We start from the raw sequence: 110,193 nt of genomic DNA on the forward strand, positions 1-110,193 counted from the left end.
TCATAGATCCTTTCCTTAACAATTTCCTGCTTAAAAGTTCGATAGATCTCTAGTGCGGACTTCTTAATGATGCCCATTCTCCACATGTCAGTCTCCGTTTCCTTCACTTTCTTTTTAACCGATAGTTCATTTGGTTTGGCCACCTGCTGTTTTCTAAGTATTTACCAGTCAATTTCCTGGTTCGCTTCCTCCATTTTGTATCGACATTCTTCATTTACAACTAGCTGAAAACCTTCCCAGCCCAACGCTCCTCCCCCATTTCTCTCAATCGCTTCTCAAATTTTATCTTGCTGCTAGCTTCCCTGCCCTCGAATGATGTCCATCCCATATCACCTTGTACTCCCTCATTTGGTGTATTCCCGTGAGCTCCTAAAGCAAGCCTACCTCTTCCACGTTGCTTAATTTCTTATCTTGCTTGAACTTCTGATCTCATGCACAAGACCGCATTGCCGAACGTCAGCCCAGGAACCATGACCCCTTTCCATATTCCTCTCACAACATCATACCTATTGTAATTCCACAGTGCCCTATTTTTCATCACTGCTGCATTCCTGTTACCTTTAGTCGTCACGTATATTTCGTGTTCCCTCAGGTACTCGGTCCCATTGCTTATCCATACGCCCAGATATTTGTATTTATCTGTTATCTCTAGCGTGACCTCCTGTATTCTAAGCTCACTACATTCGTTGTCATTGAAAATCATGACTGCGGATTTTTCCTTACTGAATCTGAAATATAACCTACCTCCCTCATTACCGAAGGTGTCCATCAATCTCTGCAAATCTTCCTTGTTGTCGGCCATTAGCACTATATCATCTGCATACATCAATGCTGGTAGTGCCTGTTCAATGGGTTTTCCTTGTTCGACGAAAGAGAGGTTGAAGCCCAGTCCACTTCTCTCTGAATTGGCCTCTAATCCTTGTAGGTACATCATGAATAACAAGGGTGACAGAGGACACCCCTGCCTAAGCCCCCGTTTTACCTCTGCAGGCTTGGATACCTGTTTTTCCCACTTTATAACTACCTTGTTACCTTTATAGATATCCTTTAAAAGATTAGTGACTACATGTTCCACGCCTAGTGTGTCCAGTATTCCCAACAATCCTTCTTGAACCACGCTATCGTACGCTCCCTTGATATCCAAAAATGCTAGCCACAGGGGCCTGTGTTCTTTTTCTGCTATTTCGATGCACTGCGTCAGTGAGAACAGATTGTCTTCCAACCTCCTGTGTTTCCGAAACCCATTCTGCAGTTCCCCCAGCAACCCCTCATCCTCTATTCATGTCTGCAGTCTTTCCTTTATAATCTGCATCGCCAGCCTGTAGACCACTGATGTCACTGTTATAGGACAGTAGTTGTTTATGTCAGCTTTGTCCCCTTTTCCTATATAGATCATGCTCATCCTGCTAAGTTTCCATCCACCGGGAACTTAACCATCGATTATTATTTTGCTCACAGCCTCTCTCAAAGCCTGCTTAGATTTCAGACCTAATTTATCAGCATAATTGGAATGCCATCTGGGCCTGTTGATGTACTACTAGGAACCCTTTTCTCAGCCCTTTTCCACTCTCGTTGTGAAAATGAAGCCATTGCACCACTTGATTCGTCCTTGTCTTTTGTGGTGCATAAAGTACTTCTTTGTTGAAATTTTTCTGTCACCCTTGTTCTTATATATTCAATAGCTTCGTCCCATTCTCACTTAGCACCTTGGGCTGTAGTTATAAAACTCTGCTCTAGGCTCGTCTCATTTCTTAGGAAGTTTAGATGGTTCCAAAATTTCGCAGCTGCCTTTCTATCTTTTTTATGTACTTCTGCCAGCCACTGAGCTCCCTTTCTTTTAATCTTTTCATTGATCAGAAGGCATGCATCCCTTCTACAGCTTAGAAAGGTTTCCCATTTTCTTTCAACATCATCTGTCGGTTCACCCCGCTGCTTAGCATGTCTGTGTCCCCTAGAGGCTTCCTGACGTTTTGCTATGGCTCTCTTAACTTCCTCATCCCAACAACTTTTGGGTTTGTGTCTTCTTTTACGGGGTGACTTGTCACGCGTCTTAGCAAGCTCTAGCTCAAAGAGTCCAATTAGATTCGTGTATCTCCACACTGTCTTATTATCCTCCGTGATTACTTTCTCAATTTGTTTAGTGGCTATTTCAATTTGCCTTTCTGGATAAAAATTTTCCCGTAGTTGCTCATCTTGTCTCCTTCCCACTTTCACTGCTCTTCCAAAACTTAGCTTGATACGTTTGTGATCACTACCTGGACTTCTGGATCCACCTTCATCTATGTGCATTCCCCTGAGCTTATCATACATCCTATGTGACATCAGTGCATAATCTATCGTCGACTGCAGCCTTCCTACCTCCCATGTTATTTACCCTTCACACTTCTCGGTACTGTTGCAAATGACCAAATCAAGCCTTTCACACATATCCATGATCATTTTGCCTGTCGGGTCGGTATACCCATCTATATCTTCTAAGTGCGCATTCATGTCTCCTAGTATAATTATCTCGCACTCTCTTCCTAACTCCTGAATGTCCTTTGATATACACTCTACCATTGCCTGGTTTTCCTCTCTGGCCTTTTCTCCCGTCCACAAGTACACGAAACCAAGGAGTGTCATTTGACCCGCCACTTTCCCTTTTAGCCATAAATGTTCCTTGCACTCCTGCTTGAACCTTTGCCAGTCTGTACTTTTATGAATGAATGCCCCAATACCACCCCATTTCTGCTGCCTTCTGTTCTATTACAATATTCCCACGCGTAGTCCGGATTGTTCGGAGGTTGTTCCATGTCCCTGAGGTGTGTTTCTACAAAACCGTATACCATCGGCCTCTCTTGCCTTAGCTGTTCTTCTATCTCTTCCCACTTCAGGCTGCATGTTAATATACCCTATGTCTGAATTGGTTCGGCGCACGTGGCTACGTCTATTTATGCCCCGGACTCTACGTATCTTAGATATTGGTGCCACTTTGGAATCGTATCTGTCCATACCACCTGTCGAAGAGTCTCCCTGGTTGTTTTCCTCGTTACTAGCTATACTGCAACCCGAAGGGCTCGCTTGCCCCCCAAAAAAGCTACTGCGCGTCCTGAAAGTCGCCAACCCACCTCATGACCTAGCCGCCCATCGAAGTGAATTCTGTCTCGTTAAAACCACCCTACCTATGCACCTCTCTGTTATAATGGATGGATAGATATGGCTGTACCCTTTAGATCGGGCGGATCTAAAGTCTCGGATCTAATGGATGGATGGATGGATGCTATGAGCGTCCCCTTTATAACGGGGTGGTGACAAGTATGCCACCAGGCTCGACAAAAAAAAAAAAAAACCTTTTTTTCCTTTTTTTTATGTTGGCCTAATGCCTCTACTTCGATAAATTCTATCTTAATGGAAAAAAGGTAGATTTTCAGCTTAAGTTCTCTGCCATTTACGGCACACTGTCCATATTTTATTTTTCCAATATTTATTTTTGTCCTTTCTCTCTAATTTTCTGCCACCAATACTCTAACCGTCTCTTACTTATTTCAATCGCGGGTGTGTTCAGCTTTCCATTGTTGTCCCTAGAACCAAAGGCTTCCTGTAGGCTCGTGCCCAAACGTACACCTGGGTGGATATCTCCACATTCAATCAGAACATGCTCCGCCGTTTCCTTATCTTTCCCGCAGCATGTGCATTGTTCTTCTTCTTTACTGAATCTTGCTTTATAACTACGCGTTCTAAGGCAACCCGATCTCGCTTCAAACAGTAAAGCGCTTCCCCTTGAATTATCGTAAAATGCCTCCCTCCTTATTTCATTTTTGCCCTTTCGGTAGTTACTCAAAGCCGGTTTTTTCTCCATAGCTGCCATCCAGTAAATCCTCTCCGCCTCCCTGACTTTTCCCTTAACGCTCTTTGTTGACATATGGCTCACAATACCGGCCGTATATTTACTAGTGAGTCTTCTAGTTCTTTTTCTCCACTGTGTGTCCACGCTCTTCCTATACAAATAACGGAACACCTTCTCTGCCCATCTACTCTCCTTCATATTTCTTAGCCTTTCTTCGAACCTTATTTTGCTCTGCGCTTCCCTCGCCTCAAAACCTGCCCACCCCATATCGCCCTTTACAGCCTCGTTTGTCGTCTTCCCGTGAGCACCCAACGCGAGGCGTCCCACAGTCCTTTGATTTACATCCATTCCCGATTGCACCTCTGCCCTCATGCACACCACTGAGTTCCCAAAAGTAAGCCCTGGAACCATTACACCCTTCCACAGACCTCGAAGCACCTCATACCTATTGTATCCCCACAACGCTCTGTGCTTCATTATTGCCGCATTCCTCTTTCCTTTTGCTGCCGAGGCTTTTTCCTGTACCTCCATGTATCTATCACTCTCATTTACCCATACTCCAAGGTACTTGTATTCACTTACCCTCGGTATTTCTTGGCCTTGTATGGACACCGTCTGATCACAGGGATCATTGAATACCATCAATCCACACTTCGTTACACTGAATCCTAGTCCAAGAGCTTCACCTTCCCTTCCGCATATATTCGCCAGCTGCTGTATATCATCTCGACTGTCCGCAAATAAGACGATATCGTCCGCATAAAATAAACCTGGAAGCTTCTGCTCAATCATCATGCCGCCCTGTTTGTGTGACAGATTAAAACCAATGTTGCTACCTTCTAGCGCTTTTTCCATACTCACCATGTACAGCATGAATAACAGTGGGGACAAAGGACATCCCTGTCTCAGACCCCTGCTAACCTCAACGTTCTCTTTGCTACGCATTCCTTCCCACTCTATGCAAACTGTATTTTCTCGGTATATCTCCCTCAAAAGCTGTATACAGTCGTCGCCCATGCCCATTCCTTTCAATATATCCCACAAAATTTCCTGATTAACGTTGTCGTATGCCCCAGTGATGTCTAGAAAAGCCACGTACAAGGGCCTATTCTCTATTTTAGATATTTCTATACACTGAGTGAGAACAAACAGGTTATCGTCTAACCGCCTGTCGACTCGAAATCCGTTCTGAAATTCTCCCAAAATATCGTTATGTTCGGCCCATGTTTCTATTTTCATTTTTACTGCTTGCATCGCCATCCTGCATAGTACCGATGTAATGGTTAGTGGTCTATACGAGCGAATCTTGTCCTTTTCTCCCTTGCCTTTATAGATTAAGTTCATTCTACTTTGTCGCCAACTGTCCGGTATTTGTCCGTCCTTTAAGCTTTTTTCTACTGCTTTTAACAATGCTTCTTTAGTGTTATGTCCTAGTTCGTTAATGAGGCTAACGGGAATCCCATCTAAACCCGCGGCAGTGCGCTTTGGAATTTTTCCTTCGGCCTTTTTCCAGTTGAAATTATCAAGTACTAGCTCTTCCTCTGTTGCTTTCTCCGCCACACTTTTACTCACCGGGGAGATCCCCTGGACGCTCTTTTGAAACGAATCGGCTGTTACCTTTTGGATGTAACCTAGCGCTTCGTACCCTTCCAATTGATTTCCTCCTTCATCTAGAATATGTTGTTGCGTTGTGACAGACTTCCTACCTAGCGCCTTTATGTGGCTCCAAAAAATCCTAGGCGCGGCCTCCTTTTTTTCGTGTATCTCTGTCATCCAGCGTTCACTTTCACCTTTAATTTTTGCCTCTACCAATTTCTGTACAAGGGATTTTTTCTCCAAATATATTTCCCATATTTTTTTGACTTCGTCCTGCGGCCGCTTCTCCTTTTTTGCCTTTCTATGCTCCCGTGATGCTTCGCGTCGCTTCTCGATCGCCTCCCGGATTTCCTTGTTCCACCAACTTTTTGGCTTCCTTTTTCCTTTCCAGCAAACAGTTTTCTTCTCTTTTCCTATCTCCTTCGTCATTAGATGTAACAGCTCACGATACTCCCAGTCCTTGCCTGGTATTTCGCCTACTTCTTCCTCGACTCTTGCGGCTATATTTATTATTTGTTTGTCATTTAAATACGAGCTGCCAGACTTTGATTCCATGCTCATATTTTTAGTTTCGTATCCCATTTGTAATGTTATTCGTTTATGATCACTACCCAAGCTGTTAATGCCTTCCTCGTCTATCCTCATTTCTGTCAGTTTGTGGTAAATTTCTTCAGTCATGAGACAATAATCAATACTTGATTGCTTGTTTCCGACTTCCCATGTGATCTGGCCGTCACATTTAGGCCCCGTGTTAACTATCTCCAGACTATGTTGCTCGCAAAGATCTAGTAATAACTTCCCATTGGTGTCTGAATATCCGTCAAGGTCATGTATGTGGGCATTCATGTCCCCTAGAAGGATGATTTCGGCCCCATTACCAAATTCCTTAATATCCGCACTCATGCAATCCACTATCTCCTGATTCTTTTCTCTGCAGTTATTCCCCGTCCACAAGTAGGCTACCCCTAGCCACGTTTCCTTTCCACCTACTGTGCCCAGAACCCAGAGGTGCTCTGAACACGTCTGTTTCACTCTAACCCATTTGGCTCCGCGGTGAATTAGCATTCCTACACCCCCACCTTTCCTTTCCGATATGGTCCTGTTACACCCTTCCCAAACATAATTTTTAATATGTGGTGGCTCTTCCAAGTCTCTAAGGTGTGTTTCTGTAACCGCATACACGCCTATCTGTTCTTTGTTTAACTGCTCCTCAATCTCTAACCATTTTGCCTTCTTTCTGCCACCCTGCATGTTTATGTAACTAATTGCAACACGCGCCTTTTTCCTTTTTCTTTTACCTTTTTTCTGGTTTTTCGCAATTCTACCTGTCAAAGCGTCCTCCTGGTTGTTTTCCCTGTTACGAGCTACCCCGGACTCCGAAGGGCCCGTGAGCCCCCCAAAAAAGCTACTGCGCGTCCTGCCAGTCGCCAGCCCACCTCGTGTCCAAGCCTCTTATCGAAATGAATCTTGTCTCTTTGGAATCCACCCCACCTGTGCACTTCCCTGTTTAAATCCACTACCTCGAAACCCTTCTCTCGACTAATTCACCATATCTCTTTGTTTGCGTCGACAACCGCTCTTTGCAGGTTGACGTTGCGTACTGGTACTTCCGGTACTGTGCATACTACAATTTGCACCTGGGGGGACACGGTGCGCATGTCATCCACCCCTTTCGCCAAGGTCGTCGCTAGTCCTGACGATTCTTTTTTCAGGACGTCATTTAACCCTCCCGCAATTACAACGAGGTTACGATTGTTAGCTTTAGCTGCGAGTTGTTCACCCGCTTGACTCATTACTGTCCCCAGCGTTTGTCCTGGGAACGTCCCTATCGCAACTCTCTTGTCGCCTTTCACCCTTTCTTTGATTGCCGCTGCGCATCGGACTAAATTTGAGTCACCGGCGATGATGACCTGTTCAGACATTCCTTCTGAAACCTGCACCTGGCTGCTGACTAGGTGACTAGCGTGAGTCACGGCTGCTGGTTTGCTCCCTCCCTCCCTCAAAACTACTTCCCGGTAGCTGGGACCTGTGGCCAATGTATCTGCCTTTGTCATGCCTGTTTCCCTCATCTCTCCCGCACGGGGGGTCGTCGCCATAATGCTTCCGCCGTCACCTGCGTCTTCGTTCCCCTTCACGACCTTCGATAGGCCCTTCTCGGCTGCCCGGAGCCTTTCCTTCATGGCTGACGTTTTCTCTCGCTCCTTCGCCAATGCATTCTCCAGCTCTGCGATTTTCTCCATGAGCCCACTCTGGACCGCCATCATATTTTTCATTTTCTCCTCGAACTCGCACTGTCTACACTTGGCGTCATCATCTGCTTTCTCTTCCGCACTAATTTCCACCTTCCGCCCTACCCCGCACTCTGAACACTTTACGGTCTTTTTGACCATGGCTAGCTCAATTTACCGATGCCGACGTGTTAGAAAACTGTACTAAAATACACTGGTCTAAGCCAACAAGAACCACAATAATAAATAAATACGCTACACTTCACAGCACCTGCGCATGCACGTGGTCGGTCTACGCGCAGGCCTCAGCCACGTGGTGGCTGGAGAAAAAAAAGACACAGTACAGAATACTAAAAAAAAAAAAACGTACACCGTACTAGACCTAATCAAGCTTTACGCTAGCGCCTTACGTTCTCATAACGCTACATACAGAGGCAAGCTGGAAACATGCAAAACCACTTATCTGTAGCTGTCATTCCGGAGCTCTCCAAAAACACGTCCGACCTCTAGAGAACCAGCAGCACTCTCCTGAACACGTCTGTTTTTCCGCGCCTTGCAGACGTTAGGACGCGTTCTCTTTCTGTGTGCTGCTGTGCAATTAAGAGGCCATTTTTTATTGACCGAATGAACCGCGCCTTGCAGACGTTGGGGCGTGTAATAGTCTCGGTCACGAGCGCCACCGCGCGGCGCTTGCTCAAAACTGAAGGCAGGCCAACACCGCTGGGAGCGCGAGCCATTCCCCAGGCATTCTTTAGAGGAGGCGTTGGTTATGACAATAGAAAAATCACGTGATGCTCGAATTATTTCGCCGTCTCAAGCTGTTGTACCGGTTCTACCGCGTGTTTTTGAAAGCACTTTTTGTGGATACGCGCCCGTATATTCCGTGATACTCGGTTCTTGGCAAATTCCCCAGTATAGTGCCTAGAATACCCCCTGCGTGGGTGTGTGCCACGGTTTCCAGGCTCTTCTTACGCCGTGATTGTAGGACTCGTGTTGAGCACATGCGAGAGCACCCTCAGACCCTGGGGAATGCTTCCACTGATACTCTCATACGTCACTTGTGTATCCCAGGTGAGGTTAACATTTGAAACGCGACCACGACCAACACCACCTGCCACTACCGTTTACAAGCTTTCTATATCGAACCCGTGGCGAGGTTCTGTTTGGCGTTGCACACCTTTCTTTGATTTGATTGATTTGTGGGGTTTAACGTCCCAAAACCACCATTTGATTATGAGAGACGCCGTAGTGAAGGGCTCCAAATTTTGACCACCTGGGGTTCCTTAACGTGCACCCAAATCCACACGGGCCTACAACATTTCCGCCTCCATCGGAAATGCAGCCGCCTGAGCCGGGATTTGCTACCGCGACCTGCGGGTCAGCAGCCGAGTAAATTAGCCACTAGACCACCGCGGCGGGGCCCACACCTTCCTTTCCTCCGTGGCGTTGCATAAGTTGTTGCTAGACTGCCGCCAAATTTGGCGAAAAAATTGCTCCTGTAGTTATGGCTTCTCCGTGAGGTTTTTGTGTCGTCCGTGGTGCATTTTTCAAGTGCATGAGCGCCGCTGGCCGTTTTTTCCGCGCCTTGCAGACGTTAGGACGCGTTCTCTTTCTGTGTGCTGCTGTGCAATTAAGAGGCCATTTTTTATTGACCGAATGAACCGCGCCTTGCAGACGTTGGGGCGTGTTTCCTTGCCGAGTGCGCTGCTGTTCAAATAGGAGATCGTGTCTCAGATTTTGAAAATCAACGACGCGTCGTCCGCAGTGCATTTCGCGAGTGCGATGAACTTGTCCGCGAGTGTGTGTACGACGTTATTAATGCAATAAACCGCGCGTTACAGAAGTCGGAGCGTGTTTCCTTGCTGTGCAATTAAAAGATCGCGTCTCAGTATTAGGGACGACGGGGAAAACTGAATAGAGTCGCAGCAGGTGGTGCCGAACCCGCGACCGTTGCACTTTAAAATGTGGTTATTTGGGCAGTTTCTGGGGTTGTTCGTTGAGACTTTTCATTGATTGATCAGCAGGGTGCGTTCACCAACGAACGCTGACCCCAACCGAGACGCTTAAGTTTTTCGTTTCACAGTTTTGTGACATCAAAGCTGCTCAAGTATAACCACTAACTACGAGTTATCTGTAATGTGCCGTGATAGTCGATTATGCTGTTGCCGCGTTTCTTGAAAGCGCCCGACGGTCCTCTTGTTGCATAGTTTCGCGATTCTGGCTCAACTAGCTCGCAAGGTCCATGTACGAATATTAAACAACTGAAGTATTATGACCGCTCTGTACAATAAGACACTGTTAGTTTTCACTTGCAAGCACCTCCACAATACACGTAGATTAATTTAATTAAGGGAGCTACCTTTAGGCTGCGACACGCAAGCCGCATTTGGGAATAAACTAATGAGCAATTGATGCCATCGTCTCCAGGACTGTGGCCGTTGATCTGAACCTATAATTACCTTACTCTTACCTGCGAATGCTCAGCCACTGGTGACTTGTGGTAATATGGACAAACTTACCGGGATTTCGAAGAGCACAGCAGTGTTCGTGCCATTCTGAAATATCTGGCATTGGCACGCCGACACGTACTTACACCTGCAAGCCAATATTGCGCGCGACACAATTCTGACTTGCCCATGAATTGAACCTATCGCGATTACTTACTAGGCACATCAATTTCTTACGTCTAAGAACAGCCTATCTATTTCTGCCTGTTAACAACCAAGCCAACTTTGCGTATCGCAAAATGCATACCCCAGGGCAAACATTGAAAAAATTGAGAACAAAAGCCTCACACTTCGCTTTTATTATATGAGGCTACTATTCCCATGTTTACTAAATTGGTTTAGTTTCAGCCAGACTACATAATATTTTCCGTTTACACTGCGCATGAGGCACATACGAAAATAGACAGCAATTCACAATTCATGCATTTGCCTACTAGTGAAGAGCAGTATTTTATATATGGTTTGTGTGCATTATCTTTCTTTTTCATGATCTATATCACATTTTAGTTTGCAAGATATACATGCCTACCTTTAGTGTTTTAAATTACACCGGTTCTCAGTATATCATGGAAGACTTGCCACACAGGCCTTCAAACTGCTTTCTACTTCAACTAATAAGCGTCGTCAGGCTACCCATGCTCGGTCGCAAGTCAAGAGCAATGCGGCTTTTTGTCCTCAAAGGGACCCCCTCCAGCCAACGGTGTTGCTGCGTCAGCGTGGCATCGTGGTCGCTTTGCAACGTGCTTCAACACGTTGCTTTGAGTTTTCTCTCATGGATGTGGCGCAAAGGCTATGACGACGCCATTTGTTGGAGGGGGTCCTTCGATGGCAAAAAGTCGTACCACTATTGACTCGTAACCAAGGATAGCTTGACAGCTACAGAAAGTGCGAATTTCGTCAAGATACCATGACAGTGATGGAAGAGCTGCTCCAATTGCTCTAAAGGAGAAATGCTGCTGCATGCTTCTCCAAACAGGTTTTTGTTAGCAACTGCTCCGAAATGGCATTGGGGGAACTAAAAACAATGAAGTTAAACCATGTGACCATCCAGAGAGCCCAGATAAAAACAAAAACGGGCTGTATACTCTCATCTAGTATACAGCTTGTATACTAGAAAATTGACAATGCTACACATACACGCATTTTTTACATATATCCTATGTATATTTTTACTTTATAATCATAAAGCTTTGGCGAAATGTGGGCTAACTTCTTATTCGTACAAGCCTCTGCTGTGACAACTTTATTGATGTGTGACTGATTATATTTAGCATTTTCATTAGCTTTGACCTCGTTTATGTCACAAGAATAAGCATTGTAAGTGTTAATTTGCTTAGCTCATTTGATTTCTGAAAATTTTAATGTGGCTACTTATTCAAAATATGGTAACACTTACTAGGTGTTCCAAGATCATCCATATGCCTTACGATTCTAGCAAATCAGTGATTATTGTTTGTGAAATATGTCTAATAAGAGAATATATATAAGAGCCTTAAATGATGCATTAAGCTCCAGGAGTCATTTGGAATGTTTTGTTATCTGCTCTGAAAACACCTATAGCTGCTGCAGGCTAAAATTTTTCCTGCTCCAAAAACAATCAAGGCTTCTTCAAAGCACTACTTTTCCAGCCACAGAACCTGCTCCAAAAGTCAAAATGTCACTTTCTTAACTGGATGGCATCTCATTAGATAACCTGCAACTGGGGTATTTCGTTAATACTTAATGAGCCATTACAGCACAAAAATAAAGTGTAGTGCCTAGTACTATGCTATTAGTGTTTTATTTCGTGCTGCAATGGACTTCCTTCTGAATTTCAGTTTCACAGGTTCCATTGCAAAGCTTTGCAGCCCTATCTCTCCTATGTACATTCAACAATCTCAACCAAACTATTGAATTCAGAACATACAGCAAGCATCAGCATTGCATGAATTTACCAGTTTTTTTTCATGCCTCAAACAAATTGGAATTTGCCAATTTATATTTTCAAAACGCTATGCAAATTCAACACACTGGGGCTGCACATGTATGTGCATAGTCTCACTACGTTCCGTGTTAAAAAAGCTCAAATGGCTTTAAAATTTTGAGCAAGGAGTTGAGATAAAGTGATAAGAGAGAGTGCTGCATAAACAGTAGAAGGATATACTGTGCACTGCTGGTTGTTTCCATTGGAACTGGTAGTGTTCTCTCTGATGACTTTTGTAGTAAAATCTGCAAGTTCTGTGAACCCGATTCAAATCCATTATCTCGGGTTGGTATTATGGGGCTTTGTAGAGTGAGCACAGCACACGACTACTCGGACATAAAAGAAGAGACAAACCGCAGCGTGGAAGTGTGGAAATTTGCAAGAGGTGAAAAAATGCACAATTCCTTGCATGCGCTCGGTTACTACGAAGCAGTGCCAAGTTCCCCGGTGTACAACCAGCTAGCAGCGGAGTGCTAGGTGGGTTGTCTCTACAGTGTTCGCAAATCTTTAAACGCACAGTGCCAATGAAAGTGTGGCCGTCAAGATGAAAAGCAGACGGCTGCAGAGTGGTGCAAGTGCATGGAGGACCATGGGAGAGAGAACTTGAAGTAACGGTGACTATGCTGTTCAGGCAGCAATGTGTTGCCCATGCAAATAATGCAGTCACATGAAGCCGTGCTTCGAGTGTACCGTGATGTAGGGGAGATGATAAGCTATGTCCAGCTAAAATAGTCTGTACAATACCGACAGAACGACATGAGAGAGGGACACATAGGTATAACAGCCCCTGCATACCAATCACAAATCTGGCCACAAGGACCCTAAGCATATAATATCTGTCAGCTGAAGCTGAGCCAATATCGCGCACACCGGAGACAGTGTAAATGAAAGTGAAGCTATTAGCCCTAATCTGACATCTCTCACATTGTGAAAAAAATATGCGACAAAGCAAAAGCCCAACTATCTTGTCAACGTCTTCCTTACTATCGGCACATTCTTGGTAGAAGCAGGAAGTAAACGAGAGGCAGAATGAACACAGCAGCAGGTGGTAGCCCCAACCTGTTTAGGAGAGTAGAGTGCGATAAATGCCAAACAGCCAAGCTCATTTTATCTCAACCATACACACTGGGTCGACCCTTCCTCCCCCACACAGAGAGGCCTGCCCCCGTGAGGGGAGGCAAGGAACGTGCCCTCGAGGCACACCGCAAGTCTGTACAGCGGCCACCACGAGGGCCCGAGCAGAAGACTAGAGTGCTGTCGCGGCACGACCCCTAGGTCCGCACCGTCACGCGCACACACGTTCGTCCTCGTCATCAACACTGTCACGTCGAGGGCCTCCGCCGCTGAGGCGGCGTCGTGCCACCGGCGCGTATCCGCTGCGAGCGCCTCGTTGTGTGCTTGGCCTCGCGACAACGCTGGCAGGTGAACTCATCAGGAATGTTGTTGCGCCGAATCTTGGCGCACGACAGGTGGATCCACGTGAGGCACTCGGAGCACTCAATCATGGGCCGCCCGGCAAATGGCTTCAGGCAGAAGCAAGTGATCAGGCCGGAGTCTTCGTCCGCCAGTGTTTGTACCTCGGACAGAGAGCCCCCACCTGCGGCAAAGCAACACAAAAAATACAATTCATGCGTTGCCATGGTCGCCAAATTCAGAGCTGCACTTTTAAACCGAGAGTGCAGGCACCTCGAGACGAGGCAGTCTACGCTGACAGCGTGCTAAAAATCAAGCTGATGCGAAAACAAAAATGTTAGCTGCCTCATGCATTCGTACCACGTCATTGCATTCCTCAGCACTCATGCCTGCTTTGCTCCTTATTCAGCCAATTGGCGTCACTGCAAAAGCAGTACCTCCTCGGATGATGTCTTCAGACATTTCAAGAGTGCCTAATTATTGCATGTTATCATGCATATTGCCCACATTTAGTCCACTAAAAGCTAGTAGAGTCAGATTTCACGTGACCATAAAAATTGTCCCATTTAACAAAATTACCAAAAGTATCAAGACAACTTAAAAATGTTGATTAAATCAAGAAGCTAATTTTTTGAGCAATACGTAAATGCAGTGCTTATTCAGCATAGAGTGCTGTAAGCCCTCAATTGTCATCATCCGCTACTTCACAATGTGACCGCAGCCCAACATCCCCGCATCTTAAACCAAAACGAGCTCTGAACCCATGCCTTACTACATAACAACAATGCAACTGTGGGTGGCAACCATGTCTTTAGAAAAGTCCATGGCCATTGTGGCTGCCTGTGAACACAGTTTTCGCTCCTTTGTGTCGCACGTTAGTGGTATTTCGCACTGGGCGTGCTTTGAGGATCATTACATTAGCCAGGTTATGGCCAAATAAGAACGAATCGAGTTTGATTCTACTAAATAATGCATATGCTGTCCTGGACCTGACAACCTGTCCAAATTACTCAATTTTCATATTAACAAGGTTTTATTTACCATATATCTAAAAAAATTCCATTTTCTATTTATCTCTAGCTGATCTACACTATGTGTACTATAGCATATTTGTACTTCACTACCTTATCTACTTTTTTACCTAACTCTCATAAATCTTGACATATCGACTCCTTACGACCAGGTGTATTAGTGTCAGCTTCAATGTGGAAGTCTTGGCAACGGCAACTTGCCCGGCAGTCACTTTGCCGGAGCCAGGGAGCAAAAACGAAAATACTGTCGCCATACCTGCTGTAAAAGCAGCTGCCAAATGAACCAGAAAAGGGCACCAAACCATAACAGGAGAGCGACATGCAAGTAATACATACAACATTGCAGCTTCAGTAAAGAATCTCTGGAAACTTCCGCAGAGCATGCTCGGTGGGACAACTTAAAAATAATCGATGTGCGGCTTCCCAGAGAACAATTAAAAAGCGGTTCAGTGAACTGCTTGAGTTTGTCAGTACGAAATTTATGAGAACAAAGTAGCTCCTTAATGATTTTTGACTCCGTAATGCAGCTTCTTCCGCAAAGCCAATGCATTACTTATGTGCACGACTCATCCGCAAACAGACAAATACAAGTTATTGCAAACACATTCATGCAGGGGGGGGGGGGGGGGGGGGTCATGTATGAAATGTGAGTAAGTTGAGACTAAAGAAAGGGGCACCATTAGTTTCTGCATGTTGCATGCAGGGAGAGCTCAGATCTGTTTGCGTTAGAAAGTGGTCACGGGTCTGACAGCAACGTTTGCAGATAACCAGTGGTGATATCCAGGAGGGGAAAAGAGGCATGCCGCGACAGCAGTTTATCCATTTGTGGCCGGCTATGGAATCATATACACTCAAACCTCATTATGACAAAGTCTCAACTGCCACGAAAATACTTCGTTACACTGAAAATTCGTTATAAATATACATGCTTGGAACTGTGTCTGCGACGAAGCTTTTCATCGCTTACTTCATTTATAACCAATAATTTGTCACATCCAAGTTCGTTATATTGTCACAAAGACACAGGTATGCAGGTACAAAATAGGTCGTTTACTTTCGTAACCCAAGGGTCAGAAACGCGAGCACCAGAGCACGCGCACACAGAGCTACTTCGTTGTCTTCCTCAGAGGCTGGCTACTATAGTTGCCAGCCTACCTTGCGTCAATATAGAGGTTTGAGCGTATATGGAATCAAATATGAATACAGTGCACTGAAGTGCATGAGTGTGAGCTTCGATGTGAAGCCTCGACAACGGCTACATGGCCGGCTATTGCTACACTGCCTCCAGGCACCGTGCGACTGGTTAGGTTACTACCATGGTGCCAAAAGGGACATCTAATTTTTCTTTTTTGCTTCCGTACAAGCTTACAACACTTCAACACATCATGAGCGGGCTAAACACGTGCATACCATTAACGGACCCAAGCTTTCTGCAAGGATTACAAAAAGGTTTCCAAAGCATGGAAGGCTCTGGAAGAATAAAAGAAAATCAGTCTTTCTTTCAAGCCTACTTATAGACAAGACACGAGAGAGCATGAAGCTACAAAGCTAAATGCAAAGCTAGACGTAGTGACGTGGGCTTTAAGCCTTCCTTACATGCCTGCAAACTAAATTCAATAAAATGTTTAGACAATTACGCAAGTTCTTGTCACATTTCTGCAGTTACTTTTTTGAGGGTGAATTATTTCATTATACTTTGAAGAAAAAAATCTTTCTGTTCTTATCACAATGAACAAATCACTGCCTTGCCAAAATAGACCAACTGACGTATGCATCAATAGCAGGAAGGACATGACTCAAAACAGCAGAAGCACATTTATGTTTGGGTCATCATTTCTTACTACAAAGCACACATGTCCCTACGCTGATATTACTGCTTACAGAGGAAACTTAGAGGATAAGGTGAATAAGTAGATGCAGATTCTCAAGATGACATTTGGCAAACAATACTTTTGTCTGAAGACCATGTCCCCCTTATTGCAAGGTAGATGATGTTTTTGAATAGATGATGTAAGGACTTGCAAGTCTATGCTAACCGTTGGAAGTTGTTACTCTATTTACAATGATTGTTTAATTAAAGCTACAGCTTATGCATAACTGCTCTAAAACAGCTATAACATGGAGATGTCTATCCTCATCGGGGGACTGCGGCTCATTGTGCACATGCTGCAACACTTTCTTCAGACATTGCACCGTCGTACAAAAGCGTGCTGCAGTGACAAGGAGATCAAGGCGCTCAGACTCACGCAAGGCATCGGGCTGCATTAAAAGCACGTGGCTCATTGTTGGCTGCACAGTGGCACGTTCGGGCAGCACAGCAGGGCAGCCCAAGGGTTTGCCAACTGAAAACGGGGGTTGGAGCCAGGGTGAGCACTCATGTGAACCGGCAGACAGGTGTCTGCTCCCGACCGAAAAGGACTTCATAACATTCCACTGGTGGATCTGGCAAGGGTATTGCAAGTTTTGACTCGCTGCATTGGATCGACTCACCATACAGCCTGTTTTTTTCGATCCGTTTGCCGGGCCTGGGGGTCGGGTCGCAATTATTGAGGCCCGTCACGACCCTCCTGCCGGCCGTGTGCACGGGCCGAGCCCGTCTGGTATTTATGGACTTTGCAGAGGCATTGGAACTGCAGTGCTGCGCTTTCTGCAGGAGGCTGCGCTTACACAGATGCGGAGTACGCTGTCATTTGACTGGCGCAGAGTAACGCTGAAATCACCACAGTGACTCAATAAGCAGAAAACAAATGCAATTTCTGCAGCAATTTAGCACGCAGTGGTTCTCTTCCTTTTGGATTTGGCCAGCAACAACAGTTTGGTCGACTATCGCAGATCCACGAGTGGAACTCTGTCACGAGTCGGAGCACAGCCTCGCCAGTCACTCTTTCGCGACCGTCTGTTTGCGAAACAAACAGGCACACAAAATGCATATTGTTTGGCCACGGCTGCTGAAAATTGCATTCACACCTTCCGCTCACTGCATTTTCCCCTTTCAAATCTTGCCCAATAATATGCCCCACATAAAACTTGCAGTGAGAGAGTCTGCATCCTGCTTGCCTATATGCTAAAGTTTATGCAACAGCCACCTTAACATTTTGCTAAGTTGTGTCTAAAGATAAAAAATTATAGCACCTTTACCAATTCCTTAGCTTATGCCAGTGCTGAATACATGAACGTAAGAATCATGCAGAAGACAGAAATTGCACAGCTAAGGCAAACAGTAACAATGGTTATTAGGCTGAGTTATTTCATAGATAACACACAAGGATCAACAGAATGAAGAGCCTGTTCAGGATTAGTTTGTTTTTAGCATGAAAAAAAAAAAAAAAGCTGAAAAACTTTCATCAGCAAATGATCTAGTAGAGCAAGCTATGAGAATGCTTTATACACAGAAAATGGTCTCAATATGTGCTAAATACCTTGATGACCAGCGCTGCATTTAGTTAAAAGTGCAACCACTTCTTCCATTACAAGTGCTTTCCCAACGAAATAAATGGAAAAGGGGCATTGAAAGAACACCTTAGCACTAGAAGTGATTAGTGGAAACTGCACATTGCTTACAATGAAAGAAAGCACTTCTGGAAACCGCACAGGTTCATAACTTACGTTATGTAAAATGGGAGTGCCGCACTGCGACGTTAGTTCAAAAATGGCACATTCAGAAGTTTCACAAGTAGCAATGAAAGCCTTGTTCTCTGATATGAATGATAACAAATTGGAGCAGGGTAGAACATAACCTAAGCATCCAATTATATTGCTATAATTGTGGCTACTGTACGGTGCTGTGCATTTGTGACAACACGGACAGGCCAGCGGTACTTTTTAAGCACACATTCTAGGCATTTCTTGCCTAGAAAAATCCCTAAGCATATAATGTCGTTAACAAGGGCACCTTCTGGGTCTTGTTGGTTGAATATATTCCAAGTGTTCAGTGCAGAAGACTTACAAAAACTAGGACAAGGGACATACACATACACTACTTGCTTGTATGTGTGTCACCATCTTTATATGCTTCTATGCTCAACATTCCGAAAATACAATGTCTATTTTAGCCAACTGTGTAGTTCAAGAAAACACAGCTAGACGTAAGGAAAGCAACGCCCAATAACAGGATTAGCTTCGAATACCACAGGCACAGGTTTTTCATTCGCCCTGGGAGTAGAGATGCACCGATAGCGTAATGCACACAATAAATCTGTCATTGCTGTGCCAAAATGACAGTTTCTATGTGTAAAGTTGATTCAGGCATTATTCAGCATGTCTAGAACGAAATGTAGTAATTAGCTAGTGCTGCTAAGACATGTATTGCGCTAATTGTGCAGCAAGCCCAACAGCAACATAGCAGGTGAAGTACTGTAACAACATTGCATGAACACACTGTGCCGAAGCGTCAAAGCGTGATCTCTCGCACTTGCCAAAGATGCAAAAGAATGAGCACGATAAACCTGGCCTGTTTTAATACCTTGCACATGCAGGTTTTGCCTGGCATAAATGAAAAGTTGAATGCGTAGCATATCTGTAGCCGAACATTACTGGAATACAATTGCGTCTCCTATCACGCAGCAACTCGACAATGCACCATTTTCTGCACAAATAATCGGCAGGAAGCTTGCAAGCAACAAAGACATTGCTTGCTTTTAGTTTGGCACAGTCTAAGTACCTGTTCCCTTTTTTGCATGCTGCCGGGTGAAAATTTCAGCCTGCTATAAAGCAATTAATCATGGGAATGATAAGTGCAAAATAAATGCTTGAAAAAAAAAAAAAAAGCCCGGCAGCATGCAAAAAGGGTAACAGGTGCTACGACAGTGCTTAACTAAAAGCAAGCAATGTCTTGATTGCTTGCAAGGTTCCGGTAGCATTCTCTAACTGCAGTTGGCATTCTGTGTGCGTGCGGTCCGAGTTAAGAAGCCTATTTATTAGCCACAATGCAACTGTTGTATCACTTGAGCAGCAACACAGGACAGGTAACTGCTCTAGCAACAGCGTCCAAAGTCATCATAGAAACATAACAAAAGATGGCCAACATGCTTTCTCGAGCACTATGTGCAAAGACGTGGAACGTAACTGGCACAGAGCAGTGACTACGCATTCCAAGCTTTTCTCAATCAGAACAGGGAGTGGGGGGGTATCTATTGCACATGTTCACCATTGCGATGCAAAAAGGTGCCAGTGACGACCGACTGCTTGGCAGTAACCACTCACTGTTTGTGTGGCCACATAAGCAATGTAGCATGCAATCCAAAGCGAGCCAGAGGATGACTGCACTAAGTTTGAAGTGTGAACAGTGTTACAGCAAGGAATGTGACTCAATCCACATAGCATGCTTACTTTGTGCCTACTTTGTGCAGCAAGAAATGTTGTACACGCACAGACCACCTGACAAAAGCAGCTTTTAGAAATGGCAGGTTCACCACACGCAACGACAGGCTTCGATGCACGCACGTTGGCTAAAGGTAGCAGGGTTCGAGTATCTGTCACCCGCTCATCCTACACCTACGGGTCGCTAAACGTTGACGGCAGGCATGCATCTCCCACCTCGCACGACTCTTTCGGAATTGACTGCGGTGCAGGCGTCGGCGTCAAGCTTTCTGCTAGTCGAATTCAAGACCTCTTTTCATGCTCGAAAGCGTTTCGGGCGGCACTAACACCTTTTCGTCGCCCGGGTAGCGCGAACTGGGAATTTCAGACTAACGTGGCCTGCACAGATCTAGCTGTGGTTGACCGCACAACCCAGCAATCGGCGCAAGCACGAAACGAACGCAACGCGATGAGTTCGATTCGTGACAAGACTGTGTGCACGAATGATGGAAAGCACTGCTCGCAATACCGTGCAGCGCACTCGAATGTGACGCGTTAGCGGCGCCCTACGCTTGTCGACCGCTGCAGTGCAGGAGTTTCGTGGTCTTTCAGCCGCACAATGCGAATCGGTGGACAAGTAGGCACTGGCCTCTCGCGCAAGACGATTTCTCAGGTTCAATTAAGCTCACATTTTCGCGCTCTCAGCGCGTACAAGGCATGAAAGCGTATGCGTCTTTTCTCAGCGCCGATTGCGTGGACCACAGCCGCCCAGTGCCCTAAACCCGAAGTCCACACTAGCGCGCTTGAGCAGTCCTTAAGTGCTGCAAAAGTGCCGCAGAGGCCACGAATCGAAAAGTGCGGCGCAGATACCGCGCCCAAGCCACGAAAGTCGTGTTGTGCCGCCATTGAAACCTGAGGACGGTCGACGGAATCTTGTGAGGTCTAGGGTTCTCTATGTGCGTGCCTCCTCGGATGTAAGGCTCGCGTTCTTAGCGACGCCATTCGATCGAGACCGAACAAGCGAGGGACGCACCCCCTCCAAACCTTACCTTGAAGCTCGCTGTCTTCTTGCTTGACGCTGTCGACGCTGTCGGCCGAGCAGTCCGAAGGGCTGGCCGCATCCTTCTCTTGCAGTTCTTCCTCCTGCTTGATGCTCTCGTAGTTCTCGTACTCGAGGATGAACTTGCAGAAGGAAATGAAGTCTTCGGAAGTCCGCTGGCGTTTTCGTGGGGGCTCGCCGTCGGCCTGCGCAACAGCAAACGGTGAGCGCTCCGAGTGCACGATCACGGTCCGCCCGATTATACATGGCGTCGTCAAGAACGTCACGATAGCGTTGAGACCCGTGACCGACCACTGGGTAGTCGAAAAAAGGAGAAAATTTTCGGGAACTCACCGTCGTGGGAGCAAAGCACTCGCTCCTGAACACGAGAGTCTTGGTGGTGCCTGCGAAACGGGGAAAAAATCGGGGTCATCGTGACAAAAGTTGCAGACCTTCCGGCTGTCCGCGGCTACACACAACACTCTGACAGCAATCAGGGACTGCGGAAGCGTGATGTCGGCATCGTCAGACACTCTCGAAGGCGCTAAACCGCAGTCGCCCGGGCAGGCACCCCGATGGAAAGTGCCCGTATCTCGAAAGAAGAGCTCCCTCGCGAAGTTTTTCTCCGCTTTTTGCCCTGTCTGGAGACACCTACCATTCACGTCTCCTTCCATGCTCGTCGAATTCGCGCTGGAAATCGGAAACGATCATTACATTATCGTCCAGCGGCTTCGACCGGACTACGCAAAACTTTTTGGCTCTTCCGAGATTCGCTTGGGCACTCAGCAGACTCGCCGCAGCCAGACGATATCCCAGGATTCCTCGTTGTTTGGACGAGCTCACCAGCGCCTCCCGACGACGGGGGTGGCCGACCAATTAGCCGTGTCCAGCCGCCGCGTCCACCCCGCGGAATGGAATCGCCCGCTGCAAGATTCCGTCGATTTTGTTTTCCGTAGAGATAACGGGTCTACAATCCGTAGTTTGCTCAGTGCCACTCTACACACATCACATCGGCGAGTGATTTTGTGGAGTCTTGCAGTGGGGAATTTTTACCTGCATCGCATCTTTCTCACCTAAAACAACTATCGGGTGCAGCGGCACCGTGTTGCATCGCGATCGGCGCACGAGGAAAACACTTGCAGCCATCGCACGGAGCGTTTCCGCGGTACGTCATCAAAACGCACGCGCTGCACCTTTTTGCGGCCAACTACGGCCTTTTTTAGAAGGTCCTACGATATCGACTTTTATACCTTTTTTTTTTCACACCCTTCAGCATGCGAAGTGCGCCTGCCAATGAATCGACGAAAATAGTGATAGTTTTCACGGTCAGCTGATTTTGTGCTTGCCTTACCTGTACACAATTCCGTGGTCCACTGAAGCGGTTGCTGCATAAGAGTATGTACAGGGTCGTCCACTCTTAGTAAGAACACTGCGCCGCGTGGCTTCGCTCCGCGGGGCGCCAGCGCTAGCGATGCGGCCGCGCATCGAAGCTTACCGGCGCAGGCGCACTAGAGCGTGGAGGCGGGGCTTCGTTTCGATTGAGAGCGCGGGAGCGCGCCGTGCCTGTTTTGCTGTGAAGCATGCTTAAAGCACCTGAGAAACCACGAACGTTGCAGGAAAACGGGCTTAGCTCAGCACCACGTGTTGTGTAGTTACGGTAATTTTGAGAAGTGGGTGATTTCTCTTGCTTCAGTATTACTATTCCAGTTCAATGCATAAGTTGTTGCAAACTCTTGTGTATTGGTTTCGATTGGTTTTTGGCCTTTTAGTCCATGAGAAAAATACGCCACTGAGCGGTGCTCTCACAAGTTTCTACATCCGGGAAATATTTACCATGGCCTGAAATTACGTGCGCACGGGCAATGTTTCATTTTATTTCCACGTAAATATAGAAACACCATCTGATTATTCATTACCTGACGTTGGTCCTGAGGTCATATTCTTTTTTTCAAAGATATGAACATCACGTAGCATTGGGGCGTTTATAGTAGCATGCAGGCACAATCGCCCTACTCGTCGCAGACCTGCACTTGACCTCTTCTTTCTGCTAGCTGCCTTATACAAATAGCTTCGTATTCTCCAGCCGTCTAGATTTTCATTGGGAAACAGGGGCCCCACTCTTTTTTGCCAAAACACGTAATGCATTGCAATATGCCTGCGCGTGTAATGATGCTGTGGTCACTACTGAAATGCCTGACCGATGGATAAGAGCTTGTCCTTCTTTGAGGTTCACATCTTCTGACGGCTTCTCTTTTTTACCCCCAAGCCAAACGCAAGGAACGCAACTATTAATAAGTTTTCAATATATGATAAAATCCTAAGTACTACGTCCGCGCCTTGACGTTCTTCACCTCCTCCTCCGTACTTTATTGCCCTATTCTCCTGATTTAATTTCATTCTTCTGTACACTCAGCTTACAATCCTTACATGGCACAGAGAGCGCATGTATACGTGGGGTTATTTTTTCGGGGAGTGTCTTACGCGACTCCGCCATAAGTTTAACAGCATATTTTTGTACCATATCTTACAATACTCTTTGAGCCCCTGCGAAAGAACGCCCCGCCGCGGTGGTCTAGTGGCTAAGGTACTCGGCTGCTGACCCATAGGTCGCGGGTTCGTATCCCGGCTGCGGCGACTGCATTTTCGATGGAGGCGGAAATGTTGTAGGCCCGTGTGCTCAGATTTGGGTGCACGTTAAAGAACCCCAGGTGGTCGAAATTTCCGGAGCCCTTCACTACGGCGTCTCTCATAATCATATGGTGGTTTTGGGACGTTAAGCCCCACATATCAATCAATCAACCTGCGAAAGAAGCCTGCCGTCTCACCCGCGTGCACGTTACCAAAGCCTAAGCCACTCAAAGGAACCCAAACAGAAAATTGACAGGACGGCGCTTGCATTCGGTGTCCAGTTCATTTTTTTTTTCACCTTGATTTTCTGTACACGTTAAAAATAAAAAAAAAAAACTCGGCCAAAAAGCTCCGCTGGGCCGTTTCTCGGGTCTGCCAAGATCACCCTGAGCGGGTCGCTTGCGGTTCGAATGGGCATTCTTATCTCCAGGCGGTAATGACGCAGGGATGACATGATTCTCCAGTTATCTGTGCCGTCTGCCCGATCAAAAAGCTGTATAAGCTCAAGTCACAAGACGTTGTTTTACTGAGAGTATTTTGATTGGCTGGCCTTGCATCACGCCGTCACCGCTCGATGGCTGGGACTCCTTGTCAGAATTGAAAGTCGTTTCACGACAGACACCTACTGTGGGCTCTTAAACGACGTGCTGCTCCCTTATCTAGTTGGGGGACAGTTCCCAGAGAAGGATTCCATCCTTCAGCATGATAACTCCCCTATGCGCTATAAAAAAAATTGCTCGGTATTCAAAGAGTCACGATGTGGCAGTTCTTAAGTGGCCTCCACAGTCGCTTACTTAAGCATCGTTGAAAATGCGTGGGGAAACATATAACTTGCATTGACCCACCGGCGACTACGTGCAGTCTCAGTGGATGCACTTTGGGCCATTGTCCATTCAGGAGGAGTGGCAGCAAATCAAGGCCAACACAAACATTGGGCGGTCCCTAAGCAGCATCCCCAATAGAATGAATGTGGTTATTGGGGCTGGAGAGGATCCTACCCGCTACTGAGAGTTGCTAACTTTTGGAAAACGCAGAACACAAGCAATGAACTTGGTATCATACAGTATGAAATTTTCTTTGTGTTTTTTAACTGTACAGCATTCCAATGCTCCAGAAAAAGCATACAAAAACAAAATGTCTTTGATTTATGAATTTAAATACTTGCAGAGTGTGCAAAGCCGCCAGAATGCCAAGCTGCAGAGGCTTACTGGTCTACAGATCAGCTAAAATTAGTTGGGACACACAAGTTTGATGGTGGCAGCATGTGCCGTGTTTAAATGCGGGAGAATTGCAGAAACTATTGCGCACGTAATTTCAGGCCACGGTAAATATTTCCAAGTAATAAAAACTTCTCAGAGCACCGCTCAGTGGCGAAATTTTTTCACGGACTAAAACACTACAAACAAAGCAAAACTAATACCCCAAGAGTTTGCAACAATGTATACACTGAACCGGTATTTTGATACTGAAACAAGAGGGATCACCCACGTCTCAAATATGGTGACTACACAACACGTTGCGCTGAGATAAGCCCGCTTTCCTGCAACTTTCGTGGTTTTTCAGGTGCTTTTAGTTTGCTTCACGGCATAACGGGCACGGTGCACTCCCGCGCTTTTATTCGAAAAGAAGCCCCGCCTCTTGGCTCTTGTGCGCCTGCGTCGATAAGCTTCGATGCGCGGCCGCACTGCTAGCGCTGGCGCCCCGTGGAGCAAAGCCACGCGGCGCGGTGTTCGTACTAAGAGTGGACGGCCCTGTACCTTTACACCACACAGGCATTGCTTTGCAGACTCTCTTTATTGTCACTAAAACAGACTGTACATTTTATTTTCGTCGTGGAATAAATACATACATCATTGATGAATTGCCAGAGTATTTAAGCAGGCTCTCTCTTTCTCTATATAATAACAGTGTGTATACAATCGAAACGACAATGCCGCGCAATGAAAAGACCCCTTATTTACTCTCGCGAAAGTCCAAATAGAAGAAATCAGTACACCGTCGAAAAGAAAAAAAAAAGCACGCGTGAAACGCAACGAGACTAGAACTTAACTCGAAGGGGAGGGGCGGGGAAGGGCAGAGCATTTGTTCACTAAGTGATCGGGCCGCAACATCGCTTCCGTGAGCTACACTGTCAAATTGTCGGTGCCAAGCTTCCATACATTTTCAGCGAGCACGCCGCAAGTACGCCTGGCCTGCTGACTGAACGAAACAATTTCCCCCGTTTGCCAAGGAAAGCAGCAACGTGCAGCCTTGGTGCTCGCAGGCAACTCTTGTCCGCAAATTCTCTGAATCCCGACGACCGAGTGTTGGAAAAAACGCCTTTCCCTCACTCGTTGCCAGGTATGACCACCAACAAGGCAGTGAGAAGAGCAGTACGCAGTTTGAAACTGAAGCAAAATGCAGTTATGGTACAACAAAAAAAACTTTTGTAGACATTAACGAACACAGGGGCACAAAATAAGAATATATGCATAGCACGTCTGCACTAAACATTTTGCAGCTTCATCCGCAGACTGTACACATTTGCTGGTTCCTCTAATCCGCTTTTTTTTTTTTTAGCTGCTTGTATGACTACCAGCAGTTAAACCGAGTCATATCTGGCAGCATAGCACATACAGCGGCATACAGTTGGTAGGTAGACGCAACAAAATAAATTTATGCACTTAGCTGCTGACACTGGCCCAAGAGTTCTTTCTAGCACTTGAAACCTGCACATTCTTGCACATCACTGCTGCTGAATGAGCAAGGCAACAGAGGAGAACAAGTTCCCGCAAAACACTACGCATAATGCTATGCTAAACAAGCAGGCAGATGCGGCGACACAATTGCAACACGCCACTTTCAACAAACGAGACAGCGCTTCTCCGTGACCGTCTTGCAGCATACATTCTTGCTCGCAAAACACTCATTGCCGATCACAACAAAGATCAAACATGAGAAGCAAGGAAAAAAGCGTAGATGACAGCCGAGATGCGGAGAGACGCATCTGGTATTGTGTTGTTCGATGCGGCATACAATGATCCGAACCGGTAACGGTCTAGCAAGCCTTGCGAGAGTTTTCTCTCCACTTGCAGCGCAAAAGGTCCTGAATTATACAAGAGTACACAGGTGTTGGGAAGAGTTCGTCAGACCTATTCTATGACAGTTCCAACTTCTCAGTGATGCTTTAAGAGTTGGCTAGCACACATAAGTAAAAATACATTCACAGCTCATGTTCAAGGGCAGCATGCACAGAACGCTCAGGGAAACCACAGCTTAAAAAAATACGGCAACTTGCCGACAATCAGGTTAGATAGAAAATAGAATACAATTAAATGTACTAACTACATTGGCCTAAGTGTTGTTGCTCACAGCACTCCCTTATTGCCAACTCTACACAGCCTTGCAAAAGCTATGCATTTGCATCGTCCCGTGGGAACAGAGAGCCGGGGATTTTCTGCTGCTAGTTTTCGATCAAGCGATGCCGCGTGAACGAATGTTCTGTGGCAGTGTTAGTGAACACCGCTCTCTTACTTCTTTGAAACACAGAGCCAACACATGCCACCAGCCTCTCCTGCGCTACACAGAGTTGGCAACACAGAATGCTCCATATTGCTACAGTCACATCACTGGAAGCGTAATATGCCATGGCACTATATAGATTTTTGGCCTGTGCAATGTTTCTTCAAAGGCGCAGCACACTTTTGACACTGCGGTTTCAAGCGGCACAGCTAGATTTTTATGCTTCTTATCACAAAACAACCAGTGCTGACCACCACGATAAGGGATGTTAACCTGCCATCGTGCATAGCTGGAACCTTTCAAAGTATTGTCCCGTACCATCAACACAGGCGACAACAATTGAGCAAGCATCGCGACAACTGTGCGTTGAGCGAACCATGCTCACTTTTGAAGAAACGAAAGACAATAGTGGTTCAGGCAACATGCAAGAAAAGGAAGTTCTTCAATCAGTGGTGACAGCGGGTGACGTAAACAGATTTCCGCTTGCACAACCCCGTTTAATAATAGCTTCAGGTGCACGTTGCGAATCGTGCACAATTGTACAAGCATAGCCGTACAGGCATTGTAGGGCAAGAACGTCGGGCAGCGTCGCACATACCCACAACTTTGTTTCGTGGGCTTCAAGCCGATCCGGCGCAGCGACTCCGACAAGCAAACACAATGTTTTCCCAAGCAAATATAGCAGTGTGGGTAGGGAGCTAACTTCCTGAATGTTACTTCATTAGACACAGCATCTCTAAAGAGTTGCGGACAGCACCACAAAACTGCAATAACCAGCGGGCTTAAAGGGGCAGACAACCGCTTAGACGTCGAATTTATCTAACCCCATTAATGGAAAGCTTGTATGTCATGTTGAGTAAAATGAGCCCTGTTCTTCTCATTGTACGTGTATTTATATTTTTATTTCATCACTAAAGTTGGTCGTGGCACCTAACTCGGCAAAGAAGTGCACATGTGTATGATGGCGATCACCTGACCTTTTTATGGATGCACACGGTTAATGCTCTTTATATCGGTGTTGAAATACGGCACACTTTTTGGTTATACTCTTTTCTAACCTGGAATGCGCCGATACGCTTTCGTTTGTAGCGAGCAAAACAGTGGCTCCACCTATGCTTGGCGTACCATCATGAATGGCAGCATGTGGCCTTCATGATCGTCTCTCAGAATGAAGCTAATAGCAGAAACCACGGGCCGCATGAAAGTTGTGGCAACTGTGAACAACTTGGAGAAGTATTTGACAACGAGCATTCGAAGAACTTAATCTACTAGCAGTAACATTAAAAAAAAATGAAAGTGGCAGAATGAAGCTTGTTAAACACAGCAGCACCGACTTCTGTGAAAGTAGAACGTTGAGCGTAATGAAAAGTTTGCCAGGGGGTTTGCTGGAATTGCTATCGATGGTCAGCGTCACAAGAGAAGGCCCTCAAGTTTTTTTTGGTGGCTTCTCATATAGAAAACTTTTTGTGAAATATCTGCGTGTTCTTGGAATTAACCGCTGCAGGCTTAACTGCTATCGAGGGGGAGCTTTTTCGTTGTGCCGCAAGTCGAGCAAAGCCAGTCGTCAGTCTCTTCAAAACCAGTGCCTCAGTGGTTTGCAATCCACAACTCTGTTCCTGTGTAGCTTCTGACAACTCTCAGCTGTGGAAATATGAAGGATTGTTTTTCAAGCAACTTCTCAGTGAAGGTGCATCATTAGAGTGAAGCACACTGTTACACCAAGGAGGTGTGTCATTTGGGTGTCTGTCTGCCATGCACTTTTGGCAGGAAAGAAGCGAGCACTTAGAGAAACGCAAGCATTCCAGGTGGCCATCATTATTGTGACAGCAGAAAGATGCCCCAATACTCCAATTTGCTTTGATATACTTCCAGTGTGTACCAAGTGCTACACTGCGGTAGTGTGTTTGATAGCCAACTCATCATTATTAGTGTTGTTTAGGAGCATTAGCCAAATACAGCAGAGCACTTTCATAAACTGACAGCAGTCACTTCCCAGTGTCGAGAAGGAGCGTGAAATGATAGAAAGTTTGCAGGAAGAGATATAGCTGTTAGCAACAGGTCTGACAATGAAAGTGACAGTTAGGGCAGTCCCACTGCACAACCGCACTGCGACACACGATGTGGCAAACAGTGCACCGATGTGTCACAGCTCGAAGCAATCATTACTGACCCAGTTCTCCATAGAATAAAAAATAAAAGATAAGAACAACACCTTGATTCCAAATGCAGCGTTTCACACGTTTATATATGTGTGATTAGAATACCGAAACATAGAGGCAACTTTCTTAATCACCAAGCGCTATTTGCCGATGGAAAACTATTGCCACGAAAATGGGGAGACAGTGTTGCACACTGTCCGAAGCCAGGATATCTTGTCGTTCATCATGTGAGTTAATATTTTTATGGGGCAAGACAACGCGCACTGTCACTTAAGCTGAAGTCAAGGTAACCATCAACAAGAAGTAAGCTCAAATAACAGGCCTCCTCACAAAAAGCCTGCACTGTTTTCAAGTATAACATAGACATCTGAATTACGGAACTTTGGTTATTCTTGACTGAACCCAATCTACCTTTGGGACGCATGGATAAGAAGAGCATTCCCACCAGGCAATAGACACTATTCACTGCATGCTGGAAGCTGAACTTTATAATGGAAAAGCAAGGCCTTGTCAGCCACCATTTTTCTGTGCCTCAGACGTGTCATATAGACTTGGCTTGTCCAACGATCGCAGTGGGTTGAACACAGGTGGTGATTACAAAATAAGCCCTACGGAGTAAGTGTGAACTTGCAGGCAGGAGTCGCATTCTCCGTCTATCAAATTTTGGAAATGAAATAAACTTTGCAATCAACACCTTTGGTGCCAAACTGAATGGCTCAGCCCACAGCCCTTAAAAGAACATTTTTCTTTCAAATTATTTTCGAATGTTGAATTGCAAATGAGTAAAATTATGTAAAATTACTCACATTTGAACTACACATGCAAATTAAGGGGGGAGGGAGATTCCAATGATCCGGGGCAGTTCTTCAAGCTATTGATGCAGAAAGTTGTATACTAGACCCCCGGAACATGTGTAACATAATGAACATTATGGGAGAGCATCGTATACCAATGCTACACCACTAGTGTTAACGATATTAAGAAGAAGCTTGAAGTAGCCAGTCAAGTGAACAGGCATTAGTGTGCAACATCCCTTCTGCACTCAAAGCAGGGGGCACATTGCTTGTGTTCGGGCACTTAAATTCATGCACAGTCAACTTGTGTCAAGCAAAGACATTCACACATCTCTGATTTGCAATTATTGAGTGTTGTACAATGTGGGGGCCATGACGTGCAAGTATCGAATTTCTTAATTAACAAATATTCAGGCCCACAGATTGAAGAAACCAAACAAACGAAAAAACTATTTTGGCTTTGCAAAAAAACACCAATAGCGTGGAACAGTATTACCTGCACTGTATTGCACCCAATTGCCTTCCCATGCACAGAGAATTTCCTTCCTATGCATAGAGAATTTGGAACACCAAACACGGACACATTCTACTAATTGCTCTTCATGTGCATTCTTTAATTAGTAATTTCCTGCAGCACCACTGTGCTTTGAGAAGTGCTCACTTAAGCTGTGTTGAAAGGGTCAAATTGGAATTTTCATGCTGGCTTAAAACAGCGAGAGTTCTGACTTATTGAAGTTTCGAATTATGGCAAGTTGACTGTATTAGTACCCAGGCCCTATTGACCCAAATAGATGGCATCACAGCTGAACCACACGCCAAAAAGTTCAGCTTGCCATACATTTTCATCACACACAAAGGAGCACAAAACAGAACCAAGGCTACGACATGTAAGCAAACAAACAAACAAAATGGCAGTTTCAAACCAGACTAAGCTTCAAAGCCAGATTGCTGTCTCCTACAAGACAGGGAAAATGACTCAGCTATGTACAAGCACCAATTTTTAAAACATGAACAATGACAAAACAGGCAGCATCATAAACTTTGATGAAACCATACAAGAAAGGTTGATCAAGCATGGAAATAAAATGCTTCGTTGCCCAACATTAATAAGTGAACAACTGTCTGTTATAAAAGCGAGCAGAAAAAAAAATCAAGCATCCATGTCTTGCAACAATGAATAGACACATAATAAAAGTAAGCAATGACAAAACAAGAAAAAGGGCACTGTAAAAGGCCTCATCAGCTAAGAACATGAACAACAAATAAGATGGTACAACATAATAAAAGATGTGTGGGAACGAAGGTGTGCGTGAGACGCGCGTCAATATGGACGCAAAAAACCGGGAAAGTGTAAAACCGGGACGAAAGAGTTATGAATTGGATGAAGAAACTGCTTTGCTAGCGTGTGTGAGAAACTAAGCAATGACGTGCCGGCCAATGCAATGTGTGAGGTGTTTGAAAGGTGGCCACTTCGACTGCCGAGACCCGTCAGACAATCTGGTAGTTCTCGATGGAACCCAACATACCGACACCAATTTTTGAAGCTGAGTTTACTGAAAAATAGTCTTGCAATCGCTACAGTGTTAGGAATAACTTTTATTGCAAACTTTCAGATATAACGAACTTTCTTGTAAGATGCAACTTTGTTGAGGTTTGAGTGTAAATCGCACGGATAGGCCATGAACTAAAGATGGTGTAAATTAAAATGATTGTTGGGGTATTTATGTCCCGAAACCATGACATCATGAGGCACACCGTAGTGGAGAGGTCCAGAAAATCGACCACCTGGGGTTTTTTAATGTGCACCCAAATCTAAGCACACAGACCTCCAGCATTTCGCCTCCATCGAAGCGTGGCTCCCATGGCCAGAATTCAATCGCGCGACCTTTGTGCCAGCAGTCGGGCACTATAACCAGTAGAACACTGCAGCGGCCCAAAAATGAAAGTGTGTGCATTGCTTCACTTTCAAAGTGAAGCACTTCAATTCGAGGGCACTGTGCTACTGTAACCACAAGGCCCAAAGGAGCCCACGGTAGACCGACGGCATAATCTTCCAGTTTAGGCTAGTTTTATATTATACCTCTTCGGCATCCCTTTAATAGATAGAGTGATAATGATATGGAAAGAAGAAAACAATAACAGGTGACAATGGGCATAGTACAACGAGTGTCAATGGTTTGTGCTAAAGTGCATCGACTTCTTCCACCAAGATGATGAAGATGAATGTGATTTTTAAATGCATTAGCGCAGTTTCTCTAAAAGCAATACGTATTGATGAATGAATTTTACGTTGATGTTAAGCTTTTTAGCCAACTTCACTTGCACTGTGAACTATATCTGAAAAAGTGATGACTGGTCTCTGCACTAGAACACCGTGCCCTGTGTGATTTAATGATTCAATTCATTCAATCATATTCTACTCATTTTTGCTGTGTCCAAAGGTAAACCTCCCCATCCAAATCGTGCTGAAACAAAACTCCAAGTTCATTGCAAAAGGGTTGGGCTAAAGAAATGATGCAAAGCTGTTTCTCAAACTATCCTTACATTAGGCATACCTTTCCAGAGTTAATTTTCGGTGTCCCCTCTAAAAAAAGGCTGAACGAAGCCGCACAAAATCACGGTGTCACAATTTGGTGCCCACCCGTCAGGGTGCGAACTAAGTACTGCTATGCAAGTTAAAGAAAATATGAGGGAGTGGAATCTGGTGTTTCATTGACGAATTTGGAGGACCATCCGACAGAAGAGTATTGCACGCAACTATGGCTGCCAGTGCTCATACTGTTGTCTGATGGCTGAACGGGATGTGGAACTGCGTGCAGCTTGACCAAATCTTTGTTGTACACATCATCCGTGTTACGTGTTTTTGCTTCAAGCTTCATGAACGCTTCAAGTTGCCCTAGCTCATTTTTTTTAGCTCGTTGCACACCCACCTCCGACTGCATCATCTGTGACTTGAACGTGCATGCTGTACTAAAGCTCAGTAGCCAGTTGAGAACTCTGCGCTGAAGCTGACGCTCCCACGGTGTACAGAAGTGCTATGCAGTGAATGACGGAGTGCGAAACTGAACTGAACGTTTCAAGGAAACGAAATTGCACAAAGCCGTCTGGCACGAAACAACCTGGAAGACAAATACAACATGTTTTCATGTGAATGATAATTCAGGCGACAATGCAATGCACATCTTTTCTAGGACAGTGTGCTTGGGGGAAGAATTTACTTGTCCTGGCTTAAACGTGTGTCAATCACTGCCATGTAAACAACTCAGCGAGTGCAGAAGAGGCATGCACTGGCCTCTACAGAGACAAGGCAATGTTGCGAATGAGGATACTGTGCTGTACGTAGCCCAAACCACGCCCAGCGATTGCACGAGCCCCGGTTACACATATACAATGTAAGCACTAGAAGGGTCCAATGAACAAGTGTGTTACTGTGACAATGTAAAATGCATTCGTCTCTGCAATCCATCCAGGAATGAGGCTAAAGAACAGTCAATAGAGTGGCCTGTCAGAACGAAACTCCGCGTAGGCACAATCCGACGCTTGCTGCACTCCAGAAAAAAGCGAACAATGATGTGGTGACGATCTGTAAAGACTGCCTCCGCGGTATTTGATACTGGAACCCGCCGCTGACCGATCGAGCGCACCGGTACCATAAATGCTGCGGAAGGCTACGACTCACCCCAGTGGCTCTATGTCCGCATGTGATGCCTGGTGAGCGTGAGTCGCGTCGAATACCGAGACGTCTGACCAGACGATCCAAGGCAGTATCGAGAATGCAACTTTAAACAGCCTAACAAACGCTGCTGGACTACAATGTTGAAAATGGAGTTAATTTAAGTCAGAGTAATGAGCCAGTGAGTAATGTTTCATAGGCTCCTTGACCCTACACGTAATACCAGTTACTTAGCTTGAGAATCACAACATGAAAAACAGTTATGAGGAGTAACTTCCTGTTCGTCTATAAGCTCAATGCTGCCCTAGACTGCCTTATGGTTGGCTGAATGGCATCTTGCAAGGCATTTCACAGTTCAAAGCCCATCATTGGCAGAACAAAAACAACTGGAACACCGTCTACGATGGAGTAACGGAAGGTGAAACTGCGTTATTAACAAGGCCTGCCCACGTGCCTGGTGAATTGACAAGTGACGTGTCGGCAAGCCATCTAGCGTGAGATGTCGCGTGACAGTCGCACCTGACAGACAGGGCAGCACCGCTGTCTCATCTTTGTTAAGTAGTGCCAGGCACATGGCAACTGCAAATTGCGAGGCACACCGTCGAGCCCAATGCGCCTGACTGGATTCTAGCTATGTTCTTCCAAATGTCAGCAGAAGCGGGCCTCACAGGTTACGGTTTGCAATGCCTCGCGGTCGAAACACTGCCTCCTGGCAACGGTAATTGAGAAACTCAATTTAACAAGAACGTCGGCATCATAAAATTTAGAGGAACGAATGCTAGCAGCATGAAAAAAGCTGAGGAGGCTGGCGGCGCTTTTTCTGCGTCACCGCTGAATGGGCAAGGTGCCAGCAGATGAACGTTGACGCAGCTGACTGCAACTGCATTGCAGGAGTGACAATAATAATGATAATAATAATATTAACAGTAACTGATGGACCCCGCATAACAAAGCAACGTGCAGCCGGCGGCGAAGCTCCCAAGACAAGGCAGCAGACTGCTTCCGAGCAACAGGTAACATTGCAATGGCAAGTTGCGTAGTCGCACTGTTGCGTGTTACCGCGCATCAACTTGCCAAACGTACCTTAGGTAGTACAGTACGTACTGGGAACTTGCTTGAAACAACGCTAGTTTCTTTGAGACTAGCAGTGGCTGAAAGCGTCACCAAAACACTCAAACCCTGGTCTGTTGAGACTCGACCAACTGAAGGCAGGACTAACACCGTCAATGTGCAAATAAAACGGCACCTAAAAGAAAAGTCACTGCCATCCGCTGGCAACTGTCGGTAGTCAAGCGAGGCCTAGCTACTAGACATTCCTGTCCTTCTCCTACTGCTGTTTCTATCACAAGTGTGGCCTCCGTACCATTCTCTCCGAGCTGCCTCAGGCTTTCAGTGCCGTTCGTCTTCCTTTGACCGGCGACCCGTCACAACGAAGAATGTGAACGGTGAACTAGCCCGGCCGTCGGCTGATGCAGCGCTGCTTGGAGCAGCGAAGGTCTGCACAGGTCGGCGGGGGTCATAGGACGCCCTCCATGAAACTGGTGTCCAGTGTCTGAATGAGGGTTCGCACAAAAGCCATCTCCTTGCGAGTGTTGTCGAAGATTACACGCGGGTCGTCTGACGTGCAGCGTAGGCAGTTGGGCGCCATCACCATGGCCAGGTTGCTGGCGTCCATCTTGGTGAGGGCAGCATTTTCAGGGGCAGCAAAAACCTGCAGAGAAAAAGGTTCATCGTTGAGCTGTCCTATCATTACAAGAGTAAACACTGACTATCATACGGACACATTTCATGCCAAACGCACTGAAAATAACATTGATGACTGCAGTTCCAAGTGCTTTTTAAGTAAGTGATCAATTTTCAACTCGTTCTCAAACTGAATTTCAATATAAGAGTGACACCTTTTCGAATGCTTCTGCTATCAAAACCCAGAAAGTACAAACTGTGCTGCAAAAAAAAAAAAAGAAAAAAAGAAAAAAAACCTGCCCTTTTAAAGTCCGTAAGCATTGAAGGATGTCATCACCCACTGCTGAACAACAAAAGAGCGTGTGCTTTCTGTTTCTAAAGAGCTACAGGGCCACTTGACAGTCTTTGTTTCCCTTACATGGCTATCACACTTCCCATAATCTGACTCCTTCTGACAACGCATGCTGCTTCAAAGTCGAGTCGCCACCCAATTAGCTGGCTCTGGCAGGGACCACAGGACAGTTTTGAAGGGGGAAAAAAGTTCTTAAGGCATGAAAATAATAAAGTTTGTTTGGATTACAGCAGCCTTAAAAAATCTCCACTAATGCCCCCATGCGTGCTATGCTTGGGCATGAGAAGATTTGGTCGTAGCATTCGAGCTACAGCAACGCCATCTGCTTGTTGGCAATCACTGCCGCCGCACACTGTTGGGGGGCGGCAAAGTTGGCGGCTCCATGGCATAAAGCAAACAAAAATTGACGCTGGTCACAAAAAAGATGTAAGCAAATATTAGTCTGGTTGGTGGAATTTAAAAGGATTGACAACTGACCAGAACATGTAATTAGATCGCAGTAGGAATAAGAAGACCATGAACTATAATGACAGATGATAAGTACATTTTGAAAGGGTTTGCAATGCAATCACAGAAGTGCTGAAGAAAAGGGGAAACAGCGAAGAGCGGAAGGCAAAGAGGGACGAGACAGCACTCGGATGACACGAGCGCTGTACCTCTTCGCTGTTGCCCGAGTGCTGTGTCGTCCCTCTTTGCCTTCCGCTCCTTGCTGTTGCCCCTTTTCTTCAGCACTTACGTGATTGCACTGCAAACCCTTTCAATATGTACTTTAACCCATGAGACCAAATAGCAGTTCTCTCAGATGGCAAGAACATTTCTTCACTCGCGCAGCCAGCATCAGTGATCACTGCGGTGCAAGAGGAACCTGGTTCTACGTCTGCCATTTGGGAGTGATATTCCGCACTTAATGGTCGTGCTGTATACAACTTTATCCCGACATACAACGGCATAGGCTTATATCCTGGCGGGGCTCAATACCTGGGCTTGGCCAGCTAAACTTCTTCAATATTGTAATGCCTTCCATTAGACAGCAGAAATCATTGAGGTTTGGCCAGCTGGCTTCGTGCATAGACGACACATTAACCCTTTCACGACCGTCGACAAGTATAGTCATCATCAGATTTTTTAATAAAATGATCGATGGTGACTGCACTTGCCATCAACAAAAATTTGTTTGAAGTTTATTACTATTTTTCATTTTACAGAATATATTGAAACACGCAACCAGTAAAGACTATACTTGTGTTTCTTGGTGCTAGATGGCCGCACCTGTCCCCGTTGTGACACTTGTGTCCCGGCTTTTATTTTATAGGCATTTTTTATTGTACGGTGTAGCCCTGTGTAACGAAGTTGGCAGAAATCGGACATCACTTCGCTATAACCACTTTTTCGCTATATTCGAACTCTAAAAAAAAAAAAAAGCCTGAGACATCAAGTAGGTCAAGAGAGAAATGTTATTTATACCCCCTGGAAAAAGTTGTCAAGGCTCCCCTGCACGCAATTCGTTTGCGCGGATTTTAGAACGCTGGCCTCAACACTGTCCATCAGAGTGCAATCGTCCGGTTCAGAACTCAAATACATACGCCGTGCGTCGATAGCTGTGAGAGCTACGTCAAAGGTCACTGGCTGAGGTGCAGCAATGTCGTTGCCTTCGGGGCTCGAAGAACTGCTATCGGCGATTGTTTTCTCTTCCGAGATGTTAGTGGCGAGTTTGTCGGTGGTGAGTTCCTCAGTTGTGACGACGTCTTCACCCACTAGAGCGAAGTCCCTATAATACAACCCGCTTGTGTCAAGGCTTGCATTGCCAGTGGCCTCCCAAAGCTGCCCCAAGCTCGTCACAGCCACGGCACCAGCTGCTGCTGCTTCTTTTTCGGCACCGCTGCTTCCCCGCGAGAGACCCGCTTTTTGGAAGCAATGAGGGATCGTCTGAGCCTTCACGTCCCTGCTGGCTTCATTTGCGCAAAATATTGCCTTCACCAGCAGCACCTTAAAGTCAGCCGAGTTTGGATCTCGTTGAGAAGACGCTTGATGACACAGCGGTGATAGTGAACGTTGAAGTTTGCGATCACTCGCTGGTCAGTCGGCTGCATCTTGGCGGTTGCGATGGGAGGCAGGAAAAGGATCTTGACAGCGCCGCTCACATGTGCGTTGACATGATGTGAACTGCAGTTGTCAAGCAGAAGCAGCACTTTCCGCTTTTTTGCACTCATTTCCTGGTCAAAATCGGTGAGCTATTTACGGAAGATGTCCCCCTTCATGCATGCCTTGGTCTTGTGTGTCTACGCTACTGGCACTGACGGCACGTTGGTAAAGCCCCACGGTTTCTTATGCTTGCCGATGACCCATAGGGGCCGCTTGTCTGTGCCATCCATATTCGTGCACACTAACGCCGTGATACGATTTTCGCTGTTTCTTCCTCTCATGCATTCATCAGTATTTGCCGCGAGAGTTTTTGCTGGCAGTAGCTGAAAAAACAGCCCTGTTTCATCAGCATTGTAGATATCCCTCTCAGCATATGTGTCAAGAATGCAGCACCTGTGCTTCTCCATCCAACACTGAAGAACGTCCTCTTCAATGGTTGCAGCTTCATCGACAACGTTTTCGTAGCTGATGTCATGGCAGTCTTTGAACCGCTACAACCATCCGTTGCCTAGATTAAAGTTCTAGTGGCCTAGAACAAACCCCAGTCTTTTGGCCTGCGCGAGCAAGATTGGCCCACTGAGAGGAACGACCTTTGTGCGAGCATTTACAAGCCATTTGTAGAGCGCCACTTCAGCATCGCCATAAGTGGCAGCGCAATCCGCTTCTGCTCACCGCTGCCAACGTCGTCTTCCGAAACAGCATCAATTTTGCTGGCATTCTTTATGATGGCCGCCAAAGTGAACTGGGCTTAGCCATAATTCCGTACAATGTCCGTCTTCTCGACTTTCTGGCGAACTTCATCCAAAATGGCGCCTTTAACATTGAGAGAGAGAGCACCTTTCGTTTGGCCGTGGATGAGGTTTACGTTTCCGGTATCGCCGCACTCGACATTGTCGATGAGTTCGTCGGTGCCCAGGGCAGGTTAAGCTGTTACCGAGGGAAAGTCCAGTGTGCTGCGATGACTCGCTTTTCACCAGTGAACAGAGCTGAACAAGCGTACAAGTACTTCTGCTGTCCAAGCTGTGCTGCTTTGTTTACATTCGTGAATCATGCGAACAAGCATGAAAGGCTTAGACAGGCATCGCTGGTGGCGCCATACCGTGGAAGAAAGCAATTTATGAGTGCACCTACTTCACTTTTTCCCCACGATGCAGCACCACAAGCACGACTGGGCTTGCGTGGCCCCATGGGTGGCCCAAAGGCCGGAAGCGTGGGGCAGTGTTCTTGCAAAGCAAGCCAGGGAATGTAGCTCGCAGTGGACGAGATAAGACACCAGCAACCTTTTATCCGGCGGTCAGCCTGCCTGGCAACAAGAAGCGTTTGCTTGTTTTGGTGACTGCGCGATGCGGTGATGCAAGCCTTTGCAAAGATCCAAGCGAAAGGGCAAATAATCTTGGGGGAAGCTGCCGGAAGCAAAGAATCAGCGGTTTTTCGACCGTTCTGATTCGCGCAAATGCTCAAAAGGATGTTTGATGGCTTTTTTTTTTTTTCCTTTTGTCAAAAAAGCTGTTTCGCTATATCCACTGAGGTGGGTTTATATACTACGTTAAAACTTAACTTAAAAGGCATTGAAAGTGCAGAAATTAGAAAGGGAAATTAATATTGCTTCATTAAAACCGCTATGTTACTGTAAGTGGGTTCATTATAAATGGGTTACACTGTATTGCTGTGCAATGAAGCCACCTTTAAGTTAGCTTTTTCTACGCAATCAGTGAAATGAAGGATAGCCACTGATTTGAAAGAATGGTACTAATTTATTCACACAAAAAGCTCTACGAATCAAGCAGAAAAACATTTTTAGTGCTTTTGGCACATTTTTCTTTCGGTTGCAAAATGGTTCAATCACTACAGCGTCTATTAATCTCCGAGTGCAAAATAACTCTGTAAAGCATGCACATGTACCTGCAGGAACCGGATGAGATAGGCGAGAACCCGCTGGTTGAGCTCCGGCATGCGCCGGACGAGCGCCAGCACCGCCTGAGGCTCGCCACAGCAGTCGACGCACTCCTGGTACAGGGCTGCGGGTATGAGAGGGTCGTGCAGTTCTCGGTACCACAGCTTTAGCAGCGACGCCGGCACGTGTGGGTCGCTGCCGCTGGTGCAGTCTACCGTTTGCCACTCGTCTAGTCGCACCTTCAGTGCATTGACCTGCACGCAGGGTGATACGGTCCATGTGTCCACTGCTTCGCAGCACCACTGCTGTAATGCAGTAACTGAGTGCAGGTTCATACATAATGTGGGTTTGTTCGGTGGACTTCTGTTCACTTTCAAATGACATACAGTGTTATAGAGTACTCTCATTGAACAGAAGCTGAAGGGACCAGAGAAGAATGTCTAATTTAAAGGGTGTTCCATTTACCTAAAGATGAACCGTGGTGCAAAATACAAGTACGAAACCAATCATACCACAAGTAGCCATTCCATTTGGGCAGAAATTCCATTTAAGAGATTTTCATTTACTGAAAGTCTGCTATATACTGCTTACAATGCAACTGTGCAAAACGAACTATCACAAGACTCCTTGAATATCCTCCTGCAGTGCAAGGCAACAGGCTTAATTCTCAATAGAGATGGTGTGGTGAGCACTGAGAAAAATGTGGAAGGGGAGGATTACAGGCAAAATGTGCAAAGAGCGGTGCACCTGCTGCAGTTTCAGTGCAATGCATGGCATGTAGTATAGTATAACCTTGTTACAGTCGAATTTAATTAATTCGAACACACTTCATTCCAACCTCCGATCAATTCGACCTGAGGCTGTTGTCCCACCAAAGTTATGTGTATTCCAATAGGCGAAAACGCCCCAGTAATTTGAATGCGCAAACACTTGCGATAGTTAATTTGAACATACTGCGCTCCGAAAATGCTCTCAGCACCACATAGCGGCGGCACCTCCGACACCTCAACGCTGTGTGCGAATAAAGAAAAGAAGAGAAACAAAGAAAAGACTGCGGCACAATGTTTGTTCTCTTTCAACTGTCGATCTGCGACGTGCCTGTGCCACGCTTTTCCCTTTTCCATCCCTGTTACATAAAAAGCCTTCTTTCAACGTCGCGAAAAGAGCATAAAAAAAAAAAAAACCACTGCCGCGGAGTGTTGCTTCTCTCTTTCTCTCTGTATGGAGATGCTCTTCCTTTCTCGTCACGTGCTGGCCACACTGCGGCTGCAGCACAGAGGGTAGCACTGGAGACACAGTCGTCGTTGTTTTAAGAGTGTGTCAGCGCTGGACATTGCTGCGTGCAACTTTTTTTGCCAAGAGAATGCTGAAACCGAAGTAGAAATGATTTGCAAACTGCGTGCGAAATTGATTGATTTGCTGCAAGGTAAACGTGTGCAGACATGCGTCATCGATTACTTCAATTAATGACGAATGTCCTGTGATTCGTGAATAAATTTAAGTCTTCTTAAACTTTTTCCCGTGTATTAGCTCAATGCCCATGCGTCACTGCATGCTGAGCCCTCCGTTCATTTAGCTTTCATTAATTCGAACTTCTTTTAATACAAACAAATTTTTGGGCCCCTTAAAGTTCGAATTATCGAGAGTTGACTGTATAACAAGTCTGCTTACAACAGACATTTGGATATTACGTAGCAATTGGCATTTTTATGCCAACCTCCTTATTCGTTTCATTGATTGAGCTTCATTTACTACGGATTCTGGTGCAACGGACATTTAGACATAATTGACTCAATTATGAGGCCAGCAAGGTGGTCAGGACTTCTTTACAGCGGGCTTTTCTACCATGGACATAGTAGACATGGCATACTATCGGGACAGAAACGGCCTGCGGTGGAAATATTGACATACCAACTTAAGAATGAAGGCCGCCGATCTCTGGTTTGTTAACGGCCAGTTATATCTATCCAAGGTGACAAAAAAATCAGCGTGCAGTGTGCTTGGTCTTGTGCTTTGGGGCGCTGACACGGGAAATTGCTCGTCGCTTCCACCGCTGCTCCGGGCGGTCGCTGCATGCAGAGCTTGGTTAGGTGGTCCACTGCTGATGTGTAGAATGGCCATCTTGGTTCTGAAGAGCTTGTGGGTGATGTAATTCGTCACTTTCGACGGAGCACATTACTGCTTCTTCGCGTCCGCATGTCCACGAGGGCGATGGTCTAGCCATGGTGCCCGATGTTTCAAATTACGTTAAGGTCGATCTTGAGTATAAAGAGCTGTCCCATGGTGGTCTTTATCACAAAGTATGAAGTGCTGATAAGCAGCGGGTCCAATTAGACGCAATTTCAGTGGGTCCGAGACATGTGTCTGCGATGTTCGCGCCAAGTGCGGCGTGCTACGTGATCTGATGACTGAACTTTCAGGGGGGACATGGGTCTTAGAGCTCTCTCATTAATTTTATGAACCAAATGTGACAAAAGTTGGCATGCTTACTTAGTGTGTTCTCCTGATTCTAAAAATGTAGTGATCTTTTCTATAGCTTCATTAGTTAATTAAATAATCAAGATAACCATTTCTATTGTTATTACCACAATGGAAAAATAACCACCCGTGAAAAATTTATAAATGACATAGGGATTGACAGTAGAAAGCATAAGACATACAACATAGGAAGCACTTTTTTGATTGGGGCATCATTTCTTACTTTACAGTACACTAAACTTCACAGCTCTGAATGTGGCCATTGTGTGGTCACACGAAAGACTAGTTCAAAAAACTTGCATCAAGATAAATCAAAATCTGCTTCCTATGTTGTGTGCTCCAAACATATACCGTAGCTTCATGCTGCAAAAAAAAAAAAAAAAAAAGATATTCTGCTGTCTGTAATAGTTTCCGATATATTGCAGTAATTTTCATGCAGGGTGTGCAAAATTGCCATTTTGAGAAAATGAAGAAAACGTATAATTCTATCATTTTTAACTGTAAAAATGTATGTACTTAGAATTACATGGCCATTGACATATAAATGAATGCTAGAAAGCCTAAGGAGTGCAACACTGCAAGCTGATCGAAAATTGAACGAGTACTTCTCGAATTACAGCACAGTTTATTGCACGTAATTAAATACAGAAATTTCTATATTAAAATAAAAAAAATGTATCTGCCCATTAAAAATAGGCTTCCAGCATTGTTTTTGTGCACATTTAGCTACATTGTACAAAAACAATTACAGCTCTAGCTGTTCTAGGTCCACTTTTGCCGAACAAGCAAAAGAAAGCAATCAAAATCTGTGCTTCAAAAATAATGCTGTTAAAACTTTATTTTGCCGTTCCGAGATGAAAAATATCATGGCACACATACCTTTAGTTAGTTAATAAGCACCAGGAATGTAATAGGACTGATTGTTTGCACGAGCGTGTAGTTTCTTCTAGTCCTGTAGCAAGTTGTCGCCATGTGCTCGTCTGCCGCGAGGCCGCTTATCAGTTTGGTGACTGTACTGACGGCGATGTGCGACGAATGTACGCGCGTCATCCGCGATCCGTCGAATAACACGGCGATGTTTTCCGGCTTGTCCAGAATGAGTTACCTGTAAATGTCGCGAACCAAAGTTGCTTCCTCGCCCATCGATTTCGAGGCTACGCGAGTGCCGAGGTGCTAGTTTCCTTTTCACGTAAGACTACCGCATTTTCGAGTGGAGATCACGACAACGTTGCGAACACGTGGTTAAAAGCAGTCTACCAGTTGTCAGTAGCCTCTATGGCAGGGGCGGCGAGCATTTTCACCACGAACGGATTGACTTTCTGTTGTTCGTCCACGCGCGGCGTACTCCACTCTGACGACTCGTCGCGCAGTTCAAGGTCCTTTCGTCGGGCGGGGGAACCACGGCATCGGCGCGTTTAGCGATAAGACTGCGCTTCAGTTCCGTCACTACAAAGATTGATATCTCTTCTAGCTTCACTTCTGCTTTTTACTTGCCATCCTCTAACTGATCAGACTGCAAAACACAGCCGTTCTCAGTAACATTGTTGGCAATGAACGGGCTCGTACGTGAGTTAGGCCTACATCGGTGACTCAGCGACTGCCGTTGACCGCGTTGAGTTCATTATCCTCGTTGTCCCGAGCCATAGCGGGGCTCTTTCTGAAGTTCACAACGAACGAACGACCCCCACACCCGCTTCAGAATTTACTATAGCACGGAACTTCTTTACTGCCGCAGGCAGCCAGTAGCACTATGACAAAATAGCGCATATCAGTGCGCGTTCCGATGGTGAAGCAGACGCCGAAAGCGCCCCTTGGCCAATCAGATGCCTAGGTTTTGTTACGTGCCCCAAGCAGCCAATTGAGTTGCGCGCTAGTGCTTCTCGATGACACGTTTTTGCTAAAAAACTAATGAGCAAGGTGAGCCAGTGGTGGCGGGAAATTGAGGGTGAAAAACGACCCTTCCAAACGAGACCAAGATGAACACGATAGCTCGTATGTAACGGCAACAGTTCGGCGCGGAAAAAGCGCAATTTTAGCATCAGTTTGCGCTCACATTCATCTCACAGGGATGTTATAAATTGGTTTTGTGCCAGAAATAATGTTGCAAGAAGCTAGAAACTCGCCACCTCAGCAGGTGCAAAAATTGCTTACAGCACTTCTACGTAGTTTATAGGCAAGATATTTTGGAATCGGATAAAGGGTTAAAGAAACCAAAAATGTGATCTTCAAAAAAAATTACATTTTTATGTCCCCATTGAGAATAAATTTGTTTATGACTTGCAATTCTCTCTTGTTATAACAGACACATTCAGTGTTTACGTAGAAGTCTGTTGTAACAGTACTTTGATTTTACACACTCCTTTTACAACAGACCAAAATCCTCTTCACTATGGAGGTCTGTTGTAACGAGGTTATACTGTACTGCAAAAATTTTGAGTGAATGTGGTGGTATGGTAGAGCAAGTGGTGGCTTGGAGGATGCTTACCGCATGTATTAAAAGATTCTTTTTTTTTTTTTTGCAGTAAGACTGAGGCTTGGAACTGATGACTGAACTAAGAATTCGTGCTAGAGGATTGCTGAATTACAGTTGAGTGACACTGATGCCACTCAGGGTAAGACCATGAATGCAGCTGACATAATTGATGTTGCGAAGTTAGGGAAGAAAGCACGACTCGTGAGGTGCAACAAGACTTTTCTAGCAATGCGCATGATAAAGAAGATGAGATAACCGTGGAACAGACACTGCTACCTGTAATCACGTCAAGCACAGCTGAGTGCATTGCAGTACTGAACTCTTCGCGAAGAACATATGTTCAGCACTCTATAAGCCGAAATCGCTTGGCTAGCACTGAAGAATCGCTACTGCAATGTTTACTTTCGAAAAACAATAAACCTTGTTTGCCACTTGACAGGCTTGTCTATGCTTGCCCATATATTAGGTCTAGAGCCTTTATAAGGGATACTGATATAATAGACAAATACGCATAGGAGCTACCAGTGAGTCTACATTGAAATAAGGTTTGATAAGGAAACGCATACATGGTACACCACTTATGAGAGGCACCTCACATAAAAGGCAAAAATTGCTCCTCTGAGCAGGTCTTTTATAATGAATGGAGTTTAGCTGTATTAGGAATGGAAAATGATATTCAGTGTGGATGCGATGCTCAACAACATGACCATCAAGTTACTTGAAGGCGGAGGCACGCACCTCGTCGATGTCGCCCGGCACGCGAAAGATGCCCTCCGTCTGGGCGCCGTGGAGCCGCAGCACTGCTTCTGACAGCGTCGTCTGCACCCAGGGCAAACATCGGTCGGGGAAACGTTCGCACTGCAGCGCCATCACTTCCTCCAGCCGGCTGCCAAACATGGATGGCCGAAAGAGATGCGCCCTCGACTGGGCCACCTCCTCGGCCGTCGGCCGCCGCAGGCCCCGTTTCGGTCCGCACTGGGCACCGCGCTCGAGGCGTTGCGCGCAGGCACCGGCATAGTCACCGACTGCCATGTCGTCTCTGTACAAGAGATGACAATTGCGTTACACACATACGTGTCAAAACTAGACTTGAGCGAATATTTGAATGCTTTAAATATTCGAACAAATAGTAGGGTATTCAAATTCGAATATTTGATTCAAATTTAAATTATTGAAAATTTCAAAGTATTTGCAAGAAACGAATAGATGCATAATTATCTGAATGTACCACCTGTGAAGAAGGTTTCACTGCAGTGTAGGGGTGCTGAACCATGAAAACACTTATTAAGGAGAAATCCGCTCCGCCCCCCTACAAGTTTAAAGGGGGCCTGCAACACTTCTTGAGCATAATCAGAAAACTCTGCCGATCTGTAGTTAAGACTACAGAGGACACGGAAGCTAAATATTATAGCGCAGCACGTGGTTTGCGATTCACAATAAACTCTCAAAGTCAGCCGAAAATTGCTCTCTTCTCTCGGCAAATGACTCCACAGGCTTAGAAAGCACGCATTATGTACCTACCGTATTTACCCTGGTAACGAATGCACTCACATAATTAATGTAACCCCAACTTCAGTCATCAAAATTGGGTATTTTCTTTTTTCCCCGCGTAATAAATGCACCCCCTACATTCATCCGCTGCAGTCCCGGTAACCGCCACTTGGTGCCTTCTCACACATTGAATTTCTTCCGCTCTTTATCGTTTCGCCGAACCCCCGTGGCTCCCCCCACCTTCGCGCGTTGCCGCGTACTGTCCTGTATTGTTTTTCTTTTAACCTGTGCGCGAAACGTCCCACACCTTATCTGTGTGCCACAGCGAGGTTCAAGAACAGTGCGAGTGTAGACATTGCAGATGATAAGCACGCAGCGAGTGAAGGTCACGAAGCTGCCCGCGCCAAACCGATGATCGCTTCCTGCGAATATGAAAAAGCCCAACCATGCGCACACGATTTTTGAGAGACGAGGGCAGAATTTGCTGTTGCGAAGGGTCATTCGCCGCTATTGCGTCGCAGATTTCTGGAAAACCAGAAAAAAAAAAAAGCTTGGCATCCAGAAAAGATCGTGATGATTTCCGCAGCTTAATAGAACCTCCCATTCTCGCATCGCTTGTCATCCGCGCGTAGAGGACCTTCTCATGTAGAACCAAGGCGGCCGTATTTTGTCGTTAATCTTGTTATCGACGATTTGTTTTGATGCTTGGGGGTAGCTTGCTGCAATGATGGTTACTTGCTTCAATGTTAACGCCGCCGTCACAGTCGTCATGCGAGGTTGCCGTGAAGTTGGCAAAGAGTGCCGTAGCATGGTAGCGCGCACTTTCAAGCGCCCCTTGAGATCACAGCAGATGTTGCGGTTAAACGATTGCGAGAAATGATATCCGCAAAACGCTTTTATGGCATGCGCGGACGGCCTGGGGACAGCTTACAGAAGATTGCGCCATGAACCAGCGAGGATGAGTAAAGTGCAACAAAGAAGCTGTTTCCAAACAGTGTACGCATATGTCAATTGCCAAAAGCTAAGCAACCCAACTTTTTTTTTTTTTTGCATTACCGCATTTTTCGCTCCTTCTGAAAAAGTTTTTATAAAATTTACCCCGCATAATAAACGCACCCCCCAACTTTGCTCTGATATTTCAAGAAAACAAAAGTGCATTCATTACGCGAGTAAATATGGTATTTTCTTTCCCCGTGCATTTCTCCCTGCTTCGCTTCGAGAGCTTTCGTAGGGACAAGAAGCAGCGTGAAAGAAATCTTTGAAACTCCGCATGTACTTGACGGATTCTAAAAATTCTTGTGGCGATGAATTGATGAGGCAATAAGCTTCTTTAGTGAATCCATTACAAGCCTATTTGAAAGTCGGATAAACCCTTTGAATGAAAATAAAATAATGATAATCATCATCATCAGCCGGACTACATCCACTGCAGGACAAAGGCCTCTCCCATGTTCCGCCAGTAAACTCGGTCCTGTGCTTGCTGCTGCCAATTTACACCTGCAAACTTCTTAATCTCATCTGCCCACCTAACCTTCTGCCTCCCCCTAACCTGCTTGCCTTTTCTAGGAATCCAGTTATTTACCCTTAATGACCAGCGGTTATCCTGTCTATGTGCTACATGCCCGGCCCATGTCCATTTCCTCTTCTTAATTTCAACTATGATATCCTTAACTCCGGTTTATTCCCTAATCCACTCTGCTCTCTTCTTGTCTCTTAAGGTAACACCTATCATTTTACTTTCCATTGCTCACTGCGTCGTCCTCAATTTAAGCTGAACCCTCTTTGTAAATGAAAATATTCCCCTCAAATCAATTCATTTTGTACACTTAAAAGCTTGTTAAGACGGCTTATATGCTCTAAGTACGATAAATGTTAAAATGTTACATATTTCAAGGGTTATGACTCGCATCCTGCTGAAAGTCAAATTCTGCTACTACTCAAAGTTGTTTTCTTTGAATGAAAAAAGAAATGCCATTAGCATAGAAGCCCTATTTCAAATAAAAAAAATATTGTGCAGGTTACTTAGGCCATGATAAATATGCCCATTTTTCTTTATATGTCATATATACTGTTCGAATTTGATTCAACATCATTCAACCAAAATCACTATTTGTTTCAAATTTTTTTAACATGAAATTCACTATTCACAAAAACTTAATCGAAGCACTTCTTGAAATCTTCTAAATGTGCCTTTGCAATCGTATCACTAGTTCTAAAATTTCTCACATGGCATACAAGAGGTTTTTCAGACATAACTGTGCAGAGTGATGCTTCAGCAGAAGTCATGAGACATGAAGCTAAAAAGCAGGAAAGAGAAAACACCTGTTGGTTGAGTTCATACATCACTGAATCTCTACTAACACTGGCACCAACAGTGATGCAATAAGTATGTGACATAGATTGGGCAGTAATTGTATGCACAAACGAAAATGAAGGACGAATGGACACAGACAAGCGCACATGTACAGTTCTTATTGAATGGCATATGACATCAAAGCTAAGTGCAACGACTGGTCTTTGCACAACTATTCAAAATAAACTCTATCATGTTGCCATAAACCTGATAACTAATGAGGCAGGTACGAATATTCAAGCACTTTAGAATATACAAATGTATCTTATAGTATTCGAATTCGCTTCAAAATGGATTTAAATTGTTTGAAATTCGGAAATATTCAGAATGAATGAACAGTTGTACATTTAACTGCATGTTGTCACTGTGAAGGTGGTTTCACTGCAGTACAGTAGTGCTATACCGTGAAAGTATTTACAAAAACCGCGCTGCTGCAGAGCTGTGCCTCAAGGTTAAACGAACATATTACTCTCACATCAATTCATAATTTTAGGACCCTGCTTCTTAAGCTTGTGACCTGTCCGGCAGCCGCCGACGTGTACGCCATTGTTTCCAGTGTACACCTCTCCGGTTCAACAATGCTCACTCGATGGCGCACCGCCACCCAAGGCGTCTAGATGGGTATACCGACCCAACCGGCAAAATGATCATGGATATGTGCGAAAGACATGATTTAATTATTTGCAACAGTACCGAGAAGTGTGAAGAGCAAATAACATGCGAGGTAGGAAGGCTGCAGTCGACGATAGATTACGCACTGATGTCACATAGGATGTATGATAAGCTCAGGGGAATCGACATAGATCAGGGGAATCGACATAGATCAGGGGAATCGACATAGCTCAGGGGAATCGACATAGGCTCCAGAAGTCTGGGTAGTGATCACAAACGTATGAAGCTGAGTCTTGGAAGAGCAGTGAAAGTGGGAAGGAGACAAGATGAGCAACTACAGGAAAATTTTTATTTAGAAAGGCAAATTGAAATAGCCACTAAAACAAATTGAGAAAGTAATCACTGAGGATAATAAAACAGTGTGGACATACACGAATCTAATTAGACTGTTTGAGCTAGAGCTTGCTAAAGCACGTGACAAGACACCCCGGAAAAGAAGACACAAACCCAAAAGTTGGTGGGATGAGGAAGTTAAGAGAGCCATAGCAAAATGCCAGGAAGCCTCTAGGGAACACAGACATGCTAAGCAGCGGGTTGAACCGACAGATGATGTTGAAAGAAAATGGGAAATCTTTCTAAGCTGTAGAAGGGATGCATCCCTTCTGATCAATGAAAAGATTAGAAGAAAGGGAGCTCAGTGGCTGGCAGAAGTACATAAAAAAGATAGAAAGGCAGCTGCGAAATTTTGGACCCATTTAAACTCCCTAAGAAATGAGACAAGCATAGAGCAGAGGTTTATAACTACAGCTCAAGGTGCTAGGATAGAAGGGGACGAAGCTATTGAATATATAAGAACAAGGGTGACAGAAAAATTTCAACAAAGAAGTACTTTATGCACCACAATAGACAAAGACGAATCAAGTGGTGCAATGGCTCCATTTTCACAACAAGAGTGGGAAAGGGCTGAGAAAAGGGTTCCTAGTAGTACATCAACAGGCCCAGATGACATTTCAATTAGGCTGATAAAGACATTAGGTCCGAAGTCTAAGCAGGCTTTGAGAGAGGCAGTGAGCAAAATAATAATCGATGGTGAAGTCCCCGATAGATGGAAACTTAGCAGGATGAGCATAATCTATAAAGGAAAGGGGGACAAAGCTGACATAAACAACTACAGTCCTATAACGGTGACATCAGTGGTCGACAGATTGGCGATGCAGATTATAAAGGAAAGACTGCAGGCGTGGATAGAGGGTGAGGGGGTGCTGGGGGAACTGCAGAATGGGTTTCGGAAACACAGGAGGTTGGAAGATAATCTGTTCTCACTGACGCGGTGCATCGAAATAACAGAAAAGGAACACAGTCCCCTGTGGCTAGCATTTTTGGATATCAAGGAAGCATACGATAGCGTGGTTCAAGAGGACATGTGTGGAATACTGGACACACTAGGTGTGGAAGATGGAGTCACTAATTTTTTAAAGGATATCTATAAAGGTAACAAGGTAGTTATAAAGTGGGAAAAACAGGTATCCAAGCCTGCAGAGGTAAAACGGGGGCTTAGGCAGGGGTGTCCTCTGTCAACCTTGTTATTCATGATGTACCTACAAGGATTAGAGGCCAAATTAGAGGGAAGTGGACTGGACCTCTCTTTCGTCAAACAAGGAAAACCCATTGAACAGGCACTACCAGCATTGATGTATGCAGATGATATAGTGTTAATGGCCGACAACAAGGAAGATTTGCAGAGATCAATGGACATCTGCGCTAATGAGGGAGATAGGTTAGATTTCAGAGTCAGTAAGGAAAAATCAGCAATCATGATTTTTAATGATAATGAACGTAGTGAGCTTAGAATACAGGAGGTCACGCTAGAGATAACAGAAAAATACAAATATCTGGGTGTATGGATAAGCAATGGGGCCGAGTACCTAAGGGAACACGAAATATACGTGACGACTAAAGGTAACAGGAATGCAGCGGTAATGAAAAACAGGGCACTGTGAAATTACAATAGGTATGAGGTTGTGAGAGGAATATGGAAAGGGGTCATGGTTCCTGGTCTGACGTTCGGCAATGCGGTCTTGTGCATGAGATCAGAAGTTCAAGCAAGATTAGAAATTAAGCAACGTGGAATAGATAAGCTTGCCTTAGGAGCTCACGGGAATACACCAAATCAGGGAGTACAAGGTGATATGGGATGGACATCATTTGAGGGCAGGGAAGCTAGCAGCAAGATCAAATTTGAGAAGCGATTGAGAGAAATGGGGGAGGAGCATTTGGCTAGGAAGGTATTCAGCTACTTGTGCATGAAGAATGTCGATGCAAAGTGGAGGAAGCGAAGCAGAGAATTGACTGGTAAATACTTAGAAAACAGCAGGGGGCCAAACCAAAAAAAAATTAACGGTTAAGAAGAAGGTGAAGGAAGCTGAGACCGAAATGTGGAGAATCGGCATGATTAAGAAGTCCGCACTAGAGATCTATCGAACTTTTAAGCAGGAAATTGCCAAGGAAAGGATCTATGATAATACTCGGGGTAGTTCTCTGCTGTTTGATGCCAGGATGGGAGTATTGCGAACCAAGACATATCGGGCCAAATACGAAAGGGTAGACATGGTATGCAGTGCATGTGGAGAGGAAGAGGAAACTGCCGAACACTTGATAATGTTCTGTAAAGGGCTTCACCCTATAGTTCAGGATGATGGTGCAGAGTTTTTCAAAGCACTCGGGTTTAGGGACAGGGAGGGCAAAATAGACTTTAATGGGTAGAATTAACTAGAAGGAGGTTATCTGATTGGTGGCTAAAGTCAAGGCACGAGTGAAAATTGAACCCTTCACTGCAAAGTACGAGGCCTAAACCTCACAATTTAAAGGGGAAAAAAAATAAATCTAGCTTTAGGTTCACTAAGTATTACGGCTTGGTGGGGTTAGCCACCGCCCTATCTAAAGGCCATATCAATCCATCCATCCATCCGTCTGTTTTCGATGGCCCGCGTGCTTGCCTTTTCGCAACTACGTCCACTTGGTTCTCGTTGCTTCCTAGGCACGGTAGCATGCGGCAGGTTCCTATGATGATTTTAATGCATGGTATTGATACCCTCCCAAGCCCCTTCACCTGCCTGCTCTTGCGCCGCTACCCAAAGTATAGTGAACTAGATAGGGGTACTGGGACGAGCGGAGAGCAAAAGCAAGCAGCGGCGGCGAGACAAAACACACGAAAATCTTCATCTGCGGCAAGGTGGCGCCATTGCACCTTTCTCCTGAAGCCTCAGCACAGCAACATGCATTCTGACAACAGGCACTGGTGATTATAGTCGCTGCGTGGTTTTTGGTGGTGTGATTAAAGTAACACTAAGTTAGATACGAAAACCTTGGCAGAAAAAAATTTTTATTTTGCGCGAGGTCGTAAAACTGGGTATAGCAGAGTGAAACTGCTGCCCTCGTGACTACACTGAATTAGCGGGGTGGTCATTTGTACCCTTCACATGATTTGTAGTACAGGGGTGGGCAGTATCGTGACGCAGTAGCAGCTCAGAGATACTTATGAGTTCCTGTATCGAGATACATTCGCAAAATGTATTTGTATCACAGGAGTGAAATACTTTTCTTATGCATCGAATGTATTTGAATAGTGCGAAGACACGGTTATCTCGCTACTCTTCTGTCAGAACTGAGCCAATGTGCATCGAATACCGAAAGAAAAAATTGTATGCGCTTAGCTAGGCAAAAGTGCCACGCCAGTCAGCGACACATTAAGATCAGCGAAGAATTCCCCGCATGCACAGAATGTTCTGTGTGGTTAATAAGTGTTTGACGCGACTGACGGCAGAATCGAGGAAGCAGTGCTGACGATCTTAGATCTCGCTCAAGACCGATTAAGCACTGCCAGTTTTTTTTTTCCGGGACAATTTCTGTATTCAGTAGTTACTATAACACAAAGTTGTGTTTTCGTACATTAACAGACAACCTTTTCTATATAGCCAGTCTTGAATTGAAACTAAACCGACGCTGTCTACTGCCAGTTTAATTTAGAAGTTGCTGTTACTTTAGTGCAATTAGCATTTACCCAAGGTACAACACCACCCAGTCTTTGTAGTTCTAAGTGATGACAGCAGCTTTATGGGACGTTCACTCGACCGAACTATCAAGATGCGTTTTCTACATTGAGGAATCAAAGGAATGAAATTAAACTGTCCAGCCATTTCTGGAGGGCCCATGGGCTAAGTTTTTCATTCCGAGAAATTGAAATAAATGGAATGGTGACATTTTAATTTCCCAGAATGAAATTGGAATAGAATGGAAGTGCCCATACAGCAACATTGGTATGATCAAGGTTTTTAATACACTCAGACCTCAATATAACAAACACAAATATAATATAGTAACAGTTATAACAAAGTAAATGAAAAATAGTCTTATAATAAGGAATAATCTTTACAATAAATTTTTGGATATAACAAACTTACTTTCTCGTAAGATGCAACTTCGTTATAATAAGGTTTGAGTGTACATTATTTTTATGAGGGTTTTGCTGAGACGAACCCGATTCACCATAAAATGCAACCCGTTGCAAAACAGGAGGATGTACAATCAAGGTCGCACTGTACTTGGCTTTGTCGTGGATACTCAAACATATCTGCGGTCACACATTTCACATTCATGCTTCATTCGACGTCGATTCATGGCTATCGTTTCTTACTTTACCAGCAGTTCGAGTTGTGCTTATATGAGCTTGCTCCCACTAACTTATGGGAAGCAGAAACAATACTCTTTTCCCGTCTCAAACCACTACAAATCACGTGAATCTTATGTACCCAAATTAGCACAGATCGGCAACCCTATCATGCACAATAGCACGACACTTGGTGCAAGAAAGTGATCATATAGGTATCTCTGCAGCATATAGGCTACTCGGTGTCACACACGAGGATACACTTGACGAGAGGCAACCTCGTTCACACAACCATTTATTCTCCGTGCCACATCCCGACTACCCGCGTATCGCTTCTCTCCTTCCCGTGCGCCCCTTCAATGTTCCCGTGACACTCGCGCACCACCTCGTTCCTCAACCGTAAACTACACACAACCTTAGAGATCCACACGCAACCCCACTCGCGCGCCACCTTGTTCCCCGGCCGTCAACCACACCCAACCCTCTGGCACTTCCTCTCATTCCTCACAACTTTTCCCCACCACCCTCGCATCGCGTCTTCGGGGCGGAAGGGAGAAGCAATGGTTCATGGTACAGTATCAACTGATCAGCATGGGCAATGGCTCGACGACACTGTGTAACTGGATCACCCAGGATGAAGTCATTTTCACCAACCTGCCTGACCACACGATAAGGTCCAGCTCGCCGCGGTGCCAACTTGGCCGAAGCAACTTTGACTGCAATACTCAAGGTATGAGTGTCCAAGAGCACAAGGTAACCTTCTCTGATGGTTGTTGACTGTCAATGATGGTCATAAGTTGACCTCTGGGTCTGCCAGGCAGCTGCTTGATGCTTGTTGGTGTTTTTTAGGGCTTCTCCAAGACACTGCTGGATTTCCGCAGCAAGGGCATGGTGCGCTGCCTATGCCCCCCTTGTCTACTGCAGGTTCCCACGGAGTGCGCAACTCTCTGCTATAGCAAAGCAATGCCGGAGTATATCCGGTGACTACGCTCTCTGCAGTACGCATGGCAAGGCTGACGATCTCGGGTATATGACGGTCTCAGTGTTTGTGGTTATTGCAGTATGCTCGTAGGCACTGTTTAATCGTGCTATTATGATGTTAGACCATCTGTCTAGCCGGCCAGTAAGACACAGTATGCCGATCCCTGACTCCCCAGTGTTTCAGGAAATTGCGCCATAATGTGCTGACGAAGGGCTTCCCGTTGTCGCTGGTGATTGCCACTGGTGTTCCATGGAGACAAAAGACTTTGACCATACACTCTAGTATTTTTGTACTGGTTGCTGCTCGCAAAGGAAATAGCTCTGGGAACTTAGTGAACTTGTCAATGACTACGAGCAAGTATTTGTGGCCACGAGGTGTAGACGACAAGGGTCCAATAATGTCGACTCTAAGCTTCTCAATGGGTGCTGTTGCCCACTGACTGTTCATCAGGTCTTCAGGCTTTTTGCGCCGAGCTTTTGTGCGCTGACATATAGCACAGCCCTGCACATACCTTGATATGTCTGCCCGCATGCCCAGCCAGACGAATCGTGCCATTTTCAATGCCAGGTGCCGGAGCTGAGAGGGCAGCCATGGTATCTTTTTGCTGCCTCTTCGCTGAACAAGCAGGCCACTTGGCTCTAGTTCTGTTGTTTCATCCAGATCATGGAGAAGGCGATGATCAGGGTCTTAATTTGGAAGCGTAACCCCTTGGACCACAGTTTTCAGTTTTGAAAGACGGCTGTCACGGGCCTGCTCTTGCACGAGTTGCACGGTGTCAGGCAGTCGTATCATCTTCCAAGGCAACTTCCACTTGCTCAAACGTAATTTTCTTTTCAGGTTCTTGTGCAGCAATAGGAAGCAGCTTCTCGTGCAAGCTGCCGCTGGGACGGTCCTCACATTGAAGGGGCGCTCTACTCAGGGCATCTGCGGGTATATTTGCCATCCCCCGTCTGTGCCTGATTCGGCAATTGAAAGCTTGCAACCGGAGGACCCAGTGTTTGACCCTGAGTGAAGCTTGGTCGGTGCTGAACATCCACAACAGGGACGAGTGAACGCAGTGTATCTCAAAGTTTGTAAACTCAAGATATGCCCTGAATTTGTCCACAGCCAACACCACTGCAAGGCATTCCCATTCCTGGACAGTGAAGTGGCTTTCGGCTTCTGTGAGAACCCTGCTGATGAAGGAAATGGGCTGCAGTCCGTCGGGGCCAGCCTGCAGTAGAACAGCTGCAATGCCAATGCCGCTTGCATTCGTCTCAACCACAAAGGGTCGATTTAGATCTGGAAGGCTCATAATTGCATTGTGAGCCAAGGATTGCTTGAGCGCAGCGAAGGCTTCCTGCTGACACTCATCCCACCACCATGGCTCGCTTTTCTTCAGAAGGACAGTGAGTGGATGTGCCGTCAGTGAGAAATGCGGTATGAAGCTCCGATAATAACCAGGAAGTCTCAGGAAAGCCTGCAATTGTTTAATTGTGCTGGGTCGAGGATAATCCAGTACTGCCTGCACTTTTTCTTCTTATGGTTTGCACTGCCTAGGGGAGATGATGTGACCCAGGAACTTAAAGGACTGATGGCAGACCTGCATTTTATCAGGGTTAATTGTAAGGCCAGCAATGTCAATGCGCCGCAACACCTCCCTAACATGCTAAACATCACTCAAGATCTTCAGAGTAGACGAGGACATCATCATCCAGAAAAGCCATGGCGAAGCTATGATTGATTCCGTGCAACAACCGGTCCATTGCGGTTTGAAAAGTTGCTGGGCCACCAGCCACCACAAAGGGCATTTTCGTGATCTCAAATGTGCCCTGGTGGCAGATGAAGGCTGTTTTAACTATGTCAGCCTCAGACACGGGGTTCTGAAAGAAACCCTGGGAAAGGTCAAAGCTCAAAAATCACATTGCAAGGCCCAATTGTGCTAGCAGCCAGTCTGTTCGGGGCATTGGGTGGGCAGGTATGCGGGTGCGTGCATTTAATGGCCGATAGTCCACAGCAAGTCGGTAGCCAACAGATTTCTTGGCAACGAGCACTGGAGCACTAGTCCAAGGGCTGGTGCCATGTCTTATAGGGTGTTGCTCCAAAAGGTAATTTACACAGCATTTAATGATCTTCTGCTCTTTTTGTATCCCTCGTGACCTATGCCTCTGCAGCGGTGGCACCTGATTTCACTGCCATCGAGCAGTTGGTATCACTGCGGTTTTGGTGGCGTAGAGACATATGTCCAGGTAGTAGAAACGGGTGATCTGTGCAGCTGGTCTCCGTGGTAGGATGGCTGTATCATCGCGGGGTGCAACGGCCAGTATGATGCCGCCGACAGGTGCTGCAACGGCGCCGCCGCCGCCGCCATTACTCTGAGCTGCGCTCCTGACAGGCCAGCCGCGTTCACAGCAGGCCGGAAGGCAAGGTCCCTTGCAACTTGATCGGCTGGAGGTGGCGGCGGTTTTTACTGGAATCGTCTCCAATAACGCTCCATGAGGCCGTCAGCGGCCTTTGCCAACTCCGCAAGATTTGTGAACTGCTTGCCCTCTGCCAAATCCTGGAGTGCGGATGCATCTGCCACAACACACGGTTGACTTTTTCTGCGTCTGACACTTCGCCGCCGATCCTGTCATAAAATTCCACAATCGTGTAGATAAATTTTTTAAAATCTTCTTCGGGGTGCTGGGTGCAGAGCTGTAGCTCCTGCCTCAGGTGCCGCTTTGCATCAATCGACGAAAATTCCACAAGGAACGCTGCCTTGAAGTCCTCCCAGGACGCTAACGATTTGACGAAACGCAGCCACAACTTTGCGCTCCCCTCCAGTGCAGTGGGCACGATATGCGTAAGCCTTTTGTCGGTGGCGATGCCGGTCACCAAGCAGAAGGTCTCGAGGCGGTCCAGGAATTCTTCGGGTGTCGCCAAATCCAGCGAACCGAGGGGGGGGGGGGGGAACTTCCTGAGGGCCTATGGAGCATAGTCAATCGCCGGCTGTGTCGCCGCCGCCGCTGTTGTCATGGCACTTGCAGACATGGGCTCCACTGTCATAAGCCTTTGTCTGACGGCAGCCGTGATTGGCTCGCGCTGTATGGCGGAGCCGTTTGTTTGCGCAACCAACTGCTGTAGCAGCTCTTCCTGCACATTGACGCTGTCCATTCCGGTTGCCATGTCAATCCCGGACGAGCCCCCACTTGTTACGCACGATGATACACTTGACGACAAGCAACCACGCTCACACAACTATTCATTTTCTGTGCCACATCCCGACTACCAGCGTATCGCTGTTCACGTGGCACTCGCGTGCCACCTCGTTCCTCGACCGTCAAACACACCCTTTCATTCCTCACATCAGCTTGTCCTAGCAGAAAGTAAAAAGTTTCACATTCCGGTTTCACACTGTAAACAAGGAAGTGACATTGAACAAGAGGAGCTAAGGCTGGCCATCGCTTCGTCTTATCATCTATTTAACACTGGCACACTGCGTGATAATTTTGACATGCATTTACAATACACCACTTGCGTGACCCCTTCAGAATCGATGACTTCATCCCTAGGGTAGAATTTTGTACATATTTTATTTGTGCTCAGTTTTTGTCAAAGCACTTGGCCGGCAGCTGTCATTGAAGAGCTGGTTTTGGAACACCTGCACGGAGGGGGGCGGCAGCAATTTGGTGCGAAATGCACCACCGCTTGCTAAAGGGCAGTTTCCGGCACAACAGACAACAAGCACCCACCGATGCCGCTGGACGTAGCTCTCCAGGTAGGGCCGAAATGTGGCCGATGGTGGGAAAATTCCCAGGCAGACGGCCATGAGCTCCCAGCCACGCAGTAGGCTCTCGGCGCGTGGGTTGTCCGTCGTCTGCCGGCAGATCTGCATGTACAGCTCGTCCCGCAGTGGTGCCTGGCTCCACCCGCGTGTGGCAATCTCCACAGATACCTGCTCGGGTGTGGCTTTCCACTTGCGGTCACCCATGTAAGCCTACGCAATTGAACGGAGGGCAGGATGAACAAGTGCACAAGCGTGAGCAGTAAGCACGAGTGCTGAAAGCAACAGCCGTTCAGATGGCTGCTGCATTTGTCTCGAACAGTGCAGGTACCGTCATAGTTGAAAAGTCAACCTTACATTACTTCATAAACCATGCAGAATAAAACATAAAACTGAAACAATAATAATGAGGCACACTGCAGCGAAGTGCTCTGAAAGTCTTGACCACCAGGATTTTGTAACATGCACTGACATTGCACAGTGCATGCATCTTAAGCTTTTTGCTTTCATTCATCGAAATTCAACTGCCGTGGCTGGGTGCATAGAGTTTCCTATAAATACGCTAGAGGGAACTCTGGCACTGGTGTCTATGAAAGCTGCAACGCATGGCACTTCAGCTAGCAAGGAAATTATGGGTAGTACATGGATTTGTCTAAACTTCATGCTTTCGGCTCTGGTTGGCTTCACATGACTCTAAGCTGTTTTGTCACGAAACAACAATAAGCAATAGTTTATCAGTTATGCTTCACCACCTTAATCATTTAAGTTCACCGATTTGAATCGTATCGCAAAGCTCAAAACGGTTTGTACTTTTATTCAAAACAAAACAGAAACACTGCAACAAACAAAGCCACAGATATGTTTGAAGCTCGCAAGCGCAAAGACAAGGCGAATTCGTGTACTACCCATCATTCCCACAATCGCTAAACGATCGCAGCGCCACGCCAGAGTTCCCTCTAGTTAATTTTCGGAAAGTCTATGACTGGGCGTGAACCTGCAACCTATGTGTAAGCGCCTGAGCACCGTAGTAAAACTGACGCAATGATGTGATTATGTTGATTCAGCTATGGTAGATGTAAAGCATGAAATGGTGCACCTGCATAAAACCATGCTACATGGGATGCAGAATGTTTTTCTTTTTTTTTCACAATGTGATCTGCTAGTATCCTACATTGATTGTGTGGTTCAGCTAACTGGCTTACACTATCAAAAGCGCAATAAGTACCCTATCTGTATGCGCAAGCGCATTATGCTTCCTTTGTTCCTAGGGCACGTAACACGTAATAAACGAGAAGTTATACGCAGCTGGGGACGGTACAAAGAAGGAGTGACTGTAGAGGTGCTGTCACAATGTCCGTCAACTGTTCTGAGACTGCATGCACGGGGCAGGTGATGACGCACCTGTATGAGCTTGAACAGGTGGCAGGCGTCGTGCTTAAGAGACTTGTCAGTGGTCATAATCATGGGCTGCCGGATGGGGTCCTTGGACCAGGAGAGCATGTCTCGCAGGGAGAACTTGCGCCGGAACAGGCCCCGCTTGTGCCGGTTTAGGTTGTCCTGGGCGTACTGGACGATGTCGCTCTCGGACGGGGGCTTGCGCTCGGCGGACAGCGGCCGCAAGGCGGGCGATGTCTCCCGGGAGCCACCCGCCACCTGGAATGACTGCGCACGCAAGCAGATCGAAGACAAACAAATTGTGGTTCAGTCGTTGCTTGTGAACAGTGTGTACAAGCGCGGCGCGTTTGCTCTATGTAGTGGAAAATGTGAACAGGGTTCTCATGGGAAAGCTACAGCACGTGCATTCCATCTTAACTAGAACTACAAATGGTACTTCTACTAGCTCAGCAAATGTGGAATGCAGAAAGGCGCACTTGCGAATCAAGCAATCAGTCTATTGGCGAGATATTGGGCATGGATGGCCATTAAAGGAACACTAGGTTAATCATAAACCCATAAGATTAACTGACGTTTTTCTGCTATTTCAAGAAAGATGGCTGCAAGTGCTGAATATTGTTCAGATGTGTATATAAAATAGAAAGCCTGACATGCCATAATGACATACTTCAGCGGCACTTTGTAATCTGATGATGAATGGGTTAGTTGAATTGTGGTGTACTATACACAGACGAATGTAGTATATTACCTGGCCACGAGTTTCAATCATCAGTATGTAGCTGCTGGCTCTGCAACAACCTTATTTCATTAACCATGAATCACGCGCAAGCCTTCATTACTTTTGTAGCTATTGAAAATTGGTACTAACTATAAGGCAAAAATATGCCCCCCCCCCCCCCCCCCCCCCGTAAGTGGTTGTACAGCTAACAGGTGGCTACGGCACAACGCTGATAGGAATATAGGCATTAAGAGGTATCATGGTGCAAGCAGATAGGGCAAGGACAAGGAAGACCCAGCGGGACAAGCACTACTTTCAACCAAATCCACTTGGAGGAAGACATAATGGGACAAGCACCAACTTTCAACTGAATACAGTTGAACTGGGTTCAGTTGAAAGTAGTGCTTATCTCGAGTCTTTTTCGTACCTGCCTGCCAGTGCTATGGCCACTTTTTATGCACTTAACGAACCAGCTTCAAAAGCTACACAGACAAATATAGGCAGAAAAACAAACTGATTTCAGGCTGATTTAGATGTTCGCTCAAATTATGTTTGGTGATAAACATGTAAATAAGGTTTCTTCAATGTTAGATGCAGTGGGTAATCAGCTGCTTAAGTAACCCCACCCTCTTACTATGTCAGAACTTTAACTAAGGCCACATCATACTAAGATGTACATCGATACGGTGAAACCCTGTTAATACGTACCTGCCGGGGACAGTGGCATAACTACGCACTAAACGTACTACACATTAACCACCAGCTACAAATTTGCATCTCCTGACGTGCGCCATTGCCACCAACAAAGAAAGGAACTCAGTGACATGGGAAGTATTGCTTAAAGGGCCCACCCCAAAGCCATTTCTTTTTTTATGCCAAAGAACAGGAAAGCTTCTGACTCTCACACAACCGCTCGATAGCCTGCGGTGGAGACGCTGAGGAGCATTTCAAAACTACAGCAGGATCTGGGATACACAGCGTGGATACAGCGACAGAACGGACACAATCAGCTGTCCATGATGCAGTTTTTCCGCGGTCTGCTTCTTAGCAAAAACTGACACAGTTTTCTTTTTTAAAATGCGGTATAGCTGCAGAGAGCCAAATCGTTTACTGCATAGCTAGTTGCGTGCAGCACTTCCCTCATTTTGCGCACACCGTGACAGCCGAATTCAATCCGCTCGCTGTAGAGTACACCCTCTCTGCTTCAGGCCATACATAGATTGGGCAAGTAGCCTACTGGCTTAATGCGGCGACGAAGGCCTTTTTGCAAGCAATGCTCTCTCCGCAATGCTATAGCAGTCCTGGCAGCTGACGGAGGTGCGTTTGGGCTGTCGCTAAATAGAAGCGTCCAGCATGCTAACAACAGTGCTGTGCTCGCTGTACGGTGCATGTATTGACATAATACAGCAAGGTTTCTCGGTGCTTATGACCCGTAGCTCTAAACTCCCCGACAGCGAGCTGCTTGTGCTTCTGTAAAGCGGTGCGCGCTTGAACACGGTGCTGTAAAATGAAGCGGCAGCGATCAGCTGCCCAGCACGTTCAGGCAATAGCATACTAAAAGCAAGCAGTGAACATAAAGTGATGCTACGCCACATGTGTGACCAAGCAGCTAACCAGGGATGCTTACTGTGATAAGGCTTTTCGCCAGCGATAAGTCACACCGGCGCGTTTGTCGGTGGTCACCCCGTCGCCTTCATTTTTCCCCTGATGATTACTCGCAATGTCATTGCCGCAATTGCGCTGAAGTTGGAATAACTTATCGGCTGATCTCCGCACTTATCAACATGACAGAAAACCGTTCACGGCACATTGTGGTGTCTGCAAGTTCAGCGGCGCAGTAAAATTTTGTGGCGCAAAGTGTTATTGCTGTACGCAGTTAGTACACACTAACCAATAGGCATAGGCCGAACACTACGGCCTAAGTGGTCCGCGAATGCATTAGTCTCTATGAGACTCGGTTGTGGATTCGTCGCAACTACGTTTTAACCGCTAGTACGCTTAAAGCGGATACGCACTAACGAGGTTTGACTGTATATATAAAGACCTCTACCCTAAACCTGCCGTCACCCTTCATGAAAAACAAACACTGTGCGCACCTGTGACTTTTCCAGCAGGCTTCCACCATCCGGCCGGGAGTGGCCGACCCGTCGCAGGGAAGCATGCTGGGTGGCCGCGGGGTGCCCCACAGGGGAGCCCGACGTCCAGCTGCCGTTATCACTCTCGGCTGCACACCAAAGTGCGTCACATAAGCCTGCAGCTTCAGTTCGCCAAGGCGAAAATGTACAGTCACGGACAGTAGAAATATGAACAAGTTAGATTTAACCAAAAACACCTTCTTGTTTTGACCACTAGGCTCAACAACATGACTTTGCTTGTGTGCTTAATTTTGGGGCCTAAACCACCTTTTGCAACAACATAATTAAAGTTCCAAGAGTGTTCTGGAGTGATCACTCACAAAAAAAATTCTACTTTGCAATTTCTTGTTCATATTTCATTTATATGGGACGATACAAAAGTTTTGGTGAATTTGCAGCAGAGGCTGCCGGAACGTTCTACAGTTCAATTTGAGACGACGGACACTTTGAAGAACCTGCTGATGCCTTTATTTGCCACTTCGTCCATTCTCGTGCCACTTTAATAGGACAATAGAAGAGGAGAAAGACGACGCAGAATAAGAACAGCCGGCCTGGCATATCGGCGTTGTGTCTCATTTCTCCCTGACATGCATTTTAAAATTTACTATACTTGGAGCATATAAGTCGGCATAACAACCTTTTAAACTAAGATGTGATGAATTGATGTGAGGTCAACTTTGTTCATCTAACCTTGAACTGGGGCTTCGCGGCAGTGTAGAGTTTAAGTGCTTTCACGGCACGGCACACCTTCAATGCAGTGAACCCACCTTTCTGAAAGTTACATGTCTAATATAACCATCTACTGCTTTGTTCGTTCATTCAAACTACTCGATTATTCGCATCAGCCTACTAAACTGCATTGTGATATCTTTCTACCAAAGTGCCTGGTGGGTGCATGTTTTCAACTGCCAATAACACGATGAGAGAACCTGAGGCCAGCTCGTGTAGAACTTCTGGTGCTTTTGGTAGTAGCCTTTCAGTGGCCGTTAATCACCGTGTTATGTGCTTGAGAACATGAGCTGAATTCACTTCTTTTTATTTCTTTCAATTATTAATGAAATCTTGTATATTTCATATTTGATTCGATGTTCAATATATTTGGCAATTATTTGGCAGTGTTCAATTCAAATGTGATTTGAAATGACATTTCACTGTCCGCACACCCCTACTTAACAAGGCAAGTTTTATGAAAACTTATTGAGCCATAGTGATTAAAATACCTAACTACATTTGAAGTCTCTGATGTCATGTGGCATTCAGCTGGGATGCTGGCATGGAACTCAGAAGTGAAATGCGAATTTTCATTCTCCCTTATAACAGCAAAACTCCTGATCGCAGAACTAACTTTGCTAGGGTCCTCAGGAAATAACTTATCAATCTAAACTGATAAGTTATCCCGACTTAGTGCTTATTGTTCTGATTTGGAACAGATAAATATACAGAAGGCCCTTGTTAAACAGAACCTGAAGGGACCAGAAAACTATGTTCTCTTTTACAGTAGCCCTGTTCACTGAGAGATAACCAAGGGTGCATATTTCAAGTACAAAACCAATCATATTCAAAACAAATGTTCCATTTAAGCAGCCATTCCATTTTAAACGATCCCCGTTTACCAATAGTCTACTGCAGTACACACATCTTACAACTGGTATAAAAAGTTTAAAAGTTCAATAAAACTAGCACCGCAAAACCTCCATCCAACCAGGTCTCACCAGAGAAGCGACCCGCCACCGTGTCGTGGCCGTCTCCCTCGTCCTGCGAGGATGACGGTGAGGATGGCGCACTCATGGCCTCGTCGTCGGCAAAGTCTTCTTCGTCGTCGTTGTCGTGGCCCCAGTCGCCGGCCGCCGAGGAAGCCGACGACGAGGAGCCATCCTCGAACAGGTCTAGCCGATAGCCGAGCAGTTTGGCCTGCTCCAGGATGTAGTGGTGCAGCGGCAGCTGTGCACCACACCGCAACGCTTCCCGCTGCACAGCATACCACGTACATACTGTAGGAGGGGCTGTGACACAGTTGTATAAGAATTCTTAGCCTAGAGGTTATGTCGGAAACAACACATGTGACTGAGCAAGCAGGTAATCCGTTGGGAAAAGACAACAGCAACTCCAGTTGGTAATTCGCCATGTCCGAGTTTGGTCATAGTTCCACGTTCAAACGCCGCATTTTTTATTCCATCTTCTCCATCGCGTTTTGTACATCTGTTGCAAAGGTTACAGACAGAATCAAACAAGCGCTCACAAATGAGGACGGGGCTAACCTTGCGGTGTTGCCGTGGAGACGGGGCTGGACTTGTCTGCGTGGAGACGGTGCATGTTGTCGGTTCCTCTCGTACCTGCAGTGGCAGTCCAGCATCGCAGTGAGTCCGTAACGAATGGAAACCTCAGGACTACAATGAAATACGATGAAGCGCTTGGCTTTAATAAAATACTTCATTACAAAAGTCCTTTTGCTGGACTGATTGCGCAATGCAATGCATGCTATTTCACCCAGGATGTAGGGAATCCTTTCTTTAGCAAACCATTTCATTCTAGAGCTATGTGGCTGTAAACAAATGTATGTCTGTTGAGAGATTCTAGTCGCAATTGCATGATGTGTGTATTTATTGTGCATGTATTTGGGCTGCACTTCAATAATACTTATCTGTGCATAGCATTCATGAACATCAATATGTTTTGTTCTTGTTTACTTGCGATAAGTGTTTTAAGCAACAAATATTGCGGAATTGACCAAGACAGCCTTCTAATGTGTGTTCCACTGCAGCATTCTTTTGACAGCAAGTGAAATAGCAACTTGACTGAATTTCAGTGCTCATGTTGCTCACAAGTTACTAGATCAGCCTTTGAAAAACTCCCACTGCCATGCAACACCTGTGCTGAAGCAACCACAGTCATCACTGACTGGACCCCATCTGTGAGATCCGAAATGCTTGGCATGTGAACCACGTGAAAGGTGAATGCACTGCCAGCCTTTGTGACATGCAGATTCATGATAATTCAGGCAAAAAAGAAAGAATGGAATGCCTGAGGCTATTTCATTGCATGCAGAACTAATAAACTAATAAGAACAATGAAACGGTGAGGAAACTAACAGCCTGTAGAGAGCAGCCATTTGCAGACAAGCTGTCTGAATGGTGCCAGAATGGACGTCAACTTGATTGCTCGAGTCATTGGCAACTTTATTTCCATGGCAACAATATGCAAAAGTGACTGTTGCTTTGACTTTGGATTTGGCTTGAACTAGAGGCTGTGTAATCACTCACAAAGATTGGGTAGTAGTAGTCACAAAAGAAATGCAACAAATGCAGATCGCAGCAGTCACACTACCCTCTGAATGTGCTACACTAACGTGAAATTCATCAAAATAAGTGTTTCTTAAGCTAATGCTGCTGACTGACTGCATTTGCTTCTTGTTATATGGAACCTCTTCGGCCTTTTCACTGCCTGGTGTTCTTAACCGTGAAGCATCCCCAGTGTTGGCATGGTTTCGGGAAGACCAGGGAGGCTTGAGCCACAGAGAAATGACACATTGTGAAGTCAAAATGACGGATAGTTGTGGGAAGGGGATACGACAAACTCTCTTACTGCTGATGGCAGCAAGGGAGGAAGCAGCGGTGAGGGCACCTGAACTTCACACACACCGCACCAGACAAGCCAACGACAAAGGGAGAAAGAGAAAGAACCTGCAAACCTGTGGCAGATTACATACCCCTGAACCCATAATTGCACGCATGCCGTGTGGTCACTCCATCCGAAGGAGTAGTGCGAGCACAGCACGGGAGGGCGCGTGTGGTCGCTCCATACTCGACAATACTACACGCAAGAACAGGCATAAAGACATGTTTCTAGACAGATTTTCCATCCATGGAACAACCATCACCAGAATCACACAAGATACGGCAGCTTTGCACTTTGGTGTAAATTTTTGAACACATAACGGAGAATGTACTGGTACATCAGTGACACTGCAGGGAGAAAACGTGGGAACGTACCAGTGTTACTGATGTACCGCTACAACAGCGGCAGCAAAAAGGTTAAAAAAAAATTCTTACACAACTACTGCAAGTTAACTTCCATTGAGGCACCCTGGCAGCTAGTGCAAACTATAGCAGGAATTAAAAAAAGAAAACATGCTTGCAGTTTACAAAATGCAAGGGAACAAAAGAGGCACTTACTCTGGTCTGCGTTCCCACGGACTCTTTTCTAACCGGTGACCTCAAGATCTGCTCTTCGAGCTCTGTGCTCTCTTTCAACGTCTGCAACACCCACCACAACCCAACGCAGAGCGTTCAAAATAAAAAGCAGGAGGGAAAAAGCATACAACGCAGGACCCCACATTATTGTCAAACTGTCATTGTGCCATGCAGAAACAAGGCTTCAAGCAGCAGGAGTTCATCTACGGTGACCAGAGAGTGGCAATGTGCGCAACGTGTGGTGAAAAGTTCTCCCCTCTGTCCCACTATTCTACATATTTCCACAGTAATCATATGCAAAACAAGCAGAATTCCTTGAGAGAAACTGCATGTCTTCAGTAAGAATTCATGAAAAATGCTGAGTCATGGGAATGACATATGGAAAGATTTAGTAAGAATAATACTGGCAGGGCTGCATCAGGCATAGTAGTTACGAGTGTCACTTTCAGAGATACAATCAGATTTCCAACACTGTGCATAACTAGCTACAATGCATCAGAATCTTGTAGCAACAGTGTTCTAGGACAATGGCAACGTTGCTCGTGGATGCTGGCACACCTGGTGATTCGTGACCCAAAGTTTCGTTGAAAGCGACACCACTCTCGAAAGCAAATGACCGAGAATACTGCCTCAGCTGCACACTGGTGCCAATCTTTAGGCATTACACATCTGCATCCACAGCTGGCAAACATTGGCCTCTCTGGTAACGGCAGCTTTGATCCCCCCCATCAAAACTAAATAAGGTGCGAGACCCCCCACAAGGGTCCATGCACATCACAGATGCAAAGGGACATGCACAACGCATATGGTATAACACAAATGCACACAAAAGGCAGTAAACAAGATAAACAAAATAAAATTCAGAACACAAAAATGGCAAGAAGCAACCAGGCAGAAAAGTAGTGGTGTGCACTACGCTGCCAACTAGGAGGCTACCATGACACGGTATGATCTTGCAGTCCCGTCATTGGAGAGGGTGCACAGGCTATGGCAGGTGTGAATGTTTCTTGCTGCCCAATCAAGCGACATGATGAAGAAACACATTCCATACAGTCTGTGCTATTTGTGAACTGAATCCTATCAGTCTAAATTGGAGTATTTCCTGCGCACTAAGTATGTATGCCATTTTCAGGACACCTCTTTTAATGTAACGTAATCGTCGTATATTCTAAGCCATTCCGAAACATAGTGCAGCGGGTGTTCTTCATCAAAAAATGCTATACACCTCCTCTATTCCAAGACGATCACTTTTGGAGATCGCTGTGCAACTTATATTAGAGCACACCGACTGTATGGGTGAAGAAAGGCAGGCAAGTAGTCGCTTCAGTCGTTGGATCAAAGAGAGCCTATGTCACGAAAAGTGATAATGTTGTCGAAAGCAATTACGGAATACGGCTCCAGGCGTCCCACAGAGTCTCCTCCAGGAAAATACTACCATTGCGTTAACCACTCAGCCACGACTGCGGCGACTCCAGGAAAATACTGCTGGTCAAGCAGTACTATTAGAAAAGCAGGATTATGAAGTAAGATCAGTGATGGCTGTTGCCTGACAAAATTATCGAAGGTGTGCCAATATGAAATGTGCACTGATTACTGTAGGAACTGGCTCAGCAATGAGTGTTTTGTTTTATAAAATATACATCAGGCATTGTACTACCACCAATTTCTGGCTGCCACACTTCCATATCCCTGCCCTGTAAGCTGTCATCAACATGTAACCTAGAGTGCTCACAGACTGAAACGTAACAACAAAAATTTTGGTGCAACCACTGCATTTGCAACGCCTCTAGACCACTGTATCATGTCACTCAAAAATTGGGCTACTAAATGTAATACTGGCTCTAATGTAAGTGTCCGAGTTGAAATTGTGTGGATATGACATAAACTGTAAGCGGTTAAATGTGGAAGATGGCAAACTGAAAATTAAAGCATGTGCATTAGTTGTCACATTTCAGTCTGTGAGCGCTATACGCTATATTCACTCGATCAGTCTCGCATATTGACACTAAACTATGCAAACTCATATGTTGCTTTCATTTCTGGACAGACACACGTCACCCTTGTTTTCCATTTTTATGAGCTCTTCACAAAGTGGTAGCATTCACATTTACAGAGTACCGTACCCTAAAAAGCTTTCTGGTTGAATGAAATGCGCTACATATATATATGATGCTACTGTCATGTAAAGCCCTCTGAAAGGGAGCCTTTGAGGTATATTAAATTTTTAAAAATGCAGCGACCAAAACTTTAAGACAAAATGATTTTATTAAGAAAGAAAAGAAGCAGGTTTCTCGATGTGCAACAATCACTGATGGAAAGTGTTCTATTTCTTGTCTTTGTTTTGAAGCACCACTGCAAACAGGTGGTCCAGATGGCCTTCAAAGTTGGGTAACGCGAAGTTGTACAAGAGTAAGAAGCAACACAGATGCACAGGACAGATGCTACTTGCAACTAAGCTTTATCCTGAAATGTCTCCCTAGGCGCAATGTAGATGCATTGCAGGTGACAGTCAAAAATACACTGCAGGATTGGAAGAGCAAGACATACGCACATCACAAAACGCTTAGTTACGAGTAGCGCCTGTCCTGAGCATCTCCGTTCTTTTTTTGTGTTGTATGATTTCGCACTATCCAATATTGAGGATTATGGCCCAACTAGCGCAGCAATGTATTTTTTAAATGTCCACACGGCGTCATCACCATTTCAAGAACACCTCCTTCTTTTTTAGCCTGCTGGGGGACAAACCGCTCAGCAATATGATTTTCTCACACAAGCCAGAAACTTTCAGAAGCCAATTGTGGCTGCTTCAATTAAACAGATGCCATCACTACATAAACAAAGCATTACGCAGGGAACCTGCAATCTTCCAGGCTCCTGAGGAACCATTAAATTGTCAGCAATATCATGCAATATTAAAATAATGACAAATATGTGCCTTTTATTGCCCGTAACGGCTTAAATCACCATTGCCACTGCATCATTAGTGATCAAGGCTAGCCATTACAGTCACTAGGTGCCTCAGAAATCATGCTGTGACACAAAACAGCGGGTGGCTGTAAATGTAGTTGAATGCACATCTACTTATACAATACTGAAACCTTTACATTCTTATTATGCTTCGCCACAATATTTCAAGTGATTGACTGTGTCACACCTTGCATAATGATGAAGACAACCTTGAAAGGCGTTATGGCTGCAAGCGAATCGGCACCCAAGATTCGCTCCCATGAGGACGAAATTAAAGATTTATCTATGCGTTGGCTATATGGCATATGTGGCGATTCTGTGATGATGTTCCAGTCATCGGGCATGCCTGTTAAATTGCCTCAACTACACGCCCCTTCAAAACAAGCAGGCACATAAAGCTGACCTAATAAACTATTCTGATTGTCAAGGTAATAAAAAATGGGCGTTCTGATATTGTTTCAATTAAGAACAGTCCCGAGCACTCAATCTACGAGGGTTTAAACATGAGCGGCTACATACTATGTTCTATTTCAGTTCCATCATTGTTTTTTTTCTTCCCCCTCTCAAAAACCAACTAGAAAATAACAAAGGCTTGGAAGCCCCAGTATATCTACTAATATAACATAACTTAAAATAAAGTTCGTTGTTCTATTCTGAAGTACAAACAAAGACTTCTACATTTCAATGAGATGTGCACATGCATTTGGGATGTACGCAAGATCTACTTACGCTTGATCTGGACATATGCAACTCCAACCAAGACCTAGCGGTACTATATTATGAGAACACTCAAAACAAAAGCATGGCTGAAAAGAACCTGTTCTGCATACCAAGCATCTACAATATTACTCTTTCTGAGAGTACGCAACACAGGACACTAAAGATGGGGCTGTGTGCACCACACCTATAAGATGACGTCCTCTAACGAGACAAAACTAAGACATCATGCATCTTTCTGAGATTGCAATTTACTCCATGACATTATTCATGTGCCTGCCCACAGGTAATCTTATGAAAGGATGCAGAGAATAAAAAAAAGTCAATGTCATTTTCAGCATATCTGCAAATACAGCCTCCACTCACAATACTGAAGTGAAATTGTCCATCACCTCTTTAAAGGGACACTAAATTCAAATAACAAATTATGTGAGAGAGAAAGCTCAACGTATGACGTCTAAAATGACAATGCTATCAACAGCAGTGCCCTCCTTGCCGAGAAATTAAGGTGAATGCACGAGACCACATGCACCATGACCAGGACATTCGCAAAATGATTCCGATGACGTCAGGCATACTATCTACAATTATTCACTAGTAATTGAACTAGCTGTACTAAATAAAGAACTTTCTGCGCATCAACAGACTTAACAAAATGCTACTTGCTTGTTTCTGTTTGATTCATGGAAAAAAGATCAGCCAGATGTTACTATGGGGAATGGCGCGAGTGGTTCAAACATTCAATTCTCGCCATGTTGACCTGGATAAGTCGTGCCCTCTAGCGGGGCCCATTTGAACCATGCATGTCTGTCATCGCAGAGGCCATGGCAGGAAATTGTTCAATGGCCGTTGTTGCTGCTCTGGCTTCTGCTACCTTAGTTCTGATGCTACTGGTGTCGGCAGCCGCGCAGTAAAGCCGTGCATTGTTCTACACAGCGACGTGAGACGTTCTGCTTGAGGCGGGTGATTTGAAGTGCTCTAACCCAACGGAGACCACTAAAACACAATTTTATTTGAAAAGAAGCGCTTCTTTTGCACGAAAGTAACACTACAAGATTTTCGGACCGCTATTTCAACAATCAAAGTCAACTTAATAGTTGCCTTTAGTGTTCCTTCAATGTAGGTCGCCAGCTTTCATGAAAAACTTTTAAAAGTTGTACTTCAAAAGATATAACGATGACTACAACTGTAATGAAGAAACATTCAATATGCCTCAAATTCCCCAGGCTGATAGCTTGGGACCTGCTCTCAAGAGGCAAGCAAGCTGACGCACACATTTTTTTTCCTACCTCATTTTGCTTCTCGAAATAACTTTGATACGCATGCAGCAAAGCAACCAACTTCGCATTATTTCATATGTTGCTCTTAGTTTAGAGAGAGAGAGAGAGAGAGAGAGAGAGAGAGAGAGAGAAAAAACTTGCCCAGAAAACAGCATATGAAATGTTCGGTATTCTAAAGACTAGATGTCATACTGCAAAAATAACTGCTTATTGAAACTAGCACATGGACAGTATATATGTACTTGGCATGTTTCAACTAGATCAACAAAGAATTTTAAAGAAAGATTCAAAGAGTAGCATCCCCTCCTTAAAGGGACACTAAAGGTAACCAAACCACGTATACAATGTGTTTTATCACATGGTTAAATAAATAAAATCAACTTAAATCAACTTGACTATTAAGCCGACGTTGATTGTTGAAATAGCGGCACAGAAACCTCATAGTGTTACTTTTGTGGCAAGGAAGAGCCTATCTTAAAATAAAATCACGTTTGAGTGGTCCGCATCAAGCTAGCGCACTTCAAATTTCCCGCCCCAAGAAGCGCAGCAACCGGACCGACTCACGTCACTGTTGTCGTGAACAACGTTGCTCGACATTACTGCGCTAGTGGCAGCAGACCGAAAGCAGCGGGAGACACTGTCGCAATAATGGCAATTGATCAATTTCCCGCCATTGGCTCAGAGATTGCAGAGGTTTTTTTTGTTCAAATGTGCCCCGCTAGATGGCACCACTTGTCCAGTGTAACTACGCGAAAATTGACTTTTTGAATCACTCGTGCCATTCCCCATAGTAACGTCCGGCTGTTATTTTTTCCATGAATCAAACAGAAACGAACAAGCAGCATTCCAATGCCTCTTGATGCATAGAGGTTCTTTATTTATGCAGCTAGATTGATTAATAGTGACTAATTGTAGGCGGTCCGTCAGATGTAATCGGGATCATTTTGAGAATGTCCTACGCATGTGTTCTTATGCATTTACCTTAATTTCTCGGTAAGTAGGGCACTGTTGTTGATAATATTGTTGTTTTAGATGTTGTCATACATTGAGCTTTCACTCTAATGTAAATTATTATTTGACTTTAGTGTTCCTTTAAGCATCAAGAAATGACACAAAACTCAATATATTACTTCTAATACCCTGAATGCAAATTTAAACTTGGGAACTACAGTAACTTAGTTGCTTTAAAGCCGTGCCAAAGTTCTTCTGGGTGCAATTAAGTCAGTAATTAACAAAATACTAAGTCAGTAAATATTACTTAATTTCTTTTTTTCAGATTGTATCCTCCATGCCTGGAAACATAGAGCGATGAAGCTAGAGTACACGAATACAACGACCAAGTTCAGTTGATCAGCCTCTTGTGCAACGGTCTCTTAGGGAAGATGACTGAAATCCATGCCTGAGTGAGCCAACAGCAAGGGTATTGCTGTCGAACTGCACATTATAGCGTCACAGGTGCCACCTGATGCATCGTAGAGGTTGCAGTACTCTAGCGGCCAGAGTTTTTGTTCACACACCACTGCTATTGTGCTAGTTACAAAAGATTATCGAAAGCATAAAGTATCAGTTGCATGCATGATTTCCTACGCAATATTCACAAGAAATAATAGACAATGATGCGGAGAGAAGTATAGGGGATGTTATTAGAAGCAATTTTACTGTAAATATGAAGAAATAAAAGTGGACAAAAAGATAACTTGCCACCAGCAGGATCCTCTTGGTATTATTGTTTCTTAGTTCTCGTTAATATTGTGTAACAAAAGAAAACAAGCGCTTAAAAATTTATACTTCTTTTTTTCGTGATTTCGTGCAGTATCTGTCATAAGGCACTGCCAGTTTGCATAACAGGTCATCTGTGAGTTATGGGGAAAGTTTCTGGTCATCGCCACGGCTGATTTATCGCCTGAATTGCATAGCAAGCAGTAGAGCAGGGACAGCAGCAATCGGGTTGCTGCCGTAACTGTTGGCGTCTCCGATTCACCCGGGCGAGCCGCCTCGAGAGAGCACTGACCTGTAGCTTGGCTAGGGGGATTATATCGCAGTTCTTTGGCCGGTGCCAGACGGTCAGTTGGCTGCTGGCGTTGTAGTAGTAGAAGCGCGACGTGTTCTGGTCAAACAGCTCCCACCACTGGTTGTCATCGGTCAGCTTGCTGCATGGACAAAGGAGTCTGGCTTGTGTAAATGCACATCCCGTGTGGCACATATCCGCTACGCGCATCTGTCTGCTAGTCTGTCTGTCTGTCCGTCTATGCGTTTGTGCGTGCGTTCATCTAGTGCACACTCCAAGTACCGCCATCTCCCATCTCGCATTCCCTGTGGCATATACCCGCTCTAGAACAGGTATGTACCACAGGGGATGTGATATGGGAGATGGCGGTACTTGGAGTTATTCGAACGGGCACTGGTGGCTACATACATCAACGGAGGATGGACAGACCCACACCTTAAGAGTTTAGCCCCTAAAATTAACCTGGCATCCCCTACTATGGCGTGCCTCCTTCAAGTTTTGGTTTTAGCGCATGAAGCACCATCGTTATTTTTTTTAGATTCCGTAATAGTTCACCTTTATACACTTGTAGCTACAACGTTTGTATTTGTGCCTTGGCTAGCAGTTTTTGCGAGAGCATTAATGCGAGAGCATTAAGGAGCACATTCTACAGAAATCTTGGTGCATCAGTGTCGGTATGAGCGTTGTTGGTTATGAGCAAAAATTTGAGATACACACAGGTAAATAAATAATAGAATCTACGGTTCGAGCGGGAATCGAACCCAGACTTTATGTGTGCCACAAGCAGGTTGGTAGAGCCTTGCCTTAGCTTGAAACATTGTAGAAAAAAGAAAAAAGAAAAACTAGAAGAATGGTGGGTAGTGTGAAGAACCTCCTTAACGCATCTAATACTGTGTGGCTACAGCCTAAAATTGCACCAGGTGTCAAAATATGTGAATTCCACAATGAGTGGTTGGTCTAAAAGCCCACCCATTACAAAGTGTTCAAGCATAATTTATCATCTTCACCAACAGCAACAACAAAGCGCGCAGCTGCACGTGTTGGCCAACGAACACATTGTGGGTACTTCGCCGACTCGCGAAAAAAATTTTGGTGTAGCGGCCACTTTGCAACTGTATTTGCAATAGGCATTTTGGGATAGATTGAAGCGACAAATATTACGTGCACAGTCATTTCTTTCCTCATTGCATGGTTAAGATTTCCACTAAAAAATGAAGCAAGGCTAGCAATTGAGAGGGTGATGCAGACACGGCCCAATCATGCTATCGCGTTCTGCTCTTGAAGGCAAAGCTCAAGGGCCTTTCAAATTTCATCTTTCTTTGCATGCCTTTGTCTGAAACCGCATTATTCTTTCCTTCGATGTTTTGAATGAAAGCCTCTGACAAGTTATCAATAAGCGAATCCCCTCAATAAGACATACTGCCACCGCCAAATAATGCTTTTGAGATGAGCTTAGATGAAAACATGGTCTAAAAAGATACTGCTTAAAATTTCATGAAAAGTACTTATGTATTAGAAGCATAATCTATAATTTAAGGAGCTATCCTTTATTGCGATACGCACAAAATAAATGCGAGAGCATTTTGCGCTACTAAGAAATGCGCTTTCAAATACACCGACACTTCAGTACAAAGCTTATAGAAAATGTGCTTTTAACAATGTAGGATGTTCTTAAGTAGAACACTTATAGATTTTTAGCAGATGTCGGGGGCATATATTGCAGATGTGCAGACAGTGTGTGTTAGCACAACTTTAGTCTGCTTACTGCACACCGCTTCGACATGCATAAATAATTTCAGTTTTTACTCAAAATCATTGTAAACGGAGACAGAAAAAGATCAACACAAATGGCGAATTCAGCAGCAGAAAAATGAAAATTTTGTTCCCCAGCGTGACAAGAGAAGGAAAGGCGTGATCTACTAGTTAAAGGGGTAGTGACCAGCAAAAAATGACAGCATATCTACGGGGTGAATGATAGACAGCGGGGCAGAGCTGGGTCCGCACGCCAATGATGCGCCGCTTCGGCCTTCTGTTGTCGTACTGCAGAGTCCTCGCGGTAGCACCGCGCAGCTCCGTGGCGTACTTTTGCCTCGTGCGCCCGCAAATTGGGGACCCTTCTTCGAGCGCATGCCGTCGCTGCTCAGCAGCCTTCTCCATTCTCTGTCGCCGAGCCTCTATGCCCACGTGCGCCCCCTGGCGTATGGTGCCGCTGAAGCACACGCGATTGCCTCTCTCTCCTTCCGTATGTGTGACGTCGATCTTTATTTTCTACAAGTAACACCCTCTAGTGTTGTACCATTTGCATCTTTCAGCATATAGTAAAAGTACTTCCCTCTATGACCGGTTCAAGAACTAACGAGGGGTGCTTACCCACAACGGAGAAGCAACAGCCATGCCATAAGGAGCTTTGCCCCTAAAAACAACTCCTCCTATTTCCCGAGTTTCCAATGCCATTTAAAATTCTGTTTCGGTAAATAGTCACTTAAAATCACTTTTCACTGAGACTGTGCATCACTATCACGTAAGCTGTTATACTGTATACCGTGCTAATATACCATTTAAATGATCCAACATAATATTTGCAGTGCCAAAATATTTTATTTCTGTAATTTAGACGTTTTGTAGGATTCATGCTTCAAAATTTTTTAATGACTTACTGATTTTCGGCAAGTTCTGTAAAAAAAGGAAGAATAAAAATAAGCAAGGCTTTGAGTCAGAATTCTTCTTTCTAGTGCAGCGAAACTTTAACTCTGTCTTTTTAATGCGACCAGTATCATTCAAACTGGTCACGCAGCTGTCTTGTACAAGCATTATACCTAGGCTTCACGAGAGAACTACAGTTGTCTGGCAGCCAAGCTTCTTTGAACAAAATGGCATCCAACCTGAACCAAGAGCACAGTATTGGTTAGAGAAAAATTTATTCTGCTTGAATTTTCGTTCAGGCAGCTATGCCACTCCTCTTTTCCAATATGCTTTGCACAAATAGCAACTAATCTTTTGCTGGCTATAATTCTGTACCTCAGAAATCCCATAGAAACCCTATGCGAATCTATGCCTATTATCAGAAGCATTCACAACCCCTTTTCATGTGTGAGAGAGTGTGCAAGGTTCTCATTTGGGTGCCACAACTATGAATTCACTTCAGTAATTTTCACTGCACCATAGCTGAGCTATGTGGTGAAGTACAGAACTCGCACCCTGAAATGGGAGAATTTAGAGCTAAGCAACGCCCATACTTTTAGTTTCCACCGTCTCCAGTTCGGGCTGCATCGGCGTAAGTTCGACTCTAATGCAGAGATCAGAGCCAACACTATCCGATTCGTCACAACACGACATGGTTATCTCGAGGAATGGTGCATTCGTTGTGCCAAAAATTTTAATGTCGCATTTGAATCTGAGTACTGTACATGAAATGTTACAAAGTAAACCATACAACATGGGGCCTTGAAGACAGTGAACTACACCATAACATTGCTGAAGTAGCATTGGGGCCATAATTTAACTCATTATATCTAATATTCATTGTAACAGCATAAGCTCTAAAAGATTGTGTGTAAAAGCTATATAAAAAAGGAGGATCAAAAGTGTGTGTGTCAGACGTCACTGGCCCTAATAGATAAATAAGTGTCTTTTCTAAACCACACTGCCTTACAAGTTTCTGCAGTTTTATTTAAATTATTCACCTTGCCATGTTGTTAGGCTAATTTCCTAGCAATGTGTGAACTATATCTTTCAGTTATGTTTTCTGCATAGTGATGTAAGCATGGTACTACGTATACGATTTCCTTCAGTTTTTCTTCGATAAGATTTCGTTGAAAGTAAGCGCTTATGTCGTGCTCTGCAGTCTTTGTCCTCATAGCCAGTGCACACTTTCAGATAAAGAAAATCCTGATACAAAAACATAATATTCTTAATTTAAAACTCATCAATAAAACAATCCTTGCCTCAACCCTTGTTTCATTTCAAAGTAGACCTACTGGATCTGTTAAACGTGAGATGACCACGTGTGCGCATGCACGCACGTACACATGCACGCACCCACGCACATGCACACGCACACACACACGCGCGCACACAATTACCCATCGTCATAATGCAAGCTTCCAATATTTTTCTCACTCTGTTCATACATTTTAATATGACACTACCAGTCGAATCCCCCCCCTCCCCCTTTTTACACCTTGCTGTTTGAACGAAAATTTAGGATTTCCTGAACCACATTTCAGGCGAAAATTTTACAGCCACAGCCACAGTGGTCATAAACTGTCTTTCAATATCTGCTATGTTTTTTACACCAGGTTTAGAGTTTTAAGCCATGCGTAAACTGAATACACTCAAATCTCACAATTACAAAATTTTATTTTAGATGAAAATAGGTTCATTTTATTCAATAATTTGGTACAAAGGTTCATTCCTAACAGTACAACTACTGCAAGACTATTTTTAATTTACTTTGTTATAACCAATATTTCATTATATCTGGGTTAATTATATCTAGACGTCAGTGTATTTTTTTGTTAAAACTGATATTGCAGCGGCTCTCATGTGTTCACATCCTAGTGACTCTTACGCCCATGTCCAGTTTCCCACTGTAGAAAGCATGTCTTGTTTTGGCCCTGCCATGAATAGTCTATATGAAAATGCCAGCACTCACATCTTGACGCCTATGGGTGGATCCCAGACGCACTCGCCCGTCGTCAGGTTGGCGTACATGTGCTCCTTGGTGCGGGGTTCGATGATTTCCACCCATTCCACCCTGCGTGAGAACAATCGAGACAGGACATCAGCGTACGCCCACACATTTCTTCCATTCGCACTTCACGACAACACCGGAACTGGTCACAAGAGTCCGAGAAGCTATGCCATAGAAATCTTTTTGCCATTGTTCATTACATAACACAAACTAGAGGAGGAGACAAACAAACATTAAATAATTAAAAAAATAAAAGAAATATGACAACATGAAAGCTCACTTACAACTAGTCCTTATTCTAGAGAGCACATGAACATGTACAGGGTGGCCTAAATATAGTGCAAGATAGTGCAAGATGAATAAACAACTATAAAGTCGCGGGTTCATATCCCGGCTGCGGCGGCTGCATTTCCGATGGAGGCGGAAATGTCGAGGCCCGTGTGCTCAGATTTGGGTGCACGTTAAAGAACCCCAGGTGGTCAAAATTTCCGGAGCCCTCCACTACGGCGTCTCTCATAATCATATGGTGGTTTTGGGACGTTAAACCCCACAAATCAATCAATAAACAACTATAAATCTTTTAATGGATAAATGAAATGGAATATACTTCATTTTATTTGTAAGGACAGTTAATTGTATTAAAGAACTGAAATTTAAGTTTTGAAATGCCCACCTCGTGCTTCTATGCAGGCTTGAACGCGGTCTCGAAAGATTTTCAAAATGGATGCAATAGATCCCGGAGTTGTAATTTCTCCCACGCCTTTTGCAGAGCACGCTTGCATAACTCTATCGACTTGGGTTTGAAAGAGGGCACCTTTTGCTCCAGGATTCCCAAACACGAAGGTTGATAAGGGTGAGCTAAGCAAGGTGGACGATTGGGCCAGTTGGTGATACATGATCTAAGAGTACGACGCGGTAGTAATGTTTTCTTTTTTCCTGGTTGTTATTTATATATGCAATGCAGGATGAATAAACCTTCAGTTGATAGTCTGCGCTTGTCCTTGTCTTTTTCCCGTCCGTGTTTTCTACCGCGTACTACTCTTAGTTCATAAGGGTGAGATAGGGCAAACCTGACAGCCAAATATCCTTCCTTCAGAAGCAAGGGAAAGTTTGCCCGACACTACTCAGGAGTCATCCTCACTTTGTGGGCAAATAAAATAAAAAGCAAGATCGAAAATACATTACAGTATTTGTTTTTTTTGGTCACCCTGAACAGCTATTACCTATGACAGGCATGATAAAACACGCTCCGAGGTGAATTCTGCACTTTGCAGGCCCCCGTCCACTTTCTCGGACAGTAACCCTGCTATCTGCCATTGCATTGTGTCATTTACGAAGCAGTCTTGGTTACTGCTCCATATGGTCTTAACCAGCCCAACAAGCCAAGGCAAGAAGCTTACGCTGAATAGATATATCAGACAAGTAGAAGAGGTGTGAAGTTAAGTCTGAAAGACGTGGTAAATTAAATGTTAATTAATTTACTCGCTATGCAATACACGTGAACCAAAAGTGTCACCAAGAATAATTGTCAGCTAAATGAAACCAGCTGTACGTTTTGAAATATGCCAACCTGAGAGCTGAAATGTCATTTCAAGGCACACGAAGAAGTTTGAATGACACTTGAAAAGTGTACAGATTCTTTTAGGTGTGGCACAATCTTGTCAGATATTTTTGTCTTTTTTATTATTATTTATTTTTTCACTGTCGTCCATCGCTGTGAATGGGCGATAATAAAGAATACAGCTGCCAAAGTGTGAATTAAAATTGCTCTATGTGCCGGGTTGTGCCCAAAAGAACAAAGAATCCTCACAGTACTGAGATAGGAGAAAGATGTCGTCATTTGTTGAAAGCTGTTCTTAGCGTCGGAAGTGCTGGATAGATATACATGTCATCGTGCATTCCAGTGTTATTGCTTGGAATTGCATTCATTTAAGAATGAGCACCATTACTACTGTTGCACATGCAATTAATTACAGACATTTCTTTTAGGTGTTATGCCCAGAAGAACAAAGAATCCTCACAGTTATTTCACTACAGAATCTGCAATATCCCTTCGGGAAATTTTGTATGTGTAAAGGCGCTTACTTCACTGAGCATATACTTCATAGCACTTGTTAGTCGGAAATAAATAAGTGACTGGAAAAACTTGAACAATATACAGTGTTGACCGAATGAGCAAGTATGACAATTTTTACATACGTTCACTTTTTATGCAAGGCTATTATAAGACTGCTGGTTGTTCATTGCTATGGCAAAAGCAGCTAGAGAGTACTGGCGCTCTTGTGTCAGAACAAAACGAAATCACATAAAGCATAAATTAACAATACTGCGAAGTCAAGAAAATTAAGGTATGCCCTTAGTTATTTTGTTTTCTTATAAATAAATAAATCATATAGATCTGCGTTAAGTTCTAATTGGAAATCTAGCTTGGTCACTCACAGGTAGTTACCCTTGGACCAAAGGGGGCATTCGTGGCATCTATATAGCACCAAAAGCGAGTGCTGGTTTCAAACTTTGTGGAGTTCTATATGCCAATCTACTTCACTGGCATTATGCAATCAGTTCTATCTCGAATCACTTCACAGTTAATGATACATGATTTTCATACGCATCATAAGCTTTATTAAAAGTCTTTGACCATCCATGGGACACTGCATAAGAATACTGTCTCACACGTGCTTGCATTTTATGTTCATGTAAAACTGCCTTGTAGGCCCTTTCACTAACATCTCTTCCCTTTGCTCCAGTGGCTATAACATTGTATTGCTGTGCCATTAAAGGGCCAAGACATAAAAAACAGCTCTCATACGATCCCCACTCTTCGAGCTTGTGACGACACAGAAACAGGAGACAAACATTGAGGTCCAAGGACTAAATGGCTACATCACAAAATGAGTACCCCAGCCAGACAAAATAAGCAACTGAATTGCAACGATATCAGCTCGGTGAATGCAGCTCGGTCTCGGTGAATAATACGGCCTCACGAGCTGCCTCTGTTTACGCAGCATTCATCGCACCCTCCAGATAACGTATCAAGTCCCTGGAGACATTCGCAAAGCCTAGGACAGTCAATGACACAACCTCCGCATGTTATGCCACCAAAGCAGTTCCAGAGGCTGCTGCAATCGATGCTGGATCAATGTGACACACAGGATATATCTACAGGCAGAGTAGAAAAAAGACTTGAGGAAAAAGTAACACATCCCGATACGGTACAGTTTTGATAAATCAGTCGTCTTTTTAATCAAGGGCAAAAGCGATTGTCAACACTTTTTGATTGTCAAGCTGCTTTATTCACGAAGCATTGGGACAAATGTGAAATGTGTTTGCTAGTCACAAGCACTGAAATGTAACACTGAACATATAGAGTGTAAAACTACTAGTCGATTTTTTTCACCCATATTTACTGTTTGCTGTAAGGAGCAAGTCTGTATTTGACACATGTAGACTACAGACCTTTTCATTGGACACAATTACTTGCCACTTATAACATTTTCAGACACACCTTGCAATTGTGATGTGGCTGATATGGGAATTACTCTCTGGGGGAATTACAAACTCATGTATTGGCTATCCTGGATTGATTGCAATTTGTTTCACTAAAACATAACAGAGAAGCACACGGTAGACATTATGGCAATAAAAAATTTCCCTTTCAAGTCTACTGATAGTTAGAGGAAATGGCAGGCCACTTTGACATAGCAGACAGTGCAGTTGTCGCAGGTGAGTCAAGAGAACAGTTGATGTTAGCAGGCCAATGAAACACTACTTAAAAAGCATTACGGCCCTTCCTGTCATGACTGTCGGGATGAAACATCTATGCCAGCTACTGTCACTGGTATAGCATAATGTGATCAGCCAGAGGTCACGGTCAGACTACCAAGAGAATGTCAAAAGATGCCAAGCTTTCAAATATAAGATATTATCCACATAACCTTTATCAGCCTATCTTATATCCCCTGCAGAACGAAGGGCTCTCCCAATGATCTTCAGCTCACCCCGTCCTATGTGAGCTGTTTTCATTTGATACCTAAAAAATTTCTTAATTTCATCTTCCCACTTGACCTTCTGCCAGTGCCAGATATACTGATATATCTCTTTGTATTCATTCCAGTGCTTTAACTGGCCAACAGTTATCTACCCTACACATCAGTGACCTCCTAGGTTCACTTTCTCTCCTTTTAATGTCAACTAAAATATTGCGCACTCCTGATCCGCTACCCCGTTTTCTTATCTCCTAGTGCCACACTTATTGTTTGCTTTTCTATCGCACGCTGCATGGAGCCTAACTTCTTCTCAAGTTCCTTTTGTTATCTTTGAGGCTTCAGCTACATATGTTGGCGTATTACTGTAGTCTTACTACAGAGAACTGCAACACTGTTAATTTCCAAACACCACATTTCCTTCCCAGCGCAACATCAAGAAAAAGAAGAAACTAAACAATGAGCACTGACACAAAAATTTTGCATCTGTTGCTATAAGTAGCTAATGACCCACTTATCATGGCTGGAAAGATCGTTTGCTAGAGTGCAAGATAGTTAATTATTTGGAGACTGTCAGATAGTGCCCAGTCGCGGCTTTGGTTTCAAGGAGCACAGAGTGAACCGGGACCCAGAGCGGTTTTCACGTAATATAGCTGGTTACATTAGTGCAAAATGCCGCTTGCACACGAGCGCTACTTTAACAACTCTTTTCAGTGATGGCTTCCAGCGTGCTGCTATAACACCCTCTGAGACATACATACGCACGTCCCCTCGAAAATGCCCTACCCAAGCAAAGACTTTTGGAGCCTTTGTACTCCTGTGCAAGTCTAACTCCTCTTTCCATCGAAAAGGTGTGTTAGGAGAGAGTGCGAGGATCATGGCAGCAAACACAAACTCGTGACGCGAGTGGTGGTTGGTTATTTACACGAAAACCAAAGGCACGTTCCACGTACGTGCGATCGCACGTCACACACTTTAAAATTGATTTTAAATATGTTTTAGGCTAAATTGTTCATTTATATCAGTATTTCGTAGATGATGCCTGTGCATCCTCAAAAATCTGTCCCACGAGTTATTTCGCTTTCAAAATTTTGTGACAGCGCTCCTTTCAGCTTTACTCATTCTATAGTGTTCTATCTATCACAAGGCCTATTTCACGACAATGAACTAGAGCTCAATAATGTGCAATGCTTGTCTTTATTCGGCACTGTAGTTGCTGGAAACTGCGGGAGGGGAACAGGGACTTAGGAACTGCTGTGACATTTGCAGGTCACCTTTGACCTTTGCTTAATCGTAACCTTCACAATGTGCACAGCATGGCTAATTTCGCGTTTGGTTTCAGGGTTGCCAAAAGGTTAATGCAGTTTCATCAAGGTCATCTAGCCCCCAGGAAAACCACCCCTGCGTGTGCAAACTGGGAGGGCTATTTTGCACGATGCAACTGGTGCACAGATACCAATCTTCACATTCAGTTCGATCAGCACATGCTAACCCCTTCCCCCACTTTTTTTATATACAAAAAAGTGGGGGAAGGAGTTAGCATGTGTCTTCGTATAGCCAGCGTTCATGTAGCCAGCGTTAGCATATGTCTTCGTATAGCCAGCGTTCATGTAGCCTGTCCCCCCATTAACCTAAGGTTATTAAAGTGTTAAGACTAGCTAACGTGGCTCAAGTATATATTACGCGGTTCCAGCAAATAAATCTTGTTGTAAGTCAGTGCCGCTGTCTGTCTCCTTCTTTTCTTGTCCCTCGTTATTGGCGCTGTTTTTTATGTGAGTTAAGACAGTATTACATAAGAGCAGCAATGAACACAACAATACAAATCCTATTTTGTAAATGTGGCTACATGTACTTGTTGGCTGTGGTAGTCTTGTCTCCTCATGGCACTGCTTCAAGTCCTACTACGTGCAGCTGTGAGGTGATACTAACTAGTCACGTTCAATACTCAATAGAGTGTTACCACACTAAAGTTTTCAGGTGCAATCGCAACCTCCTACACTAAGAGAAACCAGCCACATCTTTCAACACACATTACCTTGCAAAAAAATCCGGGACATCGTTCAATGCAAAGCACAACACCGTTTTCGCATCACAAACGTTTGCAATGTGAAATGATGTAAACGTGTGTTACAATAGCTTTAACCTCTGCTCAACAAGCATGGAAAGACGAATGTTTGTCTACACACAGAAAAATCACTTGATTGATTTGCAAGTAAACAAAGCTTCCTTCTTTAAAAGCCTTCAAACAAACGACATCAGTCTATAGACAAGTCAACTGTACTTTTGTTCGTGAACTGTAATACGATCATTTGTGTAGAAAATTGTGTCCCTATCCTTGAGCACTGATATGCACAATTATTAGCAAGCATGTAGACTGTTTACAACACTGACAAGAGCACACAAATGTAAAGTTATGAGTTGCATCAAAGTTACAGCCAAATTACATGCCCACCCTTCGCGAGAATCGCCGTCCCAATTTTTCGACTGCCACTACCTGGACGTTAAAAGTGAAACGAAATTGAGAGCGTCGAGAGAAATTTCGTCATCAGGCTAATAATAATAGAAAAAAAAAAACGGCACCAGCGTTTTGGTTTACCCTACGGGGTGCGAACCTCAAAACAGCGATGCACTCTAAATGACCTGCGCAGGCACACAAGCGGAGTTCTCCGTGGGTTTCATGCACAGCACGGCGTCGCTCATGGTTTGCGCATCGCCAAAGTAAAAGAACGCGCACCAATCGAGGCACTTGATCGTGACACGACGCCGTTCTATATCCGCGTGGCGGCAGACTCGTTGTCGACACTCAACTCCTTACAAGTGCAACGAGTGAGGAACGTCTTCGAACACAAAGTAAAACAACAAACGCAAAAGTAAAGATTCCAGGCAGGCGAATGTACCGCAGCGCGGGCCTCGCATTGCTGAAGACTGGGTTTCGTTCGGCATACGGCGAATCGGGGTTCTTAGTATGCAGAGGCCGTTCCTACACGTTGGTGGACGGTGTTCGCACGCTCGCACCGGCTGCTTTCGACGGCACCGCGCCCAGCTGCTCGCAGCCAGGAGTCGGGGTGCTTCGAAAAACGGGAGCACGCCACCGCCCAAGGCCAACGCGGCGTCTTGTTTAGCGGCGTGTCAAGTTTCGCTTCGTCTTATCGTGCCCGCCAATTTTTCTTACTCCTTTCCTCTTTCGATCGAGATCGAAAGGGTGATCGGGGATCTACATCTTTTTTTCCGCTCTCCTCCGCAACCGTGAAGCGTACGCGACCGAATCGCCGCGGAAAACCCACAGAAGCGAAGCGCGATCTGGTACTAGGCAAATGGAAAGCGAAAGCACAGGCTTACTTTTCGTTGGCCATGGTCGAACCAGGACCAAAGGTAGCGAGACGAGCATTAAACTTTGGCAAAATCGTCTCCAAGCACGTCGAAGCGCCGCACCGAACCCGCCATCTTGCACTCGCTACAGGAGCGCGGAATCATGGGACAAGCTGCGCTTGTGTGTGTTTGCATTTGTGTTTGCTTTCTGAGCTTTGCTTGTGCTTGTACGTAGTGGGCCAGGCTCTGTGGTGCTGATCGTCGCACGGAATCACCCTGTGCGCTCCACTTCTAGATTGTGCGACACTTCGACGCCTTCTAAGCAAACTATGATTCTTTTGCGTGTGGTTAAGAGTTGTGCGAGTTCCCGATATCGTGGCGACTGAGCGTTCCCGACGCTCACAACTTGCTCGTAGTGTCCGAGAGCGCTTGCTCGAGTGTTGCGTGGTTTTACAACGCAGCTGGGTCAGCTGAGCTGCAGCCATGAGCCAAAGCTCGGCATCTCTGAGCAAATCGAGTGAGTAAAATGCCCGAGAATTGGAGAAGGAAAACAAAAAATAGCATGTTGGTCGCATTTCACTACCACGACATCCCAAGTCGTGCGATGAGCAAGCACAGTCCTAAGTGTAGCGGTGCTAACTTGTGCTTGAAAAAAAAAAAAAAAGCTCGCTGGTTTTGTAAGGCGTGGCGTCTTAATTGCATTCTGGAGCATTGATGTGGGGCTGGGTTCCCTAATCTAAGAGCATATTTATTCTTCACTCGCACGCTTAGCCGCCCGAGTGTCGATCTCTTGTGTGTGGCCATGAGCTATGAGCTTCGGTAACCTGAGCTGTGGCGAAAAGGCAAACACCTGTGCGTACGACTTAATTGTTACGAATAGTCCAGCTTCTCACACGATACGTAGACGGTAGTGCGGCTGCCTTTGATAGTTCTACCCGCCAAATAGTAGGCACACTTTGGTTTTGCTTTTTACGCCCGGAAACGTAGCGCATTGTGTTCGGACACATCGCAAAATCGAGCAGGATGTTATGGAATGCAAAAAAAAAAAAAAGAACGTACTTTGAAACGCCGTGCGCCGTTTCGTGCATTTTTAATCTCTCAAGTGGGCTTAATTGCTGTGTGTCAAGATGTTTGTACATTCTTGAAATTTGTTGCTGGTCGCGGTACCACGTACTGCTCTTAAAAAGCAGCTTTTGGTCAAAACATACGTCGAACTGCGAAAAGCTTCAACTAAATTTAGGTAGTGCTTATTAAGTGAGTACTTGAAAGCTGATAGAACCAAGGAACTGATTTTGTAGTGAAAACCTTTAAGTACACTTTCTCTGTGTTGTCAATGTTAAATAATAAACAACTTTCACTTGAATTTATAGAGTGCACCTTTCTAACCCACTGTAAGAGGGTAAATTACGGCAAAGAGGGCTAATTACGGTAATGTAACAGTTTCATTGATTGCCACGAATCCATTAAATATTCTGTCATGTTCACTCAAAATTAATTTGTTGAACTTAACTACGGGTCAACAGATTAGCTGGTTCATTTTTTTCAGTGTGTGTGCACTGCTCTATGTAGCTTGATTTATACATTATGATAGGGCAATGTTGCATTTGTGACCTGTTTTTACAATTTGTGCATGTTTTCTCACTTCTAATTATACTGAATTGAAAGTGAAATTATAGTAAAAAAAGAGCCACGCATCTCCACGATGTGAATCATGACGAATGGGCAAAGCTCTGGTTATGGTACTGGTGAGAAGCTGTACATTACCCGAGCATCGCCCTGTATAATCTGAATTAACCAACATAAAGTGCATGCGAAAATGTAAATGTATTTCGCCTTCCAGTCATTTTAATCAGTTCAAGGAGACGTTGAAAATTGCTGGACTGGAGCATAAACCTCGAAAGTGAATCCAAGAACCTGCCATCTTACCAGTGGCAAGAATACCATTCTAATATGGGTAACTTGTTTAGAACACGTAGTGCTTGACGCGTGCCTTTGTGTTGCAGGTTTCCTTGAGAAACCTCAACATGGTAGGCACTTAGAAGTGTGACAGCTTGGGCTAGTTGGTATGGCATGACAATAGTTATAGCGCGAGAACAAAACGACGACACAGAGACTTTCGTGTCCTTCTTGTCTCTGTGTCGTCGTTTTGTTCTCGCGCTATAACTATCGTCATGCTAGGCACATTTTAGTAGAGATCAACTCATCAGTACTTTTATCGATTGGTTATTTTTACTGGGAACAACGATCTCTTGCCTTATAATTAGCCTATGTTTATGTTGAAGTCTATTATAAAACATTCTTTTTGTGTCTCACATATGTTTTGACCATAGCATTGATTCTATACTGCAGTCACAACGGGGGAGAAGACTAAGTCTTAAGAAGCTTCGTCCCTAAAAGAACGCTGGTAGACAAATCTACCAGTGTACCAGACGAACTGGTAGACAGAGAAGTCACATATCCGAGGGTTGTGATGTGATCACGATGCAGGATCCAGTGACAAGGCAACAGCAAGTGTGGAAGAGCCTAATCGCGTGGAGTGGCTGGAGAGGCTGGACCGTGTTCACCTTCACCGCACCGACTTAAACCGGCTTGTCATGGATTATCTGGTCACCGAGGGCTTCAAGGAGGCTGCTGACAAGTTCAGGCTCGAAGCTGGTGTTGTACCGCCCGTGCCACTCGACACATTGGACGAACGCATCCGGATACGCGATTGTCTCCAAGAGGCAAGTCTCTCACTTTTACCTTATGGTGTGTGTCGTACTGCCGTGGTTGTGAGTTCATTTATTGCATCTATATTTCTTTGTATTGCCATTCATGAATCCTGTTTTTTTTTGTGCCCTTTCCGTTAAACACTAGGTTTATGAAAATTGGGTACTTTGGGCCTTATAGTCGGATACAGCTTAAGAAGTCGTCTGCACTGGTGTAGTGGTTATGGTGCTCGGCTGTTCACCAAAAGGTCGTGGGTTCAATCCCAGTTCTGGCAGTTGCATTTCATTGGAGGGGAAATGCTGGAGGCCCGTGTGCTGGGAAATATCAGTGCACGCTAAAAGGTCCGTTCAATTCACCTGCACCCATTGGAACCGGTTCACGGCTGTGCTCGCAAACTTCAGATTGTGCAGTGTGAGTTCAGCGGTGCAGGCACAACACGACACCCGAAATGAATGACGATGTGCCGACAAGGTGCAGGCCTTATTTCTGCTCGCTTAATTTACACCGTTCAGTGTTATGGCAAACCGCACATACGAACTGTTTGAGGCGCAAACATCTTGGCAAAACACACCGCGACAGTGGAGGCAGGTACGGGACTCTACGCCTAAGTGCTGCGTCGTCTGCTCAGCTGCACGCGTAGCTGCACCAAGCCGGCACCATCAGCATTGGAGGTGCAGGAACCCCGTGAACCAGTGCTGCACCTTTTGAAAGGAATGGCAGGGTTCAGAGGTCGTCAATGCTGCACCGTGGAAACGAATGGCAAAGTGCAGCACCTCGTGAACTGGTTCACGTGGTGCAGGCGAATCGAATGGACCTAAAGAATACCTGATGGTCCAAGTTTCCTAGCCCTCCACTGCTGCATCTCTCATAATCATATCATGGTTTTGGGAGGGTTAAACCCCATATAATATTAATGTTAACTCAAATTCAGAGAGGCCACGTCCAATTGACTCAAGCGCGATAGTTGATCGCCTCCGTGACTTAAAAAATGTTCTCGCTCATGCACCCGGAAATGCTCTCCGAAGGCGGGCCCTCTGGCTATCGGTATCATGACGTCAGTAAGGATTGCGCGCCCATTGGTGCAGGTGCTCTTGTCTTTAAAGTAGTACTGAGACGAATTTAAAATATCTTCAGATTGTTGCTCCTAATGAAAGCATTCGAGTACCCTAAAAAGAGTGTTTTAGTGCCTGGGAATGCATCGAATATATATTTAATACTGTTTTCTGAAAAGAGCTCTTTGTTTTGATATCGAGGAAGCGGCTTCTCAGGGATACGTTATCGCAGTGTGACATCATGGGGAGACAATTTGGGACATACTATGCAGCGATAGCTTATTTCAACATTGGAGCAAAAGCTACGAAGGCGGGGATTCCGCGTATTCGTGTTGCTCTGCAAGTCTACGGCAGTTTACTGCCGTTTTTGGTTTTGCTTGCTTACATCGTTAGCACGTTTAGAAGTACATACAGTACAAAAAGAAACTATGAGTGCGAAAAACATTTCAATTATTGAGTACCATATTTACTCGATTCTACCGCGCCCTTGATTGTAACGCGCACCCGATTTCCACCGCGAAAAAAAAAAAAAAAACGTAAGACATCGATTGCAACGCGTACCCATTTTTCTCGCTGGCCCGGACGATCATACCACTCGAAAAAACGACTCCTTTCGGGAGCGTCTTCCATTTAAATATGAGGTACGGGCGAAGCTTGTGCCCATCTGACGTGTAACAGAGCATTGCCGTCACTGTAGTTTTACCGTGGACCGATGTCAGCACGCGAACTTGCTTCGCCCCCTTCTTCTCGACGGTTGTGGTGCCAGGCATGTCGAAGTAAAGAGGCGTCTGATCGGCACTCCCGATTTGCCCAAGCAGGTAGCCGTTGTTGCGCCGCAAGTTTAGGACGAACCTCTGAAAACTGTGAAGCTTTTCATCGTTCTCCTCCGCAAAACTTTTCGCATATGCATGTTCCCCTTCGGAGGGAAAAGCCTTTCCTCTTCATAAAGTTAGTTAGCCAGCACCTGCTCGCTTTAACTGGCTCCGCATTAGACCTTTTTCTAAGACTAATCGCATAGCCCGCACTTGGAGCAGTTCTCTCGTCACGGGCCGCTGTGCCGCCTGCTGCTCAAGCACATACTCGCCGAGCAGCTCTTTAATTTGCGGAAACTGACCCTGCTGTGGTCCACTGAAGCCTTTGCGTGAAGCTTTGCTGTCGACAATCTTCTGCTTTTGTTTCCGCCGGTCCCGCACGCACGTTTCGGGAACTCTGAATGACCAAGATGCAGCCCGATTTCCGTCCGTTTCTGCACACGCGATGACTTTTCTTTTAAAAGCGACATCGTGGTGCACTCGAGTTTTTGGAGTCGGCCCTTCCACGCCGCCGATGCTAATGCACTACTGGATGACGAACTTCTCAGCACACGTACGAAGTGCCGCACATGGGAAACACATAGACAGAAATGGCCGACGCGCCATGCCAACGCACGTAGGGGGCAGCCATTTTGGATTTGCCGATGGCAATAGATTGACCGTAATTTTTTTTTCGTACTCGATTCTAACGCGCATGCGATTTATGAACTCGCTTAACCGGAAAAAAGGTGCGCGTTACATTCGAGTAATTATGGTATCTTATATTTGTGTCCTATTATGAGTAAATGTTTCTTGGAGAACTAAACAGCGCGTTTACTGCTGTGCAATGACGTCACGAATGCCATATTTCCTTGGAAAATGGGTGGGCTGAAAAGGTGGCACTGTAGAAGAAATGAAAAAAAAAAAAGGAATACACTGTTGCCAGGTGAACAATAACTGTATTTTGCCAACAGTTTCACGCGACTGCTTCAGCCTGATAATAAATAAGGAAGTATTTATTGCAGCAAGAAAAATGAGAGAATTATGTGCACACTTAAGCACTATTTTTTCGACATAGCAGCAGACAAGTGCCTTGGTTCTATAACATCCACAGTGCTGCCAAGAAAAGTTGTCGCGGAGTGTAGTGGCAGATATGACATCTACTCCTAACACACGTGAACAGCGATAAGTGAATTGTCGTCCAGCAACCTCGACAGTGATTTCTGCTATTTGGGCTGCACGCAGGACGCAAGATTCGCAGACTCGGTGAACTGTATCTCACTGACCGTTGTCTCCATTCGGTTGAATGTGTATGATGAACGTTACTTGACTTTCTTAGCATATGTTTGTCTTCAACACTCAACGATAGTCATTGTCTAATGCGCTATTAGTGCACGACTAACATTCTATTGGTTAACACGATGACCACCAAAACAACTGTATTTGGTAGAAAAGATATAAATAAGACCCAAAAATTGTGATAAGTAACTGGAAAATGTTTCAAACAACTTGACAACAAAATAAGCCCAAATTTACATAGTGTAAGCAGAACTGGCTTCTTGGATATAACCATGCCATCTGCTGATGCATTGACATGTTTTAGTTAGTCATCAGCGTTTCTTTATCTGGATCGGCAGCATCGCCTTGAAAAAGCAGCCATTCGCATTTAGTGCCACATTCAGTAGGGCGGGCGAGACAGAGGAAATGATATGCTCATTAAATTAATTAATTGAGTCTATTAAAGAGGCCTACAGCAATTGAATTCAAGGACCTCTGCGTGACATTGAAAATTTTGTTATGGGGTGTTTCTGCTCAGAGCGTGAGCCAGGAATGCATTTGGAAGGCAAAGAGAAGAATGCCATATTTTTCTCTGTGTAACCAACCCCTGCATGTGATGAGTACCCCAAGTACAAACTCTGCAAAATTGCCAGGGGGATGGGGTTGAGGGGAATCTGTATACTGTTGTGAAGTCAATTCGCGCTGTAATATTCACACACTATAACTTGCACCCCGACTTTATTTTCAGATCTGTATATTTTGCGTGGGTTATTCGGGAGAACATAGAGCTACTCGTGGCCAATTCAAATGAATATTGTGATTGCTGTGCATTGCTTATAATGCTGCACAAATTCAGGTGTGGTAGTGTCAAATCCGTTGGTTTCTGTAGATGTTTGCCGACAATCGTTGTACTAGCTAATTTATTTGGTTTACTAGAAGCGAACTCATTAAAGGTGTGTGTGTGATATAGTGGTTTGGGTTCCAGTTCACGAACAGGTTCTCTTGTTCCCAGGGGGCCTTGCTATTGCATATACTGCAGCATTATTAATAACCTACGGCTTTTGGACCTTCACTAAGCATGTGGCTGCGTCTTTTGTCTGCTTCGAGGCCACTATTCCGGCGCGCTCACATCAGTTATTGTAGTAAACTGAAACCTCAATATAACAAACCCAGATATAACGAAATATTGGTTATAACAAAGTAAATGAAAAATAGTCTTGCAGTGTATATAGTGCTAGGAATTAACATTTGTAACAAATTTTTGGATATAGCGAACTTGTTTACATGTAAGATGCAACTTTGTTATAGTACTGCAATGCCAAGGTATGTAGTTTGAGAGATGAGTGCTGCTTTTGATAATTAGCATTATTTGCAAATTGCAACGGCAAAAGGAGCACAAGTGGCGCTGCTTTCACTTGGCAACTGAAAAGAGAAATGCACGAACCAAGGCCTCAGGTGTGGCGGCCTTTTCAGAACTGGCGTTACGCCGAGACTGCTCACTCCTAATAATGAACGCCATTAGGTGTGATGTCGGTGCCATCACCCAAGAACATCACTACTGCACCTTTTCACGGTTATCCTTCCGTGCGTTACATGCGTTGTCCTTGATGTTCGGCTTTGGTGTGTCTAGAAATTCGAGGCGCGTAGGGGGCAAAAACGTGGCATTAATACTGAGTGGAAAGGCTGGTGAGAAATGAGAAGTTTCGTAGTCTAGCAGACCAAAGTTTTGAGATTTTTCTAAACTTGTTGTAATACCTTAAAGGGTAAGGTAAGTGTTGCACTGCTTGCTAAGCTTAAGGATGCTGTTTCGACTCCTTCTCATGGTGGCCTCGGTTCGGCGGGGCTGAAATGCCAGAACATGCATGTGCTTATATTTGATTGCACAATGCTGAACACCACAATGTCGTAATTAGCCAAAAGATCTACAGTGTGCCTCATAATTGTATTGTGGTTTTGGCTTGTAAAACGCCTTTATAGACCCTTAATATAATCTGCAAGTGCACTTCCCTGTGCTGCCTATTCGCCTGACTAGTGGCGGCACCTGTCGTGCTTCAAGTGGAGACGAAGTCTTAGTTCTACATTCCAGGGCTGGTTTATTATGCGTGCTAATATCAACAGAGCTGAGCATCTATATATTTTGTGCCATGGTGCAAGCAAACTGCACATAAGCATGCTGTTTGCGGCAGTGATTAGCCACCAGTAGTTGGTCAAATTGCATTGCTGAAAAGCCAGGCTTACAATTGTAAAAGTGGTTGGTCACGCATTTTTGCAAAAGTTAGAAGCAGAGGTGTTAATTAAGACATAACACGAGGGAAGGTACCCACAGGACGAGCGTGACTAGCAACTGAAAGTTTTATTGCTTCAAGGCGATGTAAAAGAACAATGGGCAGGAAAACATGGCACATGAAACTTGAAGCTTTTCGTCACGATAAAATAGGCAGAAGCTGTTGATTGAAAAGGTCTATTATTATATTGCGAGATTTTCCTGGTAGCTTTTCACAAAGGTGTAACACAGGTCTTTTACTTGCTGTCACAGGGTTGTGTGCTGGAAGCAGTGGCCCTTCTCAATGGTCTTCGTCCCGAGCTGCTGGACAATGACCAATGCCTGCTGTTCCACCTTCGACAGCAGCACTTGATTGAACTCATCCGCGAAGGGCGCACAGAGGAGGCGCTCGCCTATGCCCAAGACCACCTCAGCGAGTGCGGAGAAGAGAATCCTCAGGTGGGTCATGAACGAGGTGCTGTGTAATTTGTAAGCGAATAACTTCAAGATTTACATGTCCTACAAACCAAACGAGTGTACAGCAATGTGACCTTCAAAGGTGTACCTTGTGGTGACTTCGTTACTCACCGTAACCAGAGTCCTTCAATGCTTTACTGGTCACGAAACTTCGGCGAAAGTTTCATATAGGGTCCGCGGGCGCCACTACTGGCGCCACCGTCGCACTGAGGGGATCCAGCCGCCGCGCGTGCGGCATATTTGCCAGCTTTTGGCATGAAAACGCTCGCTGCTTCTGGTCTCTGCGCGCTGGGTTTCTTTTTTTTCTTTTCGTAGTTGTTAGCGATGAATCGCCCAATTATTGTGTATACCACCTGCCTCCAATGGGGTGTTTTTTTTTTTTTTTTTTTTTTGAATAAATCGCCGCAGACCTCGGCCACGAACGGCAACTGCTTTCGCGTCTTTGGGCGCAAGCACTGCGCCGTGTTTACCGATTTTAAAATATCTTTTGTTTGTTTCCTTCAAGAAAACTTTGTAACCACAATACATACGGTAGCTCCGTAGTTGCGTACTGCTGCGGGCCTATCAATAATGCAACGAAAAAAAAACTGAAAAGAAGCAGGTACGCGTCCTTCAGAGTAGGCTTTTAATGAATCTGTTGAGTGCTCTGGAATGCGCTGAGCACCCAGATACCCCAGTAATATTCTCTTTTTGATGAGGTGGTACAGTAACATTTAAAAGCGCTGCATAAAGGGAAAGGATCATAACACGAGATTATGTATGTTGCACTGTGTGTCTTTCCGCGAATCCGCTTTTCAATCCTTGCAAAAAAGGAAGCGCAAACTTTTTTGACATGCTACAAAAATAAATTTCAATAATATGAAGGGAGACAAAAGAGCATGGTGTAGCGTACAAAAATTTATTGTTTGCGCTTGGATGTGTAGCACACGGACGAAACAGAATATTTCCACGCAACAAAGACAAACGTAAAGTTCTACTGAATGAAGTTTATTAAAGCGAACTCATGCTCTGCAAAAAACTAGAAGGAAACGCAAACGTCAAAGAAGCAGTCCGCAGCGTGGCCTGCACAGAAGACATCGATAAAGTGAGTCTTGCGGCATTTGCTATGCATGAATTGCTCTCGGGACGTCATTAATTTTCGATCCATGAAAATACGGTCGAGAATATTTTCGAGCAAACAAGAAATCAAGTTAGTGACAAGGTGACAACCTTTCCATATCAACAATATTGCCCGACGCGACGTAAAAAAAAAAAAAGAGCAAACGGGCGCTTCAGTTGAAACACCAGATGAAAAACCGGAAGTGGCCACGCATGGTTACAAAACAAAAAACGAATCCTGAGCGATAGTTCGTGGAAATATTAAAAGTGAAAGCACAAAGCACCAGAAAAGTTTTTTTTGCATGCGAGCCTGACCACAAGGTTATAAAGTTTGCAAACAAGTAAGGAAACACGGCTACTATTTTACTGATCAAACAAAAATCCGCCTATAAGTGAGCTATAAAATTATAGGTCCAGGAGGCTCGCAAAGGGCTGCTTTGCTTTTACACTACTCCTTCAGTTTGGCTTCCTTGGAATGGCACAAGGCTTCAGAAGGGGCTTGTCGCACGGAAGTGACACTTTTTCGCCATTCACCACAAATTCATCTGCGCGGACGATGTCACTGTCATCAAAATGCTTCTCGCACACTCTCACATACTTAGAATCGAAGCAAAAGTCACCCGTTTCTTGCCTTGGAATTAAGCATTTCCATTTCTCGCGCAGCACGCCGTCGCTGGGTAAACAGAACAAGGAAACTTTTTCTGTTCTGCCCTTGTACCCGGAACGAAATCCCGGGACACAACACGTGTTCGGCATCGTCGCGGCACTAACGCCGCATCACAACAGCTCGATATGCACGTTTCCCACACAAAGCAAATAACTCGCAGCGTCGTTCGAGCCAGCGCAACGCCGCCCGACCAGCCCGACGAATCCCCTCAGTGAGATGGTGGCGCCACCGCGCGGCAACCCAACGCATCATATCAAGCTCTCCCATTGAGTTACGGAGCAGTTTCGTGACCAGTAAAATTGAAGGACTCTGCCGTAGGCACCGCAGGTTCACCGCAGGTTCAAGGGCACCGCAGGTTCAGGCTTAGTGAACCACAGGGTCACCGTCGCATGCTCACGTGTAGCGCACGGCTCCGCGCGCGCTCATTTAGCAAAGCGTTTGGCGTGGCTTGACAAGACAGTGTTCAATCTTAACAAAACACACAAACACTTTATGACCCTTGGCGGCACCCCAAACGCTGTACAACGTCCGGGGCGCAGGGAGCAAAGGCTCCAGCATGCTGACGTTCACCAAAAAGGAGAGACTGCAAGTACGACGCAGCTGGCAGTAGCGAGCTTATACACCCTGGTCGGAAAAGATTTTTCGCCGCTATGCGGCGCACTCTCGCGATGGCCACTGAGCCTGGTCACGAGAGTTAGGGCAAACCTTGTACACGTCGGCCACCGGCAAGTGTGGCTTGGCATAGTACGACTCCGTGAAGCACTAGACACCGCTGTTTGGCTTATCGTATGGAACTGGAGCTAGCATAGACGTAAACACGCCCGCCAAGGATACGTAGGCACACAGGCAGGCTATAGTGCGACGATTCCCAAAGGGGACGCGAATGAAGAAAAGCACGTGCTTACTGTGTGCCGCCCAAGGAGAGAGAGAGCCTTCTCGGTGCACACATGGCTCGGTCCCGCCAACTCTCGCAGCACTAAGAACACATACCGCAATCGCGGGTGGCGTCGTAGAAAAAAAAAATGGAGTGGCTACGTGGCGGAAACGCTTGCGAAATGCTCGTAGGCCTGCCGCAGATTCCTACATTCTCCTCTCATATACCTGTCTACAAAGGTAGCCGATCGTCGCCCATGCATGCTAAGACTTCATGCAATGGGCAGCAGCTAGCCTCAGCCTAGCCCTGCAACTGCTGCTAAAAAGTTAAAAAAAAAAAAAACATTTGAATATACAGTGACTTCGTAGAAGGGGGTAACAAGTGTTCGTGATACTCACGTTGGAGAGCATCCATGGTGGGAGGGGAAGCAACGTGTGAAGTTTTGGCTGGGTGAACAAGTGTATGCTGGAGTGCAAGGTGAGAGGACTGGTCGAGGTCCTCATGCGAGAAACGGGCTCACCTTGGGCTTGTTGCTGTCGGCAACAGGCCCACGAATCCGACGAACGGAGGCGGTTTGCATGGACCTCGCTGGGACCAGGTGGCCCTTCTGCTGGAATCGGGTTGCCGTACCGAACTGGCTGCGAGGCGTCGTGGCCTTGGTGGAGGGTTGTGCACAGTGTCCGTGGCAGCTGGCCTCGGGCAGGAACCCTGATGGAAAGGGTGGCAGAGCTTCACAGGGACGGCAAGGAGTTGGGCACAGCCGGGCTGATGACAGCGAATCTCCGAATGCCTCCAAGACTTCTAAGGTGGTATAGGGGTTGGTGATGTCCTAAGTTGTCGCCACCACGCACGTAGACACATGCACACATTCCTACGATGAACGGGCCTCTCCAAATCCGCCACGCGAAGGAAGGCGCATAGCCTCCTTCGTTCCTCTCCCCCATGCAAAAGCACCAAACCATGACCCATTCCACCAGCGAGGAAAAAATGAAAACATGCGAAGAAAAAAAAACCTCAAGTCAACATGAACACTAAAAACAAATCAACAGAAACTGGGGGGGGTCGACTTCTTTTCAAGCACTGGCTGTAAAGAAGTTCGCTAACTGAGGCTACACAGTAAAACGAGGGCCTTTGGTTGTGGAAATAAGCCCGCCATCCGGTGCAAAATCACTAAGGTGACGGCTTCCTCGGATTATACCAATTCGTGTTTCGGATGTGGTTCGCCGTGCCGGATGTGCACTGTTGCTTGCACGAAGTGCCACTGGGCGCTGGCGCAGGCTCGTCAAACCTCAACGCAAAGGCTTTCAAGTCTGTGGTGGGGGCACGGCTGAGCTTTCCGGAAATGGGATCTTTCAGGAAGTATTCGGGTGGAGTTCAAGCTTTCTCCACTCAATATGGACCAAGCCACTTAGGAGCGAGCGAAGCTGGGAACCCCTTGTTTGCGTTGCTAAGAGCCGGATTCCTTCTTGCGGTGGAACTGGTCTCTATTAACTTGGTATATTTTTTTAACTTGATGGCAATGTCCAGAAAAAAAAGTAGGATGATAGTGACGGTGCTCAGAAGTGGTAAAGGTGTCAAGTTTCCAGAACAGCCTAGCAGAAACTGGTGCACAGGGTAGCTTATTGAGCTCACGCATTTGTTCTCGTTCGTTTCACCAGTGTGCGCCATTATACGTAACTTATCAGTTGATGCTAGCGTGCTTAGCTTAAAGAAAAATGGGTGGCAATGCATAGCTAAAGAAGTCACAGTTTCACTGCAAGGGCATAGCAAACAATGCAATCGCAACAAATTGTAATATTATACTAATTGAGGCTGGCAGCTAACTTTTTTGGATTTAATCTCACACAACTCTTCAAAGCTCGAGTGCAAGAGGATACGGCCACTCCAGGAAGAGTAACACTTTTTGTACAGTCTCTTCGCAATGACAGTGCAGCATGTCAAAGTGTATACAAGCCGCCAACTTATGGCTGCTGAGCTAGCGTGCGTACTAGGGCCTCGCGACCGCAACTTTACTCGCAAATTTCACAGTTTCTGCTCGAGCAACCCCCCCGAACCGTCGCTCTACACGTTTAGTCCTCCTTAAAGATGGGCAGGGTGTTTGCTCTCTGCTTGGACAGCAGGCCACCGATCTCTGCTTCGGCCATGTTCATCATACCAGCTCATACCATGTGAGTGGGGGGGGGGGGGGGGGATACGTTATCAATTTGAACTTTAGCCCCATATGACGAAAAGGGCAAATACTCGTCAAAAGTGTCTATATAATTAATACCTATTGCAATAATAAGGCGTCCAGTTACGCAGTTTAGCTTAATGTTTGAAAAATGCAGCACTGAAGAAATTTTTCTTCGCAAGAGCTGGGTATTTGGGCTACATGTGCTTCGCATGTTGTCCTTGACTGCTCGAAACTTGCTCAAAAAGGCTGTTCTGGCTGATACAAGCCTGCTACAAAAGGCACTTTTGCCTGGTCCCAGGTCTGCTCCCAAACCCAAGTACCCATATTGCACACCTGTGTAAACAATTTTGGAGCATAATAGCGCTATATATTTCAGCATTAAGGCTCACTGTTCACACACATTATTTCTGTGCTTGTGTCTCGGTCACCACTGACTCATAAATACTCATAAATGAATTTTATTTGGTGCTGGAGCTCCATGTGCCTAATTTATGAAATTACCTGCTACAAAAGTGAAATAGTGCCTGATTTGCGATAAAAATTCCGAAAGTGAATATATTGGGTTTGGACTGTTCAGTGTGGTGCAATGTTCTAATAATTCTAGCTCCCACCCACTAACTCAAACTCCACCTAATTTGAACAATTTTATAGTCCCCTTCAAGTTCGAATTATTGAGTTTTAACTTTTATAATATTTAAGCATTTCAACATAGTAAAGGACTTATGCTCAACATAGCACTTGAGCTCAACATAGTTGGCTAACAACACGGTGCATAGCGTGTTGAATATGTGCACATGTAATGTTAAAAGCAGAGTAAGCCTTGTAATTGCACAGCATTATTGAGAGCACCTGTTTCATAATATACTAGCAAAAGAGTCTCTGCTTGCAGTGACTCTTTTAAAATGATACATGCAGCTTGGGTGAGACTAGTACTAGATATTTCAAAGGTGCATTGAAGATCATTTACTCGGCATATACAAAAAGTATGTACAACATACTGTGTTCAGAGTAGCGCAAAATACATGGAAAAAGTGTTTCCTTACATTGAAGATGCTTCCAAAATATAAGTAGTGTAAGGCAGTTCAGCCCTGTCTAGTTTGTGTACCACTTTCAGTGTAAACAGCATCGCAGCCTGTTTACGAGGAACAGAATTGTGCCTGTATTGGCCAAGAGGGTTGGTGTTATGTTGCCTTGCTAAGGGATCGTATTTTTTTCCCAAGTATTTGTATTACTATGTGCAAAATACCTTGTGGTGTATTTATGTGTCAGGAAAAATACTGCTTTATTGGAGAAGTTTCTAGATACCAAAGTACTCTGGAAACAATTAAGGGGACCTTGAAACGGTTTTGGCGATTTCGTACTAACACATTGGGTCGTTATATCAAGTCTTAAGGGTTATCTAAAGACTTATTTGAGCTCTCTGTGCAAACTGTGTAATTTATTACAATGCTTTAATTTAAAGCTGCCAATCGCTGCAGATCAGCACAGATCATTGCGACTCGGCCAAACGCGTTTTCAACCGTTCATCCACAGAGTGACTTGCTCTGGCAACTTCATGAGGCCAGAGCACGTCAGCAGCCACATCACTGTGGTTGCTGGCTGTAGAATGCGCGGAAGTAAGATCAGCTGGGAGGGTGGCGGCACTTGTCGGAGTAGATATGAACCACTCGGCGGTCTTCATCTCTGTTGCCAGATGGCATACGTGCTGCTGGGCACACTGTGTGATGACCTGCGAGACTTGTCCAACCTATCGGTGTGCCATCTCGAAGGTCTAGACTGGTAAAAGCTCAAATCGTCGAGCCTGCTCATGAGAGCTCTGCGATCGCCAGCGTGTTTGTGAGTTGAGTAGGCCATGTTGAGGTGAGAAGGATGGTATAATTGTCCGTAGCGGTCTTGGTGCACGGCATGTCACACTAAATTTGTGGTGTGAATAGTTTGATGATGCTCTAGCCTCAACACTGACAAAACTTCAAAAAACAGTTTCAGGGTTCCTTCTAAAGTAGAGTAATGTGAGTGCAGTAGTCAAGATATGTACAGATACCCCAAAAGTAAAACAGAGTGCACAAGATGTGGCCAGCGTGGGGAAACTGCATGCCAGCGGGCTTTACCAGAAGATGCGCTGCAGATACCGAGAGTGCGTCAGCATATGTGGCTGAGCCGTCCTGATATTTGCCCGAATTTTTTTGAGGAAGTGAACGGTTTCAGAATGTTGCGACGCGAGCACTGGAGGAGAAGCACACAGGACAAATGCTTGTCCACCTCCAGTGCTCGTGGCGTGATGTGCTGGAAGCCTTGAACGTGTCATTCCATACAGACCTGCCCAAAAAACCACTGTGCCAATCTGAGTTCACTTTTTGTCGACAGGTGATATCAGAACTGGAACGAACGCTAGCCCTACTGGCATTTGAGGAACCGCAATCGAGCCCGTTCGGCGACCTGCTCCACCCGTCGCAGCGCCAGAAGGTGGCCAGCGAGGTGAATGCCGCCCTGCTGGAGGACCAGAGCACCACACGGCCGCAGCTGTCCGTGATGCTGCGCCTGCTGCTCTGGGCACAGGAGCAGCTGGAGCAGCTACCACCGGGGGCACCGCGATTGCGCTTCCCGAGAGTCACTCAACTGGCTGACCCGTTCCCCCAACAGTAGCAGTACCGACAAGGACACGTTGCTCGAAACTCACCGTTCTTTGCACCATTCGCCGCAATGAAGGAACACGCATGCGAGGACACGAAGCTGCCCTTGAATCGCCATTATTCTGAACCGGTGCTGAAGAAGCACGTTACCGCTGGCGCAAGACGACCGGCACGATTGCGTAATGCACTTCAGCTGCACAAAGTTTTGGCTACGCCTGAAGCAGTGGTCCTCGTTTGAGAGGCTTATCTGCTATTCCCGGTGGATCGGAGAATTTGGTAGGCTTCACTCTGTTTCTTTTGGACATAATAAATGATTCCACTCTGTTTCTTTTGGACATAATAAATGATTCCACTCTTGCTCTAGAAGCTTGCATCAATGTCGTGAAACATTGAATGTATGTGCTACCAGAGTTGGTGGCTTGCAGATTGGCGTGCAAGTAGAATAACGGAGTCGTGAAACTTTACAATGCATTTATGCATTCGTTGCATTGTTAAAGACTGGCCTTTGTGGTGAGCACTATGGCTAATACAGCGAGCTTCAGTTGAAAGAAGTTCTGGAAGTCTGTAAATCTCTGATTAGAAAGAAACCTGAGCTTGATGCAGATAACAGTTTCCAAATTCGAATAAAAATGCAGAAAGGGAATTCTCTTTTTCGGCAAATGCATTACTGATATCAATTCCAGCAACTGTTGGAAGCAGGATTTCCAGTTGAAACCTCAAGCTTTTTTGTAAAATGTGCCAGAAATCAGTTCGGCAAAAGACCAGTCTAAAATTGCATTGTCTAGTATCGAAAAGTTGTTAACTCTGCAAAGGTAGATGACCAGCTAACTTGTCTGGTTGCTTAGTACTCGACACAGAGGTGACAATTTTGCTGAAAGGTGCGAAGAATTGAACTTCTGAAATATGCACCGAGACGGGACATCGCAAGACTTGGAAAGATGTTGCAATTACTGAGCTTCATTCTGTCAAAGCGAAATATACTCTCGCGAAACTCATAACTAAATAAGATGAAAACAGTGCTCTTAATGGCATGTACTCAAAGAATATTCAATAATCAAGACACTCATGCTCTTCAGAAGGTCTATGGAAGCAACATGACGACGAATGAGTCATAGCGTGTGTGAATCACGTGGGCCTCATAAATTTCTCTGGCATATTAGTTAGGTCAAAGTGCTGCGTGCAACCACACTTTGCACGGTGTAGAGCAAAGCTACCGGTTGTTGTGTGATTCATGATGGACCTTACCTAGGCTCACCTAGGCCCTGTTGTCCAGTGTGTGACTTCCTGCAAGATAGTGGTATGTCATACACTACTCACGATTGGCATTCAACGAACCATTGTGAAGCGTACAGACACGAATGTACAACAGTGAACAACGTTTATTGGGAGCGAGGCTTTTTATAGCCTCTGAAGGGTATGCGCACACAACGTGCGCAGTGGCAGTGACATGTGCAAATGACGATGCATCAGCCTTCTTTCCCCTTAAGGCTGGTAGCGATCCGGCGGGCGTCGGTTTCTGGTGGACCTGCGTAACATGGTTTCACCAGGATCGAACTCTTTATTGCCATCAGATTGCGCACCGCTGGCGTCATTTCCAACCTGGTTATCATGCGTATTTGGTCGGCTGTCTGTGTCTGGCGCACCTGGGCTCTGGGGTTCTCTTGAGGTCAGTGGTGCACCGGTTTCGCCAGCTTCCGTCTGCGGTGCCTCAACCCCGGGCTCTTGCTTGACTTCTGCTTCACCGGCAGCGAGTCCCGTGCTGTCGGTTTCTCTTCCTCTCAACTGGTCATAATGCCGGCGATGATGTTTCGCGTCTGCGGCCTTGATGGTTACCATGCGGCAGCCTTCGGGGGTCTGTACGACGCCAGCCTTCCACCTGGCTCCTGTCCCGTAGTTCCTGTACCAAACAGAGTCTCCAACTTGGCGAGTGGTTCCGGGGTGCTCCGTATCTGCGTGAGAAAATGGCCGACACGGCACGATGTTATCCAACTTGCATCGAGGCTCAAAACCCAGCAGCATGAACGCTGGCGTTTTCCCGCTAGGCAGAGAGGTGCGGCGATACTGTAACAGAATTTGGTCTAATCGGCCTTGCAGTGTGCCTCTAGCGTTCTTGCGCAGTCCCAGTTTAATCGTTCGCACTGCCCTCTCTGCTAAACCGTTGGACTGCGGATGATAAGGCGCGGTGCGAAAATGGCGAATTCCGTTTTCATTCATGAACGACTGAAACTGCGCGCTAGTGAACTGTGGCCCGTTATCGGAAACCACGGTTCGGGGCAGGCCAAACCTACTAAACATTGATTGTAAGGCTTCGATAGTCCGTCCCGCACTGGCTATCTTCACTGGGCTCACCTCTATCCACTTCGTGTGTGAATCAACCGCGATGAGCAACATATGTCCGTCAACCGGGCCGGCAGAGTCTACGTGCACCCTTGACCACTTTTCCTTGGTTTCCGGCCATGGCACAGGCTCCTTGGCAGGTGGCATGCTGCTACACTGCACACATACAGGGCAAGTGTTTACCACACGTTCAATGTCCCGATCCAGCCCAGGATACCAAAATATGGAGCGCGCCAACTTCTTCATCGATGTCATCCCTTGATGAGTATCGTGCAGCATGCGTAGTACGGAATTCCGGGCGGCGACCGGAATTATCGCTCGGTGGCCCCAGTAGACAATGTTATTACTGCACACAAGTTCGTGTTTTTTGAAAAAGAATGGATGCAAGTCTGGTTTTGATCTCGGTAGTTTCCTAGGCCAGCCGTCGCGAATATAGACAGCGACTTGCTTGAGGGTGCTATCTGCTTTTGTCGCCCGGGCGAAATCACTAGACGACATCAGGGTGGTGTCTAGTTGCTCAGCAAAAAGTACGTACTCACGGGCGTCGTTATTGATGGACTCCATGGTACTGGCATCGTGCTGGTAGCTTGCCGGAAGGCGGCTCAGGGCATCAGCCACCGGAAGGGTTTTTCCTGCCTTGTACTCGATCGTGTACGTGTAGCCGCTGAGTAATAAAGACCAACGTTGGATCCGTGCTGCTGCCAGAGCAGGTACGGGCTTGTCCGGGCTGAGCAGTCGCAGAAGTGGCTTGTGATCTGTAATTAGCGTGAAAGTATTACCCAGTAGGTACTCACGAAATTTGGTCACCCCAAAGACAACTGCCAGCGCTTCACGCTCAATTTGTGCGTAATTCCGCTCTGCGGCAGTCAGAGTGCGCGACCGAAATCCAACTGGCTTCGCTTCTCCGTTGACCCGGTGGTATAAAACAGCCACAATGCCGTAAGACGACGCGTCCGTTTCTAACACGAGGGGCTTTTGCGGATCGTAGTGCGTGAGGAACTTGGCGCCTTTGACGAGGCGTTTCGTTGCTTCGAAAGCGGCCTCTTGTCTTGCTCCCCACTGCCAACGGGCGTTTTTCTTTAACAGTTCATGCAACGGTGCGAGAACAGTGGACAAGTTGCCAAGGAATGCATGGTAATACGTCACAAAGCCCATGAATGACCGCAGCTCTGCCACACATGTGGGCCTGGGCATTCCTGATACTGCTTCAATGTTCTCCGCTTTCGGCAAAAGGCCATCTGCGCATATGCGGTGCCCAAGATACTCAACTTCTTTCTTCCGTATTTTGCATTTGCTTGGGTGAAGCTTCACACCGTAGTCCCGTAACCTCTGGAAGACTTCGTGCAATTTTTCGCAGTTGTCTTGCTTCTCTGCCACAACCACGTCATCCAAGTAAACTTGAAAACCCGGTATTCCTTGAAGGATGGCTTCCATGCGTCTCTGGTAAATTGCTGGGGCGGACGCTACACCGAAAGGGAGCCGGTTGAAGCAGAATAGTCCTTTTTGCGTGTTAACGACTAGAAGCTACTTTGCGTTCTCATCTAGAGGTAGCTGACTGTAAGCGTCCTTTAGATCGATTGTAGAGAACACTTCGCCTCCACTTAAGCTAGCAAAGATGTCTTGAATTTTGGGCAACGCATATTTTTCCGTGTGGCAAGCAGCGTTGACTGTTACTTTGAAGTCACCGCAAAGTCGTATGGACCCATTTTTCTTTACTACCGGAACAAGAGGCGTTGCCCAGTCAGCGCAAGCAACTGGTGTCAAGATTCCTGTCTGAACGAGACGATCGATCTCTTGGCTAACGGCTTCTCTCATCCCGTAAGGCACGGCACGTGCCTTAAAGAAACGAGGTACGACACCTTCGCGCAAGCGTAACTCAACGGGTGGCCCTTTGATTAAACCTAGCTCTTCCGAGAACAAGTCCTGAAACTCGTCTAACAACTGCTGCACTTGTAAATCGTCCTTAGTAGAGGATGGCTTAGCGGGGGCAGCTTTCAGTCCGACGGCGAGAACCTGCCTTCCGTGCTGTTCGAGGGCTTTGATGACGTCCCGCCCACACAGATCCGGTCCAGAGCACCCCAGCACCACCAAGGTAGCGTCCAGTGTGGTCCCGCCGTACGTCACCGAGATATTGAGTTGACCCTTGACGGGAAGTTGACCGAGGAAACAAGTCAGTTGCAAGGTAGTCTTCTGGAGCCGAGGCCAAAGGTGACGGTAGAACCGGTGTCTACTTGCATTCGGAGGGCCACGCCATCCCATTCCATGGTGCGATAAATTGGCTGGACCATGTTCACCGATGCCACTTGCAAGTTGAGCAGAAATTGTTCGTAGTCGTCATTATCAGATCACTGACTTTCACAGTGGAATACTTTGTTTTGCCGGGACTGGTGCTGCTGGCACACACGGGCTAGGTGTCTTTGCCTCTTACAAGTGAAGCATTTAACAGAACGGAACTTGCATTTTTCCACTGTATGACCACTTTTGCCGCAGCATGGGCACGTCCCTTCGTGCCGCCAGTCTTCCCTGCTCGCCGACTCTCGTAGTGACGGATGCCTAGTTGGTTGGCCTCTGCGCTTCATCGTCATAGCGTGCACATTGTCCGTGTTTTGCGCGCTGGCCATGTGGTCCACGTTTGCCACTGTCATCTGTGCTGCACGCGCTGCCTCTTCCGCCTCCCTCATCGTGAGTTCCGCTTTTGCCAACAGCTGCTGACGAACACTAGCGTCGCGCAGGCCGCAAACAATGCGGTCCCTTAGCATCCTGTTGAGGGCGCTACCGAAATTACACCTGCTTGCAATCTTTCGTATTTCCACGAGAAATACATTTACTGACTCTCCTGCAAGCTGCTTCCTTGTGAAGAACTTGTACGATTCTGCAATTTCGTTGCACGCCGGAGCAAATCGCTCACCCAGGAACTTCACAGCGTCTTCGTATTTCAGGTCCTGTATCTTCGCCGGCGCGCATCGTGCAGCCAATAAATCCACTGTCTTTGTGCTCAACGCCGTGACCAAAATTGCCCTGCGTTTCTTCTCGTTCGTGATGTCGTGAACCTCGAAGTATGCTTCCAAGCGTAGCCGGTAAGCCTCCCAGTTGTCCGCCTCCTCATCAAAACCCGGTGGGCCCGCGTGCGCAGCCATGGTCGCAGCGCGACCAACGGTTCGACCGCCTCGTCGCCACTGAAGCGTACAGACACGAATGTACAACAGTGAACAACGTTTATTGGGAGCGAGGCTTTTTATAGCCTCTGAAGGGTATGCGCACACAACGTGCGCAGTGGCAGTGACATGTGCAAATGACGATGCATCACATTGTGCGTGCTTTCTGGAGCGAGACTTTCCAGCAGCTTCTTCCACATTCATTTTGCCACACAATCTGTTCGGTTTGTTGGGTGCACTGAAAATGACTGAGACTCCGACTCGAGCTGCATTTTTTTTGGTCTGTGGAATACACCATGAACATATGGGATCACTGCCAAATTATTTTGTTCAATAAAGTCACGTTTGTTCGTAGGTTTTCGCATAGAGATTTTTTTCATGCTAACTAAACAGCACGGGTGCGGGAAATCCCACCTTGGTCAGTCCATCAACCTGGGAAGGAACCACATTTATATGAGGCTTGTGTGAATATTTAAATGAATATCGGAGTATATGAATTCTCTTCGATTTGAACTTAAATAATTCAAAATTTCGAAGTATTCGAAATAGGTGTATATTAGCCTCCAGGTAACTCTCCTGTAAAGGTGGTTTCACAGCAACAAAGGGGTGCTGCGCCGTGAGTGCACCTGCCCAAGAAAAATCCGCACTGCCGCAAAGCCCCCATTCAAGGTTAAATGAACATGTTACCCTCTCATCGATTATGCCTTATTAGTTTAAAAGCTTGCAATACTGACATGCCCTAACTATAGTCAATTTAAATATGTAACATATTTTATAGAACATAATACAATAGAATATTGTTTAGTTTTAACACAACTCAACATGTTGCATCTCAAGGGATGATATGGCTAAAGGCAGATTAACTGCCTGACAATGGCCCGATCACCCAAGCACTGTTCAACAGCATCTTGAACATATCAATATGTTATACAATGAAATATAAAGTGGAAACACTAAGGGAGAAAAAAAAAAGAACATTTACTGTCAGCAACAGTTCATAACACAAACGAAATAATTTAAACAACGGTACTTTTTTTTTTTAGTGTCGTACACCTTATAGTGCTTGAGGTCTTGCTCATACTGTGAAGGCACACAGGACAACAAATAAGTCTTAACGACATTTTAAAACAAACATGTTGACATGGCTTCGTTCACATTATTTAGAACTTGGAGATGTTTATTTAAAAAAGGTGTCAGGTATTTAGGTTGATTACTTCCGTATGGAGTTCTACAAAGCGGAAGTTGGAAGTGGCTATATCTTAGGATATATTGCTCGCGTGTAGTTAGGTACATATGTGAAAAGATTGATTTATTTTTTTGTATTTTTCTGTGTATATATGTAACAAGTCTGAAGTTGTATAGCTGATAACATTTTATATCTCATTTTTTAGAAGAACGGTGTGGTCAAGCCATCCAACATTCTCTATGTGTCGAACAGCTTGCTTTTGACTGCCTACATATGTTTGTTTTGCTTGCAGTGTGCCAGATCACTAAACAGTAACGTAGTTGAGAATTGATAATCAAATAATACAGCCAACATTTCAGCCAAGTCGGAACCAGATGGTGGATTTTAGAAAACATTTGATTGCACCTAGAAATAACAGTATGCGATTTGTTTACATGACGAGTCCAGTTGAAATGCCGTTCGAATAGTGCTCCCAGAAATATAAATAGTGACACCAGGTGAATAGAACAAGCTTAAAAAAAAAAAGAGAAATGTCAGTGTCATCTGGTTTGTTCCCTAGGTTTGAAAAAAGAAAGTGTATTAAAGGCGATAGTCTTTCTTGGGGACCTTCGACCAAAAACTTTGGTCTGCCTGTCTGTATATTTGTCTGTTTCTCCACCGTTACCACGAACCGGGTACTTAAACAGCACCAGCTGATACCCCGAACGGCTGACCCCATCCGCAGCGCCCACCAATGTTGCTCAAAGATCAGCGTTCATACATGTGCGATTGTCAATAAAAAGCATTTATTGCGCATATCTGAGGCACCATAACAATACGTATATATTCTACATGTTCGTCTTTTACTAGAAAAGGTATACATAATTAATTTTAAGGACCGTAGCGCTTATCACGCTGTGCTGACCATGCAACGCTTGCACGAAGAAGCGAGTGTTTCCAACGCATTGCTAAGATGACACGGTGGTGGCACCTACCCGTCGCCTTGCGTTCTACACCTCATCACCTCACGCGCTCTGTTTTGCAAATAGAACTGCCAGATGGCGCTGATGTCTCACGTGTGACGTGACTTGATGCTCTCGTTCGCCTCCGCTGCACGCTCAAGGCACTCTCACGAGCGCCTCCGGAATACCATTCACCTATTTTCTTGCGCGGAACATCAAATAAATGTTTTGTTCACTCTCTCCACATGCAAGATTATCGTCTTTCAACGGCATTTGCAGATTACATGCAGATACAGGGCCAATTTTTTTTAGCTTTAGACACATTTAGCTGAAATTGTTTGAGACACAATCATATCAGCAGTTCATGCAACCAATGGTCTGCCGGTAATTCCAAGTGAGCTAGATTTTTACCAAAATAAAATAAACTAGCATCATCGGCACAGAGGACCATTTTGGGTCTAAACAGTATGTTAACTATGTCGTTAATATAAATGATAAAAAATACGGGACCCAGAATGGACCCCAGAGGTACGCCACATCTCCTAAAATGCTCACCATACTCTGTTAAGGCTTACTATATATATATATATATATATATATATATATATATATATATATATATATATATATATATATATAT

General features: G+C 45.4%; 4 protein-coding genes across 4 annotated transcripts; 1 reads left to right on the forward strand and 3 right to left on the reverse strand.

Moving 5' to 3' along the window:
* Positions 1–13,206: 13,206 nt before the first annotated feature.
* On the reverse strand, positions 13,207–22,066 carry LOC119181431 (uncharacterized). The gene is made up of 5 exons (XM_037432676.2): positions 21,975–22,066; positions 21,256–21,305; positions 20,912–21,107; positions 16,811–16,906; positions 13,207–13,717 (listed from the first exon to the last, which is right to left on the reverse strand). The coding sequence occupies exons 1-5, from the start codon at positions 22,045–22,047 to the stop codon at positions 13,443–13,445; spliced, it is 690 nt and encodes a 229-aa protein (XP_037288573.2). The 5' UTR covers positions 22,048–22,066; the 3' UTR covers positions 13,207–13,442.
* Positions 22,067–25,304: 3,238 nt separating this feature from the next.
* LOC119181429 (MyTH4 and RhoGAP_KIAA1688 domain-containing protein RhoGAP93B) lies at positions 25,305–86,095 on the reverse strand. Its single transcript, XM_037432674.2, has 12 exons — positions 85,953–86,095; positions 78,592–78,693; positions 73,941–74,079; positions 66,948–67,028; positions 65,034–65,108; positions 64,488–64,743; positions 62,737–62,864; positions 59,929–60,189; positions 58,496–58,740; positions 45,417–45,717; positions 39,736–39,981; positions 25,305–35,367 (listed from the first exon to the last, which is right to left on the reverse strand). The coding sequence occupies exons 1-12, from the start codon at positions 85,964–85,966 to the stop codon at positions 35,173–35,175; spliced, it is 2,043 nt and encodes a 680-aa protein (XP_037288571.1). The 5' UTR covers positions 85,967–86,095; the 3' UTR covers positions 25,305–35,172.
* Positions 86,096–86,106: 11 nt separating this feature from the next.
* LOC119181430 (GID complex subunit 8 homolog protein Houki) lies at positions 86,107–102,300 on the forward strand. The gene is made up of 4 exons (XM_037432675.2): positions 86,107–86,439; positions 88,410–88,645; positions 94,289–94,474; positions 101,669–102,300. The coding sequence occupies exons 1-4, from the start codon at positions 86,406–86,408 to the stop codon at positions 101,945–101,947; spliced, it is 735 nt and encodes a 244-aa protein (XP_037288572.2). The 5' UTR covers positions 86,107–86,405; the 3' UTR covers positions 101,948–102,300.
* A 1,100-nt stretch (positions 102,301–103,400) lies between these two features.
* LOC142774340 (uncharacterized) lies at positions 103,401–107,408 on the reverse strand. Its single transcript, XM_075874732.1, has 5 exons — positions 106,866–107,408; positions 106,173–106,413; positions 104,811–105,734; positions 103,578–103,883; positions 103,401–103,459 (listed from the first exon to the last, which is right to left on the reverse strand). Exons 1-5 carry the CDS (start codon positions 107,406–107,408, stop codon positions 103,401–103,403), a joined length of 2,073 nt encoding a protein of 690 aa, XP_075730847.1.
* Positions 107,409–110,193: the final 2,785 nt, after the last annotated feature.

This window comes from Rhipicephalus microplus, chromosome 10, assembly GCF_043290135.1.
Source record: "Rhipicephalus microplus isolate Deutch F79 chromosome 10, USDA_Rmic, whole genome shotgun sequence".
Taxonomy (NCBI): domain Eukaryota; kingdom Metazoa; phylum Arthropoda; class Arachnida; order Ixodida; family Ixodidae; genus Rhipicephalus; species Rhipicephalus microplus.

What these genes read in the sequence shown, in the direction of transcription:
- LOC119181431 (XM_037432676.2), bottom strand. Translation starts at nt 22,047, where the DNA reads ATGGCTGCAAGTGTTTTCCTCGTGCGCCGATCGCGATGCAACACGGTG. An exon ending in AGTGCTTTGCTCCCACGACG is followed by an intron (nt 21,108 to 21,255) that starts GTGAGTTCCCGA and finishes GCTGTTGCGCAG; the next exon opens with GCCGACGGCGAGCCCCCACG. An exon ending in AGAAGACAGCGAGCTTCAAG is followed by an intron (nt 16,907 to 20,911) that starts GTAAGGTTTGGA and finishes CCCCGTTTTCAG; the next exon opens with TTGGCAAACCCTTGGGCTGC.
- LOC119181429 (XM_037432674.2), bottom strand. An exon ending in CCGTGGGAACGCAGACCAGA is followed by an intron (nt 65,109 to 66,947) that starts GTAAGTGCCTCT and finishes CTGCCACTGCAG; the next exon opens with GTACGAGAGGAACCGACAAC. An exon ending in CTCCACGGCAACACCGCAAG is followed by an intron (nt 64,744 to 65,033) that starts GTTAGCCCCGTC and finishes TATGCTGTGCAG; the next exon opens with CGGGAAGCGTTGCGGTGTGG.
- LOC119181430 (XM_037432675.2), top strand. Translation starts at nt 86,406, where the DNA reads ATGAGCCAAAGCTCGGCATCTCTGAGCAAATCGA. An exon ending in GGCATCTCTGAGCAAATCGA is followed by an intron (nt 86,440 to 88,409) that starts GTGAGTAAAATG and finishes ATCACGATGCAG; the next exon opens with GATCCAGTGACAAGGCAACA. An exon ending in TACGCGATTGTCTCCAAGAG is followed by an intron (nt 88,646 to 94,288) that starts GCAAGTCTCTCA and finishes TTGCTGTCACAG; the next exon opens with GGTTGTGTGCTGGAAGCAGT.
- LOC142774340 (XM_075874732.1), bottom strand. Translation starts at nt 107,408, where the DNA reads ATGGCTGCGCACGCGGGCCCACCGGGTTTTGATGAGGAGGCGGACAAC. An exon ending in GCGCGCAAAACACGGACAAT is followed by an intron (nt 106,414 to 106,865) that starts GTGCACGCTATG and finishes CTTCCCGTCAAG; the next exon opens with GGTCAACTCAATATCTCGGT. An exon ending in CTTGTTCTCGGAAGAGCTAG is followed by an intron (nt 105,735 to 106,172) that starts GTTTAATCAAAG and finishes CTTTCGGTGTAG; the next exon opens with CGTCCGCCCCAGCAATTTAC.